The 126579-nt window shown below is 38.1% G+C and overlaps 8 protein-coding genes across 15 annotated transcripts; 3 read left to right on the forward strand and 5 right to left on the reverse strand.

Moving 5' to 3' along the window:
• Window positions 1–211: 211 nt before the first annotated feature.
• On the reverse strand, window positions 212–4552 carry LOC140855364 (uncharacterized). Its single transcript, XM_073251249.1, has 6 exons — window positions 3451–4552; window positions 3236–3327; window positions 3033–3130; window positions 1970–2285; window positions 1151–1423; window positions 212–931 (listed from the first exon to the last, which is right to left on the reverse strand). The coding sequence occupies exons 1-6, from the start codon at window positions 4550–4552 to the stop codon at window positions 212–214; spliced, it is 2601 nt and encodes an 866-aa protein (XP_073107350.1).
• Window positions 4553–8280: 3728 nt separating this feature from the next.
• Window positions 8281–10447, forward strand: LOC105048881 (transcription factor bHLH150). Its single transcript, XM_029265348.2, has 2 exons — window positions 8281–8874; window positions 10167–10447. The coding sequence occupies exon 1, from the start codon at window positions 8368–8370 to the stop codon at window positions 8827–8829; it is 462 nt and encodes a 153-aa protein (XP_029121181.1). The 5' UTR covers window positions 8281–8367; the 3' UTR covers window positions 8830–8874; window positions 10167–10447.
• Window positions 10448–29732: 19285 nt separating this feature from the next.
• Window positions 29733–38841, forward strand: LOC105048888 (mitogen-activated protein kinase 10). The gene is made up of 10 exons (XM_010928374.4): window positions 29733–30326; window positions 32328–32736; window positions 33079–33206; window positions 33368–33427; window positions 34926–35075; window positions 35192–35347; window positions 35517–35728; window positions 35849–35950; window positions 37581–37753; window positions 37850–38841. Exons 1-10 carry the CDS (start codon window positions 30303–30305, stop codon window positions 38302–38304), a joined length of 1869 nt encoding a protein of 622 aa, XP_010926676.1. The 5' UTR covers window positions 29733–30302; the 3' UTR covers window positions 38305–38841.
• A 5963-nt stretch (window positions 38842–44804) lies between these two features.
• Window positions 44805–61174, reverse strand: LOC105048899 (uncharacterized). Its single transcript, XM_010928382.4, has 10 exons — window positions 60821–61174; window positions 60561–60727; window positions 60293–60427; window positions 59025–59135; window positions 58363–58614; window positions 56262–56461; window positions 54919–55216; window positions 53502–53615; window positions 48762–48950; window positions 44805–45335 (listed from the first exon to the last, which is right to left on the reverse strand). The coding sequence occupies exons 1-10, from the start codon at window positions 60987–60989 to the stop codon at window positions 44991–44993; spliced, it is 1980 nt and encodes a 659-aa protein (XP_010926684.1). The 5' UTR covers window positions 60990–61174; the 3' UTR covers window positions 44805–44990.
• Window positions 61175–66356: 5182 nt separating this feature from the next.
• Window positions 66357–67941, forward strand: LOC105048908 (serine carboxypeptidase-like 50). Its single transcript, XM_010928395.4, has one exon. The coding sequence runs from the start codon at window positions 66398–66400 to the stop codon at window positions 67736–67738; it is 1341 nt and encodes a 446-aa protein (XP_010926697.1). The 5' UTR covers window positions 66357–66397; the 3' UTR covers window positions 67739–67941.
• A 157-nt stretch (window positions 67942–68098) lies between these two features.
• On the reverse strand, window positions 68099–71775 carry LOC105049477 (uncharacterized). Its single transcript, XM_010929140.4, has 2 exons — window positions 70222–71775; window positions 68099–69506 (listed from the first exon to the last, which is right to left on the reverse strand). Exons 1-2 carry the CDS (start codon window positions 71746–71748, stop codon window positions 68700–68702), a joined length of 2334 nt encoding a protein of 777 aa, XP_010927442.1. The 5' UTR covers window positions 71749–71775; the 3' UTR covers window positions 68099–68699.
• A 9185-nt stretch (window positions 71776–80960) lies between these two features.
• Window positions 80961–107602, reverse strand: LOC105048916 (uncharacterized). 8 transcript variants are annotated; one of them, XR_012139089.1, is made up of 9 exons: window positions 107106–107304; window positions 100025–100239; window positions 99065–99201; window positions 94878–94980; window positions 91625–92164; window positions 91089–91426; window positions 90335–90519; window positions 81237–81448; window positions 80961–81150 (listed from the first exon to the last, which is right to left on the reverse strand). XR_012139089.1 is itself a non-coding variant. In XM_010928431.4 (9 exons), exons 3-8 carry the CDS (start codon window positions 100188–100190, stop codon window positions 90361–90363), a joined length of 1443 nt encoding a protein of 480 aa, XP_010926733.1. In that variant the 5' UTR covers window positions 100191–100239; window positions 105931–106008; window positions 107106–107306; the 3' UTR covers window positions 80961–81448; window positions 90335–90360. The 8 variants fall into 8 exon arrangements, 7 of the variants coding, with proteins under 7 accessions (XP_010926733.1, XP_010926725.1, XP_010926715.1 ...); XM_010928431.4 differs by adding an exon at window positions 105931–106008 and having other exon boundaries at window positions 80961–81448; window positions 107106–107306; XM_010928423.4 differs by adding an exon at window positions 105931–106008 and having other exon boundaries at window positions 80961–81448; window positions 100025–100256; window positions 107106–107306.
• A 657-nt stretch (window positions 107603–108259) lies between these two features.
• LOC105048943 (ATP-dependent Clp protease proteolytic subunit-related protein 4, chloroplastic) lies at window positions 108260–115860 on the reverse strand. Its single transcript, XM_010928453.3, has 7 exons — window positions 115525–115860; window positions 113785–113988; window positions 111343–111398; window positions 110048–110174; window positions 109790–109867; window positions 108723–108836; window positions 108260–108638 (listed from the first exon to the last, which is right to left on the reverse strand). Exons 1-7 carry the CDS (start codon window positions 115795–115797, stop codon window positions 108567–108569), a joined length of 924 nt encoding a protein of 307 aa, XP_010926755.1. The 5' UTR covers window positions 115798–115860; the 3' UTR covers window positions 108260–108566.
• Window positions 115861–126579: the final 10719 nt, after the last annotated feature.

Raw genomic sequence — 126579 nt, forward strand, 5'->3', positions numbered from 1 at the left:
TTGATGAAAGAGAAGGAGATATTATTTCTTCTTTTTTTTTTTAATCAAAAGTGTGTACAAAGACCTATAAATACAAATATGTAGACCCAAATACAGATAGGGAATAACAAGAATATGCCAAAGAATAACCAAGAATATGCTATAAAATAAATCCCTGGTCCTTTAATTAGATATTTTTTCCAATTAAGCTTAATCCTTCCAATACTCCCCCTCAAGATGAGGCGAAGATATCTCGAAGCCCCATCTTGTCAGTCAATCCAGAAAAGGACAATGAGCTAAGCCCTTTAGTTAGAATGTCTGCCACCTGATCAGAGGACCGAATATAGGTAATGCAGATCTGGCCCTGATTAATCTTTTCTTTGATAAAATGACGGTCAATCTCGATGTGTTTGGTACGATCATGCTGTATCGGATTGCTTACAATCTCAATCGCTGCTTTGTTGTCACAATATAACCGAAGAGGAAATTTGTTTAGAAGTTGTAATTCCTGAAGCAGTTTCTGAAGCCAAAGAAGTTCACATATGCCTAGAGCCATTGCTCTATATTCAGCTTCTGCTGATGATCTAGCCACCACTGACTGTTTCTTGCTTCTCCAGGTAACTAAATTACCCCCTACATATGTACAATACCCCGAAGTAGATCGCCTATCATCCAATGATCCAGCCCAATCTGCATCAGTAAATCCCTCAACCTGGAATGTGTTGTGTTGGGAGAACAACAAACCACGACCAGGACATCCTTTCAGATAGCGTAATACTCTGAAAGCTCTCTCCATATGTGATTCTCGTGGATCATGCATGTATTGACTGATGACACTGACAGCATAGGCTATGTCGGGTCTTGTATGTGAAAGATATATCAGCTTTCCAACTAACCGTTGATACCTTTCTCGATCAACAGGAGTTCCACCATCTGTCACTGTTCGATGATTCTGATTTATTGGAGTAGTAGCAGGTTTACACCCCAACATCCCAGTCTCAGAAAGCAAATCTAGTACATACTTTCGTTGTGACAGAAAAATACCTTTGGATGATCGTCCAACTTCTATGCCCAAAAAATATCTTAGTGGACCCAGATCTTTTACTTCAAATGCTTGCTTTAGTTTTCCTTTGAGTTGTTTAATCTCATGATGGTCATCTCCTGTTATTACAATATCATCAACATAAACCAACAGTATAGTTTTCTTTCCCTTGAGATGTCTATAGAATAGAGTATCATCTGCATTACTCTGTCTATATCCCATTCCTTTTATAGTCCGACTGAATCGATCAAACCAGGTTCGAGGAGACTGTTTAAGACCATAAAGTGAGCGCTTTAGCTTACAGACTTTTCCAACTGTTGCTCTAGTCTCAAATCCTGGTGGTATCTGCATGTATACTTCCTCCTGAAGATTTCCATGAAGAAATGCATTCTTTACATCTAACTGATGTAATTCCCAACCAAAATTAGCAGCACATGATATAAGTGTTCGAACAGAGTTCATCTTGGCCACTGGAGCAAAGGTTTCATCATAGTCTACACCATATATTTGAGTGTATCCCTTTGCTACTAGCCGAGCTTTGTATCTTTCCACCTTGCCTTCTGGAGTCTGCTTTATAGTGTACACCCATTTACACCCTACAGGATACTTCCCAGCTGGCAGAGTGACCAGATCCCACGTCTGATTTTTGGATAAAGCAGTCATCTCTTCTAACATTGCTTCCTTCCACTTAGGTTCTGTCATAGCCTTTTGCCAGGTACTAGGAATACAGACAGAGTCTAATGCAGCTATAAAGCTTTGATAAGATGGAGACACATTCTTATATGAAACATAATTAGTGATATCATAACGGTAACGAGCAGGAGGAACAATTGAGCGAGTACCCTTCCGTTTTGCAATAGGAATATCAAGATTAGAAATGGAAGAAGTAGTAGAAATATTGTTACCATTAGGAGACTCTAGAGAAGAAGCTTCAAGCGGTGGAGATACCTGGGCAATTGGTGGTGAATGCACACTGGACTCTTCAATACTAGGCTCCCTCTGAACATCATTCTCAATACTAGGATACTCCCCCTGGGCACCAGAATTTGGTGTGTATAGAAAGTCACCCGGAAGAAATAATTCTGGTGTCTTATTATCAGATAGATGACTTCCATAATAAGCTTCAGTTTCTCGAAAAGTAACATCAATAGTAACAAGCATTTGTCGCTCAGGAGGATAATAGCACTTGTATCCCTTTTGAGTAGCAGGGTAACCGACAAAGACACATTTTAATGCTCGTGGATCTAGTTTTCCTACTGAAGGTCTATGATCACGAGCAAAACAAACACATCCAAAGACCCTAGGAATGACTACATAATCAGTAGACCCTTTCAAACATTGTATGGGGGACTAAAACCCGAGAGTTCTTAGAGGCATACGATTGATCAAGTAAGCCGCGGTCAAGACAGCCTCACCCCACAAGAATTTAGGAACTTGCATGGTAAAAAGTAAGGATCGGGCTACTTCCAATAGGTGCCGATTTTTTCTTTCGGCAACTCCATTTTGAGCAGGAGTATCAACACAAGTGGTTTGATGAAGAATTCCGTGAGTTTGAAGATACGCACGGAACTCCTGATTAATGTATTCTGTGCCATTGTCAGAACGTAAAATTTTAATTTCAACACCAAACTGAGTCCCTACAAATTTATGAAACTCTTTAAAACAGTTTAAAACTCCCGTTTTATCCTTCAATAAATAGACCCAAGTTACTCGACTAAAACAATCAATGAAGGTAACAAACCACCTATGGCCCTTGAGAGTATTGATACTACATGGTCCCCATACATCAGAGTGAATTAAAGCAAAAGGTTGAGAACTTCTAATTTCAGATATAGAAAATACTGCTCTGGTGTGTTTAGCCAATTCACAATGATCACAAACTAACAAATTTTTATTGCATTTAGTTGATAAAGATGGAAATAAACGACTAAGAATAGAAAAAGGAATGTGACCTAGCCTACGATGATGTAACATAAGTTCTGAAGTGGCACTTTCAGCAGACAATGCATACCCCGTCAAAGAAGAGCTCATACTTTTCTCATCAGTTGATAGATAATAGAGTCCATTGTGCATTCTACCACCCCCAAGTATCTTCCCCGTTTTCTGCTCCTGAAATAGACAATGTGAAGGCCAAAAAGTGACAGAGCAATTCAAATCTCTAGTAACAGAGCTGATAGAGAGTAAATTTGTAGGAAAGGATGGAACATGCAATACTGATGATAATCTTAAGTTAGGAGTACAGTCAATGGATCTTTTTCCTGAAATAGAGGTAAAAGATCCATCAGCTATTCTGACCTTGTCATGTCCTGAACATGGTGAATATGTAATAAAACTATTAGGTACCCCTGTCATGTGACTGGATGCTCCTGAGTCTATTACCCAGGAGTTGGATGTTTCACAAGTAAATGCATGTGACTTATATGAAGTACCTGAGTGTGCAAAAAGGGAAGAATCACGATATTCGTCCTGGTGGCTAGACTGTTCCAGAGTAGAAGGTGTGGTGTTAGAAGATGATTCATACTTTTCCATCATTCGTCGGAAGGTCTGATACTCTTCTGTAGATAAGCTGTGTATAGCACCCTCGGTCTCTTCAGAGAGATTGGCTTGGGCAGATCCACGAACATGATTCTGTCCTCCAGTTCTTCCACCACTACGACGACCACCACGGCCTCGACTACCACGCCCAGGCTGATTTGGACGGCCATGGAAATCCCAGCAAAATGCCTTAGTGTGCCCAGGCTTTTTACAATGAAAACATACCTTCTCACCTACTTGCTGTGGTTGTACGGTAAGAGCTGATCTTATAGAACTATTGGAGTCAGAAGTCACTCGTCGCCGTGTCTCCTCGCTTAAAACAGTAGAGAAAACTTGACCTAAACTAGGTAAAATATCTCTGGCGAGGAGCTGAACTCTGACAGATTCATATTCCGGATTCAGACCATATAGAAAGTCCTGGACCCGTTCTTCTTCTAAATATTTCTGAAATCCATCAACATCGATGGAGCATTGTGGAGCAAAAGTTATATAATGATCAGCTTCGGACCAAAGACGTTTCAACTCGGTGGCATATTCAGTAATAGATAAATCTCCCTGACGAAGCTGACGTAATTGAGAACGGATCTCAAATGCTTGAGCAGAATTCTGTTTTTGTGAGAACATTTGGGCCACCGTCTCCCAGACTTCTTGTGCAGTCTCCAGCAATTGCACACTTCTTGCCACATTTGATGTCATGGTATTTAGAAGAAATGCTAGAACAACAGAGTTCTCCATTCTCCATTGGGCCATATCCTGCTCATTATTAACAGGTTTCTTCTTTGTGCCGGTGAGATATCCCTCCAAGCCTCGCCCTTGTACAAGTAGACGAGTGCTCCTCTCCCATTGTAAATATGTCGTTGGGCCATCAAGTTTTACAGCCACTTGAAGAGCATTCAGCAATCCACTATCTCTTGACGAACCTCCTGATCGAGTGGCAACTGTAATAAGCCGATCCAGCAGACCTTCAAGATCTTGCATAGTAATCGGATTGGCCATACAAACAAAAATAATAACCTCACTGACACACTATCAATGAATCACCAGACACACGAATCACCGGACATACTGTAGATACAGGCTTCTTAAGTATCTAGGCATAAAAGTTCTCCATTTTTTTTTTTTTTTTTTTGTAAATGAAATAGAATAAAGGGTTAAAAAAGGAAGCTGCGGTAAATGTGGCTTTTACCGATTATGGATCCCGTGAAGCACGGGATTGCTGCCGTCACCGGCGACGCCTTCGGGGGCTGGAGGAGGAAGAAGAGGAATGCACAACGCCGGGTTTGGAAGCAGCAGAGATCGCCAAAGCAGAGGTGGGAGACGAGGAGGAGGAAGAGGAAGAGGTTGGCCGGGAGGTGGAGGAAGGAGTTTCGGCCGGGAAGAAGAGGTTTGCAGTGGCGATGGCTGCGGATGGACCCGGGAAGAAGAGGTTTGCAGTGGCGATGGCTGCGGATGGACTCGGTGGATGCGGAAGCTTTGAAAGAATTTCGGCCGGGAAGAAGAGGCTCGGATGGACTCGGTGGATGCCGGCGAAGGGGTTTCGGCCGGGAAGATTGCTGTGAAGAAGAGGGCAGATAATGAAGAAGAGGGCGGAGGGAAAAGGATTTTTTTTTTTTTTTTTTATGAAGAGGAAGGAAGAAAGAATAGATCAGAACCCGGATGCTCTGATACCATGATGAAAGAGAAGGAGATATTATTTCTTCTTTTTTTTTTTAATCAAAAGTGTGTACAAAGACCTATAAATACAAATATGTAGACCCAAATACAGATAGGGAATAACAAGAATATGTCAAAGAATAATCAAGAATATGCTATGGAATAAATTCCTGGTCCTTTAATTAGATATTTTTTTCAATTAAGCTTAATCCTTCCGATATATATATAGATATATATGAAACGCAATGTGGGTGGCAGGCTGTAACGGTAGTGATGGTATGGGCACAAGCACATGCCATGTGGAAGGCCCACGTCGCCAAATGCCCCATCACCACATAATAACCACTATTTTTTTTGAAAAAAAATAAAGGGTGGTGGAACGTAGACAAATGGCCAGCATCAAAACAGTCTCCAACTCCAACCCTTCCCCCAAACGTTGGTTGATGGATTCAGCCAGGAGTGGACCTTCGCTGAACGGGGCGACAAGGGACGAAAAACGAAGCAATAATTTTTCGTAAAGAATTATAAAGAGCTTGTGGCATTCGCCGACCATAGAGGGACAGGTGGGGTCGGGCGGCGTCACCCCGCCTGGCCACATGGAGCCCCAGATGGCCTACAAGATCGCCCTAGAATCGCCAAAACGCGCGCGCGCGGGCGCGCGCGGGGCCCCGGGAGGGCCGACGCGCGGCGCGCTGGGACCCGGGCCGTGGGGAAAGAAGGGGAGCACATGGGGGGCTAGGTTCAAGTTATGATGCGAGGACATGGGGGCTCGCATCCATCAGCCGAGGCTTTCAACCGTTTGCTTTGCTTTCCATTTGGTGGTCGCTTTGCTGGGGCTCGACTGGGCTGTGGTGCCCTACAAAGGAGCTTGGTGAGCTCCTTTTCTAGGCAACTCTCTAGCACACCCGGATTTTCTGAGGGTCTGACACTATTTTAAGTCAAATCTTTCCCATCAGAGAATCAGATTGGATGTGGACCAAAATCAAATGGATAGATATCAAGGTTTTAGTTGTACTGGGTGTGGAGTCATCCGACTATGCATTACTTATCTTCAAGGTATCATAAATTTCATAAAAAAATCGAGATATATAAGAGTGAATACGCTATATATATATATAGTTTGAACTAACAACCTATATTTTTGTTACACCACAGTTTTACCCCAGGAGAATGATTATATTAAATCGTATTCAAATGATTTCTCGGATTACGTGCGGTAGCAAGTGGTATGGTATTGTGTTTAAGATTTAAAAGGAGGGAGGTATTAGAAAAAAAAAAACAGAGAGAGGAGGAGATAGGAGGTAGATGGATGTGGGCTAATTAATAAGGTTGGATTCTTCCTTAAATCTCTCCCATGGGGTGTGATGTGGGCGGTACGATCTACATCTTTTTGTACAGTACTACTGACAGGAGTCCGACGGTCCGACCAGGTAACTTTTGCTTTGTTTTGTATTCTCTTTTGTAGTCGGAGTGCTGGCATGTGGGGGATGTCATGGCAGGCACATGGAGGGATGAATAAAAGTTCCAAAGTGGGGCAGCAGATGGTACATGGTGGTGTTAGGATGTGATCCTATCAATATCCCTCCATTCCTCCTTTATAGCAATTATAAAATGACCAGTATGACTAATTTATACATAACTATATACTCTTTCTCTCTCTCCCCCCTTCTCTCTCTAAGATAGTTTAGCAATCAACCTTTTGTTTTTTAAGATTATTATGTTTGGTGGTTGGATCTTAATTTCTCTGAAGCACATACACAAAGATTACCACTGAGGTACGTTTATTCACTGAACAGTTTAGAAACCACAGTTTGATTACCGATCACTCAGACGAGCATTTTCCGGAAGTTATTGGTTTAGGTCACATCGATCCTAGCTAGTGTGGTGACATTAGGACATCCATGTGCTCCATGGGGCTGTGCCAAGCGAACACCATAAACTACACCCTGATCCTGTGGTACATATTAGCATCGTAACATGATTGCATCAAGATGCAGACTGCATCAACTCCTTTCTCAAGTAACCAAAAGAAAAAGGTACGACTACTTCTTGATGATTGAGTGCAGAGAGTTTTTAAAAACAGTCAGCCGTTATTTAATGTAAATTAAATGCATGAACTATGCAAGAATAATTGGATGACTCGAATTATTTCATGAGCTGTACGGAGCTTCAATATTGGGAGTAGATAGATTTGATTTTGATAAGATTTTTGGGTTGAGACCCGACAATTAACTTGTCCCTTTTGACTTTAATGCTTCATTAGTTTTGTAAGTAGATACTAATTGATTAGCATGTCCAGCTACTAAAAGGACAGGCATGTGCATCTGAGTTCGCAAGTGGCACATCGAGAACATGTAACTACCTAGGCATGCTGTAACATGTTTTCATGTGCATAATTGGGATCCTAAAAGTCTTCATCCTTCAATATAAAATGTATGCCCAACAACTAACATGGATCAGTTTGTTACACATCATATCCAAAAGTTTTGCTGAAATATTAGTGCAGACCATAAGATCTTCAACAAGAAAGTGACCTTATAATTTGTATCCATTAGCTAACACAAACCAAGAAGCACAACAATATTATTATGCTCCTAAATAAATCCAAATTCTTAATATGACAACAACAAACTAAAAAACCAAATATGTGGGGAGGTTTATATCAAAGATGACTGTTATTGGGGTTAGAAAGGTTTAGAAGCTTTGAAGGGGCTTATGCAATGCCAAATTATCCAAAGATCGTCTTTAAAGTTAATAATAATAAAATTATTTAAAAGATAGAGAGAGAGAGAGAGAGAGAGAGAGAGAGAGAGAGAGAGAGAGGGAAAAAACAATCAAACAGTGGCCATTAGCTTAGCAAGCCATGCACCAGCAGGCCCAAACAATAAGACCAATCTACTGCAAAGTGCACTGCCAGAGGTGATTCACGAAATCCAAGAACAATTGTGGCTGTGAAGCCAAGCTCCAAGTGGACCCCCCCTCTTGGCTGGCAAATTTACATTTCTCTCCAGAATTCCCAGCAGTAACTGTATCCAGCCCACCACCTCCTCCTTTCCTTCTTATATATCCTCCCACTTTGATCTCTCTCTCTCTCTCTCTCTCTCTCTGGATCTCTCCACCCAAACAAACACCACACATCACCAGCCACCACACCAACCATGGAGAACCAAGACAACAACAACAGAAGCCTCTCCTTCATCAACACACCTACCCCCATCAATGCCGGTTTCCTGGAGAGGGGAAGGCGGATCAAGATGGCGGCCGAGATGGGCCTCGTTGAGTCCTCCAGCGGCCGCCATTGGAGTCGCGCCCTCCGCGGCCGCCTCCTCCGAAGGAAAGGGAACAGTGCATGCGGCTGCCAGGAAGAAGGCTCAACTCCTCCTAAGAAGGTGGCTGAAGACTTGGTTGGAGAAGACGGAGACGAAGAGGTAATGGAGATAGAGAGAAGGGTGAGAGCTCTTCAAAAGCTAGTCCCGGGCGGGGAGGACTTGCCCATGGACCAGCTCTTCGAGGAGACGGCAGACTACATCGAGGCGCTCCAGGGGCAGGTGAATGTGATGAGAGCGCTTGCCAGCTTGCTTGATGGGTTGGAGAAGGAGAAGAGGTTGATGGGACGGTGATGAGGGGTCGTTCTTCTTGGGTTCTTTCTTTCCCTTGCAGTCTTTGTAAGTAACCTCCTTATATATAATCATAATGTGAGAGAGGAAGGGGGAAATTATTAGTAGCAAGTAATTCTTCTTCTTCTTCTTTAATTCCTTTTCTTTGCTTTCTTTTCTTTTCTTTTTGCTTCTTTTCTATATATTGTTTAGTTTTGGTACTCCAAATTTTCACTTTGATATATATATATATATAAGAGCCAGCTTCAAATTAATTGTAGAATGATGTATATGGGAATTAGTGATCATGTCATGGAGAAAGGTGAGAAGATGAAAAGTAGGGTGTGGGATCCTTTGAAGAAGAGAAGGGTGGTTTGTGGGCCAGAAGTGGTAGCAGGAAGAACAAGAAGAATTGTTATGTTACTTAGGTTTTCCTTTATCACTTGATAGGAATTTTTTTTTTTTTTTTTTTTTTAACGGTAAAGAGAGAAAAGAATGAAATCATTCTTGATCAGCTCTTTCATTTTATTTTGAAGAACGAAGGGTGCCTTCGGATGTCATGCAAAACTTAGAAAATTTATAATCTCATGTGTTTTCTTTTCCATAAGAAAGCAAAAGCCTAATATTAGAAGTTTAAAATGAATGTCTGGCAAGACTGATAAAATTCCCAGAATCATGAATTGGAGATTTTTTTGCTTCGATAAGGGTTTTCAAAACTTACTATCTTTCATTGTATTTGTAGCAAATTTTCTTCTTTTAACAATCAAAACTACAAAAACAACATGTCAAAATTTATGGTTCAAAAGTTTTGAATTTAGACAGAACTACTGAAGAATTGTGATCTGGAAACAAGACAATTTCATCAAATGCAACCTTTTTTTTTTTTTTTTGGTGCAAATTGAGACATAATCTTAAGTATCATTTTGCCACTCCAAATTTCACCTATATCATAGCCGTTTTATAACTATGGTGAGGTTTGGGAGGGAAGCAGTCAAGCATGTGTTATACAACTCAAATATATGGAGCATGGTTGTGAGATCTAGACAGGGGTCTGGGATGCTTTTAGAAAAGTGGATTATGTGATACAGGAATAATTGATGATGTAGCCGTTTTATGTCACGGTCCAAAATTTCCTTTATCCTAATTTAATTTTCTTCATCACATGAGACTAATACATATATCAGTGATTGATAAATTCTAGGGGGGTCGATATTTCAGACTCGGATTTTTTTTTTTTTTTTTTTTTTAGGGGATGCAGACATGAATTTGAATCCTGCCCTCATTCGATTTTTTCGTAGGTTTTTTGCATACGGAATATCTCATTTCTTCTTCTTCTTCTTGTACGAAAAAAAAATTCTTAGATCGCCACTCTGGATCAAGCAAGGAGCAAGCTCAAGAATGAGAAGAAGCCCTTAGCCATCTACAAAGACCAACCAACATTAATGTATCCCAAAGAATGGTGAAGTCTTCAAATATACATAGCCTTTGCCACATCCGTTCCTCATAAACTAAAAGGAAAAGATAAATAAGGAAACCATCAGGCAGCACAAATCTTCTATTTTTGTCATATGTTGAATCCATTTGGGTAAAATGAAGCATTGTAGATTTCATGGCTGTGTTTCCCCTCCCTTATGTATGACTCAAAAAAATATGATTCTTCCAATCAAAAGAAATAACTACAATTCTTTTTAGCAATTTAGTATAGAAGAATTTCTAATATGTGTTTTTAGCTCTATGGATGAGTGCAAACAACACCATAAATATTTAAGGCACGAGTTTGATAAACATCGGCAAGTTAAAAATATTGAAAAGCACAATTCTTTCAAAAGAGAACTACTACGTGCACCCCAAATCTGGTGCAATAAAAAGGAGGCTGCTGTAATTTTCATGGTTCAATCCTAGCATCCCCCTCTCCCCCCCCCGAAGAACAAAAACACAAGATGTGCTCATTTAGACACCCGCTGAGGTACATAAAGCATTTTTCTTTTAAAATGATAAATTATAAGTTGAAAAATCATGAAATTGACGTAACTCTTGAAATCTCCGCTGTCAAAATTTTAAGACATGGAATTAGAGAGTTGATGAGAAAAATTACAATTTCAAAAGAACATGACTCGATGCACTTGGACATAAAAAAAATGACGTACTCACGGACCTATGTTCTTCAGTAGCATAATTTGGAGGCTCATTGCATTCCCTTCGTTGCAAATACATGGTTCATGATACACAGATCCAAATATGCATTATGAACAGCTTTAGAATGCAATAAAAACATTTTCGTTCAATGGTGTGGCTGACCTAAACCACACCTCTTTCTCATAAGCACGCATCATAGGCTAGACACATGATGACGAAGTTCCTAAGCCTTAGTTTTTAGTGATAATCTCTTTTTTGGTTGTCTAAGAAAAGCCAAACACAACCTTCTACGCAAATAATCTACGATACAAATCCTGCTAAAATAAAAATTTCAGACAATATTCAACAAAAGCCACTTATGCTTTCTTCAAACATTTTCTCCCTAGTCACACTTTTTAAAAAAAAAAAAAAAATTTGTCGAGATATAATATGTCAATCATCCTTGTTCTTCCCAAAAAAATAATTACTCTTAAACAATAAAACACAAGGCCAACTTTTACTATATAGCTTCTTCCATGACCTTCCATTTGCATCATTTGAGAGAATGCCTATCATTTTTTATATTTTTAAACCTGGTAAGGACAAAAGAAGCCAAAAGTTTAGACAACCAAGGTCTGCAGCATCCAGGCCATAAAAGTGGTACCAAACGTCCATCTCAGCTTTTACTGCTGTTACACACTGAGCCTAGCTACATTAGTTTAATTAGGCTTCCCTTTTCGATAGCATCTACAATTACAGCTAATATACTTCACAGTTGTCTTCCTCTATAGCAATCCTTATCTTCCAGCTAACAACAACTAGAAACAGTTGTTGGGAAAATCTCCACCTACAGATCCTGGAACACATGTAGCTGCTCAGAACTCAGTATCTACACCCAAGGCATATTTGGTTTGAAGTAAATGGAGTCTTGGTCCAGCTGAAATTATGACAGAAGGCCTCTGGAACCTTTGGACATTGCATTGTTAGCTGCTGATACTTTTATCGATGTTATCTTAAACCTTGTAGTGCACAACCCATCCATCAATCTTAAGAATGCAGAGCTACTAGAATACTAGGATTCCTCTACCACCGGTTGATAAAAATCAATTCAAGTTGCTCTCTCATGTGGCAAATCCCAAGAGAGATGAATTTCACGAAAAGAATAGTTATTGATGCATCAATTTTTTTAAAAAAATTTGAAGCTAGTATACAGATAAATGCGCAAGAGCACATTAAAAATAATAAGATTTGAGATTTATCAACACTTCAAATGAATTGAAGTGTGAGAGTTTGTAAAGAGACAAGATTTTAGGAAGGTAAGTATGACGAAGTAAATGAAATTTGGAAGAGATAAGAGTGGTTGAAGATAGGTATAAAACAGGAATTTGAGCAAGACAAATTTTTTTTGAAAAAATTAATGTTTATATTAGAACACCTTGGATCATTTATCTTTTAACAAAGTTTTACTCGAGAAATTAATATTAATTCTGGTGGAAAGATTGATAGACACATGGATAAAACTCGCTGGCCTCTTTTTTCAACAATAATATTAGATTAGGAATGAAAAGGATTGAATTGCTAAAGGTCATGATGCCATGATGTGTCAACCTCATCAACGAGCAATGCTTTGACGATCCCATTTGGAAAAAATAGAAGCAATGCAAGAAAACATTTGAACTGAAAGTATTGTCAAAAGATGAAACACGCCAGCAAAAGTTTTTAAGAGTTCAAACATGTTTTGGATGCAATTCAAGAGTTCAAACGTCAAGACTACCTTTATACGTGACTTGTTATTGTTATACGGCAGAGCAAAATGGACTTACTAGTGGACATGGAGACATATCTTCCTCTGAAGGAATTTGACCGACAAAGAAGAAAGGGACTGGTCCCCATGTCATAAATTTACAATACATCTGGACCGTGATATCCTGCGAGGTGGTGATAGTAGATTTTGGTGGGTCCATGAAACATCCATCTTATGCCATGAATAGTAATCTCCAGTCTAAATAATTTCAAGATAAAGAGGTAGTAATAACATTATGCTATTCCATGCAGCAATGATAATTGCAGCAACAATTAGCAAACAACACGGCAGTAACCTCTGACTTGGAACACCAAGAAATAATGTGACAGGAACAGGGGAAGTGATCGCGAGTTCCATTGCACGCAACGTGGTCCCAGTGCTAAGATACATTTTTATAAGGAGAAACAAATAATTTAAGATATGTTTGGTGGGAGAAAGTTGCATTCTAGAGTGAAAATGAGAATAAGGAACTCCCTATCCAACTTGATCGGAGAGATTCTCATTTTCTTTCTTTCCATTCTAATTTCAAAGAAAAATAGGAATACCTCAATCTCCGGAAGCCCAATAATAACTCTCTTCCGGTATTCAAATTTCATTCGGATTTTGATTCCAAATCTAGTCATGAACACTATTCTGATTTCCATTTCCAATTCCGATTCCAATTTCAATTCATATCGCAAACCAAATGCACCTATAATGGATCAAATTGTATATTAGCCTGGATTCAGATCAAAACTTTACTGGTTTATTCCAAGGATTCTAGTATTGGTAGCTTCAACTTCTCTTAATGGGAAGCAACTATCCTGCAGATTAAGTTGAAGTGTATTAGGCACTAACCTAATGGCTCACAGAAATAATTCTGGGTTTGTGACCACGCCATCACTTGTTTGAGTGCAACCTGTGGCACTTATTAGAAATGCTGTTACTTCAAACTATGCTTGATGCACTACATGAGCACCTCGACCAAGTCCGAGTTTGAGTATGTCCAAGTCGAAAAAAATTTGACCTAATCCATGTCAAAGAAACACCAAGGAATTGATTAAGAATGTTTTGAAATGCAGATTCCCTTTCATCATTGGTTTGCCAAAATTTGACTGATCAAAAATAATCTGGCCAAACTAGCAGTGAGTGAGTGAAAACTCGCAAGACAATATGGTTGAAACCAACAGCCCATGGATGGCTTGTGTTTTCCGGGAATCTTAAGGACAGTTGATGGCACATCAATATCACTAGTGCGGATGACAACAAATATATTCCAAACTAGAGTCGGTGGCTTGTTCTCACTAGTTATAGTTAATTTGGTCAAAAAGTTCAGAAGCTGCAGGGTGCAAACAATTTCTATTGAATCTTTCCTTCAATTCAATGAACGCAAGGGAGACGCTTTTCAAATCAGTGGGCTGGATACAACTCCCATTAACACCACCTAACTCCATGCAGTATGAAACAAGTCAAAATTGGACCAAAATTTTCTTTGGTTAAATATCATTGTCGGGCATCAAACAAGCTGAACTACTCCAACCCGACATGTCTTGCTTCCACCATTAAATTCACATGTCCAAATTAATAAAATCTTTTCTCAATACATGGTGTCCACACCACCTGCTTGCACCTATATCGTCCATATATATAAAAAAGTTGCATGGATGATGTATAACTCTCCAATTGTACCTCTTGTTAACGACTATCACAAGGCATGGGCAGACTATTGAGGAAAGAAATAATAAGAGCTAAATCTTAGCTCTACTTTCCTTGAAATGTTGTGGGCAACACCTAAAATTTGCTTTCCGATGCCCTGACGAGGAAAAGGACCCAACTTTAGGGCCCAAAAGTCCATCTCACCTCATATTATGAAAAAACCACGGCCGTGCCTTGTTTGCTTGCCTTGTCTTTTGCTCCGTGTCTGGTCCAAATACGTATGTATTGGTTTCAATGCCAGGGTTGAGCATTGGAGTATAAAGATATTATTGCAGTATAATTGCTCTCCTGCAGTCTTTACTGTTTTGTACTTTGTTCGGCACTTCTTTGATGAATTTTCCTACTCTTTCGGGTATTTCAAGCATGATTGTTGGACAACTCAATCATGGGTCTGGACTGCGTCTTCCATGAGAAAGAATGATCGGTCTTTTTTCACAACGTGAACTGATAGCTTTCAAAGCATAATATTAGCTTTATGGTATGTGTTGAGAGGAAAAAGTTATGATGCTTTAAAAGTTATGCAAAATACGATCTAATGATTTACACCATGAAAGAAGATCCATCAATTTTTGTGTAAGATACAACGAACCCTTAAATCATCGCAAAATATGCCTGGCTAGGGTCATGCACCACCGGCCGTTCAAACAGTTCCACCACCTAGAGGTTTGGATAATTTGATTAAAAAAAGGGAAGACTGGCAGGGCCCAGCTTCGAGAATGTCTACAGCATGGGCCCAGCCAAGCCCATTTAGACAAAGGTGACCATTATCGGTGGGCTTAGATGGTATCGTGCACCTTGCTGAATTTTTTAATGCCCTGTTCGCTTGTCCTTGCTCGAGAGAGACCCCCGTCTTAACAAAAGCCCACTCAAAATTTGGTATCTTCTCTTACGAGGAACAAAGAGACAGAATTAGGACTTGGGTGCTCTGCCTTTCTATTGAAGGTTCCATGCCAGGCCTCTATCTTAGATCTCTTTATAGTTTGCTTTTTTTTTTTTCACGTTATAAGACGATGATGAAAATTTTTTGCAGCATTGCAAGGGTTATATGATTTTTTTTGCTATTGTTTGTTCTATCTTCTGATATAACTTCTAAGTCCCAGTTAGTTTTGTTGCATATCCTTTAAGCAATTTTTTTTTTCTTTTATACCGAAAGTGGTTGTCCTATCACTTAAAACTTTGTATATATATATTTTTTTCTCTAGTCTACTTCATTGTGCATTTGGCTTTTTATTAAATAATTTAGGTGACTAATGCTTTGATATCATTAGTCTCTATATTTCTAAAAAAAAAAAGAAAAAGAGAGGTCCCCTTGCATCCCTATGCCGAGGAGTTGAGAGAAATTGGTGCGGGGTGTTCTTGGGAGGAATCTTTTCCGTGGTGAAGGAAGCCCGAGCATCTCCAAAGCTTCGCGCGGAGAGGAAAACAAGGCAAGAAGAGGGAGATGGCTTCAGATCCATAAAGCTTCAACGACAAGTCCATGGCCGCGGTTCTTGGACGAGTCTGTTCCAACATCTTCGATGTTGCAATCAACCTTTATATGGTGAAGACACTCTTACGTAATCCAAGAGCTGTCATCTTTTGATATGTTTCGCGAAAGATCGATCTCGTCCCAACCTTGTTGTTTTAGCTTGAACACTTGTGTTCCACCAGTATCAAAGCTACTCATTGCTACATAAAAGAAATGCAGGTTTTAGTAGCAAGGGAATAAGTTGACCTAACTGAGGAGAAGGAAGATCGCAACTTGAATCTCTCTCTCTCTCTCTCACAAAAAATAAATAAATAAATAAATAATAGCGAAAGGATGGCTTAAATGCATTTTTTTTATATTAATTGATTTAAAAATAATATGCACAACCTCTATTTATAATAATGAGTTCTGTTGTCGTATTATTTAGATTTTTTTTTCTTTAATTCCTAAAAAAATTCTTTTATTTAAAATAGATATATCTAATATAAATAATTTAAAAAAAATTAAAATTCTTCAAAATATAGATCTCAATCTATACATCAACTCTACTTTCTATCGTTAACCCGGTTAAAGCCTTACTCGGAAATAATTTCGATTTGATTGGCTTATTTTTTAGACTCCAAAAAATAGAGTTTGGAAAAAGATTGGTAGGGGCACCATCCCCCAAAGGATGAGACATCATAGCGTAAATTTTGAAAAATTATCAATTTTTTTTAAAAAAAATCATCACAATCGAAATTTCTATAACAAAATTATGGTTTCCAAAAATTTGACTTCCAATTCGGCTTCCTACTATAATGAATTTTGCTCCTACAACTCATCCAGCCTATCCGTAATAGTCAAAATAGTCCGCATCGAATCTAATAATTCTTCTGGACCAAGACCATATAAATATGATTAAAAAATTTGTTAAAGCTCCTAGGCTAGCAATTGGGCTAAAACAAAACATTGATTATAAATGGCCTAATGGGCCTTATGTTAAAGGCTGTGTTAAACTAGCCTTTAGCAATAGCGAGCGCGTGGCATGTGAAATAAGCCTGAACCACGTCCCGTGAAATTGACTAGATTAAAGTACATTATAAAGTATCCTGCTACTTTATCAACAGACTGATTTATGTTATTGATATTCCTGCTGTATCAATAGACTGATTGACCTTTTAAGGCATGGAATCTTTACTACGTATGCTTATGAATGGATCACAACTATAATGAATGAGCTGCAAATTCTTCAGGATTTTTTTGTTGTGCTCTGCACTGTGCGCATTGCTTCATTCGACTGTGCATATATCATCTAGTCAGCTGGATTTCACAAGATTTAGAATGATCTATAGCTATGTGGAGGCCATGGAGTTCCAACTATACTAGGTAGCTTTATCCTCTATTGTGTTCAGGGTGCTTTTCTCACTGTATACTTTGGTACTAGTCCACTAGACCCTGTAATATCCTTTGTTTTTGAAATCAAGCCTTGCACTCCAATTTCTATATATATATATATATATATATATATAAATAAAGTACATTATAAAGTATCAGCCTGAAGTGATAAGAAGTGAAAAATTAAATATATCCCCCCCCCAAACCCAAAAATGAAGAAGTGAAAATAATCAAGCAATCTGAAACGTTATGACTAATGTAGCCTTCACTTGCTTCCCTGTAATGTATTGGTTATGGATCTCAAAAAAAAAAGAGCCTTCAGAGGTGCTGTGACCGCCGAAAGCCAATCCACAAAAGCTCCTCCAAAGTAACATTTCTCCTTTGCGTCCACCATAGACATAGACCGACACCCACCACCCCCTGTTTGGCCCACGTTTGTCTGGAAGTACCTTCACTCGGTGAAGGTTCCCTTCGACAATCTAATACTCTAGGCCTATCGGAATCTAAAATGAGCTCTCAGGACCCATGTGAGTGTATTTAATCCTATATAAGTTATGCATTAGATGGATCTTAGATATTTATATAGGATCAAAAAAACTCAAATGATATTTTGCAGATAGTCTCTTTGGATAAGTTCATAGACTCTTACAAAAGATATTAAAGTGATCCGATCCACAGATCATGTGGACTAGAAGACCATATCACAAGCCCATTATGTTGACTGCAGGCTCATTGTGATGTTTGTGATTGACTTTATAGTATTTGAGAATGGATTTGGATCTTTAGATGGTGAGGATTCCAAGACTTAAACCGAAGGTAGGGATAGTATACAAGCATGTATTTAATTTCATATCAACTATACACCGGATAGACCTTGGATATTTATGTAAGATTAAGAAATTTCAATAATATTTTCTAATGGATCTCTTTAACGAGGCGATGGGTTGTTAAAGCCTCAGTATCATGGTGGCTAAAAGAGACCCCTGGCCTGTTGAGAAAAGCTGATGGGGACCTCCAAGCTCGTTTAAAATGGCAAACGATTCCTGCCAAAGATGGATGGGCTGACATCCACTTCATGGCAGGCAGTATTGCAGAGTATAAGAAATGGGGGTCCATGGTGGTCTCATTCGGAACTGGCTTGGTAGTTGGCTGCCAATAATTCTCCTCCAATTATTATGAAATCTTAAATGATCGTGAGATGATGCGTAGACATCTTTGCTAACCGAGACTATCCCATCCATTAACTAGGCTTTCAAGTAGGCCCATGCTGCATCGCGCGTGGCTTGTCCTTTCCTTCACAAAATCCATTTAGTCCCAGCAACTGTGATGGGTGCACCGATTTGGGCACTTCGATGGAAGCCCAGTTGGCTTGTAGTGGAGACGCCATCGTCAATCTGCTGGTTTTTGATGTTTCTGTGCCAAGTGTGGGAAGGGGAAATATACACGCAGCTACGGTTTGGATATAGCCAAAATTTGGAAAGAGGGTGAAGGATAACCCTGCTTCTCCGTTGTATGGTATCCATGTAATCATGCAAGGTATAAATTGGATCCACTAAGAAGCAAAGAAAGTTCCTTCCGCTTGGTATTAAAGTATACACCAGGACTTCTGTGTTTCTTGCCAGTGTTAGTACTGTTTATAGGTTCACTGAAATTTGAAGCACAACATTGGATGCAGTTTTTGAGAATCAATACATCCTTGAACTCATTTTAGGGCGTGTTTGTTTCGTGACCAAAATTAGTACAGGATTGAAAATTGAAATCAGAATTAGAATAGATTGGAATGAAAATCAAAATTGCCATATCCTCCGAAGTATTTGATTTGTAATTAGAATTGAAATAAAATTGAATATGAGAAGAGAGTAGGAATTGAGTTTTGAGAGAGTTGGGGCATTCCTATTGCTTTTATAATCGAAATAGGAATGAGACTCTCTCCAACACAATCTAACTCTCTGCAACCAAATATGCCCTTTAAAGATTGGCTACACAGTAATCAAAAATAATATATATATATATATATATATATATATATATATATATATATATATATATTTGGTATAACAGGGGAACTCTATTCACTTGGAAGACAAAGTACAACGTTAGAGAGAAATAACTAAAGGAAGCCCAGAATAGTCTAGGCACAGTTACGGACGTGAACATAGAGAGTTTTAAATATGCACAAATAAGAGAGCTTATGACAGTAATTATAAAAGCATCAAGCATTTGGACAGCTAGTTGGTTGTGGAGGGAAGTATGAAAGACCATAAAAGTGCAGTAGTATGCTCGCCTTGATTGGAAGGAAGTTATCAATGAGATGGCTAGCATGAGAAGTCGAAGACAGCCTAGGAAGACATTTTTCTTGCTACCATAGTGTTAACCTCTTCCATCAAAAAAAAGAAAAAGTCTACATTCGAAGGACTGAGTCGTTAGTGAGCAGTGACGTGGTGTTCTCACCTAAAAATCGCGGTTTTACTTGTATTTAGAGCGACTCCTTAACTTGTAAAGGTGGTTGCCATTCTCTTGGTATCATGTTGTTGCCATTTGAACAGCATCATGTTGCCTGGGCTTGTGAGATTCGGTATGCTACCTACCGTGACTTTCTGAATGAATAGCAAGAAATTTATTATTATTAAACAACTCTTTCATCCCTTTTTTTTTTTTTTTTTGGTTAAAAAGGCGGCTACTTCATATTGCTAAATGTACAAGAAAGCTACAATAGTAGATAAAGAGGGGGAGCTGTTACAAAAGTATAAGAAAACAAAAAAACTCCTCCCTCAGAGCAAAAGATTGACACAACAGACCTAAATACAGCATCAAAATGAGGAATGTGGATGACAGACCCTTACATAGGTGGTAAAACACTGTAAAATGAACAACTCAAACCAGTACAACCTTATTTGGACAAGTGACTTCACAGGCTGTTGCACTGGTTCAGGATCATAGTTGCAGAATAACACGAACAAACCTCCAAGGAAGGGGTGGGTGCGCACACTTGAAGAAACACCAAAAATTATTTGAGACTGCTGACCTGTGACTTGAACTTGAAAAGGAATGCTATAAAAGCAACTCTTTCATCCTATTTAATAGCCAAAGTATAAGTAATGGGCTCATTCAATATATAAGATTGATAAAGAGTCGGTCAATATTTTTTTTCCTAAACAGCGGTAAGAAACATATCTTCTCAAGATTCAATCCCAAAACTTGTCCACTAAGGAGTAACGGGCATCCCCTGCTTGTCTATATGATTTTTTCGGTCATAACATAAACTTGTGATTTTTTATGTCTCAAACCTTTTCTTGAATGATAGGATCACGGCATCTTTAAAATACATGGTAAGGTGGAAGATTTTGAACCTTTCTCTTCCTTCCCTAATCAAGTCGTTGTAAGAAATTAAACAATATTGAGAATAAATAAATATGAGATTTCACCAGATGGTAGTTTTTTCTTTCTTTTTAAATCAATATAATGCTGGCGTGTGACCTAATACCAATTCCTCAGGCCAAATCATAAGTATACCGGGTCAAATCATCTCATCTTCTTTCATCAGATTTTATTTATGATGTGCTCGTCTTAATGATTGATTTATATGAAGGAGACAAGATGATCGATATGGTACGATCATGTTGGTGTATACGGTGATATAATTTGTCAACTGTATCTCAAAATTTTATTGTGCACCACCCATCAAATAGGATCAACAATGGATTGCAGCCACGTCAGTAGCGCCAAATGTGGTTCACGTGACACGCGACCCACATGATTTAATAACGCTTTGGTGATGGCCTGTGGGCTGTGCGCCGTGGATGGTTCGCAGTTGCTTCACCACAGCCTGGACCGTTTCCATTATATTTAATTTAGCCAATGACTCTTTGTTCCACCTCGCTAGGTAGGATGAGCTGGCTGTTCGAACTGGTGCTGCGGCTGTATTTTTTTTTAAAAGAATAGTCTACACTACGTGAACTACGTAGCCATGCGGCCGATCATAACTGCTGGTGTCGACAGTGACGCATTGAGAGATGTGCTTGATAAATAAAATTTATAAATATCAATGGCTGAGATTGATTCTGTGCACCGCCATGTGCCTATAATTGGCTGCATGCACCATGCGGTGCATACAATATAGATAAAAATTTCTTTATATTTATTAGTGATTAAGATGGCCACTGCAGACCCTACGGAACCTACAACTATTAGGTCCCACATAACTTTAGGGGATGTGGTCAACCAACTACACTAATCATTCGTGCGAGAGGGTGAAAGGTGACCACGCTTCATCTAAACTTACATTCTAAGTGGTGTTTGACAGCATGTTACAGAATTATATATAATTTTATAATAAATAATTAAATTATATTATTTATTTTATTATTTTCATAGGTAATACCGTATTATATATAATATAATATTATTTAAAAAAAATAATTTGATTGCTTAAGGAGAGATGGCTATGTGATTACATATAATTTGGCAATCCTGTAATCTTATAACAAGATAATTTCAAGATCAAAATATTTTCATTAAAATAAATTAAAATAAATAATGGATAGTGTCAGTTGGTAAAAATAAAAAATAAAATATAATGGATGATGTCATGAAAAATAGTGGGTCTCAAAATTAAGTTGTCCCTCTAGAAAATAGATAATAATCAATAAGCAAAGATGATGGTACTTTAAAAAAATTATCTTATATTCCATGTAATCTAACTTGTATATCAAACACTGCAATGTAGGATTTTCTATAATTTTACAACAATATTACTGCACATACCAAACACTGCAATATAAAATTCTCTGTAATTTTATCAAATAATCATATTCTCTTTACAATCACATTACCATAACAACATTACTTATATAATGCACCAGATTCCATCCTAGAATTTTTTGTCATTTAACTAAGATTTTAGGATCAAACTATAAAAAATACTAATAGTATAAATAGATCAGATCAGATCATGAGTAATTCTGATTCAATCCGATTTCTTCATCAGATTTTAATACTGGATCTATATCTGATCCAGTAGATTATTCGGATTGGATCGAATCCATGCATAATCCAATCCCAATCTAAACAATTCAAATCCAAATTGGATTTGGTTCTAATTCAGGTTGGGTCCTAACTATATTGTACTTGCTCTAATAAATTTTAGCGAGAAGTAGAAGATTCTCAAATTCTTCTCTTCAATGCAATATTTTTTATTTTAATTTATGCAAACCATAATACTCTGCCTTTGTGTTAAGACCTGAAATATACGTCATCAGACTATGTATTTTTGATTGTTATAATTACCAAATCATCAGCATCTCCCATTATCTTCATATACCATCATAAATTTTGAAAGAAAAATAGAGTAAGTATAAGCTTGCAACCCAAAGTTGGTCATTAAAAAAGATATAGGGACTTACAGTCCATCTGAATTACATCTAGAATGATTTTTTTTACTTTTTTAATGAGCCAACATAGTATATTCAAAATAGAATACTTAAGATACCAGATCAACTATTTGAGTTTATCAGGTTGGATCAAAATTCAGTAAATTCAAAATCGATCGAAAAAATAGAATCGATCTAATTTTAAAACTCCCATAAATTTTTTAAAATAGTTCGATCAATTCTAAGCGGATTAAGTCATAAATCAATCCGACCTTTTTACACCCTAAAAGATGTATTAATTAATTGAACCGTAAAAAAGAGATTGATTGAATCGATTAGAGCATTTTAATGTTTTAGCATAGGGACAACAACATTTCATAGCGTTGCGGTGAGCAAGTCCATTCTAATATTATCTTCCATTGCAGTAGAAATTTAGATTAAACTAATATTGGGTTGGTAACATATAGATGTCACATGATAGGAGGAGATATTAATTATAATTGTGTTACCTCTTTGAGATTCTCATCTAAAATAATAGCATGGTGGATTTACAATACTAGAGGAGAGGTCCCCCACTCTATAAGCAGAATCATAGGATCTTAATTAACAAAAGAGGCATACGGACATGCGTGCAGTCATGCATCATCATGATCATCAGCATCGAGTCTTTGACTTCCGTTGATTGGCAAAGGAATCATATCATGGACCCATTGTGATGGTATAATTCTTCTGCCAAATGAAGTGCGCATGTGTTTCTTATGCGAGCAAAGTCAAATAGATGCATCAAATCCACTATGCAAGGGCTGAATCAGATGACCAATATAAAAACTTAAAATATAAAAGAATGATGCTAAGTTGGCGAGTCAAGTCGAGGAGAATGGCTCCGTGTTGCATCCACCAGGTGCAATTGGATCGCGTTAAATCCCACAATGGATAACACGCCACCTTGCATTTTATAAATTTTCGATCGCACGCTATTCACTATGCATATGCTCTAGGATTTGCTCAGATTCATTTGCATCTGGTGCATGCAATAATTTCTCCAAAGAGAAGAGTGTGCTATAACGGCCATATGCGAAGCCGAAGGATCCATTGAAATGGAGTAGTTGGATGGATAATTTTATGGTTTGTTAAAACTAATACCGGCTCGGATGCCATAAAAAATACCCTGACTTTGGTCTCTACGCTAAAATCCATATCCATGATGGAGTTTTTTTTTGTTATGAACGCCCTGCGCAGAGGATGAAATCATCAACTGGTATGCTTCTCCATGTCATTTACTGCTAATAGACACCGACCATGAATTGACAATTACGGAACGCCTTTATTGGACATTATGACAAGCCGTTACGCTACGGCTTAAAGAAAAATTAATAGTCCATTCCCACCCTTGGTTACCAAACAAACAATTTGGAAAAAAAATGTTACACTAACTTGAATCTAGCCTTTTCACATGAATAAGAAATTATCTGGATCACAAACACTCACTAACTTGACATCTGTCAATTCTTAGATTTCATTATCTCAAACTTTCTGAGTTTTTCATCTTATTGAAGATAAATTGGGGTCTCGATCTGTCTTCCTATTGATCATCTTTGAGATAAGTGACATCTCATGCATCCAAAATTTTTTGATGAGTCCTAAAAATTAATAGTTATCTGAATTTACTGTTTTATTTTTTTCTATATCTTTTTCAATTCTCTCTATAACAAAAATTGTATATATTGAGTCCATCTAGATTAGAAACTTATATTTCATTATATCAAATATATTTAAAAAATATATCAAGTCAATGACAACTTTGATTATTCTATTTAGCTATGTAGATACAATTGAAGAACTAACTATGGTGCATCAACCTACTGCCTTATTTATCACACATAAATAAGAATCACATTTCTTGGACATTTAATTATTTTTTGATTGCTTCCATTAAAAATCTTATTCCACAAACGCAATGTATGCCATACAATGAAATTTATATGCATGAAGTCTATGACTATATATATTTTTTTATTTTTTTGGTATCGGTCTGTGACTATATTTTTAATGTATCATTGGATAATTATGACATTCATCTATTGTGCATGGTTTCTCTCCTAACATTGCAGTATAAAAATTCTCATATTGGAATATGGAGAGATGCATGGTGGATATTTTATTGCAAACCAACCTAAACTCCATCAAGATATAGTAATCTTAATTGAAGATATGATGTACCAGAAGAAAAGTCGATAGAGCTTATAATTGATATTTTGATTATTTCAAATCAACCAATTTAATGTCGGGCAACAAAACCTTCCGAACCATCTTAAGATTGAAAATAAAATGATAGTGTGCGTATAGCAGAACCACGTAGCATTATTTTTGGAGATGATATTATTAGAATTTTATAGGTATATAACTTATATGAAGATGAAGTCATCAAAAAAATTTAGGATCTCTCCAATTAATCTGTCGAATTAAAGATTTCTCTCATTAATCTCCAATCAACCTATAACCTGTCTACAATTATAAAAAAAATATATTTTTTGATTTTGTCGAGCAGCATCTTGATTTTTCAATCCTAATAAATATATCCACCAGAGAGAATTTCATAAACTTTCAGATGAGTTGAGAAATAAATCCATAAAGGATGTTCTTTTATGACGTATTTCATTCGTTAAAGACAGTATATGAATCAGTCACAATGTTTGAAATGAAAATTATTCACAATAGTCATATAGGGATTAACGTTATCACAATAATATTCAAATATATTTTTAATATTTTAATAAAAAAATATTTTTAATTATAATTCAAATGAATTAAAATAATTATTTAATATATATTAATATAAATTAAATTCAGATAAAATTTACTCGAATAAATATCAATAGGTATTACTTCTTATTTGGGCGAGGACGTGCTCGGCCAAATAGAGGTGGAGACATCAAAGCCTGTTTTCGTCGGTGAGCATGCCAGCCGCAAGCCTTCAGAGGACGCTCGTTCGCCGCTGCAATATTTCACGTGGGATTTTGAGATTTTTAGAAAATTCTCAAGTAATGGGCGTGCCACCACCAGAAGTTTCACACGTTGCACCTCGAAAGCATATCTGACGGTAACCGCAAGCTAAGCAGCACCGACACCGAGGGAGTCGCGTGTCAGAAAGAAAGAAATATGTAGAAACCGAATCTAGCACGTGATTGGATAATATAAAAAAAATTACAGATATATACTTCAAATTTAGGCAAAAAAATTATTTACCCTAAAATTTGAATTAAATATTATAAATTATTTTCGTTGCACTGTCATCCATCCGTCTTTTTGAATCCTGATATTCTTAATAGAGGTGCAATCGAACTGATACAAATCAAACGATTAGAAATTGAAGTTTGATTCGGTTCGAAATAATCAGCTTCAAAATTTGATTAAAAATTATTTAATTTTAATATTTTGAGCTTCAGCTTAAATCCGGTTTCAACAACATGGTTTCGAATTTTACCGTTAGATCAAATAACACCTTCTCACAAAACAAAAGAACAATGATTTTAATAACATGGTTTCGAAAGTTCCAGTCTGCCATGTCCATTAGATCGCCCAGTTATCGTATCAGAAACTTTTCAGCTCAGCGAGACTTTGGATATGTGTGAAGAACTATTCGATCGACGGTGCACTCCATTGCTTCACGGAAATTAAAAGAGGATGTAAATGCGATATTATGATCTCGCTACAGGGTACAATCGCGAAACTATTTTGAGTTATTAGCTCTCGTTTGGTGGCTCCAGCTTTGGCCAAACCTCGTGGCCGTTTTCGTTGTTCTTAAAAAAATTATATAAAACGTACTTCACACCAAGCCTGGACCAAGGAGAGAATAGACAGCGATTTTCCAACGGCACTCATGTGCCTGCATGTAAAGCGAAGGAGAAGCAAAAAGATCTTTCCATCCTAATTACCGCGTTTGGCACGCGAAGACATATCCTTCTTCTGCGAGTCTTCCTCCCAGTTGCCCCTGTTTTCCTTGCTTTCCTCCCTTCTTTCTGCTTCCTTTTGACTTCTAATATATAATTTACCTTCTCCCATCATTGACTAAGATATAATTTCCAATTCAGATAAAAAACTTAACGATTTGGCTCAGAGAAAATGAGGTTTTTAAGGAAAGGATGCAACTTTAGATTAATATGGCGAGGCATCCGGGTCAAACCAAAGGGCTGGTTGGCCGGTGGCCGATCCATCAAAAGAAGCTGTAAGAAACTACGTACGCTTGTGAGCTACCCCTACCCATACTTTGTATGTGGTGAGGTGGCGAGGACTGGGGAATGTGGAAAGGTACGTGGAAGGACCAAAGGCCGTCTTCCTCTGTCCTCTAGCTCTCAGCCATAAGCTTGGCTCTGTCCCCATTCTCTGACCTCTGAAATCAAAAATACAGCAGGGCATCACTACAAGTAATGGACAGCTAGGTCCCAGTGCCATGTTAGTTGGAGTCTTGGTGGACTGTACACCTGTGTTTGGTCTACTGGATGGCCGTACACATATGCTTGGAATGCTGGAACGAGAAAGGATAAAAATGGTCGAGAACAGCTAGCTTGTAATTTGAGATGACGCTGGTAAGACATGCTTGGATAAGTCTTCAATACCAGCAACGGTTTAAAATAAGTGCTGGTGTAGCGTTAGTTACAATGGTGGTTATATAATTGTTTCAAAGGAGATCCATTACTACAACAGCTGTTGTTCTTGTTCTAACCATTAGTTAATAACGGTACTTAATGAAGGGTTCTCAAAAAATTAAAGGCTCTCTTGCTTGGAGATCATCACTATGGAAACCTCATCGCTAGCGGATAGCATGTTTTGAGGATGAGAAATGTATAATTGAAATATATGACGCAAACTATGGTGCGTACAGGTCAGTGCCTGCTGGCCCATGTTAAAATACAGGTAGAAACCACTAGGCATCGAGTCTGAGCTGTATTGGTTTGTCTTTGGAGATAGGTTATCCATGAGCAACAAAATCTTGTTCTATCTGTTGTGATTTGTAATGTAACATGCTAATATATACATTCTAATACCTTTTTGGAATGTTATATGCATATATATATATATATATATATATATATATATATATATATATATATATATATATATATATATATATATATATATAATTTTGATTGTGAATAAGCTACTCAATTGTACATATTAACTTATTTTAAAAATACACACCCTCGATGTGAAAAAAATAGCCCACTCCCTCAACAAACAATGACTGCCGGATCTCCATTACTTAATTCAGCTCTTGAGTATGTTGTTATATAAGAAATTCTTTGCATCAGAAAGTTAGCATCCTTAAATTTCTGTTGCTCGTAGGGCTGATATCTTTGTAATCATAGTATATCTTTTGATTGATTTGGATGTTTTGATCTACGAATCATGATAAGAATTATTTACATTGCATTTTTTTTTTAAACTTATGGTTAGAAAAACCATACTTACTATGATAGAACAGGAGATAAGCAGCTATTGACAGATATTTCTAGAACTTTCATAGGGGAGAGAGGATGGGGGGTAGGTTTGGAGTAAATTTTTGTTGCAACAATGACACCACACCACTATTGTAACAAATTAATCAATAGTTAAAATTGGATAAAATATAAGAGGGTAGCATAGGGTATTATTCAGAAAAACCGATGAAATATATGACAATCAATAAAATATAAAATTTTTTATTGATTTATTATAGATTTGACGTGGCATCACCTTTGCAACGAATATTTTTTCGTAAGTCAGGACCGTGGCAATCAAACATTATCATTTCTTACCGTGAAATGATTGGTCAACCTTTTTTATCATAGGGGAAAGAAGGTTTTCAAACGGATAGAAGGTCGTTTTCTTCTGAAGAAGAGAGGTTGAATTAAGAACTAACATACTAAATCACTTCATATCAAATCATCACATCAAAAAATTACAAAGTGACCCCCTAACCCTTCAATCTGGAGAGGTAATTATTCTAAATTCTTGAGCCCACTACCGAAATATATATTTCAAATATTTTTATCAAGTTATCACTTTGAGCAAGAGGTGGATACATTTCTTACATCTATCATGTCATTTGTTGCTATGGACAAGCAACTTATTTTTTTCTCAACTTTTCTAGAAAGGCTAAGTTCAGTTCCATACAACTATAAATATTATAATTTTTATTTATTTATTTTTTTTTTATTGGAGAATGAAGATATATAGGTGAAAGAAAATCTGATTTTGAGATACGATAAAATTTTTTGGAATCCATTCTTAAAAACATTCTTCATTCAAGTACACTATTACTACATTGCATCTCTATGTTTTTTTTTTTGGTTATTCACAACACCTCTCTTGGAGTAGACACTAATTGCTAAATTATGCAGATGTGTGCCACCATTCTTTTCTTCTTTTAATACAAATAAATTCCTACAGAAGAAAGGATAGTACAAAATTTATATTTGCGGATGTATGAAGTCTCCACTTCCATTAAACGAAATATGGGTATCTATGGAGTCTCCACTTACATTAAATGAAATATAAGTTATCTATGACACAAGTTATAGACCCCCTACACATTAGATATCAGCAGAAAGTCTTATAAGAAAAGCATGATTTCAGTTGAGATATCAATTGCAAACCTGCAACGGTTGGTTCTAGAAAAACCAAACTTGAAACCTAAAAAAATAAAAAATTAGTTGAGATATCAATTCCTCTAGCTAAAACTTAACCCCCTCCCTTTTTTCCTAAGCCCCATTAATTCATCCCTTCGCCCCCAACGGCGAAAGGAAGATTCCACGTTTCCTCCTCCCGCGGTCAGCCAGCGCCAGCCGCGAGGAGGGGAGCTACCAAGTCCAGCACACACGCAAAGGCAAAGCGAGCACCCAACTGCCCAATCCGACCCGATCCGCTCAACCCACACCAACCCCCGCGTCCCAAAAAGCCCCTCATACCCAGATTTATTTACCGGATACTGCCACCGCCGTATAATACGCCTACCGCTTACCGGTGAGGGGCATTCTCGTCCCCAAAAATGTAAAAACGCCCTAGATTCATGGCTACAAGAACAACGGCAATAAGAGGATCCTCCACCTCCTCCTCCTCTCTTCCATTCTCTTCTTCTTCTCTCCAAGAATCGGAGCAAACCCTCCGAGTAGGGTTAGGGTTAGGGTCTGGACTTGTTCCCCGTGTTTTCCTTCCATTCGTTCTCGTTCTCTAGCTCGACCTCGGCCTCGGTCGATTACTGGTGTGGTTCTTGGATCGGAATTGTATGAGACCGGGCGCGGCGGCGGCGGCGGCGGCGGCGGCGGCGGAGATGAAGGTGGCGGGGTGGAGGAGGGGCTTCTTGACCACTTTATGATCGGGGTGGCCGGAGGCCTCGTCGCTCACGTCGTCGTCTCGAGGGCGGGGGTTTGCATGAGGGATCGGCTTGATCGGCTTCCGTGTTTACGTTATCCGGAGAATTGGAGGAGGCCGGGGTGGGATTGCGGACTGGTGATCCGGAGCAGGGGTAGGTGGGGCAAATGTGGCTGATTTCCCCGTAAATAATTTGCTTTGTAGTGAGTTTTGAGTCCGTTTTGAGTAGATACATCCTAGAAGAAGGGAAGGTAGCGGAAACAAGGGAAAGAAGAGGGAAAGGCGGGATCTTGGATCGTTCGGTTTGAAGATCTGTTAAGAAATGCAGCAAGATCAGCGAAAGAAGGTCAGTATTTTATCTTGGTCTGTTCTTATGCTCTTGGTTTTGCTTCTTTGTTCGATTTGGGTGTGAGATCTGGCTTCTTAGGGCCAGTTTTTCGTCCAAGAACGGGATTTGGTTTTTTTTTCTTGTTTTGTTGCATCATCCGGATGTGTACTGTTCACGCTCCTTTTCTTTGATAAATCTCCTTTCTTGTTTCCTTTTCCTTTTTGCAATCCTCTTCTTCTAGTGTTTCTTTTACGGCTTCTTTTCGTCTGATTCAAGATTTCTGTTGCTTCTTGGAATCAATCCAATAAGGTCTAATTGCCGCATCTTCTTTTTGTTTGGACGTTCGGATTCAATGTTGGAGACTGCATGGTCCGATGCACTTTATTTTTCCTTTGATCTTTTATGCAGTAGGTGATTTGTTTAGAAGAAATATGATCACCCCCAGTTTCCAGGATTAGCACAATATGTTCCTCTTCTCGGACAAGATTGTTTTTTAAGAATCAGGTTCTACACCCACTTTCAGCATATTTGTGATATTTTTCTTCCTCGCTTTTCTTTTTTCTTGGATGAAACTACCCTTAGTGTAAAAGGGTTTCCTTTTGAGTTGTTCTCGAACATCTCATGACCAAGCAACTCCAGTCAATTATCCGCTAGTTTTGGCTGAATTTTCATGGTAGTGTGTACCTTTGCAGAGGTTATCGGTTTGTTCAACTGCCCGTTCTGTGTGGTTACTGGGCTTGGGGCAAGGCATTTGTGAGCGTAAGCGAGGAGTTTTGGAAATTTCATTTGTTGTTGTCGTTGTTTCTATTCTTGTTTCCGTTTTCAGAACTGGTGAGAATGTGAAATTGAGTTGAATGTTCATTAGATATAGTTGAACAGAACAAAGAAAAACATGAAAGATTGAGAGGCTTGGCATGCGTAAGTCATGTCTGAGATGGCTCTTGGGGATAGTTTCTATGCTTAAATTCTAAAAAAATAATTCATTCTTTGAAAATTCAACAAAGCTGACAGTTGATACTTGTGTGACTGGTGTAATGTCATGTATGCCAAGCGACACCTGTTACAAGGGCAAGTGGGTCTCTGAATATGTAACACTAAGGACTTTTTAAGTATATTAGCAACCGGCTCGAACAATTTTACTTTGACAAATGGAAAAAAGGTATTTGCTTCTAAGCTCCTTGCATTTACTGAAATATACATCTGTCAAACAATCCTGTATTTTGTGCACGCATGTGTGTGCACACGCCAGTCACACACAGACAGACAGACATACACACACACACACACGTATATATACATATACATACATATACATATACATACATATACATACATATACATATGCATACATATACATACATATACATATATATACATATATAACATATGTGTATGTATTTACATAATAGCCTGCTTGCTTTCCCCTTTTACTTGCAATGCCTTTATAAAATTCTAAGAATTTAATTCATTTAAATGAAATTATCTTGAACTCTCCAAGAGTTCTAGGGGGAGTAGTAGGTAGGGCTCCAAGAATGCAGTAATTCACTGTAGTTGCTTCTCAATCATTTTCAATTTATGGTTAGTAAATTTCTTAATATTAGCAATAATTTATGCAGTAATTCCTGTGATTTATACAACTTTTAGCGGTTGGGTCTTGGTGCAGCAATAAGGTTGCTCCATTGTGACCTGGATGTGATGGGTTCGAAACCTGGAAACATCCTTTTTGTATGCTGGGGTAAGCTTGCATAAATCTAACTCTCTTCAGACCTAAAGTGGTGGGAGCCTTGTGCATTGGGTTGCCTTTTTGTTTTGGTGTGTGTGATTTATGCTTTTGAGAGAGATGCACATTAATTGAGATCGCCCTGTTTGGTAAAATATGCTGTGACAATTCTGCTTCATTCCAATTTTCTTTTGATCCCATAAAACATATTTTTCCTCTGCTATATCCAGCATTGATAATAGTTGTTGCTGTATTGTTGTGAGTCTCATCAGTTATTGCAATTGAATGATTTTTTCCAGACTTCATCAGAGATGGACTTTTTCACTGAATATGGTGATGCGAATAGATACAAAATTCAGGAGGTCATCGGTAAAGGAAGCTATGGAGTTGTGTGTTCGGCAATTGATACACATACTGGAGAAAAAGTGGCAATCAAGAAGATACATGATATCTTTGAACACATATCTGATGCTGCACGGATTCTCCGTGAGATTAAGCTTCTCCGGCTTCTAAGACATCCTGACATTGTAGAGATCAAGCACATTATGCTGCCTCCATCAAGAAGGGATTTCAAAGATATTTATGTTGTTTTTGAGCTCATGGAGTCAGATCTTCATCAAGTCATCAAGGCTAATGATGACTTGACAAAAGAACATTATCAGTTTTTTCTTTATCAGCTGCTCCGTGCTTTGAAATATATCCATACGGGTATGCACCTGAGTCTATTAATTGAGTTGTCACAGCATGTTTTCTGATTCTCCTTTTCGGTATTTTATATGCTCAAAATCATTGTATTTTAAGGTTCCATTAGATCTTTTTAAACTTAATGGTGTTAGTGTACATTTGCTGCATTTATCAAAAAGTCCCTTTTTATGAATTGTCAGAAATGTACTTATGCTTTTAATTCATTACTGAGTGTGCTGTGCAATATTTATATTTATGATGCATTGACAATTTTCTGTGTTATTTGCTTGCTGGAATGTACTTAGTTTATTATTGGTAGCGGCAGCATGTTTAGCACTATTCTAATTCAAACCCATTTGAGTGCAGCTAATGTTTATCATCGTGATTTAAAGCCAAAGAACATTCTAGCAAATGCTAACTGCAAACTCAAAATTTGTGATTTTGGATTAGCAAGAGTTGCATTCAGTGATACCCCCACAACAATATTTTGGACGGTATGTCAAGAAGATGAGACTTATTTTTCTTATGTTAGTGTCTCCTAATCTGTTTGCTAGTATCTAACTTATTCAGATCCTCGATTGCTGGTTTAGTTCATTTAATCTAGTACCAATCTTGTATTTATTTTCACCTTCTGAAGCACCACTATCTTATGCAGGATTATGTTGCAACCAGATGGTACAGAGCTCCTGAGCTATGTGGGTCATTCTTTTCTAAGGTATGCTTGGTACTGTTCCATAATGGTTATTTACAGTATGTTTTTGAGTTTCTTTACACCAGTGATATTTTTGTTCCATTGTGGTGCAAATAAAAAAAAAAAAAAGTGATGTTGAATGTGCAGAACCAAAAAAAAAACCATGTATTTGTATTTATATTTGTAATGTCATATCATGTTTGGCCTTTTGCATAGGTTTGTTATGTTTGCTTATGAATCCTATCTGAGGATTTGCTGACAGACTTTCTTACAAAATAATGCTCGTTCTATGGTCTTGAGTATATGCCGTTTCTTTTCCATTTGCTTCTTTAATCTTTCTCTTTATTATTTTTTATTTTTTTGAGATGGATCGCTGATTGACTTTACCATTTGCGTGTTAATGTTTCTACTGTTTCTTTCTTATGACTGGCTATATTAAGCTTCTTTTGACAATGAGATTGTTTCCATTGTCCGGTAACTGAACTGGGAGAATTTCTGTTCTCAGCTTGCTCGAAGAACTTTACTAATAAAGTGTCTCTGTTAAATAAGTTTATAGTTCAACTATGATGTCAATTTATGGTTAAATTTTCTGTTAGTAGAATTATGAAAAGCATCAGGAATCCTATTCAGTGTCCAAGGCAATATCCATTCTGCTAGAATGTTTTTTTCCTCAATCTTCTTGCTCATCATTTTATTCCAGTGATGCATAGGCCTTCTTCAGCTCTCTCTTTTTCCAGACAAACATTTCTGAAGATGACTTTGCCCTTGTTTTATTGTTCTTCTTACATGGAATGACTTTTAAGAAGCTCCTGCCATAAAACAATGCTTGCCAAAGAAGCTATAATATTATTTTGGAGTTATACAGATGTCAGACTTCAAAGCATTCTGTCATGCTCCTTTTTCTGTCTACATTGTGACACTGAATTTGATTCTGATTCTATCAGCCTTGTCATTGCTAGTGGTACAACCTCCAAGCAAAAATTCTGTAGTTGCAAAAAACACCTTTGACCTGTAGTTGCAAAAAACTCCTTCCCTGTGAAGGACAGTCAGAGGGTCCATATAGCTGTTTATTTGGTAATGAAAATTGAAGACCATGGAAACTACATGGCTGATGGAGCCACTTCGAGGTATGTTTTCTAGAAGAAAGATCATCACCTGGACATGTATCGACCATAGTTCTATTTGTTTGTCAACTTCGTTATACAATGTGGAGTCTTTTGTGGACTTCTGGAATGCTGGAGAACCATCAAAACATCCTAAATTGACTGATAAGTTTACTTTAGTCATCACCTTTGTTTTGGTGTATTTCTCCATAAACTTTCAAGAACCTAAAATGATTTTTAGTAATTAAAAAAATTCTTGTTCATTAAGGATTCTGAACTCTTCTGCAAACTGAATATCATATTTTACAGGTACTGTGTGTTGAGTATGATGTTCAGTTTGGTGTTAGCTTTTTGTTCATGTTTTGAAGTGTGGAGCTGTCTTTCGTGATGATACTGAGTGGTTATTTCTGACATTGCAGTACACTCCTGCTATTGATATATGGAGCATAGGTTGCATTTTTGCTGAGGTCTTAACAGGAAAGCCTTTATTTCCCGGTAAGAATGTGGTTCATCAGTTGGATTTGATGACTGATCTTCTTGGAACACCTTCCTTGGATACAATATCTCGGGTATGACATTATTTGTTCTATGAATATGTTATTAAGAAAGGTGTATTTATACGCTAGACTAGAAAAACATGCAGAAGGTTCCCTTGTATATGATGTTTGGGTCTTTTTCTCTTCAGGTCCGAAATGAGAAGGCAAGAAGATACCTGAGCAGTATGAGGAAAAAACAGCCTGTACCATTTTCACAGAAGTTTCCTAATGCAGATCCTTTAGCACTTAAACTTTTGGAAAGGCTTTTAGCTTTTGATCCCAAGGACCGGCCAACTGCTGAAGAGGTATGCATGTTTAATCAGATCCATCTCTTTATTCTTCTATTCTTGTTTTTTCGCTTTACGTTTCTTAAACAGTTTTAATTTTACATCAATTATTTATTATGAGGATAGTGTCCTGATAGCTTGTAATCTATACTAAAGTTATGATTTTCCATATTTGGCATTTTATCAGGCATTGGCTGATCCATACTTCAAAGGCCTGGCTAAAGTTGAGAGAGAACCATCTTGCCAACCAATCACAAAGATGGAGTTTGAGTTTGAGCGTCGAAGAGTGACCAAAGAAGACATTAGGGAACTTATATTCCGTGAGATATTGGAATATCATCCGCAATTGCTGAAGGACTACGCTAGTGGAACAGAGAGGACAACATTCCTCTATCCTAGGTTTTAATTTTGCCAAACCTTTCTTTTCCTCCCTCGCTTTCATTCTATATTCTGGTTTTCACTGTATGTATTTGACATTTGTAACTGTGGTAATGCCATCTGTCTGCTTCTGTTATGCAGTGCCGTCGATCAATTCAGGAAGCAATTTGCTCATCTTGAGGACAGTGGTGGTAAAAGCGGGCCAGTGATTCCAATAGATAGAAAGCATGCATCTCTCCCTAGGTAATCTTCCACACAACCCCATGCATATGGCATTTAGCCATCTTGAAGATGATGGCATCTCATGCTTTTCATCCTGTGCTTGTGTTAAGCGGATAAGCTTTATGTGAGATGTCATGTTGTGCATGAGGCTTATAGCAGTCAAATATGCATAGTCTATTTTGATTTTGGTCTTAATGGTTAGGCATCCTGTGGTAATAACAGCAAACCTGTGCTTGGTGTCTTTGTAATAGCCATGATTGATGATGAGGGGGTTCTAGGAATACATTATACCGATGATGGTATGCATGGGAACTTGCAGATGGTGTTGAATGCTGTAACTTACACAAACGTAATATTGTTGTGGCAGCGGGTTATTGGTGAATTGCTGTGATTTATCAGTTGCTGGTTGTGTATTACTTTCTACATAATTGGTGTTGGTAAATGTATTCCTGACCCTGATGATTGTTCAAATGTTCTGCTTGCAATTAGATTTACTTGCCTGCTGATCCGAAGCATGACAAGAGGCTTAATAATGATCATGGCTTATGCATAAGAAAATGAGAAGAATATCTTGAACCAGGAGCCTGGAGCATGTTTCTATTCTTTGACTAGGGCTTAATGTATAGCTGTTTATCCGTAACCCAAGTCATACTGTGATCTTAGGAGAATGCTTTATAGGCACTATAGGAACTATATCTCTACTTATCATATGAAGGCCCCAAGTCCAGCATGTGTGTTAGCCTGATAGGCTTTCCAATGCCCTTGGTTATCCAGCACATGCTGGACTTTTGAAATAAATTTAATATTGTGTGTGTGTGTGTGTGTTATACATATATATATGTGTGTGTATATGCATAAGGAACAACCAATTTTGGTGCTGTTTGGTTGCAGAATATGCTTTGGAAGGGATATCCCTTACATTGTTGAAGGGATAGGCCCATTCTGCGGAATAGACTTATTTTGCCCCTTGGTTGAGGAATGAGTGCAGGGAATAGGTAGAGGGAATAAGCTGCATTCGATGCATATTGAACTTTGCGATAGTTTGGATTTTATCACATAGATCAAATTGCCCTCTCACTTTTCTGAGTGTCTATAGAGTGGATAAGGGAAAATAGTAATTGAAGAAATTAGGAACGGGTATAAATCTATTTCTCGAAAATTTTGGTGGAATAAACTTAATACCGTTGTGGGAATATCCCGCCGCCATTGTATAAGCTACTATTCTAAGGTGTTTGGCAAGAATTTGGGGGGACATCCTCCCATCCTGCAACCAAAACACCTTTTTCTGTTTTTTTTTTGGTTTCTGTGAGTTGGAAATCTCATAGAAAATGGTTGGTGAATATATGATAACAAGCTATTTTGAAGTATTATTTATTTGATTGTAATATACCGGCATAACTTAGTTTCCTATTCCACGCCTCTTGTTAGTTTATTTTAGTTCATGTTCTATGCATTCTTGTTCAGCAAAACGTAACTTGCATAGTTGTGCAATTTCCTTAATGAGGGTACTGTTGGAATGCTTGTGGGTTTGCGATATCCAGTTTTTTTTTTTGTTTGATTGATTTGTCTTTCCATAGAGACACACACCTCTTTTCCTTCAATTGAATTTTTTTTGGTCAATATTTGATAATCTTTTACTTGTGTCTTTTAGGTCTACCATGGTCCATTCCACTCCAATTCCTCCCAAGGAACAGCCCAATATGGCTTTATACAGAGACAGGCAGTGGCAGACCTCAGACGAGGTATGTAAGAATTCTCGGGACACAGAAAGATTGTTGGGGAGTATGTCAAAGGCTTCACAGGCGCCTCAGAGGATTCCAACTGGTATGTGCTCCAGTACTAAATAAACCATAGGAAGAAGCGGATATGATTCCAGTGCTGCACTATTGACACCCTTTTGTTTTTTTCCCCGATTTCCAGCTAGGCCAGGAAAGGTTGTTGGCCCAGTAATGCCTTACGAGAATGGAAGTCTTAAGGATGCTTATGACCCAAGAAGGCTGATGAGGAATCCTGTGCTTCCACCGCATCCTGCCATTCCTCCAGCTTACTGTTTCCACAGGACCGCGGACAAGTCGGAGAACTCCGACAGAGACACAGCAGAGGTGGAGAGGGAGTATAATATACAGCAGCACAAACCACCTCAACAGTTCATACCCAGCAAGATGGCGCCAGACATAGCGCTTGATATGAGGGCTTCACCCTTCTTTCTTTCAGGGGGGACAAGGGCTGATGCAGCTGACAGAATCACGATGGAGGCAAACTTGCTACAGGCAAAATCCCCCTTCAATGGGATTGCTGCAGCAGCGGCTGCAGCTGCTGCAGGTGCTCACAGGAAGGTTGGTGCTGTTCAGTTCGGCATGTCAAGGATGTATTAGGCAGGCACACATCAATATGCCATGATCATTGCACCATCTCTGTTGCCACGAATAATGGGATTTACCCGCTCCAAGTCAGAAAGTGGAAGGTAAAGAAAAGGCTCGGGAGTAAAGGAAATTACAGTAAGGTGGGGTGGTGAAGTGCGAACGAACCGGCTGTTGTCCGTGGAAGTGCGCGTGCTGCCGTTCTGTAACGTTGGGGATGCTTTTTCGCCTTGTGCAAGTGCGGTTCCTTTGAAACTATCAACGTACGGGAGAAAAGGGAGGGTTTTCGTTAATTTTATTACGGTATACTGTCTGCACGGCTGTTAGGGACGGTCCTCAGGAAGTTTCCACAGCGAGAAAAGTAAGTGTTGGAATGTGAAGCGGTGGATCACCTCCATGGGCAAAAATGCCTAAGAAAAGGAGAAATTTGATTTTTTTTTTTTTTTTGATTGAGTACACTATGTCTTACTTTAGTAGAACTCTGCCAATGGAGGTCCCTCTCTGTTCCATCACACATTTCCAACCATTCCAAAATTTTAGAGCTTTTCTCAAGTTCACTGGGTCTGGAATATCCATGTGGAAAGGATAATGACTATAGCTTGATTGATGAGGCTGCTCTATTGCGTATGAAAGATCCTGTAGCAATAGTTTTCGATAGAGAATTATTGGTGGCTATAATTTGACTGCACAAGCCATGTGATGATTAGATCCAATGAATCGCCAAGTGGTGACAGCTGATCACACGTGTTGTCGCTATTGATATTTCCTTGAACAAAGTGTCCGGTAAAATGAATGTTGTTTGACCCATTGTACTGAGTTTACCATCGGGGGTTGTTATCACTATTTAAATGGAATATAAAGAAACCAGGGAAACGGAGGACATGATTGCTTTCTAGCATTTTATGCATGGCTCGGCGTCGGTCATCATCAAACCTACCGGGGGAAATGAAACGAGAGTGCAAGCCTTGATTTGATTGGCTGCTACATGAAAACGCAAGGTTTCCAAATTATTTTATTGTCTGCCTTTTCTCATGCCAATTATCTTGAGCGCGGACCTATTAGGGATAAATTAAAGATTTTGCTACTGCACTTTATTATAATATTTTATTATAAAAAATATTTAAGATATTATATTATTTTTTATATATTATATTATTTTTTTAAAAAATATTTTTTTTATTATTATTTTTTCTTTTTCTTTTTTTTGCTCATGTGTCTAGCCTCTCACTTCCTATCGGGCTCTTTCGCACCCCTCGATCCCCCACCTATGACTCCTTCGCCCTCATCTCCCCCACAAATCCGACCCCTTCAGGGCACCCGTGGCTCCTCCGCCCTCTGTAGCCCACCCCCCAATCCTGGCGCTCACGCCTTCTGTGCCGTCCTCCCCCTTCGCACGCCAGCAATTCCCCCTAACCCTCCTCATCTCGGGCACATGTGGCTTCTATGTCTCAATCTCTCCAACGCACTCTCCATCTCGATGCCCACAGCTTCTGTGCCAGTGTTCCCCGTGCGTGCGTGCGTGCGTGCTTGCCCCCGCCTTATGCACCGTTCCCCAACACACACCCCCCTCTCCATGCCACCGCAACTTTTGCACACCCCACCACCTGCTCTGTGGCTTCTCCACGCCACCCCCTCCCCTCCTCGGCCACATAGAGAAGCCTCTTTGAAAAGTAAAAAAACTCAAATTGATTACAACATAAAATAATCATAAATTTTGAAATATTTAACATATCAGCCATGCATGTTAGTACTTCAACTGATTGAAATCCAAGTGATCCATATTTAATTTGATGGTCAGAAATAAATAAATAGTAAAAAAATTAAAAAATCATTTAGAATTCCACAGCAAAACCCATTAATTAAGTTTCTGGTCCCGAACTAAGTTGGATTTTTTAAAAATAATTTCTAAATTATAAAAAAAAAGTTTAGTCCCTATACTTTTTAAACCATTTTAATGTGGTCTTTTTTTCAGATTCTAACCATTTTCTCTCATCAAAAATTCTAACTAGCGATAACCGGTGCTTACATGGCAAAAAACATTCGATGAAGATAACATGGCATAGATGGCGTGGCATACGAGTGATGATGTGGCATAATGGATGAAAATTTTTATTTTGATGATGTGGCATGAGTGATGTTGTGGCATCTGATGTAGAATTTTTTTGAAAGTATTCAATTATCGAGTAACATGTCAATACTTATAGGTGACGTGGCATACATGTGATGACATGACATTTGATGTAAAATTTTTTTTAAAAATATCCAATCACCAAGTGACAAGCACCCATAGGTGACATGATATAGATGGCATGGACATGTGTGATAACATGGCATGGGTGATGACGTAGTGTTTGATGTGGAATTTTTTTCGAAAGCATCCAATCATCAAATGACATGTCAATACCCATCATGCTATGGCATAGGTGACTGGTATGGATGATGATATAGCATGAATTGTGAATTTTTTCTGAAAATATCCAATCATCAAGTGATATGTCAGCAATCAAATGCCATATAAACATTCATATGTCACATCATCATCTATGCTATATCATCATCCATATATGATAAACTATATTTTTCATCTTCTAAATTTTATAAATATTCTTATAAGGTCTTTAAATTAAAAAAAAAAATTAATTAGATCTTTTGATTTTTAAATATAATTTAATTTAATCTTTCTAATATGATGATGGAGAATATGATGATTCTGAAGCGGGATGCGTTATTGGATGCATTTCAAATTGAAGGAGTCGCAACATGGCGGTTGCATCACCATCGGATGTCGAACCGTGCGCACATGGTGTCCGTTGGAGCGGTGGGGCCGATGGCCATCTCCGTGGCGGCAGATGTGCACGAGGGTTATTGTGGCAGCAGCGGCACCAAACATTGAACCACATGTACACCGCATCCATACAAGCAGTGGGGCCAACTGCCATGAAGCTTGATGTCGAACCATGCGCATGCAGCGTCCGTCCAAGCAGTGATGCGCACGGGCATATAGGTGGTGACAAAGACCCATGAAGGTAGCTTTGGCAGCCGAACGTCGAACCGTATGCACGCAGCGTTCATCCGAGCGGCTAGGTCGACTGAGGCGGTGGCAGCGTCTATGCAAGCGGCGGATGTGGCCAGCACGATGGATCACGACTCCATGGCACACGACATCCGTCTAAGAGGTGGGGCCCACTAAGGCGGCGTTCATCCATGCGGTTGGTTCGGCTGTGGCAATAGTCGCATGAAGGCGGCTACGATGTCGTCGGACATCGAAACGCATGCACACAGCATCCTTTCGAGAGGTCCAACCGGCGACAGTCCCAGTAGATCGGCAGAGGCGAGCGAAGGTAGTTGTGGCAGCTACAGTGCCGGGCATCGAACCGCACGCATGCGGCATCCATTCGAGCGATGGGGCTGACTGTGGCGGAGCTGCACTAAGAAGGCTACGATGGCGCCGGTGTCCATGCCAGTGACAAATGCGGTCGGATCCAGCTGGCATGGCGGCAAGCGGCTTCACAACATGCGGCATCCGTTTGAGTGATGGGGCCCATTGCGGTGGAGACGCGTGAGGGCGGCGGTGGCGGCGGTGGCAGCGTTGGCGACATTTGTGTAGTGGGTCCGGAAGTGGCAGTAGAGTCGCACGAGGGCGGGAGCAGTGTAGTCGGATGTGCATGTCGTCCGTCCTAGTGGCCGGTCCGGCGACCGTCTTGGCGGTGGCAAAGGTATGTGAAGGCAGCTGTGGCAGTGGCGGCACATGATGTCGAACCGCATGCATGCGGTGTCCATCTGGGCAGTGGGCCAACTGCAGTGGAGCCGCGAGGCGGCAGTGTCCGTGCAAGAGATGAGTGCCTCTCGCATAGTATAGCGCGGCTCTGTGGCATGCGACGTCCGTTCAAGCAGTAGGGCCCACTGCAGCGGAGTTGCATGAGGGCGGCTTGCTGCAGCAGAGGTGTCCGTCCGAGCATTTGGTCCGGCAGTTGCAGAGTTTAAATTAAATTATATTTAAAAATTAAAAGATCTAAATAGAAATTTTTTAAACTACGAAGCAATAGTTGTGATCCTAAAGATATATTCTACTTCAGGAAACACTCAAGATCTTTAGTTATGTAGTCTATGATTATTGATCTATTCTTTTTCAAATAGAAATTCAACAGTGATAGCAAACTGGACAACAATGAAATTAAGAATGCCGAGCTCATATATTTTTTTATTGTCACCGATATTGCTGCCAAATTCTAAATCAAAGAGGTCAGAACTAATCTTCTTGGATGAAAGCTGGGTGGTGGACTCCTAGGCCAAAGACTCCTCGAGAGAAGATGAGGAAGAAGGATTCTTGATTGAAGATGAGGTGCCGAGTCAAATGACTCCAGACGTGGGAGCATGACCTACAAAAAAATTCCTAATTAGAGTGTTTCTGATGGAAACTTTTTGATACTCAAGTCAGCTCGAAATTAGAGAACAGGGAGACAGAGTGTTGTATGAACTCACTTGGGGTCCCCTTTTCTCCTATTAATAGAGGAGTAAAAATCATGTACACCAGGGGGATTGGTTGTTTTTGAAAAGTATGCTTGACTCATGCCGGAGGAGATCGGGTTTCTATGTTTGTAATGCAGAACTAGTCGACAGCTATCTTTTGGGGTGGAATTTAATCTTGATGGTTAAATCTCTCTTATCTAGTCTTTTTATGTTCGCGAGGAGAATTACTCTCCCAAAACGGACTTCTTGTCGGATCGGGCAACCTGCACAATTTGGACCAATACTCCTAAGTTGGTTGTAGCTAACCCTTACTTACATTGGCTATGCTCGAGGATCTGGATGGTCGAGATTGAACTGTTGGTTCACAACAGTTGCTATGTTGCTATGTTCACAATAACAATCTTCGGATCTTCAAATCTAATCTACTTTGAGATCATTTTTGGATCTCAATGTAGCTCTCTATCTTAAATATTATTGTTATTTTTTACTTTTTAAATGCATCCAATTAATGACTCGTCTCGCCTCAGAATCATCATCTTTTCTGCCATCATATTAGATAGATTAAACTAAAAAAATCAAAAGATCTAATTAGAGATTTTTTTTTAAGTATAAGAAACATTTAAGAATATTTGTGAAACTTAGAGAATGCAACATATAATTTATGGTACATGGGTGATGATATGGTATATGGTTCTTGACATGTCACTGGGTGATTGGACACTATCAAAAAAATTTATGATATATATCACGTCATCACCAATATACCACGTCACTTATAGATGCTGACGTGTCACTCGATGTTGGATAGTTTCAGAAAAAAAATTTACGTCAGATGCTATATCATCATCCATGCCACATCATCACGAGTGATGGCATGTCATTCAGTGATTATACATTTTTGAAAAATTCTATGATAGATGCTATGTCACCTATGAGTGCTAATATATCACTCGATGATGATCGAACACTTTCGAAAAAATTTTATATTAAATACTATGTCATCGAAATAAAAATTTTTATTCATTATGTCACATCATCATTTATATACCATGTCATTTATATCATGTCATTTTTATTTGATGTTTTTCACCATATAAGCACCTATTATTCCCAGCCGAAATCTCTGACGAGAGAAAATGATCAAAATTTGAGAAAAAAATTATATTAAAATATTTCAAAATATATAGGGACTAAACTTTATTCCTTCTTTCTTTTTTTCTTCCTCCTCCTCCTCCTCCTCCTCCTCTGTCTAATAGCTTAAAAATTTTTTAAAAAAAATTCAACTTTCCTCGGGATCAAAAATATAATTTACCCAACTAACTAAAATAATAGCATCTCAGTGTAAGGGCTGCAGCTGTCGCAATCATGAGGTGAATCTGGCATAAAATAACTTTGCAGTGCAGGAGTGCGGAGCAGCCTCTACCATTGAGGATTGCATGAACCAGCAAACAAATCCAGAGCAGCAAAGACTTCATTGAACAAATAGGGAAGCTCATGATTGCTAATTTGCTATAATATATCACAAGTCATAGCTAGAATGTGTTGCAACCAGTTTGGCCCCGGAACTGGCTTGGATGAGCTGATGGGCAAAAAATACAATATCATGTATCAGACAATATTTTCCTCTCCGGTTGTCAAAGTACTGTCTTTTATACATATTATATTCTTTGAGAACCAATATCATGATGAAAGTAGCAATGCCATGTCAGCTGTCACCCATTGGGTCCCATTTTCAGGTTCTTACCAGCTTTATTGGATATAAAAACATATCAAAGCAACAACTCAGATACCTGAGCATACGGCTTCGGGCTTCACCAAGCGTTATCAAGATGCTCAGCACCACAGAAACAGAAAAATCTGACTCCTAATCAAAAGGGTTAGACATTTAACGACTCAGGATTTCCTTTACTCACACCTCTCCTCGTTCTGACCCTCAAACCATTCAAGCCAAAAGCCAACTTCTTGTGCAATAAACAACTTATTGACATGCACCCATCAGCCTGCAAAAGTTAATATCCAACTGTCACAACACATCAACCACAGGCTACACCTAAAACTCTCTCCATCATGATTCAAATTAACCATTGAAGGCCAGAACCATTTTCAACATTTTCCTCTTACATAAAAACTTGTATTGGAAAGATAATGCTGAATTATTTATACAGAAATATACATACAGCAGTTTTTTTCCCTCCATTTTTTCATATGATCTGCTCAAAGAAAAAGGTTAGTTACCCCATCACGTGCATGATACATATACTGTCAAGAGGGCAACCATTCAAGGCGCTGTAGATTGAACAGCAAAGATGATACGAGTTGGGTTTGTCTGGATGGACCGTAGTCCACTCATTCTCAACCTGCTCGACATGCACATGTCGCTCTGGAACAGCACGGAACTGGAGTCTATCAAATTGTTTGCTGATACTGTTTATAAACCTCATGGAAAAAATAAGGTCAAATTCATCATCTCCTTTGTTGCCCTCCATGAATTTGATACCAACATCTGCTCCATGGGAATTAACGAACCCCACAAAAAGTGGATGCCCGACGGTGGATCTGTCATCCAAGCTGCAAACCTGTAAAAGACGTCAACAGCCAACATCATTAAGCTTGAGAACCAGGCAGAAACTAGAAAGTCAACTAGTGTTTTATATGTTGATATTTGCATGCGGAAGTTCTTAGGACATCAAACTGTGATCACTATAATTTGCACTTTGATTGATTATATAGCAAACCTAATCTACACTGCAGCGAAGGGTCTATTGAGCATAGAACCATGTGCTGAGTCTTCATGACCAGTCAAAGCAACAAAAAGCTTTACCGACCAAGTTATACATGCTGAATCTGTCATATTCAGGAAATAACTATGGGCAATAATAATGCTCTCTTAAGAAGCGGACTTTCCTGCCTCAGAATTACACTTCAAGAAATCATGATCTACTTATCAAGAATATAGATTGAGAAAAAAGCTGGAAGAATGAGTTGACATCAGCAGGTAATTGATGCAAAATGGCATGATGTTCCAATTTCCATCACTGGTTCTCCTCTGAATCAAACTTTTCTTGTCGTAATGTTCACTTTCTATTATTATCAATAATACAGTTTGTATCCTAGATGTAAAAATACAAGGCAGGTGATCCAGCTGCACCTTTCAATACAGCTAACTTGTTACAACTTCACTCCAATCACTAGCCCCGCCTTCGGCATCTCCCTCCTTACGGTTGAGATAACGACTTTAGATATGGCTAGCTCTCATAGTGTGTACAAGGCTTGAGAACGAATTCATCGCCATATGATTGACCGGTGATTCATAGTGATTCCGGCTTCACGCAGGCGAGTTGCAGCCCACAACCCGAACCGAGGATGGGTTTTTGAAGTTACCTCACCCTCACGTGATTGTGACCTTTTGTCCCAACCGTTGTAGCATGTGTTGCCTAGGGCATAACGGGCATGCGGACTTGACTGGTAACCCATATCTATAATTACAAAGTCATGTGTCCTCCTGAAATTCATAGATCATAACTACTACTTGCTTTGGTTTAACAACAAATGTCTCAATATGACTTAATTGAGAGAAAGGGGGAAGGGGGAGAGAGTGCATGTTTGTGTTTCGGAAAGATCTAAGCTCATGATCTATTAAAACAAATTGATGTTGACCAACTTTATATGAAATTTGAGATTGAAGGGCATAAATTGGTTTCAAGTTACATAAATGATTTTCTCAAAATGGGTAAAACAGGGCATTTTCATGAAACAGTTTATTTCATAATCATTTGTCTTATTTTTCAAAGTATGAATTTGATTGTTCAAAAATTATCTCTTATACTGGAATATACATTTTCAGATTTCTCTGAACAGCCACTTCACTCTGGCTGCAGCAATCATGCAAGATGACTTATGGCTATACAATATGCATCAATGACTGAAAATTGGACTAGAATTTTAGAGCTAAAGCAGTAAAGCTATCAAAATAAATCTACAACCTGGGAAGATCAATTTGTTGACATGACACATCAGGTTTCAGATGTAAGCTTTCTCTCAACTTTTCAAGGATAAATTTGACTGGCAGTTCTGGAATTCAAGTTCAATTGTCACATTTCAGGACACGTATGTGATAATATGTTCAAGATGACCATTGTCAACAACAATATCACAACAGTGCCAGCTGGCAGCTGTTGCTAGTTGATACCAAAATCTGAAATGATAATGTGCATCCACTTCCACCTGAAGATCTTTTTTGTTCTTCAGTTGCATTTATGTGTTTGTCTATCTAAATTTTTTGTAGTAATCAGATAATGCAATAATGTAGAAAAATGACGGAGTTCCAGCACCTGTCTTTTCACATAACCACAAATATCAATTGAGTTTACAAGCAAGTTATCAGTAGCTGTCCTTCAGGATATGACATATTGGTGAGCATGATTAGAATCCTTTTGTGCTCAGATCTAATATAATACCCTAAAAGGTGGATGAATCCATGTTGAATCCAATCATTAGGGCTGCAAACAAACCAAGCTGTTAATTCACATCTTGGGATTGGTTCAATACCAGGCTACTTCAAGCTTGTTTGGTAGGAAGGAGCCATGTTCCGATATCTTTCTGAAATGAACTCATAAATGAACCAAGCCTGAACATTTTAGTTTTGTGAATATAGATAGAAGCTGACTTAGAATAATGAGAAGCCCAGATCATTTGACAAACGACCTGAGCTTGAACATCCCTTGCCAAGCTCAACACAAGCTTAAAGATGAATTTCACATGATGAGTCAAGCCTGACCGCCTTACTGCTCAGCTTGACTCGGATTATTTGCAGAAGCACTCATATCTTTCGATCAATCTTTAGGATTTTAAAGGATGCAATTTCCAAACTTGAGACCATACATCAGAAATTTTTGTTTCATCTTATGTGGACAGAAAATGAGAAGCAAAACTATGTGGGAAAGGACCTAAAAGAAAATAAATCTAATTATACAATGGAGATAGTTGTGGATCATGCAACTCATTTGGTTGTCCTGAAGTTCATAGAAGGGTCACATAGAATTTAGGGAGCTTTTTTATGGCTGAACTGAGACTCAGGAGGGGAACTCCTTTTTGTTGATCTGGAGATCTTCATTTGTATTACTTTAGAAGCTTTGGAAAAGAAGCTATGATAAAAATTTGCTCTGAAAACAGGGAATGAAGGTCTTCCTTCTAGGACACTAGAAAAAGGGAAACTTAGAAACCTCTGGTTTTACTTATTCCTCTTGGAATAACCATTGTGTCTGAATGTTGATAACATATAATAGTGGAGAAGGGGCACCAATAGAGACTTCTTATTGAACTTCTCTTTCACCACATTTCTAAGATGTGACTTGGTTGAATAAAGATGATCTGGAAGTCATTTACTACATATAACATGTGTTCTACCAACTAGGCTTGGAGGAAGGTTTCCACTTCTGTCAAACTCAATAGTGATTTGACAAAGGATAGGCCCTGTTTGAGAAAGATGAGAATATCCAAAAGTTGCTTTTCCTTATTTGTTTCTTACGATTTGTTTGCAGGTTTCACCAGGGACGGATTACATTTTGATACTACTAGTTTACCTACTTGTGAACTTTTCCTGTTTTAAATAAAGTGTGGCAAGGATCCTGAGTTGAAAAGCAAATGAGTGGGGAATATTGATGAAATTATCAAACTGGGTGCTGGGCAAGAAGCTCAGAAATTTGAAGGATGGTTAACGATACAACCCACCGAGGAGGTAGGTATTCCTGGATTGCTGGTAATATATTTGTCCACATTAGTTGATTCGTTGTCTGCAGTTAATTCAAAATCTAATATGTGACATCTCAATATATAGGTGTAGGCTCAAAATTCCTTATCCTCTCCCTCTCTCTCTCACACACTTCTACTAGTAGCATACATTTATTAAAAACAACATTTTACTGTGCTTGTTGATGAAAAGGTGAAAAAAGGCTCACAGCCAACAATAATATTAAAAAATAGATCAGACTAAATTTTCTAACCTGGACATACTCAATGCCCATTTCATTAAGATCTTCAACAACTTCGTGTGAGGTAAGTAAACTGAGAAGTCCTCCACATCCTGTTGGTGCTTGGAGTATCTCCCAAGGAGACTTTAATAAGATTTTGTTTCTTTTCTGATCCGTGGAGGTGCTAATAATTGGTAGCTCCCTTTCTTCTAAGAACCAAACCTGTAAATGGGTACACAGCAGTACATAAGAATTGAATATAATTCTAAATTATGATATGCCATATAACTACAACATGATAGAAGTACAACTATTAGACAAGAATGATTGAAAGAGAATGTTACAAAGGACTCACATGCAATACATAATTTAAACCGAATCGCTTGTATCATCTAAAGGATGTAAAGCCTACAATCTTTGTGATAAAACTGATTTAGGGCTTTTCAAATGAATTATGCCAGGAAAGTGGGGCCCATAACATTAACTGGGAAAAGGAAAATCATGCAAACCATCTACTACGACGATGGTGGAATATATTGTGTGTAGGGAGAAAATAACAACCAACAAAATTGTTTTTCTTTTATAGAGTATGCTAGGGCTAATCATGACCATTCAATCTACTTGAAAGGAAGTGGCTAATCCACATGGCAGGCTCCATATCAGAAAATCTGGATTAAAAAGCAAAAGCCACAAATACAAGAGCAATCCATCAAGTAAAATTACTGTATGAAGCTTTCCTTTTACAAGTCAACAAACTCTAGCAGTTATAAACTGCCTATGGACTATTAATAATGCATAGACACATCCAGATATATGCCATACCATATATAAGAACTCAGTCTCATATAAAGTGTAATTTACTAAATTGAAACCAAGCAATGTTACTTTACAGGCTTGTGCATCTTCCATGCCATTGGTTGCTAAATCAGTACAGTATATGTATCGCATAAGGCCTAGGTTAGCATAAGTACAATATGCCATATTTTATTCCTTCATTTTGACAATAGCATACCTCATTCATTGAGCCATTTGTTGGATTACCATTGGCATTTCACTTTACCACCTGTTGCTGCAAAAATCCGCCGGCGTCGGAGAAGCTGGAGTCGAGGGAGTCGCGGTCGCCGCCGGGACCTGCAAAGAAAGTTTAAACCGGAGTTGGGGGTGCTCCGGCAAGACCTTCCGACGCTCAAGTCAATTCTCTGCCTCAACAAGAATGGAGTGCTCGAACGGAAATTTTAGCAGAGTTTCGAGATAGAAATTAGAGCTTAGAGAATAACGTATCTGGGGTCCCTTTTTTATAGGCGGAGGGTGCAACAGACTGATAGCGACGTCTGTAACTGCCCGATAGTGGGCCATTCGGGGCCAGGAGGAGTTTGTTACGGAGAGTGATGGAGTGGAGTCGTGGCTATCACCGTGGGCTGCCACGTGGAGCCTGTTGCGGGGAGTGGAGCAGTGTCCGTTGTCGTGACTTGCCAGAGGATGGTGAAGCCGCGCAGAATCCATCGCAGGAAGTGGAGCAGAATCGTGGCCGTTACTGTGGCCTGCCGTGTGGAACTTGTTGCGGGGAGTGGTGGAGCTGCGCGGAATCCGTCGCAGGAGGTGGAGCAGAGTCGTGGCCATTACTGTGGCCTGTCAGTCCAGGCCTGTCGACCGAAGCTCGGTTGGAGCGTCTGGCGGAGAGAGGTAGCTATCCATCTGAGAGGAGCTCGGATGTTGCTGGCGAGCCTTCTACCGTTGGGTGCCTTGAGCATTAATACCGCAGGCGAGGGCCATTTGCTGTAGGAGCTCGGTCAGAGGCTTTCCGTAGACGAAGTTCGGTTTCACGCAGGATTCGGTGGAGGGTCGACCGGCAATGGATGTCAGATGGCGCCGGAGAGATTCATCCGCTGGAGGGGTCCGACTGCTGGAGTCTGCGTGTCGTAGGAGTTCGTACGGGATCTGACCGCTACAGGAGTTCGGTCGGAGTCCGATCTCCGTAGAAGCCTGAATGGGGATCATTTGTCGAGGGGGCTCGGCCGAAGCCTGCCTGCAATAGAAATCTGAAAGGAATTCGTCCATGATGGAGGCTCGGGTGGAGGCTTACCGCGAGAATCCGGCGCGGACCGCGAGCAGTGGAAATTTAAAGTAGACCGCTTGTAGCAGGAGCTCGGAGTCCGGCCCTTGTAGGGGTTCGGACGAAGTCTGCCTGCAGTCGGAGTTCAGGGACGAAGTCCGGCTCCTGTAGGAGTCCGGATGAAGTCTACCTGCAGCCGGAGTTCGGGGACGAAGTCCGGCTCCCGTAGGAGTCCGGATGAAGTCTACCTGCAGCCGGAGTTCGGGGACGAAGTTCGGCTCCCGTAGGAGTCCGGATGAAGTCTACCTGCAGCCGGAGTTCGGGGACGAAGTCCGGCCCCCGTAGGAGTCTGGACGAAATCTACCTGCAGCCGGAGTTCGGGGACGAAGTCCGGCTCCCATAGGAGTCCGGACGAAGTCTACCTGTAGTCGGAGTTCGGGGAAGAAGCCCGGCTCCCGTAGGAGACCGGATGAAGTCTACCTGCAGCCGGAATTCGGGGACGAAGTCCGGCTCCCGTAGGAGTCCGGATGAAGTCTACCTGCAGTCGGAGTTCGGGGAAGAAGCCCGGCTCCCGTAGGAGTCCGGATGAAGTCTACCTGCAGTCGGAGTTCGAGGACGAAATCCGACTCCCGTAGGAGTCCGGATGAAGTCTACCTGCAGCCGGAGTTCGGGGACGAAGTCCGGCCCCCGTAGGAGTCCGAACGAAGTCTACCTGCAGCCGGAGTTCGGGGACGAAGTCCGGCTCCCGTAGGAGTCCGGACGAAGTCTACCTGCAGTCGGAGTTCGGGGAAGAAGCCCGGCTCCCGTAGGAGACCGGATGAAGTCTACCTGCAGCCGGAGTTCGGGGACGAAGTCCGGCTTCCGTAGGAGTCCGGATGAAGTCTACCTGCAGTCGGAGTTCGGAGAAGAAGCCCGGCTCCCGTAGGAGTCCGGATGAAGTCTACCTGCAGTCGGAGTTCGGGGACGAAGTCCGGCTCCCGTAGGAGTCCTGATGAAGTCTAGAAGGTGGTCGACCATCGTGGAAACTCGGGTGGAATCCGTCCGTCGTGGAGAATCCGATCGACACTGGTGGGAGTTTATCCGTCGGCAGAACTTGGGAATGTTGCAGAGGCTCAGCCGCCGGAGAGGTTCGGAAAGATATCGCTGAAGGTCGGACGTCGGTAGAATCCCTGGAGGACCACTCCTGACACGAACTTCGGCTGAGGGGTATTTTATACCCAACACCACCTATCATACCTTACGAGGCTATTTGGATCAAGGTTCACCATCTCAATACCAAGCCCCATGCCAGTGCCAACCTATTATTGCGTTGGTACAAGGCCATTTTGGCACATACTAAGTGTCGGTATGCCCTTTTTACTACATATCAGTACCAAACCGATACAATACAGTACGCCTCGTACTGTCTGCTTTGGTCCAGAATAACAAACATTGGTTCAGATGCTTTGCATCCATTGTTTGCCGGTACCTTACCGTCTACCAGGTAGTGAGAAGGAATTAAGGCAGGGAGAGAAAACCATTGATGAGTAGCACACCAGCATTCTTCAATCCTCAATTTTCATGAATAATAAACTCCCACAAAGAGGTGATTTATGTTATCTCTAAGATGTAGATATTAGATAAGCCCTACCTTTCCAAATCAAACAGCCTCCTTTCCCACGTCTACATGCATCCTTACCTCTCTCCGATCCCTCCCATTTCAGTCGGATGTTGCTCCAGCTTGGGAGGATAAATAAAAAAAGCTTATTTTATGATAGCTCCTAAACAAAGAGCGCAGCCACTATGCTAGCTCGGCATTCATTGAAGCTAGAGTGAATGAAAGTAAGGAACCTTGGCTCATTCAACGAGGCTTATACTCCTATATACATACATTATGGGATGATCAATCAACAGGCTCTGTCAACAGGTTCCAGTTCTGGGTCAAGGTAAAAGAACACCTCCATCATTGGTGGCGAAGGCTAAGTAGGGTCAGCCACAGGAGCAATCTAGGCTTCTACTCTGACATTCTGCCGCTGGTGCTATTTCCTCCACCTACACAGGCTGCAAACTCTTCATAGTTGTGCAGGATTCCACTGTTTATTATGGCCGCTTGGTCTCTACCTACCACTAACCAGGTGACAATTTACTACTTCCCTGACTTCTGTGGACCTTGCTTCTCTGTTTGCTGTGGAAACTCTTTCCTTCCCACCTCTCAGATAGGCAAAAGTACAATCCACTTGCTAACCAATTCAAGCTTATATGTGGGTGCTGGATGAAAAGCATCCGAAAAGGCCCTTAATTTCTCATTCAATCTCGTCTTCAACCCCGCTAATTGCTACTAGTTCTTCCACCTACTAAAACTAAGAAAACTAAGCTTGTCAGTTACCTAGCTATAAACCTTTTTTATGATACAATATGGAATGAGAAGGATACCTACGCTATGGTTATACTCTAAATGTCTACATTCTGGTATCATGCTCTTACTTCTCCATAAATGCTTCTATGTTTTGCATGTGTTTTTCTCAGTCTCTTACTGACGATTTCTGAATTAAGAAAAGCTGGTTATTACCTACAATGAAATGAAGAAAAGCAATGTTGTGCAGACAGTCAAGATAAGTAAAATCTTAGTGATAAAGCAAAATAACCACAAATATGAAGGAGCAGAACAAACTCCAGATAGTTTGCACAAAATATCTACTGCAATGATTGATTATAATCCACTACAGAACATTATGTCTTACCTTTTGATTAATTATACCAAAGTACTCATTATCTGATAAGCAATCTTTATACAACTGTATCTCATGAGCTGGACAAACTATCACTAAAGGAATTAAGATAACCTGTTCTTCCACCTGTGTTGAAATGTAACTTTTCCAGTCAGAGAAAATTGCATTATGCATACACACATATAACATACATACTTACATATATTAAGAATAACATTGTGGTTTGGATTTTAAATGTGAATGCAATTCTTAAAGTTAACAAAGATAAACAGATGCAAAGATTTTTTTTTTTTAATAAAACAAACTCCAAAATAATGAAGAATGGTGAATATCTTTCCAGAGTAACTAACCACATTTGATTCTCAGATGGTAGAAGGAATTTTTCAGGATGCAGAGAACTGACACACCCAGTGAGTTATTCTTTTGACTGTCAAGAAAAGCTTTCATGAATCTAGCTCCTTCACAAATGCACGTAATTGTAATTTTTAAGTGCATATGCTTGCCTTGATTTGAAAGTTAAAATTCTTGAAAACCAAATAGCTGGTTTTTCCCCTAGTTTCATTTACAAATGTATAGACTTTCAAATGACATGGGCATTTAAGTGATTAAGCAGTTACTGTTGGCAGGGCTGATAGTAGACCAGTAAATATGGAGCTAACTTTGAAGTTGTGAGGTTTGTTCAATAGGAAGCAGTTCTATTACACTTTACAAGTGTAATATTATTTTTCTTCTTTGCTGCCTTTATCTTCTTGACATATGCTTAAATGGTCTTTTATTCATAGTGAGTTTTTATATTTAGCTTATTGGAAAGTAAGTGCATGCCCAATGTCCAAATCTATTCTTATTTAATTATTTTTTTTGAAATTTGGTGTTTGTATCCATTTTCTTGAAAAAACTTAAACACTTGCTTTTGGTAAGTTGAAATTAGATGATGATAAATCTTGAAGAAAAATGACAAGTGTTATTGAAATAGTAATCTGAAAAAAGCATCGCAAGATAAACCTCTCCTTTTTAAGGCAGTTAAATTCAGGGATGACACCACGACTGTATAGTCTTTGCTTTATTTTGAATTGACTCTCCTGAGTTGTGTAACTTATGATATTGTTCTTTTATATAAACCAATGAAAGGTGAATATTCATGAAAACATGTACAAGTAGGTGAAATACACATATTTATTCAGAAAGATAATTATACATTTACTAACATGCTTGAAAAGAGAAAAAAAATAATGCAGTAGCCTATTGTGATAAGCAGAGATTTAAACAATAGAGCCATGCATACTTTGGAAGAAGGAAAAAAGACATGAAGATAATGCAAATTCTCAACCAAAGAAAACTAAAAGATCGGCATACATCAATGAATTTTTCAAGGGATTCTTTCGATCAACCAGCTTGAGACAATTATAGTAAATGTACATATTGTGCTCACCTTCAAAAATCTTTTGCAATCAAGAAGTACTTCTTCAAACCGGTTGACCATAGGTTCATGTCTTCCAACACAAACATTATCTGTCTCAAAAACCCTTTCAAGAGTGTCCTTGTTATTTACAACAAGAACGATAGCAGCTTTAGACTCCAAAAGGAGTTGTAAACCCTGTTCGTGCAATTCATAATTCAAGTTATTCTTTCCTTCACTTTCATTTCTCATGAGGTATTTGTGAGATAATCTCATCGTGTTCTTCAGCAATACAGCTGAATTAGCATCAATAAATTCTGATATGTTGTGTCTGGTCCATAATTTCAAAAAAGCGAGTTAGACCTCTAATTGTTTATGGATATCTGATTTAGGAAATAGAGAATTTCACATGAAATAAATAAATGCCCATACATTACTGATGCAATAGCATTTTTTTTATTTGCATGATTCTTGATCTCTAAGCAGAATTGAAGCTTTTGACATTAAGCAAATTCCAAGTTTAATTACACATCTATAACAGCCAATATTGCATAAGGTCATAAATACTGATCTAATACATGTCAGGCGTTTGGAGGTACAGGAAATGGAATTTTTCTGAAGCAGTGATTCCAAATTTGGATTTTCCTACAAGTTTTACCTGGTGGGCAGGGAGAAGAACAAAAAAAAGGTACTTGACATATTTGCAATATATATTAACTGTTTGTTTGACCCACTCCAAGAGAGACGGAACATGCCAACTCATGCACAAGGAAAAAGCTTCCAGTCTTGCAGCAAGCTGGAGATTGCATTGGTTTATACAAGAGACATGACACAAGAGAAAATATATGAAAAGAAAAATACAAATTTTAACTTGCAATTGGTTTTTTAGGAAATATAAATTTACATTCTACAAAAATGTTCAAAACTTCAAAAAACCTAATATAAGACCTTCAATTCCATGGCTAGTTATGGCAAGATGAAGAATGCTGTCAAAGCAGATAATCAACTTGTGTGAATTTACTAACAATGTACAGATATGAAAGAGAGAAAGCAAACCATGACCTGCAATTGAATGGTAGGTCAATGAATAAAGAACAAAGAAAATAAAAAAGAAGCCAATGAAAACGGAGAATAGGAAAGGTATTAAAAGCTCAACTTTCACAATGAAATGATATATTACAAGCATTTGGTTGTTAGTAGGTGAGCAGGCAAAAAACTTAGTAACATCTTATTGAGTGCAGTGGTTAAATTATCATGAAAGATTACCGAGTGGACTTCTACACAGTTTAACATCAAAAATTCAACAGAAAAATAATATCTGAATTCATAATATGCAGGATGTGTAGAAGCTTAGCCTGAAAGAGACATCTCTCTACCTGTCATGATGTATGCTAGAACTCTCCATAGCACGTTGAAACAACTTGAAATCAATTTCTGCAATCTGCTTTGCAAGCCAACTCTTTTGGGCCTTATCTCCAAATCTTAATCCTTCCAGAAGATGTTTCTGGTCCATTTCAATCAACTTCTTTTTAGCTGCAATAAGACGTCGCTGAAACTTCTTTTTTTCTTTCCATTCCTGTGATAGTTCACCATAATGATCATACACCGAATGCTTAAATTATGCATCTCATCAGTAGAATCACATTCACATCATTAAATGAAAAACAAAGGGGAAGGGAGAGGATGAAGGAAGGGTGGGGGGTGTTGTGAACCAAATACTAACCATTTGTTTTTGCACAAGCATCAAACGAATACAATTTTGATTAACTAAAGCATGTGAGGGTGAGCCTTGGTACAATGGTAAGATTGCTTCATTTTGCACTGGAGGTCACAGGTTCGAAAATTGGAAATAGACTGCGGTGCGCACATCAAAACCCTCCCCAGACCCACAATGGTGGAAGCCTCATGCACGGGGCTGCCATTATTAACTTGAGCATGTGCACGCATGCAGACAAATGCAAACATAGCAAGGATGTCACCGCTCAACCTTGGGACACTTTTTTAAAAAAATTATTCAATTTTTTAAACTTTTTTTGTCTTTAATGAAATTTTTATAAAATTGTCTCCAACCTTCCCCTCCTCCCTCTCTCCCTCTATTTAGATTGAAACACACCCATTAAAGAACCAGCAGAGAAGAGAGCATGGCACTCCTTACTGCTCTCCTATTTTTCGAAAAGAGAAACTCAGTTAGGTCATGCTTGGCACCAATTGAACTGGCCTTTCCAACCAGTTTTGAGCAGAAGGTGTGGGTTCTCCCAGAAAACAAAGGAACCAATGTCCTACACTCATCTAGCATGTCATTCACCTTCTGGAACAGTACGGTACCAACAGGATGGGTCAGTGCAGCAGGTACCTGAACCCCTGCTTGCACGAGATGTGCATACCAAGTTTTAGGTGACTATAAATGAATGTCACCTGTAATAAAGAAAAGAAAAAAGGACCAAAGAAAAACAACAAGGAAACCAGTAAGTTGACCATGTAAAACTGTCAAGAGTCCCAACATCGAATTTAAAGATCGAAACACCTGATAAGATGAAAGTTATATAGTAGGGCTAGCTGGTAAACTTATCGCATGTTTAAAATGCAAGAAAAGAAGTTGAGCACCCAAACAACTGCAATCTCAAAAACTGTAGAGCATATCTAAAACATTGATGTATCTGTGGAAAAGTTCGTGTACAAACAAAAGTCAAATATCACTAGGATATTCCTAAGTTATCAGGAGTTGCCTGACAGAAACTAACTGCAATTTTATAAACCATGCAGTACACTTAATATTCAGATAACCAAATACATCTTAAGAACAGCCACCTCAAAAATACTTGAAAATCTTTATAATAGATTGTGCAGGGGTATCGTAAAGGAATTAGTTCAAATCATAAATCTGGGACAAATTCATCAATAATACGTGAAATTAACATTACATTTGATGGTATGCAAATTGTTCAATTAATCAGTTATCTGTTCATTCTACTGATATAATTTCATGAACAGATAGAGATCTTGCAAAGTTTGACCAGATATTGTTCATGGATAATAACCTCTCTGTTTTAAGAAGTTTAATTGAAAGATAAACTTTACGTTTCAACAACACAACAAGACAGGTCTTATAATAAGCTACTAAGCTAGAACCAGCAAGTGCATTTTCGGTGAAAGAATAGCGCTTGCGATCAGCTTGTAGAGGAACATATTTCTAGAATGAGGTCATTCAAAGACTCTTGCATCATTAGATGATAAATTTTTTACCTACAAACTCTGTCAATATGGTGTAAATGACAGAATATGAGAACCTGAATTTCATAACAGGAAAAAGGTAACACAAAAAGCACACAGAGTATGCAGAACTATTTCTAAACATGCAAATAACCTACTTATTCTGATTGGAGACTTTGGGTTACCACTCAAAACAGATAGTCTGGCAGGGTAAAGAAGTATATCTTCAATACAGATATTTTAAATGCAATAAGGAGCAGACCTAACCAGCTGGCGTCTTTCTTTTTTGGATCTCACATCAGAACGTAAATTCAGCTCTAGAAGTCCCTTTGGAGGAGTGATCCGCATTTCTCTCTTATCCATGTCAACATCGGGAACAATTGCTTCAACAAATGGAACCCACACATGTGAACCATGATAACTTAAATCTGGCTTTGATGACTCAGGCATGACCTCCAGAAGATCATTAGCACCATGGTTGAATACATTGATGACAGTTCCCACTAGTCTGCCTGTTTCCTGCAAGGAAGAGAAAGTACATTTATTGTCTAATTCAATGAGAAAGGCTAGCCAGCTTAGTTTAAAGAAAGAACCAAAATAATATAAAATAAAATAAAATGAACTCTGAAATTACTGATGATCGAGGAAAGATGACAAATCAATATAAGTTCATAGACTAAGTCAAATATGTTTGAGATGAACTCCATCAAACTACAAAGAACATCATTTTGTGTAGTGAAAGTGTAAACTAAGTGTATATCTTCAGAAAATTATAGAGCTCCTGTCAAAAGGTTGCAAATGCAAAACAGCTGGAGTGAGGAACACTGTTCCAAAAAAATCGCTGTATTTCCTTCAATTTAGTGGCTTGTAACAAGTATGATAGCACGAAAAAACTATGACAAAGAAGAAGATGATGAAGAAAGATGAACCTTAAGAACAACTTTCATGCCAACAAGATCACGAGTGTAAAACTCGCCTTCCTCCAATTCTGGCCTGTCTTCTTCCCTTACAAGTAAAGTTGAACCAACCATCTGCTTAGCCTGAGGTGCAAAAGATGTAAGATGTAGGTAGATAGTCAGCATTATACTATATAATAATAATAATAATAATAATATACTAGATATTGAAATAAAAATAACTGCATCCAAGTAAATAAAATGACTAATAGAAAACCAACTCCAACAAATTCTAAATGATGTACAAAAGAGCAAAGACTGAATTCTTCTTTCATATATAAGCCAAGTTAATGATGGTTCAAAAAAACATAATGCAATCTGGAACCTTGATATAATTAAGCTACAATTTTTTAAAGCTTTCTACATTTTTCTAAGCTTTCTGAACCAAAGCAATATAGAAATATCACAATATGATCTTTACTCCAACTATATAATGACATGCTCAGCCTTCATACCAAGTTTTGGTTCCTTAATAACTAATATATGAAAAGCTTACCTTTTCAGCAAACAGTCACACATCTTGAAGTATTCACAGGCTATGACCTCAGAAAATCCTCAGATTCAAGGTTATCTAAATTTGCAAATTTTACAGCACCTAATACTCCTCTCATGGAAAAAAAAATCCCCACATTTAGAAGAACAAGAAGTCAATATTTCACATTTCTCAAAACCTTAACAAATAAACCAAAGTTACAAAACCAATGGCAGAAAGCCTAGTGAAACCAACATTCCATCTCCAAAATTCTATTCTAGAGGTCAACTTACCTTAAAGGAGAACGGCAATCTCATTTTATGTGGAGCAACAGTGCTAGATGAAATGGGATGATATTCCAAGAAATCAATATCATTGGCATCTATGGAGACCCTATGATGATTGTTGACCGGCAAAATTGCATGTTCGCAAAATTTTTCTCCCTAACATTTGCTTCCCTGAATACAAAGTCTCATCCTGGGGTATCAAATATTTGCATTCAACTTCCTGTTAGGGTAGGATTTAAGAATCAACCTCCATGAAATCTCACATATTTTAATTATGCTCAGGACTTCCATGATCATCATGTTAAAGCTGGTGCAAGCGATTGAGACGTACAACCATCATATAGTTCAATTATAATTCTTTAACTTTCAAAGCTTAACACCATGATTAAACACTATTTTCTTTTTTTCTTTTTGTCGCCTTACCCTGCAGAAAGAATGCTTGTAAATAGAAATCGGACTAATTAATGAGTAACTGGGCTTACCTTGTCCACGGTATCGACCCCGCCAAAACTAATAATCCAACACTTCTGCCCGGGGTGGCTTCTACCTCCTGTAAGCTCCACTTCCGAGATCATTTCTTTCCCCAAAATACGGGTCCTCAGCCATCTTTTTCCCGGCTTCGGGAGCAAAAGACCGAACAAGAAAAAGAAAGAGAAAAATATTATAACATCTCAGCTAAAAATCAAGAAAGAAAGAAGAAGCCATATTTCTTATTACAGATATCGTCCTTTTCCACTTTTGCTTTAATACCTTGAAGAATCTAAGTTCAGGAAAATCCGTGTTTGAGACCACCCGGAGCTCCCCTCTGATCCCATGAGTGGTACTTATGTACCCGACCTCTACGAATTTCGACCCTTCCACTTCTTCTTCTTCTACTCCCCTCGATCCAATAGCCACTTCAGCAACGACTGGTGCACCTAAAGAAGAACAAGAAGACAGTAAAAATGAATCCGACAAGAATTACAAGAATTTGAACCCATTAGAAAGCAAGGAAACAGAAAGGACGCTACCTGAGCTGAAGACCGGGAGAGAAACGGGACGAAAGCGATGAGAGGAGGAATCGAAGGGCGTCTTCGTGGGCAAGCGGAAGGAGGAGGGGATCCAGAGAGGGGTCCGATGGAGAGGAAGAAGAGAGAGGGGAGGGGAGAAAGGAGAGAGGAGAGAGGGGCGAGGCGGCATTGGAGGCAGGAAGGGGAGAGGGTAGAAAGAGAGACAGGGAGGAGAGGAGGAGAGAAGAGGGCGAGATGGGCTCTCGGTGTCGGGTACCGGTGACCGGGGATGGGTTTCCTGGGGAGAGAGGGAGATGACGCAAGGGCTATTTCGGTGATCTCCGAGAGATGAACGGTAGAAAACTGTCCACACATGTCACGTTCTAAACGAGAATGGATGATGCGCATACACCATTATCACAGTGCATCTCAACTAATGATCTACCGTCACACGTGTCCTCGCGCCGCTAGTATATTTGTTATGTTAGAAATTAGGCCTTACACCGAACGCGTTAAATAGCTCATCAATCACAACCATTTATTTTTATAAGCGCATCCATCTCCACACATTGCTGCAGAAATAAACAGTTATAAATTATTTAAAAAAAAATTCTCCATAAAAAGAATAATTTCAAGGGATGATTGTTGTAATGTAAATTTTTTATTAGCACAAAATCAACTTATAAGATGAAAAATATTTATTAAGTAGGTTGGAACAGTGAATTTATGCACGTGCCTGTGGAAGGGACCTGGTTGGCACTCAGCGGAATTCAAATTCACGTTGTCAGCCAGTCAGATCTCAACAATTTGCAAAATATTTTAAAATATATAACACAAAATTCTCGATCCTTGTTTACATAATCTTATAGCATGACAAGATTTTAATTTGACAAACATTAGACAAGATATCATGTTTCTTCCTCTTATCCATCTCATGAACACGCCAATCAATCAAGTGTTAGCTGGGACACGATTCCAGTTTTCATTTACTACTCTATGGCCAAGTTACATCAAACTCTCGCCTCCCCTTTCAAACTTTGTTTCTTCCATTCTTCTTCCTTTTATCACGAATTAAAATGCTAAACGTCATTGTGCTGTGAGATTTTGAATGAATCATAGAATGGTGGGCGAGTTCTATGCCTTAAGATGCAAAGGATTGGGATGTTTTAAGATTGAAGGAAGAAGGAGAGAAGCGACATGGTTGTTGGTACGAAGGAAACGGCTCACCATCTGGGTGGCAGCAATTCATCAAAATTCTAAACTTTGCCTACGCCTCCAACGTCCGTAGAAGATCTCTGAGAGGCCGGAGGAAGTCAATTTAGGCCCAAGTTGCAAATCTACTTGAGTTTTTGGGGGGAAAGAAATAGCAGAATCTTTTGACGAGAAGCGACATCCCCCCCATCCACACTTGTCCAACAGTCCATCTTCCTCATGGAAACCTGGATACCTACCTAATTTAGTGCTTTGTCAGAAAATATTACCAAACTTATAAGTTTTTCCTCAAAGGGCTAGTAATTGTTTAAAGAGTCTTTTTCAAGATGTAATTGGTTTACAATCAGAATCGAAATCAGAATTGAAACTGGAATGAAAATTGAAATAGATTGAAATCGAAATTGGAATCAAAATGACCAAATCCTCCGAAGTATTTGTTCGTGATCGGAATCAGAATGAAAATTTGAATCTCTAGGGGAGAATAAAGATTGAGCTTTAAGTAGATTGGATCATCCCATTCTGTTTCGAAATCGAACTCCTTTCAACCAAATAGTTAGAATGGGAGTCATCAATTCTCATTCCGATTCTAGACCTCAACTCTCCCCAACCAAACACCCCCCCTAATTTCATGTGTGTTCTCCCTTGTTTCCCATTATTAATAGATAGTGGGACCATTCACTTGTAGTAGCCTGGCCACCTCTGCACGTGAGCAGGCACGTGGCCCTTCTAAATACCCTTTAACCATGTAAATATTTTCTTAATAAAATTCTTGGGTGGTTCACCAAAGCGGTGACACATCCCTTTCTCATCAGGGGAAAAAAAAAAAAATGAAGGTATTGTTGGTAGGAAGGAGAAAATCGGAAGCTTGCAGCTAAGGGGGTTTTGAATGACTTGGACAGAGGGTATGGAAGGCAACATGGAGAAGGAAAGCAGCAAGGATTAATATCAATTTGGAATGAGCTATTATATGATGACAACAAAGCTATCACAAGCCTAAAAGAGGGAGAATACCAGGCGATCCTGAGCCATTTAGGACTTGTTGCCATTAATCATTTATGGTTTTAAAATGGGGAATTTATACGCTTGTCGCATATATAGCTTGGCTGCTCTGACAAATCCATGATGAAAAAATATTCAATCAAGTTAGTCACACTACTTCTCAGCTCATTCGAAGAGCTTCTGTATTTTTGGACCACACTGTTTCAAGAAGGGTGCAAGGGAGAGGTGCTCCATGTAGGCATTGAGATAGCTGTTATCAATAAGATATCTATATCTATCTAGGAAAAATAGTATCGTAGCTACCTCTTTTCTTTAGAGTACTTGGAGCAAACTTTGACGCTTCAGTTATATCTGGTAAAGCGGCGACTCGGCATGTTATTAGAGATCATAATACTAATGTACTGTCAGCTCAGGGCAAACTCTTGTAGCCTTCATCAGTATGTCTTGCAAAACATATTGCTGCTTGGCTGTGACTTTAGGCTGCAGTAGATAACCTGAAAGCGACTTCTATTTGGTTGGAAGGTGATTATGCTGCCGTTATTTCTTCGCTCACTCATCCCTCCAGGTACAAGTATGTGCATATACATCTAAGGATTTATGAGAGTGGAAGACATCTAACTCATGTTTTAAAATTTCTCATGCTTTTCGAAATAAACTAAAGTGACAGATTACATGGTGAGTAAGGCTCTACAAGGTAGTGGCTGCATCTTCTCCAAGCTGATGGATATGGTATTTGGTTTTTGCGCCACACATGAAACAGTGCAGGATGGTTTTTGTTCCTCTGAAGGAAATTCTGGTTTATGGTTGCCTCTTGTTATTGTGCTTTGTGCATTCTGCAAGTCATCTCATTCTCTTCTGCATTATATTGACAAATTTGGCAGCTATCTATCAGAATCCTATGTGTACTGACTTTACTTGCATTTGGTTCGGCTTTAGATCTGCTATATGTTGCAGGGCTAAGATCAGGGGTGTTTCTTCTATTATTCCTTATCACTGCTCTTGGTTTCAACAGCATCTGTCTGAAGTGGGAAAGTATCGGTGAACAGGGGTTATTCAATTGTACTTTCAGTCACTGCTCAGCTGTTTACTGAATTATCAGCTTGTATTGCTTCAGGGCTGGGTATCTCACTGCAGCTGCATTGTTCTGGCAGTTCACTTAATACCTTAAGTGTATGCTGTTCTCTTATCACTACTGTTAGGTTGTTCATTTGGCTCTTCTCCACTTCTCTGCTTTTGCTTATGGCCGATCATTTTCATACTTTGGATGTGCTTTTATGGTGCCTTGTGCTCCTGTGAAGGTATATACTTCATGGATACGGCATAAAAATATGCTGCACAAATGATGTAATATAAGGTGAAGACAGGACTGAAGTTTTTCTCCCACTCACTTGGTTCAGATTCCTTTTGCTGTGGGGCACACACGTGGTCTTTTATCTCATTCAGTCTATGCAGTACCACAGATTTGTTTTCGAGTCTGGGCTGAGTATTGCATGCTATAGCTTTGCTGCTTGGTTATGCTTGATTCTGGTTCTAAAATCTCCGCATCACACAACTCCCAGCTGCTGCATTATGAGTCCTCATGCCATTGTCTTGTAATAGGCAATCAATTTGGGAGTTCTTCACTTCTTATACGTGTCCTCTTTTGAACAGTTTCCTTAAATTATCCATCATTTCGAGCACTGCTGCATATATCACTGTAGCTGTTTCGGGTGTCATATGATATACCACGCACACAGTTTCTCAGTTCGGTTCGATGTAATTTCGTTGAGAAAAAATCCCATCATGATAATAGATTTCCCTTATTATAAAACTCTATCAATCATGTGCCAATCTTCTTAATTTTTTTTTTTTTTTTTGACAAAAAGAGAATACTGTGCATTTATATAGAGTTACCAAATTTTATTAAAAATACCTATACAACAGAAAATATACAAAAAAAAAAAAAATTCTTCAAAATTATAGAAATATCTATAAACTTTAACCCAATTTCATTTATACCTTCTTGATTTTAAAAAATATCAAACTACTCTTTCAAATTTTTGAGATATTTCAAAATGATCCTACCATTCACTTATCAACAAACAATATTAACTTACCATTTGAATGGACGAAGACATCCCTCACTTATACAGGAGGGATGACTGATGAGTAAGGGATGGAGATGATGGAACTACTATATAAGAAGAGAATGGGGTTGTAAAGATCGGTGTAGAGAGGGTCGATGGCGTTGAAGGTCTCATGGATGAGATTAAAGGAAGAGAAAAGAAAATTCATCGACGAGAAAAGAGTAAAATGAAGAGAGTCATCATGGAAGAAAAGGATTTATGGACAGGCTTCGAGAAAAAATGAGTGAAGAGGAAAAGAAAAGTAAAGAGAGATCACCGATGAGAAACGGACGGAGATAGAGGCAATCACTGTAGAGGATGAGGAGGGATTGCAAGGATTGGCGTGGAGAAGGGTGGCATTGAAGGCCTCATAGATGAATTGGAGGGGGAGAAAAAGGAGGTGGAGAAAAAGAAGAAGATGAGGAAGAAGAGGGGGAAGAAAAAATTACTGGTAAGAAAGGGATGGAGATGGAAAAAGTCACTATGAAGGAGAGCTTATAGACGGACTTGAAGGAGAAAAATGACGAGGAGGAGAAAGCAATGAGGAGAAAGAAGAGAGAGAAGAATGGATTGCTTATGAGAAATTAATAGAGATGAAAGAAGCCATCATGAAAAAAGAGGATTCATAGACAGGCTTGGAGAATAAAGAGAAGAAGTGGATGAGGAGAAATAAATGAAAGAGGAGAAGAGGTCGCCGGTGATGAATGATGAAGATGGAGGGAGCCGCCATAGAGGGGCAAAACTCATAGATAAGCTTGGAGAAGGAAAATAATGAGGAGGAGAAAGAAGTGAGTAGGAAAAAAAGAAAGGGAAATGAGGGAGGATGGACATCACCAGGAAGAAAGAAGCAATCGAAGAGGAGGAAGGGAGGAGAGGAAAGGAGGAGGAAGGAGGAATGTCAAAAGAGAAAGAAAGTAATCGAAGGGGAGAAAAAATGAAGAACAAAAAAAATATTTTTATTATTTTATAAAATAATAATATTATGTGATGGTCACGTGACATCATTTCGTTAATAAAGACAAATGGTAGGATTATTTTAAAATATCTTAAAAATTGAAAAGATTATTTTGATATTTTTTTAAAATAAAAAAGATATAAATAAAATTAGATTAAAATTAAAAAAATATTTCTATAATTTATCTTAAATATTATATTAAGTTATCAAAATCAAAGATGTAATTTATCTAAATATTATATTGGGTTACCAAAACCAGAAAAATCTGCGTCGGCCGTCCACTGCACACTTAAACCCCCACCTACTACACCACTCACCAATCACCCCATGGAGATGGAGTCAACTCTCTTCTTCCTCCTCTGCTTCCTTCCCTTCCTCCTCCTCCCTGCCACTCCAACCACTCTCTTCCCCCAAGATGCTCTCCCCACCAAATCTGGCTACCTTCCCATCAACGCCACCACCTGCAATTCGTCCGCTGCCCTCTTCTATGCCTACTACGAAGCCCAGCATCCCCTCAGCCCCCTCACCCACACCCCACTCCTCATCTGGCTCCAGGGCGGCCCTGGCTGCTCCTCCATGCTCGGCAACCTATTCGAGCTCGGCCCCTGGCTCGTCGCCACCGACAAGCCCACCCTCAGCTCCAATCCCGCTGCCTGGAACCGCCGCTTCGGCCTCCTCTTCATCGACAGCCCCCTCGGCACCGGCTTCAGCACCGCTGCCAACCCCGACGACATCCCCCGGGACCAGCCCACCATCGCCAAACACCTCTGGGGCGCCCTCCAGTCTTTCCTCTCTTCCAATTCCTCTTTCAAGACCCGCCCACTTTACCTCACCGGCGAGAGCTACGCCGGGAAGTACATCCCGGCCGCCGGCTACTACATCTTGCAGCAGAACTCCCAACTGCCGATGTCTCTCCGGATTAATTTAAAGGGTGTTGCGATTGGGAATGGGCTGACGCATCCGGTGGCGCAAGTGGCGACGCATGCGGCGAGCGCATACTTTACCGGGCTGATCAACGAGAGGCAGAAAGGGTACCTTGAGGAGCTTCAGGGCATCGCGATGAAATTGACATTGGAGGAGAAGTGGTCGGAGGCATCAGATGCGAGAGGGCACGTCTTGCAGCGGCTACAGAATATGACGGGGCTGGCAACTCTGTATGATGTGACAAAGAAAAAGCCTTACGAATCCGACATGGTTGGGGTTCTACTGAACAAGGATGAGGTGAAGGAGGCATTGGGTGTCGCCAAAGGGGTGGTTTGGGAGGAGTGCAGCGAAACCGTGGGAAGTGTTCTGCATGAAGATGTGATGAAGAGCGTGAAATTTATGTTGGAGGAGCTGGTAAGGAAGAGCAGGGTGCTGCTGTACCAGGGGATATATGATTTGAGAGATGGGGTGGTATCGACGGAGGCTTGGATGAAGGAGATGGAGTGGGATGGCCTGGAGAACTTCCTGAAGGCGGAGAGGAAGGTTTGGAAGGTGAATGGGGAGCTGGCCGGGTATGTGCAGAGGTGGGGGAGCTTGAGCCATGTCGTCGTCTCTGGGGCGGGGCATCTCGTCCCCGCTGACCAGGGGCAGAGCTCTCAGGCGATGATTGAAAATTGGGTACTAGAGAAGGGGTTGTTTAGTGAAGCTCGTAAGGAAGCTCCAGGTTTAAGGAGAGCTTACTGAATGAAATATCGGAGGCCTCAGGTAAGAGTATTGCAATAAGATGTCTTCTTGGTATCAGGCAATGTTGTACCTAGTCCTTTTGAAGCACCATAAACCATTGCTGCGATTTGTAGCCAAACCAGGGAGGCAGCATTATCGTCGCACGGCTGTAATGTACATTGCCATTTGAATTAAGCTGCATTGATCAATGAATAGTTCTGATATCACTGCTTGCCAACTTTAATGAGTTTCGAGCTTACTCAAACAAGCTGTTCCAACATCCGTGTCTAACAAATAATCCCCAGATAAATGCCAACCACATGATCCAGGATTGCTTGCTTTCTGCAGCCTGTAGGAGAATTCCATACTTGTTTGATCTTTCGGGTGGTAGTGAGCCTCTCTAAGCTGTTCCATCTATGAATTCTTAAAACCAAGCATCTCAGTCAAAACTTGCAATGCTTATATGGGCATAAAGCAAAGGATAGGATGACTGATGTCTTCATTATACCCCAGAAATCTCAAGACCTGTTTCTTCCTATAATCATGAAAGCAATTATACTGGCTCAGTTTCATGGATCTTTCTTCATCATTTGTTATGATAATGCACCACCACTGGCTTTACCATATATTTTCTCACTTCATTTCTGAGGGGTCCTCTTCCCTCATCATTCAGTCTAAAGCAGATATGGTATTTTCACAAAGTTGGCACAAGAAACCATTTCAACAGCAACAAAATGTATCTCAATTCAGGTTTCTTTTATGAATTCAATCTTATTCTAAATTTCAACCAATCACAATAAGACATATCCTTGAAACTTCTGATCCGGAATGGTATTATCCAAATTTCTTCCTTTTGAAATTTGTATGGTATCGGGCAACTTTTGCTGGTAAAACGCATGTAAATAAACTCTAGGGTTCTTTCAGTAAATATCAAATTATGATGTTGCAGAACAACTTTGACAACGCTAAAATCTGTTTACTCTCACCAGTAATCCCCACATGAGCACGACCCACCACTAAAATGGTGAAAACGATTGGAATCTCGCAAAATTACCAACCTCTTCTCAAGAGCAGATATATGCTTGAAAGCATTGTGGCAGTCTTCACATACTCTGAGGTTCTTGATCACACGAATGGGCCTCCCAGGGGGAACATTTAAAATTCCAAATGCAACAGCAAGCTTCTCACTGTGATACTTCAGCATGTGTTCTTTCTCCTCCTCTTCCACATCATGCAAAACCATTGCTGTAGCAGATACATAACCTGCTTTCTTCATCTTCATATCCAGTTCCTCTAGAAAACTATATATCTTCTCCTTATCGGGGTGCACCGAGTCGCCAACCGAAAATGTATGAACCTTGTTCTTCACCTCGATCCAACTGAACCCAGGAACTTTCCTCACACCTCTTTCCCGCATCATTACCCTCATTTTATCTACATCAGTCCATTTACCTGACGATGCATATAGATTTGAAAGAAGAACATACATTCCAGCATTATCAGGCTCCATCTCAAATATCCTTTCAGCTGCCCTCTCACCTAATTTAGTGTTCCGATGAATCCTGCTTGCACCTAATAAAGCACCCCACATGGATGCATCTGGTTCAAATGGCATCTCTCTAATAAGAGCCTCAGCATCCTCCAAGCGTCCTGCTCGGCCAAGAAGATCCATCATGCAAGTATAGTGTTCTGGTTTTGCTGTTATCCCGAAATCTTGATGCATAGAATAAAAGTAAGCAATGCCTTTATCCACCAACCCTGCATGGCTACATGCGGACAGGACGCCAACCTGAGAAAAGTGAGATAAGGAAATGAACATAACAGCATGAGATAAGAAACGCCAACATGTGTTAGCTGCTATCAATCCAATGTTTGCTTTTTGCATGGTCTATATGATACAGCTCACATCTCTATCAGATTAGTATCCTCTATAGAGTTTGCAATCACTGGAGTTAAGAAGGAAATATAGTATCTTCACTATCATCTTCTAGGCCCATGTTAAGAAGCATGCTTCAGTGATGATAAAAATACCAGTCAAACTAAGGAAGCATATTTTTGTCAGTAAGAACAGCTAAAGAAACAAGTCCAAATAATACTCTGAGACACTATATCAGCAAAATGACTTATAAATAATTAAATGATAATTAAAAGCAAGTGCATTTTCATGCACTCACTGTTATTGTCATATTGCAAACTAAGTGTTGTCTTAGTGGTCACATGCTGCTGCCAAATACAGAGGTTCTGGATTCGAATCTGCAATGGTGTATCCCCAAGAATTTAGAGCTGGGTAATGTATATTATTGGGTTGATCTCCCACCATTTCTCTCAAAAATATTATTATCTTATCAAGAGATTATTATCTAGATGATTCTGTGGGGTTTTAAGCAACAGCAACAATAACAAACTTCTCAATTATTAATGGAACTATTCAGATATGAAATAATATAGATGCAGCATATAGCAAAGGTTTGCCAGCACTTTATTAAGGATCAAGGAATGGTTACCATGGTAATGTCATCTGGCTTTGTGTCTGTTGTTCTCATGGTATCAAATATTTCCAACGCCTCCTTCCCGAACCCATGCCTAGCATAACCAGCAATCATGGTGTTCCACGAGACAACATCCCTCTCTGCCATCTCCTTAAATGCCTTGTATGCCTCATCTATGCTCCCACACTTACAATACATTGCGAGAAGCGCATTCCCAACAAAGCAACCCATCCCGTAACCTGCCTTCACAAGCCTCCCATGCACCTGCGTTCCACACTCCAACATTGCAATGTCAGCACATGTGCTCAACACACAAGTGAAAGATGACCGGTTCATCCTCTCCCCACTCCTACCCATCTCTACAAAGAGCCGCAACGCCTCCTCACCGAATCCACCCTGAGATAACCCAGCAATCATGGCAGCCCACGAAACGGAATCCCTCTGGGGCATCATATCAAACATCTCATGAGCCCGTTCAATCATCCCGGCCTGTGCATACCCCGTGATCATTGTGTTCCAGGAGTTGACATTCCTGCATGGCATTGAATTGAAAAGCTCCTCCGCCTCCTCCATCCTCCGACACTGCACATATGCTGCGATCATTGCATTCCATGAGACCGAGTTCCTCTCTGGCATCTTATCGAACATCCCCCTCGCCTCCTCCAGCATCCCATTTTGGGCGTACCCGGAAACCATCGCCGTCCAAGTGAATACGTCCTTATAAGGAGACCCATCAAAAAGTCTCTTCGCTTCAGCCATATCGCCGCTCTGGGCATACCCCGATATCATGGTATTCCACGACACCACATCCCTCTCCAGCATCCGGTCGAAGAGCTGCCGGGCATCGGCCATCCTCTTCCTCTGGGCGTAGCCAGCAATCATGGCATTCCAGGAGACAGTCTCCCAGTGCGGATGCGAGTCGAACAGCTGCCGCGCGGCTTCGAGGCGGCCATTCCCGACATAGGCAGCGAGAAGGCCGTTCCAGGAGATGGCATTCTTGATCGGGGAGCGGTCGAACATGTCCTGTGCCAGCTCGACGAGACCGCTGCTGGCGTATGCGGAGATCATGGTGTTCCAGGAGACGGTGTCTTTATCGGGCATTTCATCGAACAGGCGGCGGGCCGACGCGAGGTCGCGGTTCAAAACGTGACCGTGGATCATGGTGTTCCAGGAGACGGCATCGCGGCGGGGCATGGCAGCGAAAAGGCGGAGGGCGAGAGGGAAGCGGCTGTTGGCGATGTAGCCCGAGATCATAGCATTCCAGGAGACGGTGGAGCGGGAGGGCATCCGGTAGAAGAGGTCGGCGGCGAAGTCGCAGCGGCCGTGGCGCATATGGTCGGTAATGATCTTGTTCCATCGCAGGATCTCGGCGTCGGAGGTGGCCGAATTGTCCCTCCTCTTGTTTTTCTTCGGTTTATTGTTACTGAGATTGTTATTATTAACAGCGTTAGAAGAGGAGGGAAGGGTAGGGTGGTGGATGGAGGTGATCTCGGAGACGGTGGTGTGAAAGAGTCGGCGGACGTCTTTGGAGCGGGAGCGCATTGTTAAGTTGCTGATCGGGTGCGCTCCTCAGTCCTAGAAACATTTTAAAGTCATTTCAAGATGCAAAGATCGGCACCGTTTCAAGAGTACTTTACCGTATTAATATATTTTTAAAATTTTTTTATTAAATTGATACATGTCTAAACTTATTTATCAAATTAATATAAAAATTAAAAATATTATTTTAAATATCAATTTTTATTGAAAAAATATCATTTCAAATGATATTTTTTTGACTAAATCAGCCACCCATCCGCAGCTTATGTAGAACTCAAACCTAAAAAATAAATAAATAAATAAAAGCACCGTTATAAATAATTTTTGAAACTCGTCATTCTAAATGGTGCTTCTGAAAGTCATCATTTGAAATGCCGCTTTCAGATCTATTCAAATCTTCTGTTTCTCGCGACGCCCACTCCATCGATGCTCCGCAAGTTGCCTTCCAACCGGACGCCCTCTCCCATCCGACACCTGCTGATGCCCCTCTGGTTAGCTTCTTCCTTCTCCCTCCCAACCGGCACCCACCCCCCTCCCCCCTCTCTCCCATCCGACACCCTCTTGTTGTAACCCCCCCTCCCCCAATTTGACGCCCTCCCGCCCCACACCCCCCTCCCCCTCTCTGCCCCTTGTTCTCCTATTCCCATCCGACGCCCACCCCACCCCTTTGGCCCTCTTCCCATCCAACCCCCCTCCCCCACACCAGCTTATTTCTCCTTCCTTTATTACTTTTTGATTTTTTTTTACTCTCCTTATTATTATTTATCTGACATATATTAGTAGTCCCCAACTTTAAACATATTGCATTGCATAGAACCATAGACCCATCTTTTGATTAATATACATATTCAACGATATCCATATATTTATATATTTTTGTACGAGTAAAACAATTATATACATTGGTCAATTGACTGTTCAGTTTGAACAGTTTGAAAATTATAATTAATTCTATAGGTAATTACAGTAAACAAACGGTATATTGAGGGTTCGAAAGAAATTTCAGACAGTATTTTTCTTTAGTTCTCCTCATACATCTTGAATCATGTGGGAAGAACTAAAAAAAAATACTGTCGAAATTTCTTTCGACCCCTATTGCGTATCATTTGATTACTGTAATTGACCTATAGAATTAATGTAATTTCTAAATAGGATAGGATCTTCTATACCTATTAGTTGATGATAGAATGCATTCATTATGTAAGATATTTTATCAAAATAATTATTAATACTAAATATTTTGATTTTGATATTGTTATAAAATTTTCTGAAAAAATGGTCAGTGCTCGGATTTGCCTATTATTGTATTATGATGGCATAATAAAAAATGATGAAGATGACATGCAGTACAGTCAGCCTATGAGCTGGATGATTAAGGTATCTTTATCATTATCACGTCAAAAATTATTAGACCATTTATACAGTGGTATACCTATAGACAGAAAAATATAAAATCAAATTGAAGTGGAGATCTCCTAATTTATTGGAATAATTAATGTAGAGCAAGTATATCTTAGTTTTAATTGATGATGATGAAGATGTCTAAGAAATATTGATATTTTTTTTGAAATTTTTAAAATATCGATATATTGAATTATATATTGAAAAGAAAGATATATCCTCTAATGAAAATACTACTCAAATGATGGTACCGAGGTTTGGATACTTTAGTGGGCTTTTAACCCAAAAGGGCAATTCTCTTAGACCTTTCTCGCCTTTTTTAAGTCCTATGGTGTGAACCATTGATGTTGAGGCCATGTTTGCAGTCTAATACTGTTAGATCTAGTTATCCAATTATTCAAAGTCCTATGGTGACTTCTTCTGTGGTGGAAGTAGTAGTAAGTCCATGATATGACATTCAAATGGAGGATGATAATTGGGTCAGCACTGAAATAAATTCTGATAATCGAGGGTTGAGTCAGATGAGAATGAGTCTGAAGAAGAATGGCTTGATGAGGACAGTAATAATGATGAAGATGAAGATGGAGATGGTAATAAAGATGATCATCCTGATATTAATGTAAGAGAATCTGAACCTCGTTTGCATGAACCTCCATAATTTTTTAGCAACTTAAACTTAGATCATGACGGTGTGTTAGTGCTGGTCGAAGATTGAACTCTGACTGTCAGTTTTGAGATTCCTCGATGACTAAATTTTCTATAGGTCTGAAGTTTGAGAGTAAAGATAAGCTAAAGAGAGCTGTAGATCTTTATCACATTCGAAAGTATTGGACATACAATGTAGTTCAATCATATTCAAAGTTGTGATCCATACGATGTACATCATCAGATAATAAACAAGAATATAAATGGAGGATGATTGTTTGAGATCACAAGATATGAGGGTTCTCACATTTATTTATTTAAGGAGTTAAGTTGAGATCATAAATATATCAGTAAAAGGATGATTGGCATACTAATCCAACATATTATTGAGAAAGATCCAGGTGTTACTGTTGAAGCTATTATACCAACCGTTGATGAGCAATTTCAATACATAATATCATACAGAAAAGTATGGTGTGAAAAACAGAAGATATTGATTGATATTTATAGAGAATGGGAGCCATCTTATGCAAAAATTATCTTATTATATCACTGCACTCCAAAATGCAAACCCTGGCACTGTTATTTTATGAGATTTCTTCTCAACTGAAAATTTTGATATATGAATTTTAAATTATATTTTTTGAGCTTTCTAACCATCCATCTAGAGTTTTAGGCACTATCGTCCTATAATCAACATCGATGGCACGTACTTTTATAAAAAATTTAAAGATAAGATGCTAATTACAACAGAAATTGATGTAGAGAATATTGATTTTTTCCTTAGCATATGTAATTGTGGATGGAGAGATGACTGCTAGTTGGAGTTGGTTTATTTTAAGACTCAAAATATATGTCCCATAAGATAGAAATATAATATATCTAATTTCTAACAGATATCTAAATATATTAATTGCAATTGTAGATGAGTCTATTGGATAGAGTCCGTCACGTGCCTATCACTGATACTGCTTAAGACATATCTGTAGTAATTTCAACACTCATTTTAAAAATACACAGCTCAAAAAGTAGTAGTATGGCAAGCATGGAGCACTCATCAAGTTTGTAAGCTCGAATTTATCATGGATAGGATCAAGGCAGTGAATTCAGAGACTTGAAGTTGGCTGTCTGAGTTGGTAGAAGAGAAGTGAACATTGGCATATGATGCCGGCATGCGCTATGGTGTTTTAACTATAAATTTATCAGAGATTTTTAACAGTATCATACGAGGAGCTAGAAATGTACCAATTACAGCTTGTGTTCAAATGACACTTTACCATCTTGTGAAATATTTTAATACGAGACGTATCCAAATCTTAAGATATATGCAGGAGAATCCAAATAATTTTTTTACTACTCATATTGCAATTAAGATCGCTGAAGATTAAATTAAAGCTAACCAGCATAGGATAACAGCGTTCAACCTCTAAAGAGACATATATGAAGTACTTATGAGGAGAGCAAGCGTAGGGTTAAAGAGATGGAAAAAAATTTCATACTATGAAGTTAAGTGAAAAAAAATATTCTTATGGAAAGTATAGTATCTATAGATATTCTTGTTCACACGTTTTAGTTGTAAATCAAGAAATTACATACATTTTAGTAGATTCATAGATGATGCATATACAGTTGCGACATACATGATAAATGCTTAGAGTTGCGAGTTTTATCCATTACTACATGAAGATTATTGAATGCATATACATATGTTCACATGTATTTCTGATCATCATCGTTTGAGACCTAAGCAGAAAGATGAGCCAAAGTCAATAAAGCTATGAAATGAGATAGATGATTGGCAGATAAAAAACAAGAATCATTATGGCATTTGTAAGGAACAGGATCATGATTGTCATCACTGTCCTAGGTTACTTCAACACACATCAATTTCAGATAATGAAAAAAATTAAAAGCAGTAGAGTGTATTGCTCTATGTATTTTCAAAGTTATATAATGTTTTATGTATTTTCGATAGATGAACTGTTGTGTAGTCTATGCAAATAGTTGTGTATTATTCTATATATTTTTATAATTGAACTATTATGTAGTATATGTCCAGAGATGAATCTTTGTTCTATGTATGTGTAGAGTTATGTATTGTTCTATATAATTCCATGCCATTGATTGTGGAGCTGGTGCTTTATTTGAGTTGTATGATGTGACAATGTTGGTCTTAAATATTGTGCTATCAGATATTTATTAGTAATGAATTAGTGACATCATTATTTTCATACATTAAAAATTATATTTTGCATGCTCTAATAAACTTGGGATATATGTCATTATTTTAAATTCATTAGTGTATTATGGCTTACGATCTATGGTATCTGGACCCTCGAGATTGCAGTATTCTTTCATTGTAGGAGATCCATCGGTCACAGACCATATTAGATGGTAATGTAAGCATTCCATTCCTACTCTTACTATTTATATTTTTATAAAGAGAATCTTGTTGAAGTCATATACATTATCTCATTATTCTATCTTATTATAAGAGCCCAGACACCTCCGATTACGATGAGCCGATGATGACTTATGGAGGAAGTAGAACATCGCAGATAGAGTTGTGGATTATTTACAATACCTGGAGTACTATGGTATGTATCAGATTGGCCAGATATAATTGGATGTTGGTCTTATTACTGCCTTGCTTGAGAGATGGCGCCCAAAGACACACACATTTTACCTTCCATTCAGTGAGGCAATCATCACGTTATAAGATGTTAGTGTCCTCACCAAACTACCAGTTGATGGTGATGTAGTTACAAGAGCTGATACCATGCTTAGCATTCCAGAGTGGTAGGCTACATGCTTTCGGTTATTAGGGTTTAAGCCCGAGGCCCAGTTCTTTGATCATTCATGACTAAGGATAGAGTGTTTAGATGATTACTATCGATATTTGTACATTGATGATGATACACCAGAGGAGATGGTGTAACAGTATGTCAAGGGTCCGGTACTACGATTGCTAGGGGCATCTTTTTGTTTGATACTTCATCTAACAAAGTGAAGTTTATGTTTTTACCATTGTTGGAGGATTTAGATTTTACTCGCAGGCTTAGTTGGGATAGTGCAGTACTAGCTTGTCTATATAAGGCTATGTGTCGGGGTTCTTATCATGATCAGTCAGAGATCGGTGGTTGTCTTGTATGATTGCAGGTATGTGATATATAAATTTTAATTTTCTACATTCTATTATAGTTTTAATTGAGCATATTGTATATGATTTTTTTGAAATTGGCAGATTTGAGTATAGAAGAGGAGCGACTATCAGTCCATTATGGAGATAATTGCTTGAGATGCCACCAGAGCAGTAAAATCCAAACGTCTCATTCAGGCTAGACGTATCTTGGGGATATAGGTATAAAAATATTGGTTTCATTACTTGAAACTTAATGCTACTTTTAATTCGATGAAGTTCAATTAATATGAATATACTGTCAAGCAGATGAAATGTTGCATTCAACATTCACCATGTATCGATGAAGGTGGTATGAATTTATAGATGTCAGCTAGATATATTGGTTGATATATATAGACAGATAATTTTGATTTATGTACAAATATTATTTTATAGTATTCATAATCTACTAAAAAATGAGCTTATTAATCTGACTTTATTTTTAACTCCATCAATTTTTGTGGGAGCCATATATAGAGGAGATATTATCCGTATTACCACAAATGTGCATAGATGGACAGATATATGGGTTGCTAAGGTATTGCTTATTTGATTTGATGTGGTGGAGTGGCACATTTTAGATCATGTGCTGTAGCTGTTTGGCCGGATTTATGGTATCCCAGAGCAGTTTGATACCAGCCAACGACTTCATCATATTGATCGATGACGGTGAGCTCCTATTGACTGCATATCAAGCATGCAGAGTATATTACTATTTGGAATGCACGATGAGATCACATAGCTTATGATGATCATATATTGGGAGGCCATCCATATATCAAGGACTATATGGCTTGATTTCTTAGTATTACAGTACCGCTCATTGGGTAGCCTCGGTATACAGTTTTAGGATATGAGAGTGAGAGTTTTACCATGCGTATTTTGGTAAGGCTACGAAAATTATGCTTATGTCAATATCATATTAAATTTCAATTCATTAAGTTTTATTTTATTTCTAATTGTTAACTATGTTGTATGATTTATGCAGATGAAGGGTTTGGATGAGATAGCAATTTTCACACAATGTGCCATCGCTACTAATGATGAATCAGAGTGATTGATCATATTGGGCTAATTGAATGACACTATTAGACATATATATTAGGATATTAGACAAGCTGACCACATCTCCATTTATCATATTGGGTCATCTACAGCATAATCATAGTTTCGATTTCGATGGCATCACCATATTTTTCAAAGATGTAGCAGTTGGACTCTCCATATATCTCTGAAATACAATATGATACATGCAGTCGGGATCATCCATCGTTATCGATGTCATCTTTCACTGAGCAGATGGATACTACTCCATTTCCGGCCTGTTTGATCCAGAGCATCATGAGGGGGTCACTCAGTCCACAGATTCTCCAGTAGTATTTGTTATTCCTCATATGCATGACCACGAGACGTCTACTGATATAAGGAAGGGGCCATCACAGGTGATACAGGAGCAGGAGCAACCGTTAAGGACCTTTTTGAGAAGGTTCAAACGACCACGGGCACCAGGACGCCCTTATAGGACTTAGTATTTTTTGGATTTGTAGTACTGTGAGATTTCTTTTATGGACTTGATATTTTTATTCTATCTTATATTATTAATTGTTGTTTCTATCGGATTAGTTTAGATATTTTGCTTGTTTATTTTCAAGTGCTGGGATGCTATGGTTTGTGGACATGGATACAGGTCTTTAGATGCGTCTCAAAAGGTTGGGGGAGGAAATACCACACTAAAACGGTCATATAAATCAAAATATAAATAATAATAATATATCAAATAATTCAATTATATCTCTTGAAATAGCAAGAAACAAGCTTAGACAAGTTCAGATTTAGAGTCCCAGCCGATACCATCACTGCAGCTATCCAAAGCGCCACCGACATCATCGCCATTATTACTATCATCGCCACCATCGGAGCAAGTCAATTGAGATAATACTTACAATGCAGATACTAGTCTCACAAGCAAACCAAAGTGCCAGTACGGCTCCAATAATCTCAGATGCAATCCTAACGAATAGCAATCCAGCTTCCAACACCACTAATAGTACAACCATCATCTAAGCACCAAAACGCAGAGGTTCAATTTGACCATGAATGTGTGGGAGACAAGGTTAAGGAATGGCACTTCTCTAAGTGCCATTCTAAATAGTGCTTTTAAATTTTTTTTTTTTTTGAGAGATTCTATGTAGGCTGCAGAAGGATGGTTAATTGGACTAAAAAAATATCATTTGGAATGGCATTTTCTCAGTAGAAAAATATCATTTCAAATTACGTTTTTAATTTTTATATTAATTTAATAAATAAATTTGAATATGCATCAATCCGGAAAAAAAAATTATTTTGCATTGTACGGTAAAGTACTCCCCTTTTAAGGTTAATTGTCCTTGTGATGAATACTGTGCGGAATATAGTCAGCATTTGCGCATTATCGTTTTTAACTCTATTAGAAAAATTGGAATCATCGTTGGAGAGCTAATCATAGACCCCTGGAGAGAAGGGAGGAGGCCGGGCTCCGTGATGCAATAGCCCATTCTTCGCATGCAGACTTTTGGGGGTTTCTCTTCTCTTACCTTATCCTTCCTCAAGGTCATATGGATTTTGGGAGTTTCTGCACATTTCCTAAGAGAAACAACGAAATGGAGAGAGCTCGATTGCTCTAACAAACATGTCTAATAGTTTGTCAAGATGAAGTTTTAATTAGATGAGTCTGGAACTGACTCTGGATCTTCTTTAAAACAGGGTTCAATTCAGTGATCACATAGTACATTGCATTAGAAACGCCGTACGGGATGGTACACTGCATCGCAGTATAGAATATAGATCAACAGTAAAAGGCCGCATTGCATCATATATGCAGAGTCCCATGTTTCATCTGGGGCTTTCAAAACATTTAAGGATCCACACCGAAGCTGGTTCGGTTGAGAAAAGTGATAAAACAAAAATATTTGTCATGTAAAGCAGCTTTATTTTATTTTACTTTTTGAGAGTTGTGCGAATCAGTTTTATCATGTGTAGCGTTAATCAGTATCGGGCACATGCACTAGGTGTGCTTTATTCAAAGGTGTTGAAAGATAGAAGCTACAACAAAAAAACACGCACGCACACACTTCAAGTGACTGCTGCATGGCCACAATCACAAAAAAGAAAAAAAAGAAAAAAGAAAAAAAAGAAAAAAAAAAAAAGGGGAGAGACAGAAAAGAAGAAGAAGAATAATAATAAGAAAAGAGAACAAAATTTTTCATTAGCCATGAAGGCATTTCAAGCACGGACGATCCCAAGGATCTTAAAAATGATAAAAAGGCTACCAACCTTATAGCTCACTATTAATGATTTCAGAGGTGGTCTTTTATTACGAGCTGGTCCGCAATAGAGGAGCTAAATTGATGAGTTTTCACCCTTCCTGTTTACAGGACTCTAGTTTCCTATCAAACTAAAAGTCCATGCAACTCCATAACATACGCAAAAACCATCTGATCAACCAGACAATCATCCATCTATATTATATATTTAGCATAAATAACAATCAATTAGCCGTGAATTGAGCCATTCAAAAGCACAATACGTCTGCCACACAATGAGCCAAGTAATATTGTTGCTTATAATGCCCTTTGAGTTTCTTTTTAAAAGCACAATACGTCTGCCACACGATGAGACAAGTAATGTTGTTGCTTATAATGCCCTTTTTAAGTTTCTACAGCTACCAAACGTGCCAACCTATCCTTCTTGCAAAATCTCTTGGTGGTTGCAGCAGAGACCTAAATTCAGAACCAAGGATTATGGTGGTTGGTTGCATTTGTGCAGGGAAACCCCCTCTTTATTCAATTACCTACGCACCCTTCTTCAACATTGTATGTAATGTTTGAACCATCCACCTTATGGTCATCAATCATAGGATCTTGAACCGCACCACCAATCTTTTTTTTTTCTTTTTTATTTTTTGGAGAAATATACCACTGGTCAACATAAAATTGACTCCATAACCATGGACTGATAAAACCACATCATGAATTATTAAATAGATGATTATTAAATACATGCATATATCGGCAACTGGAGCACACAACTTACAACGCTATTCTTATACACACATCTGTATGACAAAAGTAAGGTCAAAGGAATATACAATCCAGGCAGTTAGCTTTGGTATCATTCATATATACAACCATCAGCAACTGCTGCAAGTTATAATAGCTGTTGTCATTAATTAATGGCCCCAATGCTGAGAGACATAGATAATGAGCTGACTCTGCGGGAAAGGTACCTGAAAGGATGACATTCTGTAGAAAGTGACAGGAGTCGACGAACTAAACTTATGGCTGTCTGAATAAACATCATCTCTCTTTATTGCAGAATATCTTCGCAATAATAGATGAAAATCCCCTGCACTGACCAGGGTTGAAATCGATGCATGGTCCGAGGATCACCACACCAACTCTTAATAGGTAATACATTATTCAGTGGTAACTTGAAAACCTGAAATCAACAGAGAACAAGAAGAATAATTAACTTATTGCTTAACGATTAAAAACTTGTCAGAATACTTTAAAAACATTATAGTAAAATTCAAGAATTTCATTTTACGATAAAATAAAAAGGATGATAAAAGACAGCATATGCATACATGAGAGGAAGATTTAGGTTCATGCACATGTTTTTTCTTGAGAGAGATGGCACCCGCCTGCACTCTAATTATTTAGGCCCCAACACTTGGGGATGCACCACTTAAGGATAAAGATCTTTTGAATAACATTTTAACTATTAAAGTTTACTCTATCACTAAAGATTGAAGTTCTAATCTTTAATTGCAAAAATGGAGATCTAACAACTAAGAATCCACTTCGTCGCACACCATCTCTAGCAGAAGAAAAACAGAATGTCAATCTATAATATGTTCAAGAACAACATTTCCATTTTTCTTTTCTTTTTTTTCCTTTTTTGTTTATGAAAACAGTTATTAGCATTTACAAAATTTCAGATAAGAAGGATTTTTTAATTATCATGAAAACAAACCACAGAGAAGAAGGCAAATGGAGACAACAACTATAGTCACCATGCAATTGTAATTACAAACTAAGCCACAGAAATACGATTTTGAAAATCCTTGCAAGGTTCGCGAATTTGGTACTGGAACCCATGCCGGTTGTCGGCTAGTATAGTATGGTACCGTACCAGACCATACCGACAATAAAAAAATCAAAAAAATCTCACCTAATGGTTAAAAAAAAAAGAAAAAAAAATCAAGCCGAACCGATACCGTACCATACCGGATCAAACCACCCGGTATCGGACGGTTCAGGCCGATACCATACCGAACCGACCAGTTCGATCCAATTCAGACCATTTTTCGAAAAATCGACCTGAATCGAACCGATTTCCCACCGGTACGGTACACGGGATGTACTGGCCGATTCGGACCGATAAAAAATACCATGTCCTTGTACGCATTTAATTAGTGTTCAATGAAAGCAATATATAAAATCCCTTTTAAAGGGTGACCATGGTAATCAATGCTCTTGGGACACTCATCAATATTTTCTTGTTATTGAAGGTCAAAAAATAAATCAAATTAAAGTGCCAAAACATTAAAGAATCTTCTTCACAAATAATCTTCAGAACTCCTATTTTAGCCATCCATTGGATCACATGATACAAATTTCTCAACATCCAACCATAACTAAAACCTGCAAGTGCCTGAGATTTAATTTGGTAACAAATCCAATGGTAGGTTTGATATCCAACGCAACATGGAAACTTGTTTGTGGTACCAGCAACTTCCTGTTTGAGATGCCAAACACCACTAGCTCATGAATCACACCAAATTCCCCTTTTCTTACAAGTGATTACAAAATTTCTTCCACTCAGCTGATTCGAAATTTTCTACTGCTCCTTTGTTGTAGGGTCCTACTCCAATAGGAGCAATAGGAAAGCTCTGCTTGGTTCCCCACCCCCTTTTTCGAGGGGAAAAAAAAGGATTTCTGATTGCTGAGGTATGGCAGCATAGCATTTTTGTAACTCTCACTTTCTGAACACAATGTGACACATTGCTTGGTAAAATATAAGCCCTCTTCTTTTAATAAATGCCTCTTTGTTAATACTCCTTTGAATGGATGCCTCTGGGGCATTAAGTAGCTAGCTTAGATCCAAAATTGTGAAATCTTATGCAACTTCCAATTTCTTTGCCCTGTTATCTTTTTTTCTCTCTCAAACCCCCCCCCCCCCACACCATAGGCATGCTCCCCATGTCTTGGAATATTAGATCTCAAACTTCTTGCTTTCTCCAAAGATGTTAAGTGGTTTTATTGCTTTATTAGATCTCTGTCCCTTCAAATTGTTTTATTTCATGAGTGCAATACATGGACAACGGTCAATGAGAAGAAACAACATGATACATTATACCCATTTCTCTTCTATATATCACAATTGAATATCATTCTCCATTTCAATGTTGCCGATGAAGAATAAAGAAGAAAAGGAGGGTTTTGCCTACAATAATCAACAGTAGAAGAATGCAAAGAAAAGAAAATTTCAACATATTTTTTAACTTCCATAATGATTATTATCATTCTAAACCACCAGTTGCAACATAAAGTTTTATAAAACTGATATCTGTATAACTATAAAAAGATATTTATGTAAAAAAAATGAACTATATTGTTATAGTGCTATTGTCAAATGCCACTTGGTTTGCTCCAATAATCTATTATTTTCCCTTACAATGAATAGCAAAGACTGCAATACCAAAAATAAAATAATGTTTAAAATTTTGTTTTTTTTGGAAAGTTGAAAAATAGTATAATATTGCGTTACAATAGCCAATAATAAGTCTGGATATAGATGTTATATAAATCGATTTTCTGAAAACTATAAATCCATAAGAAATAATATGAGCAATGATGTTTATAGACATTATCACGCATATTTCATTGTGTCAAAAAAAAATCTCAACCTTACTATGAGATGGTTTGCATAACTAATTCCACAACAACAAAGTAGTTTTATCACGATATCACCAGTTATGTAGGCATTTTCTGGAAGAAACAACTACCAATAAACTCAAAAGACAAGAAACTCATAACCACCTACAGGATCCTTTATAAAGAGACTAAAACGGATCAAGAATTGGAATTCACCTTGTCAAAAAAGTGATGTATAATAATAGGTGCCGAAAACATTGTTTCAAAGTGTAAAGATAATCTCAGTTAGATTTTGCCTCGTCTGTGCCCATTTTAGATCATTTCTGCCTCATGGTTCCTAATTAATTCTTAAACCCATATCAAACGGCCCCAAATTTGTCAGCTTATAAAACTCATGTTATATCAAGCATTTATACAAAATTCAATTCAATTGCACAATCCAGGCAAAAACATTTTTGAGACATCTTAAGCTAAGCAATGTAGTCAGAACATTTAAGTTCTGTAATCCCTAGGCATTCTTAACCTTTAATGCTGATTCAATATGTCTAAACCTCCACTATTATTGGTCAATGATCATACGAAACCTGAAAGTTATACCGTTTGACAACTTTTTTTTTCAAACATACATCTAACGAAACTTTTATAATGCTTTTATTGGCTTACTAAATTCACTTAGAAGTAAATAAACAAATGAGCCAGCATGCAGCAATAGTTTGTCATAAAGTCATACTGAAAGTTTGAAACATGCGAAACGATAAGGACAGAGAGATTAGATGAAACTAACAATGATAACAAAATTCTTATCATGGTATTCCATACCAGCCCGAATCAGTAGGTACATTCTATACCGTATCGTACCGTACTGGTGGGGAACTGGTACAGTTTAAGCCAGTTTTTCAAAAAATGGCTTGAACTAGACCATACTGGTCGGTTCGGTTCGGTACAGATCCGAACAACGCGATACGGTGCGGTACAGGTCAGTATGGTGCGGTTTTTTCTTTTATTTTTGACCGTTCGATGATTTTTTTTTATTTTTTTTAATGTCGGTACAGGCCGGTACCGAGGTCTGCTATACCGGTACCGGTGCTCATACTGGCATCAAGCCGGTACGGTATGGTACTGATACCGTATCGTACCAACATACGGTATGCTCCAACGTACTGGTTCGGTATCGGTACAATTTTTTTTATTTTTTTATTTTTTTAGGATCTTCAAATTATTAATTCATAATTATAATCCCAAAATTACATTATATTGCATATTATTGATATATTTGGATTCGGTAGCGGTACAGAGAATCTTGATCCAAAATTTCAGATATATATTTATTTATATTATATTATAACTCTATCATCCTAAAATTAAAAAAAAATATATATAAATATGCATTAAAATGTATCTAAACTTTTAAAGTACAAAACACAAAAAATGATATACTAACCTCAAAATCTGCTCTATATTTAATATCTCGTCGAGTGTCTGTGACGTTCATAGATATCTGGATCATTGGCATAATCTGGAGAAACATCAATCCATCTCTGTAATCAAGAAGCACTATATTCTTGAATATTCATCCCATAAGACATCCTCTCTGGATTGTAAGACATCTCAGATCTCTCACTCAAACTCTAGCTCTGAAAAATATCGGAATGATGGTATGGCTGTGGAGGAGTCTATTCAAATATGTCGGTAGCAAAATCTGATCCGCAAGATGCTCCAAACTGCATAGAATAGTAACCATTAGAAGACGATGCCTCGGATGCATCATATCCATATGGATCATAAGGTGGCTGCGGGTAATAAGATCTATAATGCGAGGATGATTCAGATACATCCATGGATCCTACTTCACGTGCAAGATCGTCTGTAGCTACATCGTGTGCTGGACAACCCTAGGAGCCCATCGTCTGTATGAAATCGACTCCCTACGGTCTCTATCGACTCGTGCACCATGGTCCCTATCTTGTAGTATGTGTAAACTGGGACTCATCGATGAATCGAATCACCCTACAGTTGTATCTCATAAGCAGTGGTCTCCTATCCTCCAATTTCTTCCTGATCATCGATCCATGACTACTACTACTAGCATCATCATCACTTCCTGATCTCCGAATCTGAGCTATAGCTCCTGTACTTTCGAGAATGGTGCACGTACAACTGTCTTTTTTTTTCCTTCTTGTACCCTTCTGTGATTGAGTTTCCTATGATTGAGAGGATGGATATCTTGTTGCGAACTGCCGACCTCGTCTAAATATTTCTCGCTCAAATCTCTGCGAGGATGTATCGAACATCGAGTCATGTGATGAATGAGTCCTCTATATCCCCTCAGACTGTGGCTGATCAGCTGGAACCTTATGTAGAATATTTCTTTCTACCCATTGCCTTGAATCCATCCTGATCTCCCTAACTACCATACTGGCTGGTTGTGGAGGGGACCCCGACTCATCAAGCTCTGGCTCCTGCTACTGACCTGCAAGCCATCCGATGATAGAATCATCATCCTCGTCAGCATAATTATCTAATATCGGATCAGTGTAATTCAGTTGTACTTCCTCCTGAATGTATTTTAACCTCAATCTCAGATTATAGTGAACATATACAAGATCATTGAGACGCTTTTGTATCAGACGATTTCTCTGTTTGCTGTGGATAAGGACGAAAATCGATCAATTGCACTCACAGCCACTAGCAGAGACCGTTTGAAAAAGAATGCAGACAGCCACACCTCTTAAATGTTCTGCGAACATTCCAAAATGAATCCATCATTCAGCTGCAAAAGCAAAATAATATAAAAAATTTCATGATATTATTAGGTATTTGATGTCAATCTATGCTGCCCATTATTGATATGTAATTTATCTAGATTTATCTGCTTTTTGCTTACGACAGCTGATGGGACTCCAAAGCTGTCTGATCCCTTCTTTAAACTATTTCGTCTGTAAAAAATTATATTTATTAAATTTATAAATATGTCGTTGAGTACAGATCGAATTCAATTGAATAATCACATCTGTTTTAAACTAGCATACTTCTTGCAGATACAAAAATACGATTTCTGAATCAGACACCATCTTATACATCACATTACCAAGAGCAGCAAGAAGCTCGTTATCCATATCTATCCCATGAATCGTATATTGGAATCTCATATTCAAATAGTAAGCTGCAGATGAATTTCATAATTGATTAAATATACTTTTACAAGTATAAAAAAAAAATATTTTAAAATATTCTTGAATCCATGCTTACCGGCTAAATGCAAATCTCAATCCATCTGATAGTCTCAATGGCACTCAATAATGTTAATGAATTCTTGAGCATGCTTGAAATCATTCTCACTAATTTGTTTCTTTGCTCTCTCTATTCTGTAATATCAAAAACCCATCTGGAGGTATCTTTTACTATCTACGACGCGAAGCACCTCATATAATGACTTAATAGCCTTCACTATCTTCTTAGCCCGCTGCCAGAATGACTGACTCGTCACCAAGTTCTTCACATGACTTCCATCGGTGCTAACCCTCGCATATCTACTCTTCTGTCATTCGGCACTGACAAATATCTAACGTAAGGCTGCTTTTTTCTGAAGAAGACTATCAAGTGCTATGTAATTGATAGCAAATCGTGTGATATCCGATCTTAAGATCTCTCCCCCACTATACGTCCGCATCAATGAAAGGACCCATGTGTGACTGTAGATGAATCTAGTAATAGTCTGAACAATCTCTACTACCTGCTGCACTCTACGAATCTTTCTAATATCCATCAATATAAGATCGGTGCAATGTGCAACACACGGGATCCAATATATCTGCAGTGCTGCTCCATCAACAACTCTCTGACCGTCTTATATTGTGGCCCATTATCTATGATGACTTGCACGACATACTGCTCACCCACTGAATCAATCATCTCCTCCATCAGACCAAGGATATATGTGGCATCGTGCATCTTATCTGAAGCATTAATTGATTTGTGAAAAAATATTTTTCCATCACAGTATGTCAAAAAATTAATGATGTTCCGTCTAGTAGGATTGATCCAACCATCATACATCACTGTCAATCTGTATGTGGGCCATTTATTCTTGTAAGAAGCAATCCACCTCTGCAGATCCTCCTTATTACTATCAAGGAGCTGACCATAGATGTCCTTAGGTCCTGATGGATCTACACCCTGATCGACAGCCTCTATGACTGAAATGACAGATCGATAGTAAAGATTGCCTGCTGTATTTACTGAAATATGACTGAAATAAAACCATGATCCAATAGCTCGTCACATATTTTTTTATCCTTTTTCACCATAATGTCAATCATTTGCTGCTTTGAATTCTTGCTAAAAAAAATATGTGGATCCAAATCATGGATGATGGCTCCTGCTGGAATATCTTTGAAGGACCTCTACTGCCAAAAGCTCCCAACAAAGATGAAATACTGTCTGCTCCCTCTACCACCGGACTCTCTGACTGAGGTAGTCCTGAACTCAGATTCTCCTCCACTGATCGCGGATCTAGATCCCGATTCATAGCATGATGATCTAAATTGCTCTCTATATCTAGCCATCTCCTCCTGTCGGTACTGATCATTCAAACTCGTCTGAATGGCAGTCTCAATCTGTGCCTCCTCATCATCTGGAACGAAAGTCTTCTCTGATTCTCTAGAGTGATAAGAAGGTGGCTCTGCAGCTCGACAGTCCACTTCTGTCATTTTCTACTTTGTCCTTTCCTTTGCTGCTTTTGAATCAACGAAATACTTCTTCATCAACTGTCGAACCTCCTGTGGACATTTTCGATATATGGACACATCAGAATAACCATCAGTCAAATGCTGCTTCAACCTAGTCATTTCTCTTCCCTTGAACTCTATGTTACACCATTTGCATTTTCAATGATACCAAGTCGAGAGCATCTCGTCATAATCCCAACCAATGTCACGCTCTGAATCTTTCTTCTTACTCATTTCTGTAAGTATAACAAAATACGACAGTTTAATAATTATTAAAAAATATTATATATAAATTCAAAAAAATTTCAATAATAATTTTAAAACTCATAAATTCAAAAAAAATATGTTATATACTTCAAATAATATTTTTGAATTAAATAAAATATAATACTAATTTTACATATTGTTTATTTGATAATATTTTTATATTATTTAAATAATTATAAAAATATTTTTAATTTTAAAAATTTTAAAAAAAATTGAGGTTAGATTCAAGTAGCTTGAATCATTCTAAATATGATTCTGAATCTTTGATTTTATTTTTTTTGAATTTATTTTTTTAATAATTTTTTATGAATAAATATATATATTTAAAAAAATATAATTAATAAAAATCAACAATTTTAGTGTCATCATGTAAATCTTCCAAAGATCTATCACATATGATCAAATCATATCAAAATCATAAAATTTTGACATGATTTTTTCTTATTTTTTTACTTCTTCCTTCTTATCTTTTTTTTACCACAAAAATATAAAAAATAAAATATTTACTAAAAGAATAATACACTACCTTACTCCCTATCAAAAACCAACGTCTCCTCGAATCAATGCTGCAATTTGATAGAATTTTTTCTCCTTTTACTAATTTTTTCGGCTCGTGTCGTCGAACGCTTGAGAGCTCGGGAGTTCTCTGAGAGAGCTCTCAGATTTCTCTCAGAGAAAGCATCTGAACTGTCACTAAATGACAGACCAGACCCCACTACACCCCCCCACACCCCTCACCCCCACATGGCATTGTCAGTACAGTTCGGTTCAATGCTGAACCATACTGAACCGAGCCATACCGTCCGATTTTGGGAATAGCTCCGAACCGTGCCAAACCATCCGGTTCGGGGCGGTTTGGATATTTTTTCGAAAAAAATGGCTGAACCGGATCGGCTGGCAATCGGTCCGATTCGATACACCCCGTATCGGGTGGTTCGGCCCGATACGGCATTCCCTGGCTAGTACGGTACAGTCCCATATCATACCATACCAGCCAACAACCGACATGGGATGCGATACCAATATTTAAAACCTTGATTCTTGTGCAGGCATCCTAGTGTAATATCATATAAGCTAGAATTCTGGAGTATGAGTTGCTATTGTGGTAATGATAATTAAGAATTAAACATCAAATCAAGGAAATGTGCAATGTTAAGTTCAAAATGCTGCAGTGGTAACCAAAGTATGACCATTAGATAAAATTTATCACACATACCTGAACAGCAGCAAAAGAGTTTTTTTTTAAAAAAAAAAAACAGAGTAATTGTATGTACATGCCCACATACCAAGAATAGGTGGGAAAATATCTATTTTAGCCAGTTACTTTAGCACCATTTATGGAAACCTTTGAAGATTGGAATAGTTCACATGCCAATACATAATAGGATGAAGATAAAAGACAGTTCTGCAAAATGATGAGACACTGTAGAAAGTCATAGGAGTAAACAAACCAAACTCATGACTGCCCCAACAAACATCATTCCTTATTTCCGAATTTCTTTGCAATGATGGGACGGACATCATCTGCATCTGCCAGGCTCTCAAGGAAGGGAAGTAATTGAAGCAATGCATGGTCTGATGGATCATCAAACCAACTCTTAATAGGTATTCCATTATTTACCTGCAATCGGAAAACCTGAAACCAAGGGTGAAAGAGAGAGAACTAGTAAGGAATCATCTAATAGTTTCTAATATGCATACACACATATGCACATACATACATACATATATACATACATATATTTTTATATCAAAAATATTTGATGACAGAGGACAATGTGTGTCCATGTGAAACCAAGATAAACTTGGCTTATGCTCTTTCAAAGGATAATCTTCTGAATAAATTTGTGACTAATAAATCTCAATACCAAAGCAAAAGAATAGAGAACTTTCCAACTCCTAACCTGTCATCCAGGAAATTTAAAATCTCACATTGACGAACTCACACTGGAAAACAACTATACAATTTTGGTAACCAAAAAAGTCACCTGTTTTCAGAAAACCCGAAAAAACAGAAACAGAAAATTGACAATGCAACCAAAAAAAGGCTCTCCATGTGAAACTTTCAGGCAACTAATGCAAAAAAGTGTAATATTGGTTCACTGACTAGTGGCACAGTAAATGTAGCTTTGAGTGTGAAATATATTTAGTAGTATAGACACAGGTTTAACCCTCAGAAACTTGGAGATAAGAGGGCAATATTACCTGTGGAGAATTGTCGATTATGACAACTTTTGCCAAATTGACTCCTAAAATGGTCAGGTCCTTTGTATAGCTACCATCAGAAAATATGCATGATTCACGATAAATACGCTGTGAAATTAACTTCTTCTCTGGATCCAGCATATCCAATAGCTGTTCAGCATAGATACTTTGACTGGCTGTGAAAATGACAATCTCAAACATCTGAGCTACCCTCTCCAGAAAGAGCTGCAGGTGAGGCCTACGTCTTACATATACAGTATGTTGTTTCATGTTAAAGAAGACTTGAAAGGTGAAATCAGCATTATCACAATGCTCCAGGGTGGAGTGGACAAGAGTTTCTGCATTCAATACAGAAAATACTTTCTTAACTAGTGCCTGTAAGATAAAGACAACCAACATGGTCCCATACACAACTTGACTCCCTTTAAATATTTTTCCAATCAAATTTTAAGAATAAACAATTAGGCAGGCACTTGAAAATACTGCAAACTAGGAAGTTTTGTATGTGATGAATACAAATTCTCAGTTCAACTTACCATCCAAATCAAGTACAAGGGTGATAGGCTTCCTTCTCTGTGTTTCCTTTGGTAGTGAAATAGGACATATGGATGAAACTGCCTCAGGTAAATCAGGTAAACTTCTAAATACTAACTGTGGATCGAAGAACTCCATTTCATCCAGATTGCCAGAATGACAAGTTATCTGAGTTTCCTCATCGGATGATTTCAGCTGGTGAATGGCTAGATAAAAGCGTGCATCATCAGAATTCATCATTGTCTCTTCATAGGACCCCTCAACATAAATGCTGCTGGTTTCTGCTGTTTTCCCTAGGAAAGGTAGTAACATGTATTTGTCCGCCATATCAATCATTATGTCAGAATTTGTAAGCTCATAACTAGGACAAGCAGTATTTATGACATCTGTAAATCCCATATCAGTATCAAAGGGTAAAGCAGAAATGCTATCAGAACCATAGAAATCCAATAGACTGTATGTTTGAGAATCACTAGAACTACAACTTCCATCATCACCGTCATCGGCAACCAGATGAGGCAACTTGGGGTTTTCATCCTTAACTGAAAAAAGAGTAAACTGGGTCACTAAATAACCCACAAAATAATGAGATATAATGTTTTATATGTTCAAATTTACCAAGCACATATTGCATGTACAACAACAAATGAATGCCCAAATCCAAGTATTATCAAGGATAAGCCAGGAAAAAAAAAAGTATAATCTATATAGAAGCACCACAGCTACTAGGACCTTGGAACAGGTATATATCAGCCAACAATCTATAAAGCTGTCTATCCTCCCAACATCACCCTCTCAAGCTCCCCACTCTTTGCTTCTGAATCCTTTTAGATTTTGCTCATGTTCTTTTTTTTTAAATTTATTTCATCATGTATGTTTTCATTGCAAAGGATTTCACTGAAGTGCCAAAAGCAATCTTTTCTATTTTATATACTCCTGCACAGTTGGTGGTTGTCATTCGGGCTGTTATCCTTCAATATAGCACACCAGACCCAGTACTCTCATAAAGTAGCACTGATCGGTGGTGGCCTGTGAAATTTTCAAATGACAACTCCCTCATTGCATGATCAAGAAGCAATCCTAGATCAGATTGTTTCATTTCTAAAGAGTTGGATTGATAGAATAGGTGAGAACAAGAGGAGGGATTAAGCCTGTACTAGATTGTCTCTTATAAGGGCTTTTAGTTGTTCTGCTAGTACAGGTGCCTTTTTTGGGATCCATGGTTTTGTTTGTAACTCGTGATTTCAATGAATTGGAATTGGATTGGACTTAGTCCAATCTCTCTCTTTCAAAAAACAAGAAGAAAAAAAGAAAAAAAAACAAAAGAGCAACCCCTTTGCACTTGACTTGGGAGAAGAATGAGGAAGATTCTGTGTCGAAGCCGGAATCAGACATTGACATCTACAGCACTAAAATCTATGAGCGTGCAACAGACTAAAGCTTGGCAGGATACATCTAACTACACATTAGTATGGCGGTAAACGATACTTGATCCTATTGATCTAAAGACAAATCCTTCATTGAGCCTTTCCTTTAGTGGTTTGGGAAGCATTCCCTATCTGAACATCAGCAGGCATTCTTGAATTCCACTTTGGGGGCACCGGGGTTGTTTTGGTTGATTGTGGAATCTGATACTGTAGTACTGTGGCTAATATTAATGCCTAATCCTGCTAAATAATGGTTTGCACATTCCAATTCAAAAAACATCTATTATTATCCAATACTGATGGCATCTCATATGGTGGTGCTAATATTGACTTTATAATATTAATTTGTGTTTAGCTAGCTTCAGTGGATGGTTATGTTGCATGAAGTCGGGTCAACTGCCGTTAGGTTATGTTTCAAAGTGTTTTGCAACCCATGGCTGGTACACCTACCAACATGTGGGCTGGCTACACTAAAAATGTTTGGTCTTTGGCCAACCAATTAATGCTAACCCCCTATACTTCAAATCTTCAATAAATGAATATGGTGTTCAACCAGCAACATAGACTGAAAACAACCCCTTCTCTTGTTTTGTAATCTTTGGTCCTCGCCTCATCCTTTTCTCCGGCATTAAGCTTTTCTCACATATAGGTTGAAGATCAAGATTGATATGGTTTCTATCCATACATATACAGATAGTTGTAATACCATCATCACCATTACAAAATTATGGGCTCATCTCATACTTAAATAGAACTTATATCATTATAGACACCAGATTCATAATACAAGTTCTAGTACAAAAATGTATAATGGAGCATATGACATACTGATGGTAATGTTAGAAATAATATAAAGTCTAATGCATATAATGATACTAGACTGGCTATAACATTATGCAGATATAAATGCTAGTATTAAGATATAAATGCTAGTATTAAAGTGCATCCCTGTGTATAAGGCCCCCGTCATTGCAAAGTTTGGGTAAGGTCAGATGTATGCAACCTTACCCTTGGATGCGGAGAGGCTATTTCTGTGTTTCAAACCCATGACATGCAAGTCACATAGGAGCAATCTTACTGTTGCACCAAGGCACAGCCTCCAAATACAAATGCTTGTATTAATAAATAAAATACCAGAAAAATAAAAGGATGCTAAACATTATTGCTAATTTTTACACTATTAAAGCAATACCTATACAAATCAATAGACAACACAACTTATGACAAATTTATGATCGTCTAATTGTCTCTTTAATTGATGAGGCTCACTTACACCAAAAAAAAAAAGAAGAGAAAAATTCAAAATTAAATGTTAAACTAAAATTCATTTGACCCTGCAATATTAACTAGCCTATGCTTCACAATAGCACTCTTGAGCTATGAAATGAAGGTTTTTCTGTACTTCTAGAAACTTTCCTCTAATATACAAGAGCAATTAAAACAGGTATGTTATCCAAGGATTCCAAGTTATTTCCTGTCAAAAGTTTGCTACTGCCTGTTGCGCCCAAATTTTAAAGGGCTGAATTTTTCAGTCCAAGAAATAGCTGCAATGCTTGGCTAGTTTCCATATAGACACACTTTATATTTCCACATTTCTTACTTTTATTTTTCTGAGTAAAACATTGCACATTTCTTGGCTCTCTGATACTCATGACCTAAAAAAAAAATGCATGGACTGGCTGCTTTAAGCATAATCATGTTTTAGGAAAAACAAAAATATTGCAATTCAGAAAACTGAACCAATTCACAAATATTATGCAGAATAAAAGAATGCTGTAAGAAAAGCAAATTGCTTGACTCGCATACTATCCCAAAATGGTCGGCATACCTGCATTACTGTGATTTATCAGTTTTAACTGAGAATTGTTGTCCTCGAGACTCGGTGAGAAAATTGTTTCCATGTTAGATGGACATGTGGCTGATAGTGAACCCTGCAAGTTGTATAACATGGTTAACAAAAACAACTAGGTTAACCCCCCACCACGCCCCACCCCCCCAACCAAAAAAGGAAGAAATCATGAATCATAGCTGAAAGTATGAATTCGCCAAACACCAAAGCAATTATCCTCACTATAATGGCCAATGTCTCCAATGATTTTTTTTGAAAAAATCCCGATGGTTTTTTTTTTAACAAAAAAAATCTACAGCAAAAACCTCGTTTTTAGCTATTGCCTTGATGAGCAACAATCGCAGCGTCACTGACCAGTAACAGGGTGTTGCAAGGCATGCTCATTGAGATAAAACACCTCAATAATGCAGATTTATTACAAATCTGGTGACTGGGAAGTCAAGGAATTTAAAGACAGATCAAGGCCATGGTCTTTGGTTAGGTATAAAGACTTTATTTTAAACTAAACAGTTTGAATGACCAGCTTAATGTAACAGATCCATAATTATATGGCTTTAACAATGATTTAGTGTTAAGATAATTTACGTATCGTTTGACAAAGCTGTAGATAGGCCAAAAATTAAACATAGAGATATTCAAATCTCAAAATATCATGGTATATTAGGGAACCAGTGTAAGACCTCAATGTCTCTTAGCAGTTTATTGCTGAAGTTCAGAATTGACAAAGATGGGCATCATTCTGAAACAAAGACTCTTACAGAGGACCACCAGTTTCTTAAAGAATCATCAACTAAATAAGTCATAACAAGTGGTTTTACATCCAAACTTGATGTGAAAGAAGAAAAGCAAAATCTCAGGCACAATATATCCCAACACAAGATGGCTTGCCAAACCATAGCCCTGATCCTTCAAGTATTCACACTAAAAATCCTCTCTCCTCTTATTACTCACTAGAACTTCAATAGCTAACCTTTTTGACTCGCATTAAGAACCCTTTCCTTGAAAGATAAGACTGGATAGATGATTTTCCACAGATAACTAGAATTCACATGACACGGTTATTTTTTTTCCTAAAAGCCAAGCTCTGATGTGATTGTGCACCAATATACCTCTGATAGTGGCCAATCGATTAAAAACTGCAGATTCCAATAGGATTAGCCTATGTTGTTATCAAGAAATTACTAACTAAACACAATAAATAGGGTTATTTAACTCCAAATGGTAAAATGGCAAAAGCGAACCTTCAGCTGAAAGGAAAAAAGAAAAAGAAAAGAAGCGAAGTTGGTTTTCATTCAAATTCTAACTTTAGTGCACCTTGAGACTTTCATAGATCGCATCATTTAGTTGCCACAGATCTCACATTTTAGTTTGGCCACAGTAGTCATAATAATGAGTTACTAAACTAACAGTGTATGCAATAATGTAGTGCTCAAGAAAAGTGTTATTCCTTACCACCTCTTCAAATTGTATAATCTATGCCCACAAATAAGTTCTGGCCAAAAAATTGCACAATTTTGGAAACATAATTTCAATCAACAATTTACACAATGTAAGGGAACTAAAAGCAAACCTATTGAATGATAAAGAATTATGTAAAAGAAACAAATTTGATGAAGGCAGTCATTTACTAATTCAAAATATTAGTTCTAAGCAGAGACAAACCATTTAGATTAAAGGTTTTTCAAGACAAATGTAGTTATAGCCATAACCTAATCATATTCAAATCATAAGTTTAACCAACAAGATTTATCTTAAATATATGAGTCAACATTATGTATCCTTCATCATTCATTCCCACAAGAGCTGCACGTTATAACTAGCAGTTTCCCTAATCCTCTCTCACCACTTTTCAACTTGTTAGGATCCAGTAGCCCAACTACCGCCACCAACATCTAAAAACATCATCCTCTACCCTGTCTTGACACTACACTGAAAAAAAAGAGTTGCTCCAATAACAGGGCCTCAATTTTTCACTACACATGCCCATATAATCTAAGTTGCTTCTGCACAATAATTTCTCCAATGATGCAATTCCTATAGTGTCTAATTCCATGCTCTCTTCCTTACCACACATCCAACTTACCTCTCTCATCTCCATCACATTCATCAAATGTGCTTGGACTTCCCATTGCCCGACAGTTTGATCCATACAATATCATAGGCGTTGTTCTTGTATTTTTAATATTTCCCTATCTCAAAGAAAATGTGATTGAAACACCTTCAAAAGCACAACTTCATTTTTTCCACCCCCAATTGCAGTTCCATTAAAAAGTCTCATCTAAGCCTACCTATTGTAAAACAGATCCAAGATGGTGAAAAATGATTGCTCTTCAGACCCTTGCATCCAAATCTTTCCTCCATTCTTCCAACTACATTTTGACCTCGTTCTTGATTTTCCATGAAGTTCACACAGGAAAAAACTCGAAATACTGGCTAAGGAAAAGACCACGGAGTTGGCCTATTATTATAGAAAACTTACATATCTCACAACATAGACCTAAACTCCTCTTACTGCTCCTTTATGCATGTTATTTGTTCCATGAGACTCTTTAAGCACACTTTCTTAAAACCCACTTAGTTGTGGTTTTCCCAAATCCATATCCTTTTTTCCGATTTTCATTTCCCTTCATTCTCTTCCTCACTCCTCCTCCAATGTTTCTTTTAAAGGTAAAACCTACAACAGATCATAACTGATATATGCAGTTTGAAAACCCTTAATCCAAGACTTTCATGTCTTCACAATCGCAATAAATTCCTGCTCCTTAACCTTATGTCTCTTCAACAACTGGAACCTTTAAATCAGCCTAATTTGCATCTATCCCATATCTTTTATGATAATATGTTCAAAAACAGACAGAAAAATATCCCTTGGAAGAGGAAGAATTATTACCATATGGTTCGACTCTTATATTCGGTTTAGAACTTGGGAGAAAACGCCTGCTTTGCTTTGCTCCATCAATTAAAACCCCTCTCCAAAAAGCTCTTTTTCTCGGCCAGTTTGACGATGATGATGATGCTGACAATGGTGAATTCCAAGTCCCTCTCTCCTTCCCCCTTGACAAATGAAGAGGGCTCTCGAGTCCTCTGTCATTCTCGGCCTCTCGCTGCCCCCCCCCCCCACTCCTCCCCCTGCCTTCCTCCATCTTCCTCTTCCTCCCTCTCTCTCCCCCCCTCTTGCCCTCTCTCTCTCTCAACCTCTCTCCTCCCTCCCTCTTGCTCTCTATCCATCCCTCCTCCCTCTACCCCTGTCACTCCAACTCACCCTGTGTCGATATTGCCCCAGAATGGCATGGTACACACCCATACCATGCTGAACCTGTAGTTGGCTGATACCCTCTCCAGTAGTGGTTTCGCGAACCTTATTATGAAACCTAAAACGAGGTATCTTTTATATAAACCAACCACACACATGTTTTGCACCTAATTATTGACAAACTCATTTACCCTGAGCCTTATCTTTTTATATATGTCTTGGAACTTCAACTTAGGGTTACAAAGAGATAGGTATATTAGGTTTAAAACAATTAAGAAAATGAATTGAGTGCCAAAATCCCTAGATATCCCAAAATTTTAGAAACCAAAGCTACAACAATAAAAGAAGCTGCCCAAGTCACCTGATATTACATACACCATGTTTTCATAATTAGATCTGGTCATAGTATCATACTGTATCATTATGATATTTCAAATAAAATCCCTCTACCACAGATCAATTTCACCTACCTAATTGTTGAATGAATCACTTAGCTTATATGGAAATAGCATCCAATGATCATCCTAGGAAATCAATAAGAAAACCAACAGGCCACTCCATCACTTTAAAATTAGTGCCAGTGGAGGCCTAACGATCATAAGATCCCATTGATAAAGCCACTAGATTAACACCAATGTAGTAACTACAACCGGCAGACAATACAAAAGCATTTATGCTTTGTGCATATGCCTGAATAAATTGTCTTCAGAATTCTTCAAATGGTTTCAATTAATTATGTGGTTGCACATGACCAAATCAGTTGCCTGAACCAAGTTGCTAATTGGGGAATGTGATTAGAACCATGTGGTTTTAAACAAAATAAAATAAATAAGATCATATGATGTTACACATAAACTTATATCAAGCAAACAGTATGGTATGTAAGACCACCACCACCAATGCATATACTTACCATTCTTCCAATTGAAATAGGACCAGATGATGACGATGCCTTCAGAATATGAACAGAGGCATCATCCAATTTGTTCTGGAAATCATTAGCTTCTGTGATCACAATGTTCTGTCCAGAGACATCAATATTTGAAGAACCTGCACTTGGAAGATTTCAGCCAATGGAGATGTTAAGAGTTAACCAGAAGTGGATGACAAAAGGTTCCAGAATATCATGCATAAGTACTAAACAAAGGTTTAACACCTCAAAAACTTTTGTGCTGATAGATGAAATGTAGAGATTCATATGATAATGCAACAATCCTGTAACAGGAATTTATGAGAATAAATTTCGAAACTGGGACACGAAGGATGTGCTCAATTGAATGTTTCAATTCGCTCCTCTCTCTCCGGCAAGGTTTGAACTGCACGTGGTGGGAAGGCCTTCACAATTCGCATCTTCCAATCCGGCAAAAGAAAGTGAAGGGGAGGGGGCAGAGAGTTGGAGGATGCACTTGGTGAAATAGTCTCCCTCTTCAAAAAAATATGTTTTTTTTACTAATGCACAAAGAAAATATTTTGTTGTGAATGAACAAGATATTAAGGAATTGTCCATATGTAAGATCATAATTATTGATACAGGTTTTTCCACATGAGAAGAAAATCTGATTATGTTTTCTTTTTATGGGCATTAAAGAGATGGAAAATGATCACAATTAGCTCAAAAATGAGAAGAACATTAAGGGGTAATGTCTGTAGAAATGCAAACATTATTCATCATAGGTCAAATAACTGAAGCATTAAAAAACCTTAAAAAAAATCTGGGGGAAAGTTCTGAAAAAAGATTTGAAAGGCATGCATATAGTGCAAATGTAAGCTTTGATATCAAAAATAGCAAATTTCTCACAGCTGAGCCAAATGAAAGGGAACTGTCTGTGCTTTGTTTTTCTCTTGGTAGAACACTAAACATAGCATCATTTACCGTGCTGATGATTTTGAATATAGATGTCCAAGACAGCTGCTTCTTCAAATGATTTAACTTGAGGACATGAATGTTTTGATATTTTAGTTGACTTGCAAGATACATGGAGATTGTGTTGCCCTACGCATTCCCTGCTTAATTTGTTCTTCATTGTCAATGCAGGCATTTGAACGACACATGAGATATGTACTGCAACTCCACTTGAGAAACATCAACTGCAAAACAAGGCAATCTGCACATTTTCATTCAGCTTACAACAGAAAATAGTAAAAATAACCAATGTGAAAATATATTCACAGCTATTAGTAGAGACTAGCATTAATAAAGTACAATAGCCATATCACTGAGCAGCCAGGAAGGTCAGATACCATGTTCAAAACAGTCCAGAGAAAATGCTATAGGTACTTGATGCGAGTTTAGGAAATATAACAATGGGTTGCTTACAAAGTAGAAACAAAGCCAACATATGTTACTTCAAAGTCAGAAAAAGAAAATCCTTTTCTCCTTGTGGTATGAAAAAGGAATAAAGGCCTTAGAAAACTACAACCAAAAGCATCAGCTGAAACCGGATGCAGGATATTAGGAGGCAAAATAATCGACCAAGTGGTCTCTTCTGAAATCGTGGACCGATTAATCAGTCAGCCAGCCCATTACCCTCCCTAAATATGTGAGACCCTGAATTCAGGAATTAGGTCAGCCAACACCAGCTATCCAAGGGAAATGGATGATGTCGGCAACAAGATCAATTCTTAGCTCTAATCCAAGAAAACAATCTTTGACACAACCAGATCATGCAGATTACAGTCATAGGCCCCTAGGATAGATCAGCACAGCACAACTATTGGCTGTTGGACACAAAATATGTAGTTAGTTTTTGAAATTCTTTTAGCAAGATTTTTAAGCCAATGGAAGTTCCATTTATAACATTCAGAATTTTTTATTTCAGGTCAAATCTGTAATTTTCTGAACCGCTATAGCAGCCAGCTGCCAGGAGCTACAGAGGACTCAAAGCAACTGCCATATGAGTCTTAGCTGGGCTATAGTTAGTCCAAATAAAGGAAGTAGAGATCAAGTGCAAGGGAGGCATTGGGAGACATTTAACATCTAAGAGTGCAGATTCAGCTAGGAATGATAATAAATAGGTCCTATTTATGTCATTAGTTAGATCAAAGAAAGTATTTAAGTAACAAGGACTCATCTATACCAGCTGCATTACCTGGATACTTGCACCAGCTTCCCAAATCTCCATAAATACATATCAAATACAGCTCAAACACTTGGATTCCCCAAACATTAAGTTTGGCCCACTATAGCAATTTGAAAATGTGCTTCTGTTCTTGCAGAGATTGGTCAAGAAAGTAGTACTCAGATTATCTTGAAAAATGTCACATTACTAAAATCTTAAGCTAATCCGAAGTTTGGATGAGAAATATGCATATAAGAAGACCTTCCAAATAATATATTTTAATATTATCTTTTGTACAATATTTAAATATATAGCTTAGTTAAAATTATTTTTGGATTGTAACATCGTATATCCTTTTTTTCCAGGTGGCTTTTGGTTAAATTATTTTACGTTGTCATGTCCTATATCCTTTTCCCCTCTTGCCAAGACAAACACATGAACAAATGTCCAATTCTGATTCCCATGTCTGTGTCCATGCAACACATACTGGTTTAAAATAGATTGTTTATGGTTATGGTTAAAGTTTGTATATTTTATAATTATCTAAATTTACATGAATTTCCAAATTTTGTAAAATGTCACTAATTTTTAATGCTTATAGAGCATTGTGGGTTATATTCATCTTCTTCTCTATCTTCTGATTATTATATATATTATTTGTGCTAGCAGGGGTCTCAAATTCAGCATATGCAGCTACAAATGTGGTTGTGGCCCTTTACCACACCACATTCCATATATGCAGTTAATTGCATGTGATTGGGCCACATATGTGGCTGCATAGTTTCAAGCGGGCCTAATTAGCAATATGAAACGGCATATGCAGCTAACTCTCATGCAGGTCTTCACTGGCAGGGAAGATTCAGACAGATGATCATCAGTTTCAAACAGGCCCAATTCAAGTTCTGTTAAAATGTCCTAATATTGCTATTATGTGTACATATAAGTATTAAGTAGCAAGTACAAACTATTACTTTGTTATTATTTTTACTATTCTGATTGTTATTATTGTATCTTTATATTATTTTAGTTTTAAAAGACTAAAACATACCAACCGCTTATGCATCTCTATACGATTAATACCATATATACATCACACAGTCTATTAACTGCCAGCATATAATGCCTACATTTTGAAACGCTGTGTGTTAGTTTCCTTATATGTGCTGCATAGTTCTCCTAGTATACCTTTGACTAAAACTTCAACCCTATATTTGGTTGGGGTCAAGAAAGGGTGGATGGATGGGATTGGAAGGATGAATGGCCTCCATCCATCGTTTGGTTCAAAAAGTTACGGAAATGATAGATGAAAAAGAAAAGATTATCCATCCATCCTAGCTCACTAATTTGTATCCTCCCAAATTGGGAGGATAAAAGATGGATAGAGCATTGAAAGATAGACTTTTATATTGATAAAATTATTCCTCATTAATTTTTTTGATAAAACTATAATACTTCTTCACCTTTTCATTCATATTATTTATATATATTTTTATATATACTATTAATTATATACTATTAAATTTTATTAGTCATTATTTTAATTTTAGTATATAATTTTCATAATTATAATTAAATAAATTAGATTATTTTCTATTTCTCTATTTATATTTACTATTTTTAATTAACTATCTCTATAATACTAATTAACTATTTAAACTAAGTTATAAATTAATTACTTATTTATATAATTAATTCATTAATAATTAATTTATAAAATTATGTATTGAATTAAATATTTATATAATTATAGATTATAAGTTTATATATTGTTTACTTCTTTAGTATAAATAAGTGTTATAAATTGATAATAATAATATTTTTATCAAAGGGTAGTTTAGTAAAAATGATATATAAATATCATTCATCTTTTCTCTCATCTTCCTATACTAAACAGAGGAAGGAATCATTTCCACCCATCCTACCATGTTTCACCAAATATATGAGAGGATGGATAGAAAAATCCATCCATCCTTTCTCCTCCATCCATCCTTCTTTCAATCCATCCTTCGTACCAAGCAGAGGATAAAATTTTTTTTTTGGAGGGGGAAAAAAGATTTTGCACTAGTATAGTGACTTGTGTAAGGCTGCATTTGGTATTGTTTTTACTTTCTTTTTAAAAAAATTTGGACACACGAATGTTGTTTCCTTTTTTCAGATTTCTTACAATAGAAATATGTTTAATTTTTTTATTTTTAAACAACAAAACCACAAAGCCCAAGGTAGCGAAAAGCCACAGCAGAAGACAGAAGCACGGAACCAAGCAAGCATTTAGATGGTAGGTAGTGGGGGAGGGGGAAACCGGGCACAACGTCACAAGAGCCACTCGGATAAAAGCACGCTCAAATGGATCAATGGGTGCTAGGAACGGACGAAGTGGAGCAATGTTCCGCATCCTCTATGTGCCCAAGGGAGGCTTAATCTTGGCTGTTCCCCAATAGAAACCCCCCTAGCATTGTGCCTCAGCGGCAGGCACTTCTCTCCCTTCAAACCCACATCTGAATTCATGCATTAGACCTCAGTGATCTCCGTCAATGCTCAATCTTCTCCAACCGGCTACTCCAACATGTGCAGGCCTCCAAGCATTGGTAGAGGAGAAAGAGGTGGCGAGAATAAGGAGATGGTAGCAAGGTAGCTGAAGAAGTAGGCGGTGGTGGAGAGGCACATGGAGGAGCAAGAGAAGAGGAGGGCAGTGCCAAGATTGGGAGGTCGAGCAGAGGGGATGAGAGAGGGGTGAAAACCCACTTTTAAAAATTACAAATTTTTCACTTCCACTTTTTTCCCAAAAATAATAAAAGTTATTTAAAAAATGGTAAGAGGGTAACCAAACATGTTTTCTATATCTGATTCCATGTTTCTATTTAGCAAAAAAAAAAAAAAGGAGGAAAAAAATCGATATCACATAGGGCCTAAGCCTTTTTTTAAAAAAAAAAAAAAGAAAAAGTCTTACTATAGATAGAATGTTGATTACAATTTGGAGATACCTATTTATATCAACGATGATTTTGGACTTTCAGTTCTTCCACAGATAGTTGGAATATATTCCTTGCCTTAAAGCAGCAAATGTCCCGATGAGCAAGCTCTAGGATTGAAGGAAATTATGGTAACCACTGTCAAGTGTCAGCCAATCAATTTCCTTCTTTGACATATAAGTCCATCAAATGTAAATTATTACCAGAATAACTGATGCACCAAATAAGTACAACTGCAATTAGTGCAAAACACAATGTTGCATCCAAGAAAAATGGATGTTAATAACTACTGGACCAACAAGGAAGTGAAAACAGGTATTTACCTGTTTGTCCTGTTTTGCATTGTTATGGACAATAACAAAGATTAATCCAAAGTATGGGTGTCCAAATCATGCAAGACTGGTCTGATAAGATGCCCATTTTATGATATAGAAATCATAGGAAATTTACACACCAGTCTTCATCTTCACATTGAATGATTTCCACTTTTACTTTGGATTTTACAAGTTTCCACAAGAGATTCTCTATTTTCAGTACTTAATGGAAAAGTCACCATATCAATCTAGATTATAGTATTTAAACATAACCAATAAACCTTATCATATGATTCGATCAGCTTAAACAATCCTTCTTACCAATTTATTTTATTGCAGAATACATATAGATGGGAGAAAATATGCCCCACGTCTGTTTTAATATTTCCCATTCTTTTCAGGTTTCTGAAAGACACCTACTATTTTATGTTTTAATTTCTAGTATAGAAAAGAACTTCTTTGATTTCAGCTTGCTTCCGCTAATAACTGAAACATAAAATGGGCAGGCCCAAACATTTTAGATACAGGTATCCCCAAACCATACTTTAAAATATAAATATAACCTTGATTCAGAAACAAACTAATACACTCTATCAACAATAGAACTCAAATCTCTGGTTCCACGAGGATGTTCTAAACAATGATATTATATCATTGCTAATTTGTTGACTGTGACTTCGAGCCCACATGCATTGTTTCTCCATTCTTCAGAATAATAATTCACTTTGTTATATTTCATTTGTTAAATGCCTTCGGTTGTAGTTTTTTGGAGTTTATTTATAGTTCAATGATGAAAAATTTTTAGCTATAACATCATATACCAACAAAAAGCTCAAATAGGAAAAGTAATCTCATAATATGAAGCAAGGAGATGAACCAACCTTTCATAAATTTTCTGATGTCAAACTAATATAAATATCTCATAAAAAAAATTTAGATCTGGAGCTAATATAGCTATTGAAGATCTCCCATGAAGTAAAAAGAAAACAAATTTGTGTTTAGGTTACAAGGCATTGCACCACAACACCTTGCTCTGGCAGATCAATGTCACATGGGATCAAGTGGATCTAACACTAGATTTATCCACCTGTATTCATTGTGGGTCCCAAAAAAATGCCCAGTAAGATACTGCAATCACAATTTTTTGCAACCTAAAACCATGTTAAAAGGAAAATGGAGGGACTTTGGGAATAACTATTGTACTTGTAATAGGAGCATGGTCCAGTTGTTTCGATGGTAGTAAGCTGGAAAGTCAGTACTTTAAGTTGGGAAGACATGGTAGTTAGTAATTTCTAATCATGAAATGGAAATAAATTGCATATTTATTACTGAAGTTAACGTGATTGTACAAAATCAGAAAATAGAAGAAAATAGAAAAGAACTGCGTTAAAAAGTTTTACATGGTCAAGCAAATGCTTATATCAGAAAGAAACTTACAACAACTTTAAACTATCTTTGAGTTACACGCAACCTTCCTCTCCACACTCATCAAGAGCTCTGCACTCCAAAACCTTCCTGATCCCCAAGGGAGCACAGCAGGCGTTAGAGGCAAAGTCACGAGGTATGAATTCCAAGTTAAAAGAAAAAAAATTAAAAAAGGGGAAGAAAAAAAAAAGATTAACATAGGACAGAGCACCACAAAAAAAACTACCTCTACATTTCTCAACACCACAACACCCCCTCCCCCCTCCACACCCCCCACTCCCACCGCCCCCCACCCCCCCGCCGGCGCAGCAGCGTGCCAAAACATTTGCAAAATTACTCTCTTTCTATATGGGAAAGGGCAATATCAACACCAAAATAGAGCCCCCGTGAGCAAATAAAGTAACGATTCAAGTTTCTAACAGCAAGCAGCTCAAAAAATAAATAAATATCTCAGAAGAAAAGTCATAATCTTATTTAATTGGTCCTAATCTAGTTTGCCATTAAAGAACCAAACCACAGTAAGCAACCAAAACTACAAGGGTCCAGCAATAACAGGAAAGATCTCACCGAGACTGCCAGAAATCCAAGAATAATCCATTAAAATTCTAAGTTTTGACTCAGTTATCAACCCTCAAAATCATAAAGAAACTTCACTTGATCATCTCACCCAAATCAATAATAGAAGAGAACAAAAAGAACGTAAAATCCTTATGAACTAAGAAAGATTAATGACAAGCACCCACCAAAACTTCCGAAGAAAGTAAGAAACCCTAGGAACCAAAATCATCTTGAGTTGCAAGGATTAGAAAAAGAAGAAGGGGAACAAGAACAAGAACAATCCAAAGAAAATAAGTTCCACGAGCAAAAAGTAAAATTGAGCATCAAGAAACCATAATTCTTGCAGAAAATTAGACAAAGAAATGGCAACTTGAAGATATTCTAAATAACCTAGTAAACATGGACCACAGAAATGAAAAATCTACAAGGCGATTCACACCCAAAACCACGTCAAGAAGTAGCAAAACCCACAGACAGATGCCCACAACACCCTAAAATCATTAAAAAAAAAAAAAAAACGAATGCAAAGAGAAAAACACGGACAAGTTCACCGACCAAAGTATCCAGAAGAAAGAGAGAAAGACCAAAATTAAAGCGAAAAGAAGCCGAAGTAGAAGAAGACAACATACCCGAAGTCGCCGCTCCTCTTCCTCTCCCTCACACACACGCACGCACGCACGCGCTCTCCAGCTCCCTTTTTCTATGTATATGTATTCCCTCTCTCTCTCTCTCGGCGAGATGAGGACAGGAGAGAAGGAGAGAAGGAAAGGGGGAAGAAAACGAAAGGCGACGAAAAGGGCGGAATCGAGTCGGGATCCTCCACGGGGCTCCTCTCCTTCTAATATATAAATCCCCCATCCCCGGCCCGAAGAGAGGATAGGGGCACGCCATCCCCACCTGGAGATCCCCAACGGACGGCCCTGATGCGATCCCCGCAACTCCAACCCGGGCCTCTCTCTTGCTGACGCGTGGATGACTGCGCTGCGACTCACCGCCCGCCCCCGGCACGTGCGGGCGCCCGAGCGGCGGTTCACGGAATGAGAGGGCCCGCCGCCTCGCCCCGCATCGGAAGATGAGACATCACGTGTGCAGGGGCTAGTATTCGACACGCGTGTGGAGAATATCCGTAAGCAAGTCGTTTTCCGTTGGACTCGACACATGTCGAGCAGGAAGACATATTGGAAGGAAAGGTCCTATCGGGGGATTTCAGCCTGACAGTGTGACGAACCAGAAGGCGAGATAGAGTTGATCACCGCAGGCCTTTTCAGGACAGCCAGTGGAGTGCACTCAGAGGAAAGGGGAGTGGAACTATCAAAACGCCGGTTGTGCATTATAGTAATTACCGGCCACGATGGCGCCCACGGGAAACGCGGTTGACGAGAAAACCACCATGTGTCCGCATGAGGGAGTTTTCTTGCTGTCAATTGATATCCGCATACTTATTTCGAAACCATTTTACTCCACTGACAACCGACCAAAGTAAGAACACGAAATTGCAAACTTCATATAACTGCGTGACGTTGTAGAACTTATTTGATGCTCATATGCGAAGACTCCTTATCCAACTCCCAGAGTATCCAAGCCACAATAAACTCAAAAAGATCTCTACGAGCCTTTTCCTATATAGAAGAAAAAGCTTATCACGATAACCAGAAAGGTTTCAGATACATTTGGAGAGCCAAGCCTCAGGGTAACATTGCTGCCAATCGCTATCTCCCCTGTAGATAGTTACGATCATGAAAATTTTACATGAGTGGAACTGACCGAAGCAAGAACGCCAAAATAGCAAATTCACAATAATACATAAAATTATAGAACTGAACGTTCAGCTTCTTCAACTGGTTCTTTTTACACACCACAAAAATGGAACAGATTCTGAAATTATGGAACTGAACATTTTCAGCTTCTTCAACTGGTTCTTTTTACACACCACCAAAATGGAACAGATTCTGGAAACTGATGAGTTACCAACTCAATCATACATATATGCCCTTTTGCTCTCAAAAAGCTGCCCGGTAAGATGCGACTTGTAAATAATCAGATGATAAATTTACCCAACATTTATTAAGCATGTTGCTTCTGTTTAGATTTTATATAAGTTGAGCTCTTTTAAGGTCAGATACGACACTACGGTCTTCCCGGCAGCTTTCATTGTACAACACCTGCAGATTATGAGAAGCTTAGCAGCAGTAGTTACTGATACAGTTAGGCAGGCAATAGATTTTGTACTTGTGCTCAGAGATTACCTTGTCGATGATACCATATTCAACTGCTTCACTGGGACTGAAATATTTCGGACGTCTGATATCTTCCTCAATTTGTTCAGGAGGTTTTCCTATATGCTTAGAATAAAGAGCAACCTAAGCAAAGTAGCTCCAAGTCAGTTTTGAAAATGGCAAAGCTTCAGCTCAAAAATTGATCAAGACAGAATTCTTCCTCTTTTGTTAATAACTTTTCTAGATGATTTTTTGACTACTCTGGTTGTTTTATGACAGTCTAGGCAGACTTCCTAATGGCTGTAACTCCAACAACAGATCTTGGATAGACACATTCATCCAAGAGGGTCAAATTCCAAGATAATTGGTGAATGTACATACGCAATCAGTAATAAATTTATGACATTGATTTAGTAGAATTGTATAAATTTGCTGCAGGCATTCAGGATTTTTTTCCAAGTGTTAACAAAATTTTTAATTGTACATTTGCAGTATTAAGGTTGAAAGAAAATTTTTCTTATAATATATGCATCATATATTTGACATTTGTGAAATCATGGATGAGAAAAGAAATTGTTACAGAATTGTTTCATTCCACACGTACCTTGGAAGCAGATCCTTTTGCCAAATTGTAAATGCCACTTGACATATGTATGATACATCATAGATTTGAGCAGGAGATGGGCATTATTCCATAATAGGTGTAAATATTCAGCAATTAGAAGAATGATGTCCAAACCATTCAACATTACATTTCCTTTGTTTGTACAGAGGCAACTGTTTCGTAAAAAAGCATGAATGGAAATTTTGGTTTTTATCATGTATAATCAAGAGACCTTATACACATTCTTAAGATTTCGATCACATGAAGCTTAAGGATGCAGTAAGCAAATTCTATGCACGCAAGCATGGCTAACCAATTTTGTTATTGCAATAACCAGCATAGTTCCAAATCAATGTTATGATAGGATCACTAGCCCACTTAGGCTCAAGGCTCCTAACATGGGATATCACCCAATTAATGGCGAAAATAATTTAATGCACAAGAACACAAGTTCCTTTCTATGAGCATATAAAAACTACTAAAGAATAGTTACCAATTCCGCCTTCACATTTTTAATTTCTTTTCTTGCAAGATCAACATCTGTCGCTTGGCCTTGAAACCTTGCAATTGGCTGTAGATTGGAGCAAAGACGGTAGTCATGTTAGATACCAAATATGCATATCTAACAAATTAACAAAAAGGACTACCCTTACATCAGAAAATGGCATACGGGGCTAAAAAAATAAATCAAGCTGCATTAAAAGACAAATAGGTTAAAATATAAAATTGCATGCCACAGAAGAAGATATACCTGCTTTATCATTATTGTTGATGATGGGAGAGCAGCACGGTTTCCTCTAGCACCAGCAGCCAAGAGTAATGCGGCTTCTCCCCAAGCATTTCCAACACAAAGTGTGAAAATAGGTGGTTTAACATAACTGTACCATGAAGGAAAGACATCAGTTTTAACTGGTGGATCAACTTGCCAAAACAAAGTATGACCCACAGTTACCTGAAGTGAGGGAAGGTGCTGCAGTGGATTCAGGTAGGTAGGGGGAAATGGGTCTCTAAAAAAATTAGATTATTGACTCATGTTAATACAGAGGCATCATCCGGTTTGGCAAAGCATGATTAGATTTTTTTTTTTTTTGGGTGAACTGTGAGCAGATACGGGGGATATATGACATCTCATGCACATACTGGTATGTGAATAATATGGGAGCATACCACAAGATTTCAAACCTTACCACAAAAATGGAGTATAATCATAATCCTGGAACCAGTCTATATTTTCGTAACTTGGCAGATCAGAGGATTTATGAAGACACTAAGAGAGAGATAAGGAGGAAAGGGAACAGCATCGAGTTACTAGAAGTCACACAAGACTCAAAATAGTAATTTTATATATGGCATGAAATGGAGGGATTTAAGTGAAAGCTGAAGACAATAATTTTAAGTCGTAAAATCCCTCAGAGCTGAGATGTACTAGTGTAATTGCTAGAAGTACAGATAATTTTTGGTATATGAGTGCTCTTTCCTAGGTTGATATGCATGACCAACAACAAGAAGGTGCTAACATTCATCCTAAGGACAAGCTTGAAATGTGACCTCATTTGCTCTTTGCTTAGCAGGTCTAGATATACTATTTGTGTGCCTCTGTACCTTTTTTTCCTATTTTACAACATTAACTCCCTTCGACCCCTCCCCAAAAACAAAAAATAAAATAAAATAAAAGTTGCATCTCTCCATCCCTATTTCCATGTCCACATCAATTTTCCAATTTTATAACATTTACCCCTCTTTGCACCCATATAGGGTGAGCCTTGGCACAGTAGAAAGGTTGCTCCATTGTGACCTAGGTGTCACGGGTTTGAAACATGCAAACCACCTATCTGCATATGGAGATAAGACTGTGCACTTCTGACTTCATTGGGCTGCCCTTTTTAACTTTTGTTTGCACCCTTCGCCTCAAAAGAGAGAAAGAAAGAGACAGCAGTAAATCAGAGATGGCTTTCTATGAGATAGCATTTCTCAAAAGACCACAACGATCATGTAAAAAAAAATGGTGTATCATAAGAATCCAAAAAATTGGGTCGAGAAAATAACCTCATGACATCATAAATTGCAAAAGCCTCTGTCTCATAACCCAATTTCTCTCCACCCTAGAAGAACAAATAAAATATTCTCTATCAAATGTTGGTAAAACTAAATTTCAGAAACATGGAATATCTCAGGCAACAAAAAATAAAGATAGAACAAAAGGCAAATAAAACCATAAAGCATAAGATCATACAGCTTTAAATAATTGAAACATTATATAAAGTTCAAGATTATATAAGAGATCACTGCTTTTCCTTTTTTCAGTTAAAAAAGTCCACTACTCTTTTTTCCCTGCTACAAAGGGCCTGCAAGCAATGGGCTACAGAATGGGGACCAGCCTTCCGCCAAATACCCCTAAACTCTCCAAACCCAGTGAAGGCAGTATGAGATCCTGGTCATTTGGTATAATTGCCGAAGACTTTACCAACTTCGTAACCTGGTATCTTCGAGCCCATAGCTCTTCAATCTGTGCATTACATGCCGATCTTACTTGACTTGGGAATATAGAATAACATAACAAAAAGGTTAAGCAAGAGTTGTCTCTGTTACACCTTAAATGACTTGAGATTATAAATATTATATAACAATCAACAATCAAACACATTATTTTGCCTCTTCAATAAGAAACTTCTACAATGTACAGGTCAAGCATGGGGAATGTTCTCTGACATCACCATTTAATTTAGATTAAGAAAAGAGAGAGCTTTTCTGAGTTAAGAAGTGCAGAAAATAATTCCTATGACCAAATTATAAGATATTTTAACTATAAAAGCAGCTGTTTTTTCCTTATGTATGAGTTTGGGAGAAAATATGATTCAAAGAATGGCTAGAGGCATCTCACAAGTCATTTTTTTTTCACAAAAAGGAACAGGCATCACACCAGTTTCTTGAGCAAGATTACAAAGCCAATATGCCATAAGGATGAAAATAGGATTGTCCATAATTCTGAGATCAGAACCAATTCAATGATGCGCATTATTTTCCTTCTGGAATTTCACAGAAACAAGGATACTGAACCTATTAGAACAACTGCAGATACGAGCTGGATGGGATTTTGCCACCAGCCTCGAGTATACCAAGATATGTTTCAGATGATTAAACTATCATCAGGGAAACTAGATTTCGATGGTGTGCCTGAATTGGCCAAAGGTTAGCCTGGATTTGAATGTATTATCAGAAATTTGACTGGTCAGATTTTGACAACCGACTGCTAGGGATGGTGAAAACTTTGTGGTCTTTGTTAAGCTATGTGGCCTTTGGGGGAGCATCAAATGCTTGCATGAGTATTTCGGGACTAAGTCTATCTGGGTGGAAGGTGATGTAAATTGTGTTACTGAAGAACCAAAGGCATCTACCATGGGACACGGGAGCATATGCCCTCAAAATATCCTTAAGAGCAATTAGACTACAAGTATCCTATGCAGCCTGAGAAGAAATCTAACAAATGCCAGCACAACAGACTGATATACAGGTTACGTAAATCAAAAACTCATCTAAATTGATTTGGAACACCAAAAACATATAGAAACAAGAAACATGTTATCAGGAATAAAATATAAATAACAGTTACAAAACAGTAGTTTGTCTTGACTGGAACGTTGCAGTGCCCAGGTTGAACGGTACTCCTTCAATCGCATAGACTTGCAACAGAGAGAATATGATCTCAGCACGAACATATAATCAGTCCATTATGAAATATCTAAAAAGAAGTGACCAACTTTGCAAGTTGGGCCACCAATTGGCTGCTTACTTGATATTTTTAAGTAAGCCTCTGTTTTCCATTAATTTAAGGGCCTGGAGTGAAGAATCAATTAACTAAACTTTACATATAAATCATGTCACTGTTCTATTGTTGTGAAATCTGAATCATGTCAACACCGCACAATCATTTGTGAAACAGTTTAATTGAAATCTTAAAGCAACTACTGCAGGGGTATTAGTTCATGGTTTCTGAAAGAAGGAAAAATAGGTATGTAAGTGTTGCAAGCCATCTCCTTTTTAACAGCTTGTGCATAATAGTTCATCCTGATGCCACAACTACTGTTGGTGGAAGGAAAAGAAACACTGTCCGAATGTGGGATATTTACAATTTCACCAACTTACACACACACTCTCTTTACACATTTAAAATGCAGTATTTACAGGTACAAATCCTGAAATAAAGTCTCCCATGGTACTGTTGTGAAGCATGTAAGAGTACCAAAAGCAAGTTCTAGTGGTTTTTGAAACACTTATTCCTCCTAAACAATCAACACGCATGCGCATTGGACACTCCCTACTCATCCAGTTGACAGAAGCAATTTCCTATGGTTCATAAAAGATATAATCAATGTAAGAGTCTCCTTTGATAGATTCAGAATTTCAAATGCATAAAACTTTCTGATTGTATAATTTTCAAAGTGAACTACATAAGATGAATTGTATTACAGAAGAGGAAAAGAAGAAGACCTTCGTTGTGCCGGTAGAATTTATGTACAGGTAAATTGGCTTTTCTGCATCCTCATATTGAAGATAAAGAAACTCTGCTAGCATCAGCTCTGTCACTGATGGAACAAGAGACATGCCCAAGTATACAATTCGATTTTTGTACAAGTAAGAAGCTAGATCTGGAGGTGGTTGCTCCCATGCACTTCCTCTCAAGAAAGGGATAACCTGTTGACAGATGAACACAAACAATGAAGAAATTATAATCAAGCAAGGATTACTTGTTACATAAGACCAATACCATAAATAATTCCATGCTGAAACAACAATCATATATCAGTTACTATGTATGAACTATATAGTGTTTAACACCAAGTTTAAAATTATATGTTTCACTAATGGTCCGACAATCAAGAGAATTATCCTACTTCAATGTCACAAGCAAACAACTTACTTGATCACCATTGCATTAAAGCCTATCAAATTGAGAACCCGTTAAGCCTAGGAAATATGATCTAATCCCCAAGGATTGAGGTGCCAGTGCATATCAGCCTGTACTGCGAATTAAATAATTTGTCAGCTAGGTACGGGCAGAGGAGAGCAGCTTGTATGCGGTAATGTGCATATTAGTCTATGCCAGGTCATAGAAGCCATATCAATCTTGTCAAAGGTCGCTTAACAGGGGCCTAGGCAGTCTTGCCACTGTGCTTGAGAAGGTCCACTGCTAAGTGCCGACCAGCTCAGGGGTCCTAGGAAGCAAAGCCATCCAGCCGGTCAGTTAGCAGCTTGGGGGTTGCCTGAGTGCCATGGAGCCACTTGGTGCTTCTGTAGTGATAGCCTCCCGCCACTTATGAGTTATGACAGTCTTCTTCTTTTAATTTTAAAATGTTGATATGCAATCCCTTCTCGGCAATTACAGTCTCCACAAGGTATATCCCAAAATTGTATCCAAAACAGGACTGAGGAGAGTATGTATCAATTAACTTGTATCTGTACACTGTCTGCTTTACCAAGCACACCACACGTTCTCAATACTCTTTGGATAATGTTTGAGACTAAAGAAAGACAAAGATATAAAAACTAGAATTACCAGCCCCAATTTTCCAAATACGCAATTGATTGATGAGATCAAAAACATCTATCATACACTCTTTCCATCTCCTACCAACAATGTGCCCATTTCCTGTTGAAATGGTTAACGTATTAATTGGATACTATAAGCACTTTACATGGAATCATTACATGCCTTTTCCAAACATAAGTATAATTTTTACACACAATGGTTCGGAAACTTCGGGATACAAATGTTAAATAACGATTACAGCATTTTTACACAAAAATTATTTTAATGTAAACTTAACATCAGGCCCCTGCGTAGGCCTCTAAAGGGATAACCTATTAGAACTGCCTTGTACATGGCAAAGTAATGAACTAACTAATTGCCAAATTCAAGATTCAAGGTTCAAGTTTGCAAAGATCGCATTTTTATCACGCCCAAGAATACAATGTAGTGCATCAGCGAGCATCGACAAGCTCCAGCAGATTTTCTTTTCTTTTAATTCAAGAAATTTCACTTATAATACCTAAAAAACATCCCTTTGTCCAAGAAGAGCTCGAACCCGAATCCCAGGAAGCCAGAACTTCAATATAACAAAATAAAATCAAACTAATGCGAGTCTAATCCCCAAAATCCACGAACAGTTAACACGAAAACCCTAGAAAAATTAGAAGGAGAACAAAGAAAGCCAGTGTAGCAGTGATTACCATGGTGATGCCGCCCCTCTTGCCCCGGCGACCGGATGGAGACGGGCTTAGCGAGGGGATCCTCATCTTCTGACCGGAGAAGTTGCCGGAGACGCTTCCTCCGACGAAAGGAACGACTAGACCGCTGCTAAGAGAGGACGCTGTCGAAGAGGCACCCGGAGGAGGAGTGAGAGCGACCTTGGATCGGGTCCTGGTGACCCCAGAGCGAGTGGGAGGAGAGCATATCATCCGCGCCTCCAGGGGGAAGCCCGAGGGGTAGAAGGCCACCTCCATGTAACACGAAGCAGGACGTGACCGCCGCTGCGGTGGCGGAAAAGGTTTTGTCAGCACGCGCCTTATCCCTGCTTGCTTGATTAAAATCTCCGCTGCCAAATTAGTTAATATTTACAAAATGACCAGTTTGAAATAAATAAAATAAATAAGTAAATGAATAAATCAAACAAGCAAACAAAAATTAGCCTATTCATATAATAAAGTATAGCAACGCTTGGTATGAAATTTAAATCACAACGGAATTCATGGTGATGTTGTTGTATGCATTTTTAGTCAAGTCACTTTAAATTTCACAAATATTTTTTATCTAGTATATAGATGTTTATCCATTATAATTAATATAGCAATCTACATCATTGGGTTCTATCAGTAAATCAACTAAATAATAATAGGAAGTTATCGTTAGTGATGCCTCGACAGTGTTGCCATCATGCAGGATCTTTTTGTGGAAATTTAGAGAAAATTAAGAAATGATATGTAGAAATTATAGTATAACATCCAAATTATCATTTTTTTTTTTTTTGAAATGGATGAATTAGTCCTTTGAAGATAATAGTTGATTGAAATAAGTCTGGCTGAGAATATCCTTTGTAAAGTTTAATAATATCATGCTTTGTATACCATGACCATATATGAGTTTAAATATGCTTTGTCATCAATATTTAGATTTACATTATCAATAATAATGATTGATCTTTCCATTCATTGTAGAGTGGATGGAACAACAAATTATATACCTCTTTCTTTTCTACCTACAAATCTGCCTTCTGTCAAGACAGAATTATGCCCGGGGGCAGCCATTAGAGCATATGAAAAGTCCTTCTCAGCCTAATGCTGGTTTTACAATGTATTATTTAATGAAATCCCAACCGTCATATATTGCATCAGTTCACCTAAATTACACCATTATTCTCATGCTGCATGGAATCTCTTCAAGAAAAGCAAAATCAAATCATATCACATCATTTTGATGTCACCTACACGGAACCTTGTTTCTCATGGCATATGATTTCTATATAGGAATTTGACCATCTTATAACCCGTGCAATTTGAGGGTTTGTTTTTTCCAAACTAAATTTATAAGATATAATACACTTGATATAAGATATGTTTGCATTTGATATATTTGATTAAAATATGTTAGATGATAAAATCATTTTAGATGTACTTTACATATTTTCAAAATTAAAAAAAATTAGTTCCCCTAAAATGGCTTTATATTTTGGGGGTTCTTACAAGGACATGGATAAAAAACTATATATGAATAAGTGATGCAATAATACTTTCATAGCGTTTCCCTTCAAGATTTTTGTCTTTACATATTTTCATAATATTCATTAACTAATGCTAATTGGATGAAATTTTTGCTAAACAAACATTCGCTCCTCCTTAATTTTTTTAATTAAAATTAAAAATTTTTTATTTCCAATCACGTGCATATGAATTATTCTTATCTTTTTAGACTTTTCTTTCTGATTAATTTAGCAGAACACCTTCACAAAACCCCACCTGAAATGCTTGCACACTCGTAGAGCAGAGCCTGCATCTGCTCAATATATTTTATCCTTGTACTAGTTACTCTCAACCTCTTTTTGAGCATGTACATATATTTTATACTTTACTATTTTTAGAGTCTTTGTTTTAGTAAATCTCCAAAAACATTCGTTGCATCAATTTGAATATTAGATAAATCTACATATTTGTAGCCCCCATCGTTGCATCAATTTGAATATTAGATAAATCTACGTATTTGTAGCCCCCACCAACTCATATGATTCACTATTTAGGCAAATAAAAACTATTTAACCTAACCAACTAACGTTGTGCATTTTTTGGTTTTAAGTATGTATGGTGTTGCTGTAAGGTTCAAAATCTGGAGTAGAATGGATCAATTAGAGTGAAGTTGGACTGGAGTGATCCTTGTGTCTTGATGGAAACTCCTCTAATTTGTAAAATCAATCAAAATATCGGGTAGAGATCCTCCAGATCTTAATCATCTGATGCTTAAGTCAATTTAAGCCTTGAGAACAAGAGTGAAAAAGAGTGGAAGAACAAGAAAAATTAAGTGTAACTGAAGGAGAATTGGACAGAAGCCAAGAATATGGTTTAATTTTCTACCAACAGAGTCTCTCTTAGTTTCAGAGAGCAGAACTTATCGATGGAGGATCCCTGATCCTCATTTATAGAGGAGTTGTGGAGGTCGTTTCAGAGTTTGTTAGACCGTTAGAAGAGTCTGTTAGACGGTTAGAGAGTCACCTATAAGTAAGTTGGCTTACAGCTATGTATATGAGCTGGACATGAGATCATGGCTAGCAGTGGCTTGGTTGAAGAAACCACCACGGATGTTCGAAGAATAATTAAGTCCGTCACTATAATAGTTCACCTCGATAGATTAGTGGAGTAAAATAGAGATGTCCTAATTCCTTCCGGATAAGAAAGTATCAGAGTTCAGATCGGTAGATACCCGACCTGAATATTTTTTTGTTAGCTAAAACATCATCCAATTAGAACACAAGGGTATTCTTTATTTAAATCGATAAAATACCGAGCTGAATCTACTAACCGACAAATTAGTCTGCTAGAATTTCATGCTTTTAAATTGACATCTTTTTGATCTCATATGATAATATCACGTATCTTGAGGCTGGTTTAATGCACCAATACTTTGCCCCCCACTTCTTATGTCCGAGGTGATAATCCTCTGATTGGACTAGGAAGTAGAAGTATTTTCATAAGGTTGGGTTCTCACCAATTTGAAAGGCATGTCACAGAGATTGAATTTTACCGATCAAAAGATTTTATCTCCATGCTTGAATTTTTGATTTGATTTTTATCGATCAAGAGATCTTATCTCCACATTCAAATTTTGGCTCGATCATTTACCGATCAGGAGATCTTATCTCCATGTTTTACTTTGAAACTTTTTGAACTGGTGTTGCCGCCACCTGAAATAAATGTGCCGTACCTCAATAGCATAAAAATTAATTACTTGGTTAAAAATAAAGAGACTTGACATTTTAGAAAATAATCTGTCCGATCTTCTATCATCATTGCTTGAACAGACGATTTGAAAATATCAAATAAGAGTATAACATTTGTCAATATCTGATTGACTTATTAGCTTGGGCACGGATCAGTCTGTCGTGGCTGAATCTAGAAGAAGGTGCATTTAATCGCCGTCTGATTGAGCACTGGATTAACACTAGGTGTCACAAATCGACAAGGAGACTAGCCAATCCAAGCCATCAGTTTGCCTATAAAAGACTTTTGCCCTCCGATCACTATTCATTTTTGCTATTATTGTGCGACGGTGCTGCCAAACTATTTCTAAAAGTCTCTCTGTGTTGAGCGACCATCGGAGATAGCAAGAAGCTTCACTGGAGTGGGAGAAAATGATTCCTCTCTTCATCTCTTGGGATGATTTCATCTGTTTCTCTTAGGTATCGGTCTTCTCTCATTTACTCTCTTTCAGCCATAAGAGCCTTTCTTTCTCTTTTGATTCTTTTTATTCCTCCATATTTTTTCTCAACAAATGTGTCCAAGATGGGTAGAAAAGGGAAAGAGATCGTAGGTGACTCACAGATTAGGTCGACCCAATCTTTACTGGCCATTGAGGTAGAAAATCCACTCCGAAAGGATTCTGAAATCAATTCATAGATGAGGAGAGTTCGGATCACAGCACAAAATCTCATGTGTGGTCTCACGAACTATCTCGTTTCGAAAATAGAGGGATCTATTTTGATCGAGGAGAACCTTATAACCTTTAGGGATAAATATGATATACCCGACGAGTATGAGATGATAGTACCAGATCCAGAAGGTCGAGAATCTAAACCTCCCGAGGACTACATAGCTTTCTACGATGAGTCTCTTCGATCTGGCCTGCGATTTCTACTGCACCCCTTTTTCGATAATGTCTTTGATTTTTATAGGGTCCACCCCACTCAAATAACTCTGAACGCAATTAGGATGATTATAGTATTCATAATCATGTACAACTTTCTTCACATAGATCTGAGGATTTTCCTGTTTAGGTCTTTGATCCTTTTGAAAAGGCATCTGAGTGAGAAGGATTGGTGATACTTTTCTCCTCAAAAAAATTATAAATTTGGACCTAGCCTTCCCTCTTCATTTCACCGCTCGAAAGATCGCTTTTTCTTTGTCCGAGCTCCCATTCTATAGAATTTTAGGACTTCTTGGGGACGTCCACACACCAAATATAACTTCAATGATAAAATTCTCTCAAGGGATGAGGTGGCTCATTCAACCATGATTACCACTAAAATGCCCAAATTATCTTTTCTGATAAATGATCAGGTGTTGTATGACACCAGTATCAGCCTATACACTCCTCCGGATAAGATCGAAGTGTTTTACTTGTTAATTTCTCCCTTTCTTTTTTGTCTTTATTATTCTGAAACACATGCCTAATGCAGAAATGAGGTTCAATCTGACGAAGGTGGAGAATAAGAAGAGGAAGGACCAACTGAAACCATCTGCCATTGTCCCCATACCGAATAGAGTCAAGGGTGCGGAACCTCCTCCTGCCCAGGTGGCATCCCGATCCTCTTCAGTGACCCCTTCTTCAACCAACTCGGGAAGAAATGAAGCCTCCCAGGGACCACAAAATTCTCTCTAGGCTCTATCACTGGAACCCCCATCTCACCAACCTGCGGTGGTAAGGACAAGAACAATGCTCAACTTGTGCCGCCTTCTAAGGAGATCGGGTGCAAGCCGACCACAACCTTTGGAGCCCCGTCGAGCTCGACCAAGGGGATGCAATGACAAGGATGTCACTCCTAGAGTGGCCCCGATTACACCGAGATCTTTTCGAATCAATGATGCTGACCATCGATTTGAAGATGCGTCAGAAAAATAAATCCGAGGAGATTGCCAACCATGGGTTCGAGCAACTCATGCATGTGAATTTTTCTTTCTTTTCTTCTCTCTCTCTCTTTTTTCACTTCGATGAATGACTAATCTGAATTTTTGTTTGGTAAGTAGCCATCAACTTCAAGATCATGTATGAGAACATGGCCTACCTATTAAAGAATAAAGAAGTTATAGATTCCAATCTAATTATTCTCCAGGAGGAGAAGAAAAAGAAGTCCGAACTCGCTGCGGGACTCAAATATCAACTTGAGAAAAAGCTTAAGGCGTTGAAGGAGAAGAATCAAAACCTACTGGATCTTCAGTGAAAGGTCAATGAATAGGAGAAAATTTTTTTTAACCTACATACTATCATTGAGAAGAATAAAAAATTAGAGCCAAAGCTTAGAGAGATAGAGAAGGCCAATGAGGCTCATGAGAAAGCCATAGAGGCCTCGAAGAGGCAAATCAAGAAGGAGCAAGACAAGAAGGCTAAGGCAGTAGAGCTATACAAAGCCTCCAATGAGTTCGAGGATAAAGTATTCGAGAGCTCCGAGTGTGCATATGACTATGTCTTCAGTCAGTATTGCAACCTAATCAAAAAATTATTTCTTGAGGTAGATATCTCCAAGGTCACTCCAATGGTGGCCGTCGAAATGGGCGTAAAGAGAGACCTCGAGTCGCCCCCTGAAGCGGCAAAGGAGCCAGCAAAGGAATCTGATTGATCTCCTACTAAGGTGAACACAACTGAAGTCATCACCGCAGAGCCTATATTTGTGGTGCCTTCAATGGAGATTGAAGTCCTTGAGACCAGCAAGAAATCAGAGTCCATCCCAGCCGCAGAGCCTACTACCACCGATATTACTAAAAAGATGGAGCAAACCAAGAAAAAACCAATCAAGGAAAGCTCTAATACACCGATGATCATCCAGTAGAAATTTTCTTTCTTCTCGGAATATACTGACCTGATTTAGGTCTTCTTCTTTTTTCTTTTTTTCTTTTTGTGGAACATGTAAACCCGATATAGGTTTTTACTTCTACATTTTCTTTTCATATTAATGCAAAAAATATTTCTTTCAGACGTCCTGATTTTATTTGTATATTCTAGTGAATTTCATTGCTTGCTAGAATAAAATAATCACATATATCTTTATAATTCAATAGGATTGAAAAATAGTAACTTTAAATTCATCCATCATCAAGCAACTAAAATCAAGATTCGGATATACCTTTATTTATATAACCGCAGATGGATCAAGTTTGAGATTCGATCTGAAAATCAATATTTTTAAGAGAATCCAAAGATAGTCTCACTTTAGAGATCAATATAACATCACATCGATTCAAAATCAACGTAAAATCCTCTCAGTCTTGTATTCAGAATAAGACTTATCGATTGATAGGGAAATCAAGCCCTTCGGGGCTTCACTAGACTGAGATCTGGATTAACATGTGTGCGTTTTGGAGTTTTATCAGACTAAAATCTGGATTAACATATATGCCCTTTGAAACTTTACAGGACTAGAATCCAGATTAGCAATATGGGACTGAAAATCGAATTTGCATGCATGCCCTTCAGAGTTTTATCAGATTGAGACTCGGATTATCATGTATGCCATTCAGAGCTTTATCGGACTGGAATTCAGATTAACATATATGTCCTTCGGGGCTTTATCGAACTAAAATCTAGATTAGCTTGTATGCCCTTCGGGGCTTTATCGGACTGAAATCTAGATTAATATGTATGCCCTTCGGAGTTTTATCAAACTGAAATATGGATTAACTTATATACCCTTTGGGGCAAATTTGCTTCCTAATCACGAAGCAAAGAGCTCCGTTGACTTTTCTTTTGTAGCTGCTCTCATTGATTGTCGAGATCTTTACTCCCTGCCTGACTGACTCGTAGAAGAGTTACCAGACTGAAATTCGGATTAATATGTATACCTTTCGGGGCCTTACTGGACTGAAATCTGGATCAATATGTATATCCTTTGGAGCTTTACCAAACTGAAATCTAGATTAACATATATGCCCTTCGGAGCTTTACTGGACTGAAATTCGGATTAACATGTATGCTCTTCAGAGCTTTACCAGACTAGAATCTGGATTAACATGTATGCCCTTTGAGGTTTCACCAGACTGAAATTCGAATTTTGATAAAAGAAAAAATATGACATATGAGAAAGAGCTTGATAAAGTATTTTTATTGATAATATTTTTTGAGATCTTCAAAATTCTAAATATGAAGAATAATAGACCCATCTAAATTCTCAATTCTATAAGCCTCTGAATGAACTACATCAATGACTCGATAAGGTCCTTCCCAATTGGGAGTCAATTTACCTTACTCAGTAGGCTTTGAAACTTCAACTCACCTCAGGACGAGATCATCCTTCTGAAATGACTTCGACCTCATTCGGATATTATAATACTTAGCGATCCTCTACTTATAGGTCACTATTCTAACATAGGCTTGTTCACTTAGCGATCCTCTACTTATAGGTCACTATTCTAACATAGGCTTGTTCCCTCACTTTATCAAGAAGATCTAGATCGGTCCTTAATCGATCTGAATTGGTTGCCTCATGAAAATTTCTGACTCTATCAGATAATAAGTCAATCTTCACTGGGATCACAACTTCAGTCCCATAGGTGAGCCTACAAGAAATTTTTTCTGTTGAAATTTGATACGTGGTTCAGTATGCCCACAGTACACTCTACAGCTCTTCAGCCCACAACCTTTTTGTATCAGTGAGCCTTATCCTCAAATTATATAGGATAGTTCTATTAGTTACTTCAGCCTTACCATTTGACTACGGATGTCCAACAGAAGTGAGTCGGTGGTCAATGTGAAACTTGAAGCAGAATTTCTTAAATTTGGAGTTATCGAATTGCCGATCATTGTCAGTGATGATGACTCGAGGTAAACTAAACGAATAGATTATAAATTTTCAGACAAAATCTTGCATCTTTCTGTCTTATTTATTTTGCAAAATAATCAATAGCTACCATCAAAAATTTTTTTTGGCCTGCTGCTACTAGGAAAGATCCTGGTATATCCATCTCCAAAATTGCAAAGGACTAAAGGGCGATAATAAAAATAAGCTTAGCAGTAGGTTGATGTTGGATATTAGCGCATCTCTAGTATTGGTCATACTTGTTGACAAGATCAGCTGTATCTTTTTGAATAGTTGGCCAGTAATAACTTTGTTGGATTACTTTATAAGTAAGTGACCTGCCCCTCAGATGGTTTCCACATATCTCCTCATGTACTTCTTAAAGTGCATAGTCAGCTTCATATGGTGTCAAGCATTGAAGTAAAGGAAGAAAATAAGACTTTTTATATAAGCGGCCTTCTTGAAGAACATACCATGGAGCTTGTCTTTTAATGCTTCTAACCTTGGTTGGATCATTGGGCAGAACTCCTTTAGATATGTAACCCATGAGGAGATCAATCCAACTTGACTTATGACCGACCTAAAATATAGAGAGCACCTCAATATTAGGTCTATCCCTATTCAATCAGTACTTTTTGATTCAGTTTAAAAAAAATCCAAAGTGGTGAGATGCGATAGAGCATCGGCCTGGATATTTTTCAATCTAAAAATTTGGAGAACTTCAAATCTCTCAAAATTTTTAGATAGCTTTTTGACATTCTGTAGGTAACAGACCATCGTGGGATCCTTGGCTTCAAATTGATCTCGGATTTGGCCAACGATAAGTTACGAGTCTGTAAAAATCTTTAATTTTCTGACTCCGAGCTCTTTTGTCATTTTGAGATCTACCATTAGGATTTTATATTTAGCAACATTATTGAAAGTATTAAAATTAAACCTCAGGGCTTATTCAGTTATGAATCCTTCAGGACTAGCCAGAATCAAACCGACGTCACTTTTCTGAAAATTCGAGGCTCTATCCACATGTAGAATCCAGAATGAGTCATCACTTTTAGGACTCATCGGGATTGACCCATCATCTGGGACGATGAATTATACAATAAAATTAGCTAGTATCTAGCCTTTGACTGTAGTTTGAGGTCGGTACTGGATATCAGATCACTGAGTTTGATAGCCCATTTGGTAATTTGATCAGAGGTATCAATCTTTTGTAATATCGATCTGAGCGGTTGGTCTGTTAATACTGTAATAGTATGAGCTTGAAAGTAAGGCCTGAATCTCTGGACTGTCACAATCAAAGCATATATCATCTTTTCAGTCTTTTTATATCGGATCTCTACATCCTGCAACAGTTTGCTTGTGTAGTAAATAGGTCTTTAAATGTCTATTTTTTTCAAATAAGAACCGAGCTGACTGCATAAGGTGAGATGAAAATATGCATGTATAGTTCTTCACCCTCAACTTAGAAAGAAGAGGTGGAGAGCCAAGATACTTTTTAAGATCCTCAAAAGCAGTCTGACATTCTTTTGTCTAGCTGAAATTTTTGATATTTTTTAATATTTTGAAGAAAAAAAGATATTTTTCATCTGACCTGAAAATAAATCGATTGAGGGCTACCACTCATCTTGTGAGATGTTGAATTTCTTTGATAGAGGCTGGGTACTTCATTTCCAATAATGCTCTAATCTTTTCAGGGTTAGCTTCTATTCCTCTTTGATTAATGAGAAATCAAAAAACTTATCTGAGCCAACTTCGAAAGCACATTTGTTAGAATTGAGCTTCATCTGGTGCCTTCTAAGTTCTCCAAATACTTCTTTTAGATCGGTAATATGCTGATCTTCCTCAGTTCTCTTTACTATCATGTCATCAATATAGATCTCCATATTCTGACAAATTTATTGCTTGAAAATTTTGTTGACGAGGCGTTGGAATGTAGTGTCTGTATTTTTAAAACCAAAAGGCATCATTTTGTAACAATACAAACCTCTTTCAGTGACAAAGACAGTATTTTTCTCATCTTCTGGAGTCATTTGGATCTGATTATAGCCTGAAAAACAACCATAAAGCTGAGGAGCTTGTGACCGGAGATAGCATCTATGAGCTGATCAATTTTTAGCAGAAAAAAATTATCTTTCGGACAAACTTTGTTGAGATCTTTATAGTCGATGCATATCCTTCACTTGCTGTTGCTCTTTTTGACCATAACAACATTGACTATCCATTTCAGATAACGAGCTTTCCTAATGAATCTCGCTTTTAAAAACTTGTCAACTTCCTCATTGATGGTTTTTTGCCTTTCCAAAATGAAACTTCTTTTTTTTCTGCTGAATCGGTTTGAAATTTGAATCCACATTGTGTTTATAAATAATCACATCGACGGGGATGCCAGGTATATCAGAAGCCGACCAAGTAAAGACATCAGCATTTGCTTATAAAAATTTGATCATTCTCTCACTTAAACTAGGCTTGAGGTTTACACCGATCTGGACCATTTTTTCTGAATCATCTCCTAAATAAATGGCTTTAAGCTTTTCTGAATCATCTCAGATTCTTCTAACCTCATCTAGTGCATCCAATATATCAACTAGCACAGTTTCTATCGGTTGGTTTATTTTAGCAAAAATCATAAAATACTGTCAAGCCACGGTCTGATAACCATACATTTCACCAACTCCTTTATTAGTCGAAAAATGCACCAACAGATGGTAAGTAGAGATAGCGACCTTGAGAGTATTGAGATCAGGTCGGTCGAGGATAGTATTATAAATAGATGGGACTCTGACTATCAGAAAAGTGAGCTGCACCATTGACTATCTTGGTTCCTATCTCGTTGTAACTAGTAGAGTAATTTCTTCCTCAGCTATCACCGAATTTCTTGAGAATTCGACGAGGGGAGTACCGATCTGCCTGAGTTATCCGGTCAGGTTCATTTTTGAAAAAGCATCGTAGAATAATACATCAGCAGAGCTTTCATTATCAATAAGAACTCCTTTTATATCATATTTTGCTATTGTTA

This window comes from Elaeis guineensis, chromosome 2, assembly GCF_000442705.2.
Source record: "Elaeis guineensis isolate ETL-2024a chromosome 2, EG11, whole genome shotgun sequence".
NCBI classification, from domain to species: Eukaryota; Viridiplantae; Streptophyta; class Magnoliopsida; order Arecales; family Arecaceae; genus Elaeis; species Elaeis guineensis.

Coding starts and splice junctions, on each gene's coding strand:
- LOC105048881 (XM_029265348.2), top strand. CDS start 8,368: ATGGAGAACCAAGACAACAACAACAGAAGCCTCTCCTTCATCAACACA.
- LOC105048916 (XM_010928413.4), bottom strand. CDS start 100,190: ATGCCTGCATTGACAATGAAGAACAAATTAAGCAGGGAATGCGTAGGG. Junction 92,165..94,877: donor GATAAATCACAGTAATGCAG/GTATGCCGACCA, acceptor CTCTTTTTTCAG/TTAAGGATGAAAACCCCAAG. Junction 91,427..91,624: donor CCTTGTACTTGATTTGGATG/GTAAGTTGAACT, acceptor TATTGAATGCAG/AAACTCTTGTCCACTCCACC.
- LOC105048888 (XM_010928374.4), top strand. CDS start 30,303: ATGCAGCAAGATCAGCGAAAGAAG. Junction 33,207..33,367: donor CCACAACAATATTTTGGACG/GTATGTCAAGAA, acceptor TATCTTATGCAG/GATTATGTTGCAACCAGATG. Junction 35,348..35,516: donor ACCGGCCAACTGCTGAAGAG/GTATGCATGTTT, acceptor GCATTTTATCAG/GCATTGGCTGATCCATACTT.
- LOC105048908 (XM_010928395.4), top strand. CDS start 66,398: ATGGAGATGGAGTCAACTCTCTTCTTCCTCCTCTGCTTCCTTCCCTTC.
- LOC105049477 (XM_010929140.4), bottom strand. CDS start 71,748: ATGCGCTCCCGCTCCAAAGACGTCCGCCGACTCTTTCACACCACCGTC. Junction 69,507..70,221: donor AGCCAGATGACATTACCATG/GTAACCATTCCT, acceptor CACTTTTCTCAG/GTTGGCGTCCTGTCCGCATG.
- LOC105048943 (XM_010928453.3), bottom strand. CDS start 115,797: ATGGAGGTGGCCTTCTACCCCTCGGGCTTCCCCCTGGAGGCGCGGATG. Junction 110,175..111,342: donor GCAATTTATGATGTCATGAG/GTTATTTTCTCG, acceptor TTCATGGTACAG/TTATGTTAAACCACCTATTT. Junction 108,639..108,722: donor AATATGGTATCATCGACAAG/GTAATCTCTGAG, acceptor CATAATCTGCAG/GTGTTGTACAATGAAAGCTG.
- LOC140855364 (XM_073251249.1), bottom strand. CDS start 4,552: ATGGCCAATCCGATTACTATGCAAGATCTTGAAGGTCTGCTGGATCGG. Junction 3,328..3,450: donor TTCCCTTTTTGCACACTCAG/GTACTTCATATA, acceptor CACCATGTTCAG/GACATGACAAGGTCAGAATA. Junction 2,286..3,032: donor ATGAGCTCTTCTTTGACGGG/GTATGCATTGTC, acceptor TCGTGATCATAG/ACCTTCAGTAGGAAAACTAG.
- LOC105048899 (XM_010928382.4), bottom strand. CDS start 60,989: ATGCCGCCTCGCCCCTCTCTCCTCTCTCCTTTCTCCCCTCCCCTCTCT. Junction 55,217..56,261: donor TCTAGCATACATCATGACAG/GTAGAGAGATGT, acceptor ATTATGGACCAG/ACACAACATATCAGAATTTA. Junction 45,336..48,761: donor TGGGCATTGAGTATGTCCAG/GTTAGAAAATTT, acceptor CGTCTTTTACAG/GTTTGCAGCTTGGATGACAG.